The sequence below is a fragment of the Adiantum capillus-veneris genome, chromosome 10 (genome assembly GCF_014529385.1).
Source record: "Adiantum capillus-veneris isolate H3 chromosome 10, ASM1452938v2, whole genome shotgun sequence".
Classification (NCBI taxonomy): Eukaryota; Viridiplantae; Streptophyta; class Polypodiopsida; order Polypodiales; family Pteridaceae; genus Adiantum; species Adiantum capillus-veneris.
This window is the reverse complement of record NC_140940.1, coordinates 131,373,669-131,517,847: the sequence shown is the minus strand read 5'-3', so window position 1 is coordinate 131,517,847 and position 144,179 is coordinate 131,373,669. Positions and strand designations below refer to the sequence as shown.

Genomic DNA, 144,179 nt, shown 5'->3' with positions numbered 1-144,179 from the left:
TTTAAACTCTAAACTATTTGGCCTTCTCCAAAAGGTAAATCTATTATTTCAAACCGTCTACAAGGTCTTCTCTTCCTCTTGACTTTTGCATCTTCACCCTCTTTCTCTTTCCCTTTCTTCTTACTGAGACCTAGAATGGCATAGCCTTCCCTCTCTTTTGCCTACGGGCATCATATCTGCTTCTTTCTTTTCAACCCGCACAATACCCACATGACCACCAGAGGTTGAAGCCTGACTTTCTTGTTCAGTACCTTGATCTCCCCGTATATCCAATGATAATCATTAGCCCGTTAAGAATCTCTTGAGGAAGGGGAAACATATCACCTCCCATCCTTGTTGGCTTTGGACAATAAGTGCTGATATGACCAAGTTTACCACAATTATAATAGGTAGGGATGAACCTCCTTTGTGGCTCAAAGACACCTTTTCCACGACCCACCTTATCATTAGGTTGAGCTTCACATGGCTGGGCCATCCCTCTACCATGACCACGACCACCTCCAAGAACACTAAGCTGCAATTCCTGCATCCTGGTCATCATGTCTTGCATATTTCGTTGTAACTATTCACTGTTCGCAATTCTTTGAGCAAGTTGGGCTCTAGACTCTGCCTGATTTCCCTCCTTTTGTCCACCATTACTTTGCACATGGACCGATTTCCCATACTCATTGAGTCTTTGATCCTTCCATTCTTTCTCCCTGGCGATAGTGACTGCTTCCTCGAAGGTAGCAGGCCTTTTCAGCTCAACTTTGAACTTCAGACTTGAACTTCATACTTTCCTTTAAGTTTGCCACAAAATGGTCCTTCTTTAAAGTTGGAGAGATTTCATTTCCCAAAGCTCAGGCCCATTTATCCCATAAACAGGTGAACTGCATGACAAAATCATCAACACTTTGATTAACCTTCTGAGTGTACCCCAAAATTTCATGCCAAACTTTACTTCAATGCTCTTGTATTGTGTGAGAAAAGCCCGCTTCACACGATTGTAGTCCAAAACCACCCCTAGAGTTTCTGCCTGCACCAGCTCTTCATGATTATGTAACCAAACTTTTGCCTCATCCTGTAAACTGTACCACAACAACCGCAACAATATAGCTTAATCTAGTATATTTTTCAGTAAGCAGTTGACTTCCAATTTCTCAATAAAAGTCCATGCATTCTTATTAGGCAATCCATGAAACCGTGGAAACTCGTCCTCCATGTTCGATTGCCACAAAAACACTTACATGTGATGTCAAAAGTTTAAGGGATGTTGATGGATCGCTCCAATACCTAATCCACCTCACACTAGGTAACCCGGTCCCTAGTGCTTGGCTTCACAAAACCTCACGACCCTCCAAAGGTTGTAATCCAATTACACGACCGCCTCAAGTGTTGTCCACAATTTTCACATACATAGGCGGTTGTCCATAAGGACCCACATCCCCTTTACATTCTTTGCCTGCAGAATAGACATATTTCACAAAAATTGGAGCACAGGAGCACTTGCTCCTCAGTGGGTGCACCAAAACAATGTTAGTGTGCAAAAAACAAGGAAAACAATTGCCTTTATAGCCTTGTACGAGTCACACCATTAGAAGGAAGAACTATTGCTCTGCCGCAACCAACCGTGATAAGCACCTATAAAGATTTATGAAGAACCCTTCTAGCATGAAGCACACTTGAAATTAGGAGAAACCAAGGACATCATGGCGTAGCTCATCTCAAGTAGATGTATGTAGAGTATCCATAGACTAATAACAGAGGAAAAATGAGAGAGATAAGGCCATTCAAAGTTGGGGTGTACTCTCTCTTACTCAAAAATGAGCTCTCTGGAAAGTTTGCAGTTGTTGCACCTATTAAAAATGGGCTTCTCTTATCCTCTTTAATCAAATTTTCTTCTTGTCTCTCCTCATCCAACATGGTCTCTTGGGGTCTTTATTTAATTGGTTCATTTTGGGCCTTTTTTGGTAAATTCTAGAGCCAAGTCAGTGACTTTGTGCACATGGGAAGGGGGGGTATTTGTCCAGAGGACCAAAAGGGGAGAAAGTTCTTGGGCAAGCAAGTGTGGATAGCTAGAAAAGGCACCCCCATCTCCCAAGAGCCCACGAGCCCAACAAGCCAAGCTCCTCACCAAGTGATACAACCTATGGAAGTTCCCCCTTTGCCCTATATACCCCCCATTCTCTCCTTATTCCTTCCCATGTGGTATAATTCTTATGCCACATGGCAGTTTCCTCCACCATCCTCCCAACTCCCTCATGTCTAAGTTATTTTCCAGCTCCTCCTCCAAGTTAGAGAACTTCTTGGATAGCTTTCTAAAAGCATAACTTACTGCTCCTATCACCAAATGACATATCATTAAATATGGCATCACCTCGGCTACTTCTAGAGATTTAAAATCTCAGCATTTCTAATTCAAATCATCAAGTTGGCCCAATTTCCTTTGTCGCATGTAGTTGCAATCACTTTCTAAGTTGAGATTGCCCACTTCGAACGCACATAGCTCATGATGTACAAGTCTTATTCACAAGCTATAAAGCACGGCTGAAAATATTTATTGAAAACTACATTTTGGGGACTCTAACAACCCAAAACACTAATACTCAAGCCCGAAAAAACCAACCCTTTGTACATTAATTTTTACATGGTCACTCCCAAGACTTTCAGGACTATGTACACATATATACATGAGGCTAGTGAGCAAGCTTTTTGTCACAATCTATTGGCTTTATGCTCATCCAAAACATGCCTGACAACAGCATCTCAAGACATAGGGAAAATCGGTAGTTGTAGTAGCATCTCAAGAAGCCACTCTTGGTGCAGTTCCCAGAGCACAAGTAGTAGGTCCAAATAGTGATCGCAAGCACAGTTCCCAGAGCACAAGCAGCAGGTCCAAACAGTGATGGCAAGGCATTTTAAAACTCTTCCAAAAGAGCTTCGACATGGTTGTGTAACCGCAAACGTGTAGAAATTCTTTGTTGGCATATCAAAATGCCACTAGAGAAGCTGTCATTAGTGGCGCAGGCAAAGCAACCTCCGATAGCGTTTTGAAACGCTATTGCATCAGGCCTAAGGGACATGCAAGCTCAACAGGCTGCCCTTGGAGCAGTCCTCTATAGAGCATATTAAAAAATGCATACTGTAGAGTGAGACGAGTAGGTAAACAAGCATTCACAATTAATATCCAGCTCCCATACAAGTATTACTCTATTAAATACCATAGGCCTTCAAAGGTTGTTAATAGTGTTAAGAGTATGAGTGAGGTCTTGAGGATAAAATACATTATCAATGTGATTATCTTGTTGGTGTTAAGCTATCCATTCTTGAGGGAGATGAAGACCGCACAGATCAAAAGTTTTGTTATAGTAAGTTGGTCAACCAACACATGCAGAGTACAAACTATTCTTATCTGTTCAGTCTCATAGAAGTTCTTTGTCTGTTTGTCAACAACATCATATACTTTTCAGTCAAAGTCTTCTTTTAGCTTGTCTGTTGTTAGTTATTGTCATGCCAAAAACATGTGTACGGGTTATAGACACAGCCACAAAAATAAAGTGGTAAGACCTCCCATTTTTTTGTTTGGTCGAGTTCTGGTTGTCTCACTCTGATAGTTGTCTAAGGGAAGTGCACACACACACACCTATGTTGTTGTCAAGGGGGGGGGGCTTCTACTCATAGTTTCAGGTGATTGAACTCTGCCATGGTCTACACCAAGTCCAATGTCAGTGGTTTGGGCTTGAGCGAGGGGTTGTTGGCTTCCAATCCCAAGTATGTCATGCCCACACACTAGATTGAGCGTACCACACGCCAGTTCTATCTTGGTTGTAAAGAGAGAGTAAGCTTTCTATACACCATCACCTTGGTGCATAGAAAAGCTTGAGCTAGTTTGAGTGAGTGCGAGTAGAAGATATTCTTCCTACCATTGTTGTATCTACCCCAACATCAACGAATTGGTAGTTTTGGGTGCAATTCATGTCCAAAGGCTCACACTTCTCCTCCAATTTGGCTTGGCAAACTCATTCAGCTTCATAAGGTGACTTGTTTCATTGAAGGTTGTTGTTTTGTTGCTTGTGATTCATTGGCTATTGTTTGGCTACCATTGTAAGAGGGTGGATGGTGACAGGGCTCCCATAACCCTAAGACAATGTGCTAGTGATGCTATAACCAAATCTTGTCACTTGATTCCGCAAGCTCTAAGTTCCTTTTTGTGCAAAATATAAAGTTGAAGCTAAGTTGTACACCATCTCTCTCTCTCTCTCTCTCTCTCTCTCTCTCTCTCTCTCTCTCTCTCTCTCTCTCTCGTGTTTTAGTGTGTGAGAGTGTTCCATTGGTGTTAGGGTTAGTGTAAATTCCTTGCTTGTTTGTGGGTTGCTCTAACGATTCTCCTCTTTTGCGTCCTAGTTCGCTCTTAAACTAGGTGGTGCCCCTTGTGTAGTTGGGATTTGGCTGTGGGTTTGTTGTTTTGGTTTGTGTTGTGTTGTGCCCCAGCCCCATTGAGCAGCACGAGAGCCTTGAAGGGTGTCTAGAGGTTGCTCTTCTTGTTGCCCGCCCCGGACCGCCTCAATTTTGGTGCCCCCACGGAGGACAGGCTTGTGTATGTTTTGTGAAGGTTCAACCTTTAGCATAATCAATTAGCTTGCATGAATCACGAGAATTTGTATGATCCCTTCATTCCCATTGCAAGGCAAAAGGTACACATAATTGTTAGTACTAAGTTGCAATTTCAGCAAGTAATTCGTAGAATTTTAGGTCCTCTTAGGTTGGTAGAGATAAACGCATCAGTAAATCCTTTTATTTTGCCTCTCATTAGGTACGACCTTAGTTTGGACGTCTATATTTTTATTTTGTTTTAAGAATTAGGTCATGCATAGACCATGGATAATGGCCCAGGAATACAGGTTTTTCCCTTTCATTTCACTCCACACATTAGAGTAAACATTGCAATTAGTAGAAAAATCCATTTTCAACAACGTATGGTATTCATGTTTGGTGCCCAAAGAGTAGGAGAAATTCTCGCGTCACCAAACCCTGTCATTCTACCTCTTATTGATTATCATAGGTCATTTGATGTGAATATTTTTATTTTGTTGTAGAATAGATTGCAATTTAGAGAATATTATTGTGTAAATCTTTTAAAGAAAGAAAAAAACAAAAACGCGTCACTTTGAAATTAATTCAATGGAGAGCCAACACCAAATGTCTGGATATCCTCTTTTCTTTGGAGAGCCTGGAGAGGATGCAGAATTATTTTTAGCAAATTTCAAGATGTCTTGCCGTATCAAGAGGATAGTAACCGATCAAGAACGTGTAGAAATGTTTGAGGTGGTCCTTAGGAAAGATGCTAGTACTTGGTTTGACTCTTTGCCTGAGGAAGTTAAGGGGAATTACACAGAAGTTTTGAATCGTTTTAAGAGATACTTCTTTGATCCCCAAAACACTCAAAAACTATGGCAAGACATTGTTTCTCATAAGCAAAAAGACTTAGATGACTACTACTTGTAAAAGCAAGAGTTTCTACGTCTTTGGGCTCTATGGATACAAAATGTTGCTAACCCTGGTGATGGTGCAGAATTTTTAAAGAAGGAGAGGTTCATAGCCGGACTCTTTCCTGACCTTAAGGTAAAAGTTGAGGCGGGTGCACCTGCTACTTTTGATGCAGCTGAAACTAGGGCTGCTGAGAAGTATAGGAAACTCAAGTGCTTAAGGGGAGAGGTTCCAATAGAAGGTCTTATACCCAAAGGTAAGTCACAAGCATCAACATCTAGGGAGCTTCCTGAGGTAACGGTTGAAGTGATTGAGAAGTTAAATGAATCTTTAAGCAGCCTGTCAATTCACCTTGCACAAGCTGTAGGTCCAAAGGGACAAGCAAAGAAGTCAGAAGAGAGAGAGCCACGAACTAGGAGAGTCTTGCAATGTTGGAATTGCGGAGAGTCTGGACATGGGATGTATAATTGTCCTTGGCCCCGTGGAGAGCCAGGGAGACCTAACTTGAATTACCCAGTGATGAATGCAGGAGAAGGCGCTGGTCAACAACCAAGGCTTCTACAAAGGCCAAATGGACCAAGACCACCTCCACAAGGGGTAGAAGGAGTTCCACCTTTGCCAGATCGAAATGTGCATGTGGTAGAGGTGACAAATTCAAATGAGGTTGACATGGAAGCCAATGGCATTAAGCGTGGCCGAGGAAAAGGTAAGGAGAAAGAAGGAGTTACATCACAAAGTGACCATGGACGAGAAAAGAAGGCAAAGGAAACCAAGGAAACCAAGAGGACTCGACGTCGTATCAACCTCCAAGACTTCCCTCTTGGACATGGTATGGCTCCGTACAACTTGTTGGAAGACATGAGAGGTAAGGGTCCTGATATTTCATGGCCTCGATTTCTTGCATTATGTCCACAAGTTAGGACGGATTTAACAAGGGCAGTTAGCACTAGGAGAAAGGTAAAAGAGAGTGTGCCTGTTGTAAAAATTGCACAAGCTGAAATGAATGAGGACATTACACCGGTGCTAGACTGTTACATCAAAGGAAGATTGGTTAGGAAAGGTCTAGTGGATGGGGGTGCACAAATTTGCATCATGACAGAGGGACTCATGCAAAAACTAGGCATGCACATCCATGAGACACCTGAAATTAAGGTCAAGATGGCAAACAATAGCAAGGCTAGGTGTGTAGGCATTTGTAAAAATGTCTTTGTAGAGGCCTTTGGCATTAAGAAAGCGGTGGATTTTTATGTTATGTCAACCAAGGGAAGTGGTTATCCATTTATCCTAGGAAGACCATGGCTAATGAAAATGCGAGCTTTGCAGGATTGGGAGAGTGGAAAGCTAATTTGCAGGAACGACAATCATAAGAAGGTTGTCTTTGACATGAAGGAGCAACGCCAAGAGGAGCTCCATGAAGAATCGTCTCAAAGTGAGACGGAAGAAGGTTGGACCGATAGCACTTCAGAAGAAGAAAGTAGCGGCAGCATTACTGAAGAGGAGTCTTCCATCGAAGTCATGGGGGTAAGGTTTAAGCCAAGCAACCAAGAGACCTCTTATCAAGGCTTGGAGGAGGTAGGTTCCCAAGAGAACCAAAAAGTGGAAGATGAAAGAATGCTAGAAGGTATGCTATCTACAACACTTACAAAGGATTGAGGTGGATCCTTCAAAGTCAAAGGCTCTTATTGAGCTCCCATCACCGAAGAGTCTTAAGGAGGTCATCTCTTTCATTCAGAAGGTGAAGTATATGTCACGCTTCATTCACTTAGCCTCGGAGTTGCTTCATCCTTTGCAAAAGTTGACACAACAAGTAGAATTTGCATGGTCTGATGAGCTTGAAGAGTATTTTTTTAACATTAAAGCCATTTTGTCAGAGCTACCAACACTCATGCCTCCTTGTTGGGAGTTCACATTCTTTGTTAGCTCTAGTGCTGGGAAAGAAACAATTGGTGCAGTTTTGTTACAACAAGATCCCTATAGTACCAGGATGCGGCCCATCTACTTTGCTAGTAGGGTCATGAATGCTTTAGAGAGAGGCTACACGGAGGCAGAACTCATGATGCTTTCTCTCATGTTTGCGATAAGGAAGTTTAGATCCTACTTGCTCCCAAAACCTTTTGTAATCCTCACCGCAGAGAATTTGTTCCCTTGGGTGTCATCTCAAATGAATCTTAGTACTAGGATCTCAAAGTGGATTATGGAGTTGCAAGAGTTTCAATACTCTTTCAAGGTAGAAGATAGTGTGCGTGCACAATTGGCAGGGATTCTCACTTATAGGGTGCATGAAAAGGAGATTAAGGTGCCTGAAGTAAAGACCCTACCATTGCCACCACCAAAAAGTATTCCTAATGCTTTTACCTTGTTCTTTGATGGAGCTTTTTGTCGAGCCACAGGAAAAGCAGGGGGAGGGCTAGTGTTGCTCAACCCAAGTGGAGAGGTGGTCATGAAAGAGAAGTTCAATCTACCAAGTTCAGCTAGCAACAATGAAGCAGAATACGACACACTACTTCATGGTTTGAAGATGTGCATTGGCCAAGGGATAAAACGTCTCATGGTAAAGGGAGATGCACTTCTCATTGTTAAACAGATTTTAGGCATTTGGGCATGCAAGAATGAAAGCTTAAGGACAAAAATTCATGCCATTCGTAGGATGTTTAATCAGTTTGAAGAAGTGCAACTATATCATATTCCGAGGAAACAAAATGAAGATGCCAATTTACTTGCACAACAAGCAGTTACATGTGTTGAGAGAGAAGTGCAGGTCATCATGGTGGCAGCAGCTGTCAAGCAACCGAGGTACCAGGGATTGGAGTCATTGGCTCCCATCATTGGCTACATTTTGGAGAGTGAGTTTCCACCAGACTTCACAAAAGCTCAGAAGAGGAGACTCATGAAGAAGGCAAGCATGTATCTCTTCCTAGAAGGCTCCCTCTATCAAAGAGGGAAGGATAAAGTGTGCAGAAGAGTACCAACTATCGCGGAAATTCCAGCCATTCTAAAAGGTTTGCATGAAGAGGCATGTGGTGGTCATTTTGCCCAAGAATCAACTATGAAGAAGATTTTGCTTGCGGGGTATGTTTGGCGAAGTCTACATGTGGATGTCCAACATTGGTGTAAAAGTTGTCACAATTGTCAGGTAAATGGGAATAGAAGATTGATTTATGGTCCAAGGCAAATCGTGCTTGCAAATAGACCCTTTGAAAAGTGGGGCATTGATGCTATGGGTCCTCTGCCTAGGACAAAAAATGGTAAACTCTACATTCTAGTGGCTCTAGACTATATGACTAGGTGGGTGGAAGCATAAAGTGTGGCAAAGGTAAATGAGAGGACAGTGAGCAAATTTGTCTACACTCACATTTGTTGTAGATTTGGCACACCTTTGGAGATTGTTTCTGATAATGGTCCAGGGTTTAGAAAGGGATTTCTCACAGAAGTCTGTGAAGAACTTCGCATTCTACATCGTCGCAGTACACCCTACTATCCCCAATCAAATGGTTTGGTAGAAAAAGCTAATGGTGTCATTGCAGGCATCATTAGAAAGATGGTGAAAAACAAGACAAAGTTGTGGGATGACTTCTTTGATGGTGCCTTGTGGGCGTATCGAACCACATATAGGGAAGCCACAGAGTTCACACCATTTCACTTGGTCTATGGTCAAGAGGCTTTACAGCCAATTGAGCTAAACATTCCAACAATGCGACTTCATGGCAAATCAGCACAAGATGATCAAGAAGCATGGATGGATCGACTTCTTACCTTAGCTGAGCTTGAGTGGAAAAGAGAAGCAGCATACGAGTGCTACAAGAGGAAAGCCACACAAGCGAAAGAAACGCACGACAAGAAACTGAAGGACAAAGGCATCAAGGAAGGAGAGCTTGTGCTAAGGTATGACAATCGACTTGACAATCGTTTTGATGCCAAGTTTGAAACTAGATGGCAAGGGCCATACATAGTCAAGAAGGCTTTCAATTCTAGTTACTATCAGCTTATGGACTTGAATGGTAAAGAGCACTCCAGGAAGGTAAACGGGTATCGCTTGAAGCCCTATTTGAGTCGCCTTCTACCAAAGGATCTACCAAAGATCTGTCCAAAGGCCGCTGTCTCATGTAAGTATTGTTACATGAAGCATGAGTGTAACTCCAGCCAAAATTCTGAGGGGCCAAACAATGAAGATTTCGTCAAGGACTCTGAAGCACTCTCTTTGGAAAAGATGCTCTATGATGGTACATGAATATACCATCATCCTGGGGGAGGGCTAATGATAGCCGTTTTTCGGCTCTCCATAATTGTCATAGTAAGTTACTCCACCCTACCAAATTCACCCAAACGCTTCTTGATCAAGTGATCATTAGCTTTACAATAATGGAAATGCATTTTCTTTTTCCCTTATCACCAGAATTTCTAGACAAATTGCTACCAGCAGAAGAATTAGGAACATAAGTTTTGCCACTCACAACAGAACCATAAGAAGTGGCTGCATTGCTATTACCACCCTTTCTTTGATAAGCAATAAAAGCCTGTTCAACTGCACGCTACATAGTCTTGTTTTTTCCAAAAAGTGACTGTTGCAACAGCAATGTGCATAATGCATCAAACTCAACAACTTCAGGATTTCTTTGGGTCATAAGTCTCCAAGTACTAGCAAAAGTCTGGTAAGAATCTGGTAAGGCATCAAGAACAGTCTACACAACAAAACTGTCTGAAATGACTTCCCCTGAAGAAATAAGTTGCGCATTGATATCCTTGACACCAGTAAGGAAAGTGTCCATATCATCTTCCTCATGCATAATCTTTGATTCCAGCTCTTTACGCAGCAAAGCAATTTTAGCCTCATTGTGGCTTGCATAAAGACATGCTAGAATATCCCAAGCCTGTTTTGCAGGTTTCGCTAAATGAATGTGAGGAGTAATGGTGCGCTTCATAGACAACACAATCAACACATGAGTCTGCGCATACTTTACATCCCAATGAGCTTGTTCTACCGTAGGCAAAACAACTCTAATAGTAGCAATCCTTGCAGCAAGACCTGCAACATCCTCAACATCACCTACATCCTCAGAACCAGGACGTATATCAATGCCCTGCACAATATTCCAGACACCCTTTGACACAAGAACATGTTGCATCATGTAAGCCCACATAGGGTAATTGTCCCCATCCAATTTGTCCTCAGCAGGCAAACCTCTTGAACACATCTGTGCTGTTGTTAGCCATGGAAAATGTTTGCACTTGATGTGAAAACTGCTCAAAATGAGGAGAAACTGAGTGAGACCAGCACGTGCTATATAGCACAACCTGCACCAGCAAACTGTATGGGACCTGTTATGCAATAATTGGCACTGACAAAAATTCTACACAAAATGACAAAATTGCACGTGCAGACTTGGCGATAGTGGAAACGAGCTCGAAATGAGCCCGAATCAGAAATCTGAGTAGACTAAGAAGGAGTACGAGCGGAAGTGCGATGCGAGAGAGAGTGCGAGAAGAAGAGCACGAAGATATGGTGAACTCGCTCTACTGTAATGTGTAGAGCATAGTGAGTTCTTATTAGGTTTTTACAAAAGAATATGTGTACACACCTGGCGGCCCACCCACTTACCTGGGCGACCACATTGGGCTTTATACCCCAACAACCTCCCACTTAAAGTCCAATGTGGTACTTTAAGTGTGAGAGAAGCTACTATACAAGCTAATATACAAGAGATGTAGAGAAGTGATGTACTACCCTACACCTAACTGCTTGCGAAAATGCGCAAACCTCTCTGAGGTAAGTCCTTTTGTAAGTAGATCAACAGGATTTTCTGTGGTGTGAACTTTGACAAGCTGAAGTTGCTTATCCTCGAGCATTTCCTTTATGAAATGATACTTCACATCCACATGCTTTGTCTTTGAGTGATAAACTGGATTGCGAGCCAATTGTATAGCACTCTGACTATCACAATATAACACATGCATCTCTTCTTTGATTCCCAAATCTGTTACTAGTCGATTAAGCCAAATTGACTCTTTGCATGCCTCTGATGATGCAACATATTCAGCCTCTGTAGTAGACTGAGTAACACAATATTGTAATCTAGAACGCCATGATACTGCTCCACCAGCCAATGTAAAGGCATACCTTGATGTAGACCTTCGGTTGTCTAAGTCACCTGCATAATCTGAGTCTGTAAAACCCTTTACACTTAGCTCCTGACTCCCATAGCATATGCGCATACTCTTTGTAGCTTTCAGGTATCTCAATATTCCTTTCACTGCCTCCCAATGTTTCTTGCCTGGGTTTGACATGTATCGACTTACTACTCCCACTGCAAATGCAATGTCTAGGCGAGTAGCAATCATTGCATACATCAAACTACCCACTGCATACGCATATGGAATCTTATCCATTTCAGCCTGTTCTTCCTCAGACACAGGACAATCTTGTTTGCTAAGTTTCATATATGGTGGCAATGGAACACTCAATGCCTTTCCCTTCTCCATATTGAAACGTTGCAAAACCTTGTCAATATACTCTGTTTGAGATAACCAAATCAACTTCTTTGATCTGTCTCTCTCAATGCGCATACCAAGTATATGACTTGCCTCACCCATGTCTTTCATGTCAAACGATTTTGCCATCTTTGACTTCAAAGCTGAAATTTCTTCCAAGTGCTTGCCAGCAATCAACATGTCATCCACATACAAAATAAGGATCAGCTAACTGCCATCCTTAGCCTTCTTTGTATATAGACAGTGATCAAACTCACTACGTTTGTAGCCTTGAGAAAGCATAAACTTGTGGAACTTATGGTACCATGCCCTTGGTGATTGTTTTAAGCCATAAAGACTCTTTAACAACAACTGGCATACCAAATCTTCCTTGCCTTTCTCAACAAACCCTTCTGGCTGCTGTATGTAAATTTCCACATCTAAATCACCATGCAAGAACGCTGTCTTGACATCCATTTGGTGCAACACCAAATCTAATATGGCAACCAATGCAAGAAAGCATCTCAATGTAGTCATCTTGACCACCGGAGAGAAGACTTCATCAAAGTCAATGCCTTGTTCTTGCTTAAAGCCCTTGGCAACAAGCCTTGCTTTGTACTTTGGCTGACTATCATGAGCGGTGATCTTATACCTGTAAACCCATTTACAAGGTAGAGCCTTTTTGCCCTGTGGTAATTTAACTAGCTTCCATGTCTGGTTTTTATGCAGAGCTGTCATCTCTGATAGCATGGCCAATTGCCAATTCCCGGAGTCCTTCATTTGCACTGCTTCCTTGTAACATGAAGGCTCATTGCAATCAGTCAACATGACATAGTTCATAGATGGAACAAACCTATCAGGAGGTCGCGTGATACGTCCAGATCTACGGACAATAGGTGGCTCAGGCTCAGCCACAACCTGTGGTTCCACTTTATCCTGTCCTTGCTCGTCTTGAGCCCTCACATTTTGTCTTGCACGTGCAGGTCCATCTTCTTGGAAGACAACTCTTCTAATCTCCTCAACCCTCTCTGGTTTAGAATGATATTTGGCTTCATTAAAGTGAACATCATTGATGCGGATAACCTTTCTGGATTCGGGATCCCAAAGTCTATACCCCATCTCACCAGAATTACCATAGCCTAGAAAGATGCACTTTCTACTCTTTGGCTAAAGTTTGTTCCTAAATTCCTTTGGAACATGAGTATATGCCGCACAGCCAAAGACTCTGAGATGCTTGTATGAGGGAATTTTGGCTGCCCATACCATCTCTGGCACTGGATCCTTCTGCAAAACCTTGCTAGGAGATCTATTTATAAGATGAACAGCTGATGATACAGCTTCAGCCCAAAACCCATTTGGTAGCTGTGCATTAGACAACATACTTCTGACCTTCTCTTGTATGGTCCTATTCATCCTGTCAGCAACACCATTTTGAGGAGGATTGTAAGGAGCAGTAAGTTCACATTTTATACATTTTGACTCACAAAAATCCTGAAAGGCCTTTGAAACATAATCTCCACCATTGTCAGTGCATAAGCATTTAAGCTTCTTGCCACTCTGATTCTCCACAAGTGTCACAAACGTTTTGAAAACAGTAAACGCTTCATCCTTGTGCTTGAGAAAGTAAACCCATACTTTCCTCGAGTAATCATCTATAAATGTCATAAAGTAAGAAGCTCCCCCTAGAGATAGGCTAGGCATAGGTCCACACAAATCACTATGAACAAGTGCCAACTGCGTATCCCTTCTACTGCTTCTATGCTTATGTGGATGCTTTGTTTGCTTATCATATAGACAATGTTCACAAAATTATAAATCATTAAATGAAAAGCCAGGCAAATAACTAGAATGAGACAAGATTTCCATTCCCTTCTTGGACATATGTCCTAACCGGCTATGCCACAAAGAAACGTTCGGCTGCTCGATTACATTGATTACATTTTTAGAGACATTTGATACATAAATCATGTAAAGTCCTCCAGACTTTACTCCATGTGCTACTGTCATAGAACCCTTGGATATCTTCCACATGTTCTGTCCAAAAGTGGCGACGTAGCCAGCATCATCAAGTAAACCTGTGCCGATCAACCTCTTTGTAATTGCGGAAACATGTCTCACATTCTTCAGCGTGAAAGAAGAGCCATTCTGAAACTTCAATTGAACATCTCCAACACCTAAGATCTCACATGTGTGCCCATTGCCTAGCCGAACATGATCTTTAGTGGTCACATAAGAGGTAAACCACTGGTTGTTTGGAGACACATGAAGTGATGCCCCTGAGTCTATAATCCAGTCACTCAGTGCATTTCCATCAGATGCTGTAAGAAGAGCTGAGTCCATTGTATTCTTCAAGAAGTAGATGTCTCCTGACACTAGACTGTCATCCTCTGCAACAGTGTTTGTCACATTTATTTCTTGAATATTCACTGAGGACTTGTTCTTCTCACCATGGTCTTCTGCTTTCTCTTTGCATTTTTCTGCTTTCCATTCTCTGCAGTCTCTTTTCATGTGACCCTTCTTGCCACAATGGTAGCATTCTAAGTCACTCTTGCCTTTAGCACTGCGGGACTTGCTATGAGACTGATCCCTCTTTCCACCTTTGTACTTTTCTTTGGTCCTTCCCCTGACAACTAAGGCTGTTCCTTTGCCTTTGTCCATTGTCTTTCTGTTGGTTTCTTCAGTAAGCAGACTGCCTTCTACACCTGCTATGGTCAAACCATTTGGAGGTGCAGAATTACTCAAAGCTGTGCGAAAAGTGTCCCAACTTTCCGGCAATGTGATCAACAGGAACATAGCTCTAACAGGTTCATCAAACTTGACACCTTGAGCTGACAACTGACTGTAGATTGTGTTGAATTCATTCAGATGATTGGACATAGGTGTCTCTTCTTTCATCTTCAAGTCAACAAGCTTCTTAAGCCAGTATACTTGTGAAGCTGCACTCTGCTTCTCATAAAGATCACTCAGCTTTAACCATGCTTGATAAGCCGACATCTCGTCTACTACATTGAAGTAAATGCTTTCTGCCAAAGTCAGGATAATTGTAGAAAGTGCCAATTCATCCATTTCGCTCCATTAATCTTCATCCATATCTTCTGGTTTTATCCCCTTGAGCTTTATAGGTTTTATCTACTTCTTTTCTACCAACATGTGCCAAATCTGCTTCTTCCACAATGGGAAATTGGTTCCATCCAGCTTCTTGATATTGTAAAGAGCAGTGTCCTGTGATCCAGCCATAGCTATTCTTCACAGTAGTTTACTTTCCTGGGAAAAATTCGGTAGAGTTTCCCCTGTAAACTGACCTCTGAACCAATATCAACCTGTCAAATGAACCAATAAAGCTTCACATTCTGGAGAAATTTCGGCAGAGTCTCCTTTGTAAAATGGCACTGGTGTACTCAAAAAACAGACCAAAAAACAGCTCAAAAAACCACTGTCTCTCTAACACTGTAAGCTGTGGGTAAACATGTCCTGCACCAGTACTATCTCTCACTACCCTGTAAGCATAGACTGCGACAATGCCTCAACGGCAGTAAAGCAAAGATGCAATCCCAACTGTCTAACTCACAGTCAATACATCCTTGCTGCTGAGGCGGTCCGGGGTGGGCAACAAGAAGAGAAACCTCTAGACACCCTTCAAGGCTCCCGTGCTGCTCAATGGGGCTGGGGCACAACACAACACAAACCAAAACAACAAACCCACAGCCAAATCCCAACTACACAAGGGGCACCACCTAGTTTAAGAGCGAACTAGGACGCAAAAGAGGAGAATCGTTAGAGCAACCCACAAACAAGCAAGGAATTTACACTAACCCTAACACCAATGGAACACTCTCACACACTAAAATACGAGAGAGAGAGAGAGAGAGAGAGAGAGAGAGAGAGAGAGAGAGAGAGAGAGAGATGGTGTACAACTTAGCTTCAACTTTATATTTTGCACAAAAAGGAACTTAGAGCTTGCGGAATCAAGTGACAAGATTTGGTTATAGCATCACTAGCACATTGTCTTAGGGTTATGGGAGCCCTGTCACCATCCACCCTCTTACAATGGTAGCCAAACAATAGCCAATGAATCACAAGCAACAAAACAACAACCTTCAATGAAACAAGTCACCTTATGAAGCTGAATGAGTTTGCCAAGCCAAATTGGAGGAGAAGTGTGAGCCTTTGGACATGAATTGCACCCAAAACTACCAATTCGTTGATGTTGGGGTAGATACAACAATGGTAGGAAGAATATCTTCTACTCGCACTCACTCAAACTAGCTCAAGCTTTTCTATGCACCAAGGTGATGGTGTATAGAAAGCTTACTCTCTCTTTACAACCAAGATAGAACTGGCGTGTGGTACGCTCAATCTAGTGTGCAATGGTATAGTGATCTCTTTTACAAGGAGGAATGGGTTCTATTTATAGGTTTTAGAAGCCTTGATTAGGATTAAGCCTAATCAATTTTATTAGGGAAGATCAAGGATTATGAATTTTTATGAATTTCAAATGAGAATGGGGTCTCTCTTTTCTCTTGAGTCACATGGATGTGGGCTCAAGTAAGAGAATTATTGATGTGGTGAAAGGAGAGAAACTTCCATGGGAGTGAGTGAATTTGGTTTACTTGTGCGGTTGCCTACTCCATATGTTGATAGTGTGGGTGCATTTTTACAAGAGAAGTTAGTTGTTAGTGGTAATAATCACTAGAATTGTTAGTGATACATTTACAATGGGTAGGATGAGTTGATTTGATGAAGGAAGAGGGGTGAATTAAAAGAGAATCATTGAGATGGTGAAGCTTTGAAGAAGCTTGAACTCACCCTTGTGTAGATTGTGAAAAAAATGATCGCTGGTCTTCTTCGCTTCTTTACGCCGCCGCCACGGTTGACCACCACGATGAAAAGAGGATTTGTTGATGAAAAATCCTCAATTTGCAGAAGTTATCATGGTTAAGATGCTGAATTTTAGATATTTTTAGGAGAGGTAAATGAAATTGTAACATAGAAGCAATAGAGAGAGACATGGAGAGGGTGTATGTATGTAGAGGTTCATAAAAGAACTATAGGGATGAGAGAGAAGGGTAATGGTGAAGAGGGTGGGAGAAGCCATGGAAATTGCAGGTTTGATTGAGGGAAGGAGAGGGAGGGATGTGTAAGAGTGAGTAGGTGTGTGGAAGGGTGAGAGAAGACTAAGGGCTACTTGTGAGAAAAGTGGGCAGACTGGGGTCCACTCAAAAAATCATAGCTCACCGCTGGTAGCTCCAAAAATCATGAAAAAATTTGAGGTGATTATTCAGAGCGTGGGCTACATTTTCTCTTTTGACCACCGCTCCAAATTCGGAGTGGAGATAGGTGCCAAAATTCTCACCAAAAAGCCTATTTTTTATCCTTGCAAAAGTCTTTTAGTGGCCCCCTCCTTTGTTGAATTTGTACAATGCATCCAAGAGTGAGCCCCTCCTTTGTCATATTATAATACAAAGCATCCAAGTGGCCCTTGACCCATGCATGGAGGAGGATTATTGGTGAATAAAGAAATATATACATGGTGGGACTAGTGTATGGACTATTCATGGACTTTAGCTCAATGAGCACATGGTGTTAGAATAATGAGTAAAAATAATAATAAAAATATGGAGGAGTTATGGATATGGAAAGATATTGGAATCATATGATATGGTCCCTCCTTGAATTATTTTGGGTGAAAGAGGAAAAGGTATGCAAGTAAATAATATAATAAAAGTAACCAATGAGTAGAAATCAATTTTTTGTTTTCACGAGGGTGAGGGTGAAAATGTGGGAGTGATTTGTATAAAGGAAAAATATGAGGTTAGAGTATGTACATATTGGCAAAAAATATCATTATGGTATAAGAGGATGAAAGAAGGTGTACATAGGTTTAATAAAACACACACCTAAGTAGAAATATTTAAATAAAATACCAAAATAATTATAAAAAATCCCTCTATTTAGGCCATATATACAATGAAATATTTACACACAAAGAGGCCATAATATACTTTTATTTTTTTGGCTCAACTAGCCCAGTGACTAGCTAGCTGAGGGTTTTTAAGAAGATATGGGAAAAACCCCCTAATTCATACACGCCTATGTACAGTGGAATGGTAGGTAGGTTAAATGCCTCAGATCGGACAATGGAGGCGAATATTGCAGCCAAGCTTTTGAAAGCTTTTGTGCTAGCAATGGCATTCGGAGGCAAAGGACAACCCCAAGGACACCTCAACAAAATGGGATTTCGGAAAGGATGAACATGACAATCATGGAACGAGCACGAAGCATGCAGCTACATGCAGGCCTACCGCTTGAGCTTTGGGCGGAAGCTGTAAGTACGTCTGTGTACTTAATCAATCGGTCACCCTCAACGGCATTGGATGGGGGAGTTCCAGAAGAGGCATGGACAGGTAAACCGGTGAATTATGCATTTCTCAAAGTGTTTGGGTGTGAGGCTTTCATGCACATAGATAGAAGCCTACCAAACTATCTACAAAACCCATGGGAGACAGGTCAGACAAGTTTGGGTCAAGAAATCCATAATGGCGACCAAAGCAAAGCAAATATGTTTACCAAAAGAAACCCCTTCAAATCAATCTTCCAACTCAATCTAGCCAAAGTTAAGGGGAGCAACAACCGCTCAAATCAAATATACTTGGCAAAAAAATTCCACACAATGGTTCAACTATTTAGCAAACCAACCCAAGTATAAATGGATTCTCAAATCTAACTCAAAAAAGACAACAAATCGCCAAGAAAACAACCTAGCATTGAAAAGAAAACAACCAACGTGGCAACAGCCTTCATTGTCTCCACAAGCAACACCAAAGTGGGTTCCCAAAGCTCAAAAAAATCAAATCAACAACCTCCCAACAATACTCACAAACCCAACTATCAAAGAACGGGTGTACCATCTCAAAAGCTTTTGTTAAAAAAATGTAGTTTAGATAGAGCTTCACCAACAAACACCACAAAACAAATAGTTCAATACCTGCATCTTGCACAACATATCGTTACCCATTTCATCTCTTCCATAAGCATAATAGGGCCACATTACATGGCCTTGCATTGACAAGTTGTTCACACCTATGCACGTTGCACAAACTTCATCCAGGATGACTCAAAATTAGAAGGGGGGAGTAACAGTAGTTGGAGCAGCTTGTTGCAAGATCTAGGATGACAAGATGATGCCATATTAGCTGGAGTAGCTTATTGCAAGATCTAGGGCTACAAGATGATGGAAGATCATGTGTACAGTGTACAAAGTGTGTTTTGTCGCTTAAATTTTTCTTTTTATTGCTTTTTAGTAGAATTCAACATTTATCATGCATAATAATGAGCCATAATGACAATTTTTGGCAAACTAGATGCCTAGAGTGAGAATATGTACATATGAGTGTAAGGAATAATTTAGCCAAAGTCCCGATAAATGTACTCACTGGAAAGTTTCAAGTGGCTGATGGAACCAAAGTAAAGACAACAATCTTCCCCAGATAATTGTGGACCTTGCACCGGTAGAGAGAGATCATTGAAGGATTCAGATGTCTATAGCTAGATACATTTTTTGGGCTTCCTCCATGGGGAATATATTTCAAGAGAGCACATGAGCTCATGAGCTCAATCGTCTTTATCTGCCACTTTGACAGATAAAGACGATGAAATTGTCAAGGTTCGGATAACATATAGCCTCATCAACCAAGCACTCCACATAGCATCAGGGAATCACAATTTTCTCCTCAAGACCAAGGCTATATACAATGATAAGGCCTTTATAAAGCAACAGGGACACCGAGACCGAGTTGCCCTTGAGATTGATTCAGAAACCACCCCGCTATACAGAGCCAAGCTTGCACATAGTGGTGGTGATGGCCATGGGGTTGCAAAGCAAAGAGTAATCTAGTGTGATCTTTGCAATTACATTCTAGAAAACCTAGTCAAAGCAAACCTGAAGAGTTAGTGACCAAAACAAATTGTACATGAACGCAGGCCCAATTTTGACCAAGATTGCCTACCAAGCACTTGGCATGTTAGATCAACTATCACCTGCAAAATCACAATTGTATTTATTGCACAAATCCCAACATGCAATCAGATCAGTTGGAGGATCCTCCTCTACATCTACAAAAAGACACACAACAAGACAGAGTTCCAAGGAAAAGATCACTGACAGTGAAGCAATGGAGTCTAATATAGAGCTCAGCAGAAAGATTAAGCCACAAAACAGAGACACTCCCTCAAAATTACAGTCAATAGTAGAAGAGGAAGAAGAGGATGACATTACCATCCCTCTAGTCAGGAACAAGAGCAAGCCAGCCAAGCAGATGCCAAAGATGCAAACCCAAAGATCTATGGAAGAAGCTTAGTGACTGAGAGAGGAGAGACAAAAGCAACATGAAGAAAAGAAGAAGGTTGACGAAGATGATTTAGAGAAGGATACGAAGTTAGAAAAGCAAAAAGTGGAGCAAATGGAGAAAATCAAACAATACAGACGAAGAAAAGTTGTTGAAGAGGTAGAGCTCACCGGCACATTTAGACAACACATCCATGTAGAGTTCACGTACGTGTAGATGCGTGTGTGCGTAGGTGTGTAGGTGAAGTAGCAAGGGAGAGTGTGTGAGGGGGAATTGGGGATAAGGAAGAAACACAGACAGCCAGCTTGTGTTAGTGGAGTAGAAAGTGAGAGTGCAAGTCAACTCTCACTTTCTCTCCCTATATTCATTATAGAGAAAATGAAGTTAGGAGTGGTTCCATGGCCACCTGGCCTACACCCCAACAACCTCCCACTTCAAGGTCAGAGTGGCCAATAGTGGCATCGATATAGTTAGTTTATACAAAGTCGATGAAGCATCACATAGGCTTCATCCTACACCCATAAGCTCTATGCAATGTGTAAACCGCTCCGAGGCTAAGCTGTTTGTGAGAGTGTCCGCGGGGTTTGAAAATTATTAGTTTGAAAATTCATGAATTATCTTCCGAATCTCATTTTGAATCGTCAGGTTGTCATCAGTGTGAACCTTGACAAGCTCAATGCACTTTCCAACCAATACATCTTGTATGACATGGTATTTGACCTCTATGTGTTTTGACTTTGAGTGAAACAACGGATTCTTTGCCAAAGCAATGGCACTTTGACTATCACAATGCAGTACTAGAACCTACTAGATGAGATAACCATATGTCTTCCTTGCTGGCGCCTGACACGGCAGCATACTCTGCCTCAGTGGTAGATGAAGATGTGGAATCTTAGAGACACAATCTCCAAGAGATAGCCACTCTAGCAAACATGAACACATAGCCACATGTGGATCTTCTACTATCCACACAACCCCCATAATCCACATCCGTGTAACCAGCAATAGATGCATCGTTGTTCCCAAAGCGCAAACACTTGCTAGTTGTACCCTTTAGGTATCTGAGGATTTTCTTCACTGCTTCCCAATTCTTCTTGATAGGGTTTGACATGTACCTACTAACCACTCCCACTGCATGTGCAATGTCTGGTCTTGTGGCTACCATATCATACATCAAACTGCCCAACTGTTGAAGAATAAGGCACTTTCAACATTTCCTCTTTCTCAACATTTATCTTGGGAGAATCTTCCTTTTTTAGTTTTAAGTATGCTTGCATTGGGGTACCCAATGACTTCCCCCTTCCCCCCTGCATACTAAAATGTTGCAAGACCTTGTGGATGTACTTTTCTTGAGACAATTCAACAATTCCACGTTGTCTATCTCTCTTGATGCGCATACCAAGAAAGTGATTGTCATTTCCCAAGTCTTTCATGGAAAACTGAGTGCTTAACATCTTTTTCAATTGATTGATCTCATCAATTGATTTTTTTGTGATAAGCATATCATCTACATACAAGATCAAGGTGATTAAAGAACCATCATTCAACTTTCTTTTGTTTAAGCAACAGTGATCCTCTTGACTTCTTATGTACCCTTGAGATTGCATGAATTTGTCAAATTTTTGGTACCACTGCCTTGAACCTTGCTTGAGGCCATAGAGTGCCTTTTTTAGTCTACAAACCAATTCTTCCCTCGTTGGCTTTTGAGTTTCACATACCAAAACCCTCTGGTTGTTTCATGTAGACATCTTCATCTAGATCCCTATGAAGAACTATTGTTTTCACATCCATTTGGACAAGTTCCATGTCCTGGATAGCAACCAAGCCAAGCATGGTGCAAAGTGTAGTCATCTTGACTACCGGAGAGAAAATCTCATGATCCATACCTTTTTGCTGCTTGAAACCCTTGGCAACTAGACGAGCCTTGTACCTAGGCTCGAGGATCTTCTGCTGTATACTTCTTCTTGTATACCCACTTGCAAGGTAAAGCATGTTTGCCCTGTGGTAGTTCAACCAAATCCCGTGTCTCATTAGCCATAATCAAATTGTATTCTAATTGCAAGCCTGCTCCCACTTAATGCTATCATACATCTGTATAGCTTCTTTGTAGCAGGTTGGCTCTCCATCATTAGTGACCAAAATTTGGTGTATACCTGGCTCAAACCGCTCAGTGCATGTGATACTCTTGCCAAGCATCTTGGTGCCTAACTATAGTATCTTGCGCTTGAGGATTAGGTGCATCACTACTAGACTGAGTTGGTTCAGAGGCTACATCCTCAAATTGAACGCGTTTGTACTCAATTTCTTTAATGGACTTCTTATGCATCTTTGATTCATTGAAAGATCTACGAATGACTGTGGGATTCTGGGTGCCAGAGACGATAGTCTGTTTGTCCATATGTACCATAGCCAATAAAAATGCATTTGTGTGGCATGGAATCTAACTTGCGCTGCAGCTCTTTGGGCACATGTGCATATGCCTCACATCCCCCAAACACACGTCAATGCTCATAGCTTGACATTTTCCCAATCCACAGTTCCTATGGAAACTTGAAATTCAAAGGAGAGCTAGGTACTCTATTGATAATGTGCACTGCTATCAGAACAACTTCCCACCAAAACTCTCGAGTAAGTTTTGCCATAGAAATCATAGAGATAACTCACTCTTGAATTGTGCGATTCATTCTTTCAGCTATCCCATTCTGAGCAAGTGTGTACAGAGCAGTAAATTGCCTATGAATGCCTCTTCAATTGCAGAAATCCTTAAACTCTGTGGAGACATATTCTCCACCATTTTTCGTGCAAAAAGCTTTGAGCTTTTTCCTTGATTGGTTCTCAATGATGGCGAGGAATCTCGAAAAGAATTCTTCCTTACATTTAAGGAGATACACCCACACCTTTTTGTTAGAATCATCTACGAATGTGAGAAAGTAGTTCTTCCCCCCTAGAGTCTTATGTGGCATTACACAAATCACTGTGCACTAGGTCTAAGGGTTAGCCTAGTTACTTGCTCAATGGCGAAGATCAACCTAGTCTGTTTTTCGTATAGACAATGCTCACACAATAGAAATTCCATGTAATCTAACACAGATAAGTAGCCAAAATGTTGAAGTGTTTTCACTCCCTTCTGGCTAATATTCCTTAGCCGGCTATGCCACAACTCAGTAGACCATAGCTTGGCAACATAGATAGAGTGCTCGTTGAGATTAAATACAAACATAGAGTACATGGATCCATTTTTATGACCTTTCATCATGACAAGGTTGTTCTTGCAGATTAGCCAAGAATTATTATCAAATACTATAGTGTAACCAAGACCATCCAATTGCACTATAGAAAGCAAGCTCTTTGTAAGCTTGGGTACATGTCTGACATTTTGCAATACAAAAGTAGTGTCGTTATGCATCTGAAGTTTCACATCACCAATGCCAATAATGTCAAGCTCATAGGAATCATTAAGCTTGACTATGCCTTGCATGAACGCATAAGAGGAAAACCAATCTATATGCGTTATGACATGAAAACTTGCACTAGGATCGAAAATCCAATTCTGCGCATAACCCTCATTCAGAGCAACCAAAGCATCTGGAGTGAGATCCGAAGTGAAAATGAGAACATATGAGGGATCTCTTGTCACCTCTACATGAATCATTGATGGCATAACATTCATCACTAAAGGGGGAGTATTCTCTACTACAATGGTAGGTCTGGGAGACTCTTTCACATTAATCTCCTCAATCTTTACCGTATTTTTTCCTTTGCCAGAATTATCTTTTACATGTTTTTCTACTCTCTTAGGAAACTGCGCCAATCCTTTCTATAATGGCCCTTTTTGTGGCAATGGTGACACTCAACATTTCTGGCACTGTGTTCTCTATTAGAGGTCTTTTTTTTGCTCAGACTACAAGATTTCGCTCTCTACTTTTTCTTTTGTCTCCAACGCGTACACCACCTGTAATGTCGATGCCAACAACTTTGCCTCCGAGTAGTGTGCTCAGAAAAAGCGTCCCTCAAGAGAGTGCAAAAAAAGAGGTTGTGAGTGCTCTCTCTATGTCGGAGTTGAAAAAAACTCATCAATGTTGCCTTCCGCCACCACTGAAAGAAAGTATGCTAGCCAAATAGCCTCCAAGTCGAGCGGTCGAGGCCAATATCGAGCCTCCAATGCAAAATCGTAGAGGAGAATCACCGAAAAGCCAAGAACACAATAGTCGATGTCGTAAAGAGTGTGCTTGCCGATGTCAAAATTGAGCCAAGAGCCGATGCCTCTCTCTCTCTCTCTACCTATATGCCAATGTTGTCAAGGCCAAAGAAGATGTGATGCCACCAAGAAGAAAGACCATATGCATGTCGATGCTTTCTCTCTATGCTCGTTGTCGACGGTGAGAAGTTAATCAAAGTGTCTGTCTGTGGGAACTTGCCCTTGCACACACTTTAGTAAAACATAACAATACAAAAAAATAGATTTTGGTTTTGTCGACGACCTACAGATCTGGGAAGTGGGAGGTTGTGTGTGTGTGTGTGTGTGTGTGTGTGTGTGTGTGTTCAACAGACACTCAGAATTTGGCCCTATTGCTTGCTTTGCTTTTAAATTGCTTTGATTCCTACAACCCCCCAAGCTATGGAGATTGGCTCGATATGCTCCTTTTCCAGCAGCTCGTGAGATCCAATGTGTTCAATTCATGCTCACTCTACCCTGCTCTCTGTAGCATTGGTCAATTGCTTGCCAAAATTGGCCTTGCTGTGCTTGCTTGATTCTGCAAAGCATAAATTTCCCCCTTTGCCTTCTCTCGGTTCTGCACTCCTTCGATTCTCCTAAGCTGTCTCATGAGCTTCATGGCTTGTGCAATTTGTGTGTGTGTGTGTGTGTTCACACACAACTCTCCCCCAATTTACTAGATTTGTTGCACATTGCCGATGCACTAAGGCTTCATGACTGCCTAATTTATGCTCTGTGCCTCGACTCTTTCAAGCATTCTACTGCCCAACTCTTGCTCTGCCTTTTTCTTTCTTGTCTAATTTGGCAAGGTTTCCAATGCCTTGTTGCACTTGATCCTATTGTAGCTACTTGGTGCTACTTCCAATGCTCACAAGCTTGATTGCACTAAGGCCTTCCCAAGCTCTGTGTAGATCTCCCTGTAAATTCGATTCCTTGCTCTCCTCAAGGCCTACATACTCCAAGTGTGTCTACTTCCTGAAGTCGGTAGACGTCCAAGCCCGATTCCATCAAGCTTTCCAAAAGTCTTTGTTATGTGAAGATTCCCCTGTTTCTATAGAGATGCCATGAGAATTCTCAAAATTCCCAAAAGCTCAAGAGGGACTGCACATGACGTGTGCTCCGAGACCCACGAATCGTCCGGATCTTGTTTGAGCTCCGCCGCTTCCATCTCATCTCGAGAAGCCGTTGCGCGCACCAATCATCGTCATTACCACCAAAGCTTTGATACCAGTGGAAGAGTTTGCGTGCATGTGGATGCATGTGTGCGTAGGTGCACTAGCAAGGGAGAGTGTGTGAGGGCGAATTGGGGAAGAAGGAGAAACACAAGTAGCCGACTTGGGTTAGTGGAGTAGAAAGTGAGAGTGAAATTCAACTCTCACTTTCTCTCCCTATATTCATTATAGAGAAAATGAAGTTAGGGTGGTTCCATGGCCACCTGGCCTACACCCCAACAATCCATAAAGCGCTTAAAAGAAAATCCAAGCATTGAGAAATAGAGGAGTCACAAAGGGTCAAGGATTTAGAATCTCCAATGGACTCCCCCAAGGGCCATGACACAACACAAGAAGAATAGCCAAGGGAGGAAGATATTGTTGATCATCAATTACAAGACACAGAGATAGAGATCGATCGGCCAGTCTCACCAAAGCTGGCAACACCACCTCCTGTCGATGAAAAGAGAGAAGAGGCAACAAAGACACACGAAGAGCAAGAGCAAGCTCAGACTGAGAAAAAGGACTTTGTGCAAGAGGATCAACACCAAACATAAAAAGAGCAAGACCACGCACCAGACCAATAACAAGCAAAGAGTCGGTACCTGGGACCTCCCAACAATAGAATACTTAAGAAGGAGGCTCAGTGTCACCACACTCCAGAGCTACGATTGAAGATGCGGATAGCTTGATTCAGGATTTTGACCTAGAAGATCATCTAGAAGCAATCAAGCTTTAATTCAAGTGCAAGTGGCAATGTCCCAACTCAGGGAATTAGATGCTCAAGACACCAAGAAGGAGGAAAATGTAGCAAAAGTAGAAAATGCAAGGCTTTTTTTTCCTCTTTGGTGTGTGCACACACAGAATGATTTTTATGCACACACATGAATTCTTGATGAGAATTAAGCATTATTTGGATACACCCAAGTTCATCAGTCTCAATTTGACTATCAATTTCATTCCAAGTGTATCAAATTAGGTGCAAAGTGTAGGTCAATTTGTGTTACACACCTAATTTTAGAAAATAATTAGCAACATTGAACCTCATTAATCAATCAAGAATTGACATAAAAAGTGAGTGCACTTACATCGTAATTACACTCCAAGCTATTCCTTTGCTCCACGTGAAGTCGCATCATTGAACACACAAGTGTGTGCACCATCAATCGGCTCCAAAATTGGCCATTTGTAGGTCAAAAAATCACACACTCAAATCATCAAATTAGGCATAAATTAGCACAATTAACTTGATTAGAGTGATGATTCCACCTCTTGCAAGGGGATTTCACATACTTTACACTTCAAATGTTAGTGGTTAGATTAGCAAGGTTAGTCAAAATTAGTAAGAATTAGCATGAAATTAGTACAATTAGCATGGAAAGAAGCGGAGTTAGTACGGGTTAACATGAAATTAGTGAAATTGGGGGTGGAATTGGGGGTTTGGGGTATTCATAACTCAACATTAGAATCAATCTCTTACTCAAACATCATCAAATTACACCAAAAATTGAGTTACACACTCAACAACTGAGAAATTAGTAATGAAATTACTCTATTCTACACATCCTAAACTTACTAGCTTAGGCTATCGATCCCCGACAACGGTGCCAAATGTAGGGAGGCTTTGTATCATGACCTAATCTCAACCCACACAAAATTATCAAATTCGTGGATCTGGCAACCCGGCTAGAACATGGAAGCATGAGCATCGTATGAATGGAATAGAGGATTCAAGAGATCACCTCTCCATTGCAAGTAGAGATTAGCCATGGCAAGACTAACTCTAAACCTACTCTAATCACTAATTAATTAATCTCCTACACACATCAAGCCCAGCAAAGTCCGATTTTCCATAGACTAGAAACCCCAAGCACACTAATGACAAGCACACACTAATTACCACATGTCAAATACAGCACTTCATCAATAGCTTACACACACGAGGTGAATGGTGCTAGAGCTTCATAAAACCTATCTACACACACAAGCAAAAAATAGGGCACACACGCAAATTACAAGATTAAGACCCAACTTAATCAACTTAATTTGTGATGCTAAATATCGCAAATCAATTGCTCGTAGAGAGATAAGAGTGGTTACTAGCAAGAAGTACATACATCTCTCAAATCTAGAATAATGAAAGTGTAATACTACTTCATGACAAGATGAAATGTAGAGAAGAAGTAGACTAATGAAAAAATAAGAATTAGATCAATCAAGAAGAGCTTACACTAATTACAATGGCTAGCAATAGCCTCTCAAGCATAGACATTAAGCTCAAAGCTAGGCCATAGAGTGAACACTCTAGAGAGAGGGAGCTCTCAAAAGTGGATCCTCAAGAGTGGATACTCAAGAATGAAGCCTCCTTGCCTAAAGGCTTCCTTTTACGGGCTTTCACCAAAATCCCTTCTACTATGGGTTTAAGCTTGAGCCCTCAAACTACCATATACAACTTTGGAACACCAAGTGAGCCCAAGACTTATACAAAGTGAGTGGGAAATATTGTGACATCCATAGATATCTCCCGCTTGATGCATATTCAGTGTAGCCTGTGTTAGCCGCTGCTAACAGTGCACCTTGAGATTGATTGAGCAATTAGCTCCTTCTCAAGTGTCCTTTCATTGAAATTTCAATACTCTGTGTGTTTCGAGCTATAATCCTTTTTTCTTGTTATTTTTTGTAGCATTAATGATTCCTATTAATGCTTGATACTCCCTAGTTTAAATAAAATCTATGAACAAAAAAAGGGGAAGGGGGGGGGGGGGGGGGGCAGTGGCAGCCTTCTTTTATTCTTAATCTACTGTTGATTCTAAAATGCCTCTTAGAATGGATACTTTGCTGAATATAATAGCCAATGCTTTGTATGGTTGGTCTGGACCTGAATTTATTGACTAAATTATGTTATAGTTCATTACTGGTTAAATTTTTGTAGAAAAGACATCTATCTATACTATATATAATGGAGTTTAAATTTTTTGAGGAAGTACTCCACATGTCACTCTTAGGTTCACTTCAAAGAAACTTTACAAAATGTTTCATTTCTATGAACCTTGGAACTTGTGAACCATTTCAACTTTCAACCTTCTAGCCTGACAAGTTTAAAAGAAGGGGTTGACTTTAGTTTTTCTTTTAAAGAAGACTTTACTTTTCCTTGTGAAAGCCAAGAGACTTTACTTTTCCTTCTGAAAGCCAAGTAAATCTACAATGCCTTATACTTGCCCTATGAACAAGACTTATTTCTCAAAGTTTTAGCATTTACAAGCCTTTTTAAACTCTATGGTTGAGATCCTGATGGTAGTCGACTTGGTTATTGTATATTTTATGATTTAAATATACCTTACTAGCTAATTTGTTAAGCTGACCTTATAAGTAAACTCTTTTTCTTTCAAACATTTAAAGGCTTGTGTTTACTTTATGGCTGAAGCTTAGACTTGACTTAAGTAATCTGGGCTATGATTCTTGATATTGGGTTTTCGGGCATGACTATAAGTTTTGGTATGGAAATCATGCCTTCACCAAAGGGAACTCCAAAAAAAAAATCAAATGAAAATCGGCTTTCAACTTTCGATTTAAAGAAGGAGGATATAGCATTTAAAGATTGTTGTCTCTCAAAATTTATGAGTGTCTATTTGTACCATTTGGCATACATTGTTCACTTTCTCCAGTTTCAGTGAGGTCTGGCGAGCGTTCGAAGGTCGACAAAATTTTTGGAGGAATTTGTAGAGCTCAGTCTGCTCAAATTTTTGATTCGGGCTCATTTAGGCCTCCATTTCCACTACAGGCAGTATTGCACAGGCTATTTTGTCATTTTGTGCAGAATTTCTGTCAGTGCTGTTTTCTCGTGCCTTACAATCTTCTACAGTTTGTGCTATATAGCACGTGTTGTTCTCGCTTTGTTTCTCCTCTTTTCGAGCAGTTTTCACATCAGGTGCAACATTTACCATGGCTGACAACAACACAGATGTGTTCAAGATGTTTGCTGCTGATGACAGATTGGATGGGAACAATTACCCTATGTGGGCTTACATGATGCAACATGTTCTTGTGTTAAAGGGTGTCTGGAATATTGTGTTGGGCATTGATGTACGTCCTGGTTCTGAGGATGTAGGCGACGTTGAGGATGTGGCAGGTCTTGCTGCAAGGATTTCTGCTATTAGAGTTGTTTTGCCTACGACAGAACAATCTCTTTGGAATGTAAAGGATGCGCACGCTCATGCATTGATTGCATTGTCTGTGAAGCACCATTGTTCCTCACATTCGTTAAGAAAAATCGGGAAAAAAGGCTTGGGATATTTTGGCTGGTCTTTATGCAAGTCGCAATGAGGCTAAAATTGCTTTACTGCATAAAGAGGTGGAGTCGAAGATTATGCATGAGGAAGATGATATGGACACTTTCCTTGTTGGTGTCAAGGATATCAATGAGCAACTTATTTCTGCAGGTGAAGTCATTTTAAAAAGTTCCCTTGTGCAGAATGTTCTTGATGCCTTACTAGATTCTTACCAGACTTTTGCTAGTACTTGGAGACTTATGATCCAAGGAAATCCAAAAGTTTTCAAGTTTGATGCATTATGCACATTGTTGTTGCAAGAGTCACTTTCTAGGAAAAACAAGACTAGACAGTGTGCAGTTGAACAGGCTTTTATTGCTTCTAAAAGAAAGGGTGGTAACAACAATGCAGCCACTTCTTATGGTTCTGCTGCGAGGGGTAAAAATTATGTTCCTAATGCTTCTACTGGCAGCAATTCGTGTGGAAATTCTGGTGATAAGGGCAAAAAGAAGATGCGTTGCCATTATTGTAAAGCTAATGATCACTTGATAAAGTGGTGTCCTAAGTTGAAGGCCAAAGAGGCTAAGAAGAAAGAGGGTGGTTCCACTGCAAATGTTGGTTCCAGTTCAAATGCATCCATTGTTGAGTCTTCTATGAAAGGAGACTGTGATGTTGATGTTGATGCAGAATGGGCTTTTAGTGCAGAGTGCATTTACAATCCTGTTGTCCATGATGCATGCATGTCGGTTGCTGCAGATTCACATCTGTGGTATTTCGATAGCGGTGCTACAAAGCACATTACCTCACATCGTGAATTGTTCACCTCTCTCAAGTCTGTCCCTCATGGGAATTAAGTCACTTGTGCAAACAATGCCTCTTATCCTGTTCAGGGAGTTGAAAAGATTGTGCTTACTACTCCAAATGGCAGTTCTTTCACACTTGTTGATGCACTTTATGTACCTGGGGTCAAGAAGAATCTTTTCTATGTATCTGCACTTGCTAGACTTGGACTTGTAGTCAAATTTGTGGATGACAGATGTACAATTCATGATCTCAGTTTTGGTGATGAAATTATTGCATCTGGGCTTTTATGCCATGGGCTGTATAAGATCACTTTGTATGACAAGTGTGGATAAAATTTTGCAAATGCAATGGCAAAATCAAGCGCTATTTCAGATGCAAAACATTGGCATGCACATTTTGGTCATCTAAATTTTGCCAGTTTGCTACGTTTGTAGAAATCTGATATGGTTGTTCCCTTGCCACCTCTTGAAGCACCTGTTTAACATGTTTGTGAAGGCTGTTTTTTGGGTAAGATGCAGCGTTCAAAGTTTCCAAAGGATGGTTCAGTAGGGCCACATGCAGGTTGCATCATGTGCATGGTGATGTTTGTGGGCCCATGCAAACTCTGTCCTTGGGCAATTACCTTTACTTCGTGACTTTCATTGATGATTACTCCGGGCATGCATAGGTATTTCAACTTAAAGCGAAGTCCGAAGTTTTTATGTGCTTCAAATGATTTCTTGCTATGGCTGAAAATGTCTCAAAATGTACTATGGACACCCTCCGTTCCGATCGTGGGGGAGAGTATATGTCTCATGAATTTAATGCATTTCTGGTAAAACATCAATGTACAGTGCCTTATACACCTCAACAAAATGCTATTGCTAAGAGGAAAACCAGGTCACTTACGGAAATGACACGAAGTATGGTCAAAAGTCAAGCTTTGCCGCATTCTTTTTGGCTTGAGGCCATCATGTGTGCCACTTATGTACTTAACAGGTGTCCTACAAAAGCTTTACATATTATTACTTCATATGAAGCATGGCATGATAGAAAGCCTTCTATTGAGCACATGCGTGTTTTTGGCTATTTGACATATGATTTCGTGCCAGAAACACAACGCAAAAAATTGGATGATAAGGCTGTCAAATGTATTTTTGTTGGTTATAGTGTTGAAAGCAAAGGTTACAGGTTGTATCATCCGCAAACAAAGTGTATTCTGGTTTCACGGGATGTAGTGTTTGTGAAAGATTCTGTTCGGCCCTTGTTGTCATGTACTAGAGATAGTAATGTAAGCTCACATGACATTTATGACACTTTGTTGCCTCTTTTTAGTGGTGGAAGTTAGAACGTAAATTCCAATGAGGCAAATGTACAGCCTATGCGGGTTTCTGAAAATGTTACAGATCAGCCTATTATTGATGCAGATGTACATGATGTACTTGATGAGGAAAGGGCTGAAAATGTTACAGATCATCCTATTATTGATGCAGATGTACATGATGTACTTGATGAGGAAAGGGCTGAAAATGAGTAGGCTAGAGGTATGCAAAAATGGCTGGTGCACACTTTGAGTAATAGTAAATTGGATGCACCTTTGTCTAGTCGTACTCGTTCAGGCTCTCGCCATGTATCTTATGCAGCAGGTTGTTATGCTTTGGCTATGTCTAGCCTTCATAATGTTGAGGAACCTCTGTCTTTTGATGAAACACAAAATTCAAAAAATTGGATGGCTGCCATGCAATTAGAATATGATGCACTTATAGAAAATGACACATGGACTTTATGTGATTTGCCTCCTGGCAAAAGGCCATTGGTACAAAGTGGGTTTACAAGTTGAAACGCAAGCTGAACGGTGAGGTTGATTGCCATAAGGCTCGACTTGTTGCAAAGTGTAATTCACAACAAAAAGGCATAGATTATGAAGAGACTTTTGCTCCCACTTGTCGTATGACTACTGTTCATTTTCTATGTGCATTGGCAGCTCATTTTGGTTGGGATGTACATCAATCAGACATTATTACTGCTTTCTTCAATGGTGACATATTTGAGGAAGTTTACGTAACACAACCTCACGATTTTGTCAAGAAAGGACAAGAGGACAAAGTGTGCAGATGTAAGAAGGCTTTGTATGGGTTGAAGCAATCTCCTCGTGCTTGGTATGAGAAGGCTGACACTCATTTGGTCAAACGAGGCTTTTGTAACAGTCCAACAGAAAGCACATTGTATGTAAAGCGTGAGTGTGATGTACTTCTCATCGTGGTTCTTTATGTCGATGATTTGCTGATCACTGAGACATATTGCTAAATTTAAGGATGATTTGAATGCTACTTTCAAGATGAAAGATTTGGGGCTGTTGCATCATTACTTGGGTATACAGGTTAAGCAATGTGATGGTGGTATTGCCTTGTGTCAGAAAAGTTACATAGAGACATTGCTATGTAAGTTTGGACTTGAGGATTGCAAACCTATTGCCACTCCCATGAAAACAGGTTTGAAATTGAGTCTTCATGACGCTGGTGATCCTGCTGATGTTACTCTTGACCAAACTGTTGTTGGATGCCTCGTTTATGTATGCACACGAGGCCAGATATTCAGTTTGCAGTCTCACAGGTTAGCAAATTTATGCATAGCCCAGGGTCTAAGCATTTGCAGGCTGTCAAGAGGATTTTCCGCTACCTTAGTGGCACTTTACATCTTGGCTTGTTTTATCCCAAGGGGTGATCATTGCCGCCACAGTTACATGCTTTTTCGGACTCAGATTGGGCTGGTTGTTTTGACACGTGAGTGTCCGCAAGTGGTTTTTGTTTCATGCTTGGCAGTTCATGTATATCATGGTTGAGCAAGAAGCAACCTAATGTGGCCACTTTGAGTTGTGAGGCTGAGTACAGGGCAGCTTCACATCTACAGTTGGGTGTGTATGGCTCAGATGCTTTATAGATGATTTGGGTGTTGGACAGGACACTGCCAACACTATCTACATTGACAGTCAGAGCGCATTGGCAGTTGCGAGGAACCCAGTTTTTCATGCTCACACAAAGCACATTGAGGTGCATTACCACTATGTTAGGGAGAGGCTCTCAGCAGGAGAGGTCAGCTTGGCTTATGTGCCAACACCGGGCAACCTTGCAGATCTTTTCACAAAGGCATTGTCTTGTGAGAAGCTCGAAGCTATCCGCAAAGCTTTGGGCTTACACCCCTTTGTGGACTGATCATGTCCTCAGGGCATGGCACTTCCCTTTACTCATGTACCAACTCTCATTCACCGCATCACTTCAGGGGGGATTCGTTACCATATACATGTGGTAGTGATGTGTGTGAACACACTAGGACCGCCGGGGCATTTTTTCCCTTTTTAGGAGGTTTTTTCCCCTGTGCATTGTATATACGCCCATCACTCTAGGGCTATCTATCTTTCCATTGCACACTAAGTAACACACTCTCTATTGTGTGCCTTGAGCTTCCTTCGTCTTCTCCAAGCTGTGTGCGTTTCCTTGCAACCCTAATTCCAACATGTATCAATCTTCTAAATACTTTGCATTGTTTGATACTCTTAAAATGAGAGTAGGTTTAAGTTATGAAGGTTTTCAAGTAGGACATGGATAACAACCGATAGGTTTGTTGACACATGTACTATATATTCAAGGCTAGCAAATCTGTTGTCTTGTCTATATGGATGTAGGTGAGAATTATATCTTTACTTCAGATATTTTTGGCTTAGCTGCTTTCCGTCTCACTAAAGAACCTGACCTCCTCTACTTTAGAACCATATTTCCTTGACTATCTCATGTACAAAAGCACTAGAATGATACTTCATTCTCGCTTTGATGTACAAAAATGAATCTAAAATTGACTCATTTTTGTGCTAATCTACGTCTTTGTCTAAAGCCAGATGTCTTTTGAAATTTTATATTCTTTTGTTATAAGTTTATTACAACAACAATACACACACACACACACACACACACATGTGTTGGGGGGATAGCAGTTTGTCTGAAGCTCGTGTTTGCATCTACATACGACTTGTCATCGTGGTGGCAATGTAGCTAACAAATTGGCACTATGGTTGAAGAGACGGCCTCAAGTCAATGCGTGGACTGAGTGAGCAATCTTCTTTTTCTCAATATCTTTAAAGAAAAGTATAAAGTTCTATGATTATTCTCTCTCTCTCAGGTCTTCAACTTGAGACCATTGAATAGATCTTTGAGATCTTATCGGATCATTCCTACAACATTTTAATCCTTTTATCAAGACGAGAGAGAGAGAGAGAGAGAGAGAGAGAGAATCAAAAGATGAAACATGAATAATTTTATTCCCACCCAAGTTTTTGGATGTATCTTTTGGGATTGTTCCTATGGCATGACCAATCTTCTTCTTTGTCTTCTTCTTCTTCTTCTCTCTCCTCCTCCCTAGAGGTACTGAATTGTTGAAGAATTGTCGTGTAGAACTTTAATGTCTCTTCATACACCCTTAAACATTTTGCTCTCTCTTCCTCTCTTTCCCCTTCTCCTTGCCGCATCATTTGTTGGGCACTAAACATTGTTCCTCTCTCTCTCTCTCTCTCTCTCTCTCTCTCTCTCTCTCTCTTTGTGTGTGTGTGTGTGTGTGTGTGTGTGTGTGTTTGATTTTTGATAGGCACTTGTGCTTGTTAAAATTCATAAAGTTTATAGATTTTTAAGCGTAGCCCACATTTTAGCACTTTTTAAAAAGTCAAAATACCATAGAAATGGTAAAAGGCCCGTCTCTCTCCCCATTTGGGATGCAATGTCAAAGTTGTTTTTTGGTGGAAATTTTATCAATTTCAAGGCCTTTTTCTCATTTTCTATGGGTGAAAAATGTTAGCTACCTTTTAAATAAGTCACTGTATGCCAAGAAAATCATAATATCTTGGAAATTGGAAGGGCAAGGGAGTCCTTGGTGACATGGAGTCCCTATGAGCTTGATTATAAAATCTCTCTCTCTCTCTCTCTCTCTCTCTCTCTCTCTCTCTCACACACACACACACACACACACACATACACTTACACACACACAAAGGCAATGCGACGGTCGTTTCTCTCTCTCTCTCTCTCTCTCTCTCTCTCTCTCTCTCTCTCTCTCTCTCCCCCCCCCCCTCTGTGTGTGTGTGTGTGTGTGAGTGTACGCGCACGCACGTATGTGTGTGAGTGTGTGTGTGTGTGTGTGTGTGTGTGTGTGTGTGTGAATAATGTGGATAACAACCCCTCATTTTTATGCATCTCAAAGCATAACAACCTCCAAGTAGACACATGGATAGGCAAGCTTTCTTCTTTTTCTCAATTTATGTAAAGAAATAGAAACTTGTACAAATTGCTAAACAATATTAATATTGGCCTTGAAAAAACCTTAAAAAATTAATCCAAATATATATTTATAAAGCAATTTTTTTATTAAATAACAAAATCTCTACTAAAATTATCCTTTTTTTTGTTATGTGCATTTACACTGGTACATTTATTCTATGTAGAGTAAAAAGCCTTTGACTTTATATTAACAAAAGACCTTTCATCTTTCACAAATTTATCCTTCATGTTTTTCATTATAATCTTCCTCTTCACTTTTATAGTTTAGATTAGATGTTTTGTAAGGTTTTGTTTGAAGTGAACCACATGGAAGCCTTCTCCTTCTGTGAAAATTTTATTCTCCAATATATATAGTATAGATAATATAGAATATATATTATAAATTGGTGCCTCTCTTTAGATGAAATTGTTCATCATTTTTGAACAAAGATGCCTCTATTTGTGAGCTCAATGGTGAATACTTTTGTTTAAGACACCAGAAGATAGATCTCCATCATCATAAACATTAGACTATGCAAAAATTGGGGCAACTTCATCCCAAAATGATGGCATTGAATACTTAGCAATTGCACCTCCCTCTCTCCCTCCCTACCTCCCTTCTTGGATAGATCTTCGATGTCTCGTGGGATGTTTCTACCGACGTCAAAACTTCTCATCTCCTTTGTACATCTATACTGAAAGGGAGTGTTTGCATCCGCGTCTCGAGAAGCGTCGTTGGCACTGCCTCTCGAGGGTGGTACCTGACCCGTTCAAGTTTCCTTTAGGAAACTTATTGCTTTCCACTTCTGATGCTTCCTCTCTCTAACCTATGAACGAAGAAGCAATGGCGCTCTCCCTCTGAGAAAACAATGCCCTCACCTTCTTGAAGAAGAAGCGAACTTAGAGAAGCTCCCTCCTTCCTCGCCTTCGGGTAAGCTCTTTAATCGAGCTCGCTCTTAGTATTCGTACATATAGCTTACTGTCTCAGAACTGTTCTGCTCAATTCCATGATTATTTATAGTTTTTTTTTTGACGGATTTTCTGTCAAAGTGGAAACATTGGGAGCTTCCGTTTTCAGTCTTTTTTAGTCTCTTCTGTATAGGTAGCAGAAAGGCTCAATATTATGAAGTACATTCTCAAAGGGTCTCTCTTCATGATGCCATCACACTTCTCGGGCAAGGGCTGTGGTGACACTTGGATGTAGGAAATGTATGCAGAGTATGTAGGTAGGTTTTTGCCACCTTTTTTTAGTGCTTTATTTGTGGCTTCTCTGAACCCTTGAGAGAATTCCATATCGGGCTTTGATCCTCTCATAGACATCGCATCAAGCGAGGAGTCCGCTCGAAGAATCAAGGCCAACCTCTACTCTTTCTGGTTTCGTAGAATCTCAAGGCTTAACTGGGTAAGCTTCATTAAACAAAGCGAGACTAAATTCTCATAGAAAGAAAAATAGTTACACCTAAGTCATGAAGTCTTACCTCTCAATTGAATGCTGTCTTCAGCCTTGTCAAACCTTCCAAAGTTGTTGTTCTATGATCCACGACATTTAACACCCTTAAATAAGCTTTGAAATAATTCCTCTAGTGCTGCAAGCAAGGAGAGTAGAGAGAGATACGATGCAAAGTAGATTAGTGGCAAATCAAAAACTTTAGATTAGCACACTATTACAAAGTGAAGGCGTCATCCACCCATGCGCTCTCAAGGTAGAGCTTAGATGGTGATTAAGACAACTAGAGCAAGTAGGAAATACAAGGGGCTACCTATCTTGCAATAAGGAGATGTGTGTGTGGACTCATGGAGAAGACCTCTTTATATAGATGTAAGGGAGCCTTTCAACGCCCATGTGTAGCCGCCCTTAGGTAGCCAAGTTCAATTAGAACTTAGCCATGCATCCATGTGTGTGACCGCCCTTGTGTAACCAAGTCCAAGTAGGACTTTGCCATGCGTGCCACTCTTGGGTAGATAAGTCCGCCCAGAACTTGGCCACCGGCTGTTGAAATCCGACCAAAGACCAAAGACCATCGTCCACGTGCCACTTGCCATTGGACGATTGTTTTTCGATGTCTTTTTGGTCATCGGCTGCCCAAGATATTCCGACGAATAAAAAGCAATCCATCCGAGTGTGATTCTATACACACATTTTTGGCCTCTTAAAGGCCTTAACACCCAAAGGTGAAGGTCGTTCAAATTTCTTTGAGAGACAAGTGTCCATAAAGGACTCAAAAGTCTTGTGAATAGAAAGCTAAAACTTTTGAATAGAAAGCTATTCTCAAAAGAAGCGTTTACTTTTTCTGCATGCTTGAAAATGACTTTAGAGATCAAAACATTAAACAAAATATTCACAGGAGTTTGATCTTATAATGCAGTTTTCGAGAAAGTCTTTTTGTCTAAGTGGCAAGTTTCCTCCTTATACAAAGTAGAAATTTTCTAATTTACAAAATGTTTAAACTATTTTCTAGTATATTTTCTCGGGTTTTTTTTCCTTTACCATCCTTTCCAAACGGCTAATCTCGATTTTCAATCTGCTTAAGCCTAAGCTTAGACACACCTTTCTCGAACACTGATATTGTGAGGTATTGGATAAATGATTCTCTCATTTGAGGATTTCAAGAAATTCACTTCACTAAATTGTTTTATTATTTTCTATGCTTATTTCAACATTAAAATATTCTTTTGTTTTGATTTTTAATGTGTCTTTTCATATTACTTCTTTTTTGTTTTGTTTTGTTTCAAAATACCGATGTGCAATGTGCACCATTTATCTTACTATTGGGGCCCCTTCATAATATATAAGCCATTTGCAAGTAGGGGGTACCGACTAGAAGAAAATAAAAAAATGAGCCATTAGTGGAGATGACAAGAAGATGCTTGAGGAGATTTACAGTTAGAGGACTGAGAAGGGGGATGCAGACCACGTGTAGGCCATGCCTCTCAATTAGGGATCTCTCTCTCTCTCTCTCTCTCTCTCTCTCTCTCTTCGTTACATAGGAGAGGTAGGGATGCTTCATAAGGCATAACCGAAGAGAATCTCTCTCTCTCTCTCTCTCTCTCTCTCTCTCTCTCTCTCTCTCTCATGTCCTCCCTCGATATAGGGATAGTGGAGATGACGTGGAGGCGACTGCTCTGTAGGTGCAAGTCCCTGGATGGCGGGGGAAGATTAGGTGCAAGATCGCAGGAAAGGCGAATTTGCAGGCTCGTAGGGACGAGTCCAGAGGTAGGGAAGCGCAACACACAAACGAAACAAGTGAAATGATCACGATGGCTTTATAAAACAAATGGTTTATATATTATGAAAGGGCCCCAATAATAAGGTAAATGGTACACATTGCACATTAGTATTTTGAAAAAAACAAAAACAAAAACGAAGTAAAATAAAAAGACACATTAAAAATTAAAACAAAAGAATATTTTAATGCTTTCAAATAAGCATAGAAAATAATTAAACAATTTAGTGAAGTGGTTTTTTTTTTTTAATCCTCAAATGAGAGAATCGTTTATCAATATCTCAGCGTTTGACAAAGATGTGCCTGAGCTTAAGCTTAAGTCGATTGAAAATCGAAATTAGCTGGTTGCAAAGGATTGCAAAGTAGAAAAACCCGATAAAATATACTAAAAAATAGTTTGAATATTTTGCAAATTTAAAATTTGTTAATAATATTTCCATTTTGTATTTGTATAAGAAGGAAACTTGCCACTTAGACAAAAAGAACTTTTTCGAAGACTCATCATAAGATTAAACTCTTATGAATATTTTGTTTAATGTTTTGATCTCTAAAGTCATTTTCAAGCATGCAGAGGAAGTAAATATTGCCTAGCATTTTAAAACAATAGAATGCAAAGAAAAGTAAAGAAATAATGTGAAATGAAAGATAAGTCTTTATCATGCACTCAAAACTATGAAGCCCCCTAAAGTCAACCCAACATAAAGGGTTTCTTTTAGAAAGCCAAAAAAGGTTTTGGTGAGAGGAGCATGAGGTGAGGACTAAGCAATGAGGGTAGAGAAAATTTTGAAGGCATCTTTCAATCAATGTATTTTATTTTAAGCTAGCTAGTAAGAGCCACTTTGTAAAAGTAGATGATACAATTTTATATTAAAACACAACAAAAAATTCCATATGATTATAAACACTTACTTAAACTTACGTTCCCTCGTTTCCCTTAACTTAGAAGGCCTTAGTGCGTTCTCACCTTGTTACTTTGTTAGCGTAGAGGGCAAAATCGCAATGTTGCCCTCTCATTTACCCACGTGTCCGGCCCCTCGTTATTTTTAACGAGCCTCGCTTTTTCAATCGCAGGCATGCTCGCACAGCTCGTCGGCTCGTCTCCACAGTTCGTCTCTTGCGCTCAATCGCTTTAGCATCTCCCATAGGCTCCAAGCAACCTGAAGCGAGCTTTAATATTATTGATCAAAACTACAAAACTATGCATGGCAGGAGCAATGCCAGGTTTAGATGCTTGAGCGGGCACTTTGAAGTTTTTGAATGCTACCTCTGAGATCAACCTTGTTCTCCTCTCCAACATGGCCCTCGTCCTCATGTGTGCTGCTTTGAATCTCCTCTTTCTTGGTCGCCTCAAGGAAGCTAAACAAGGAAGCTAAAGTTGAGCAACTCAATGAACAATTTTGGTGCGAGCTTATGGAGATCCTCTTTGCCATGATCATCTTCAGAGACGAATTCAATGTGCCCTTTGTGGCTATGGTGACTCTTTTACTCTTCATCAAGACATTTCATTGGCTTGCTCTGAAGTGGGTAGAGTTTATTGAGACAACTCCAGCAAACTCACGCCTTTTCCACATTCTTGGATTGCACCTTCCTATACACACATGTTGCCTCTCTTTCCTATACAATAGCACAAAAAGTGCTTGAGGACTTCTTGTGCGCGGAATGTCGCCACTTGGAATGCATTAATTGCGGGATATGCATAACAAGAGCAGGGCAAGAAAGCTCTAAGCTATTTTCAGCGAATACAAAGCAAGTGCATCTCTCCCAATTCAATCACCTATACTTTCGTGTTGAAGGCTATGCTTAGACCTTGAAGGCATGTGGCTCTACGCGAGTGCTTGAGGAGCGTCCTGTCCGAGGTGTGGACTCTTGGAATGCACTCATCGTGGGACATGCACAACTGCAGTAGGGCCAAAAAGCTCTAGGTTGTTTTCAGCTCCCTATCCAAACTATGGACTCTTGGAATGCACTGATTGCATGATTTACCAGAAGAGAAATCTCTAGTCTATTTCCAACAAATGCAACCACCTATGCATGCATCTTGAAGGCACGTGGCTCTACGCAAGATTCTGATATAGACAAAAAAGTTCACAATTATATTGTTGGTTAGAGGCTATTGAAAAAAGATGTCGTGCTTGGCACTGACTTGATTGATATGTATGCCAAATGTGGTGCGCTTGAAGAAGCACAAAAATTGATTGAGGAGCTTCATGTTGCTTCTTGGAAAGCATTGATCGAAGATGTGCGCAACAAGAGCAGGTCCAAAAAGCTCTTCCATATCAAAGCTTCGTTGGTGCAACTTCAGCCTTCGCCAGAAAGCTCTACAATATTTCCAACGGATGCAAAGCAGGTGTATCCCCAAATTCAGTCACATATATTTTTGTCTTGAATGCTATGCTTACGTCTTGAAGGCGTGTGCAACTCATCGATTGTTTTATCCATCAGGCAACATAAGATGTCAATATAGAGATATAATTTCACAATTATATTGTTAGTCAGAAAATACATACCATGCTTGGCACTACCTTGGTCAATATGTATGCCAAATGGGGAGCACTTGAGAAAGCACAAAAAGTGCTTTGTTCAGAATGTTGCCTCTTGGAATGCACTGATTGCGGGATATGTGCAACAAGAGCAATGCCAGAAAGCTTTACCATGTTTCTAGCGGATGTAAAGCACGTGTATCTCTCCAAATTTAGCCATATATACTTTTGCCTTGTAGGCTATGCTTACATCTTGAAGGCATGTGGCTCTATGCAGTTGCTCGAGGAGCTTCTTGTCCGAAGTGTGGACTCTTAAAATGCAATGATTGCAAGATCTTCCCCTATAGCAGGGCCAAAAAGCTCTAGTCTGTTTTTAACAAATGTGAAGCAAGGGCCTCTCTCCAGATGCAATCACATAAGCATGCATGTTGAAGGCATGTGGATATACACAAGATGCCGTTATGTTGAAGGCATGTGGATATACACAAGATGCCGTTATATCGTGCTTGGCACTACCTTAGTCGATATGTATGCCAAATGTGGAGCGCTTGAGCAAGCACAAAAAGTGCTTTGTCCGAAATGTTGCCTCTTGAAATGCATTGATTGCGGGATATGTGCAACAAGACGAGTGCCACAAAGCTTTACAAATGTTTCTAGCGAATGCAAAGCACGTGTATCCCTCCAAATTCAGCCATATATAATTTTGTCTTGCACTCTATGCTTACATCTTGAAGGCACATGGCTCCACACAATTGCTCAAGGAGCTTCTTGTTCAGATTGTGGATTGTTGGAGTGCACTGATTGAAAGATTTCCCCCTATAGCAGGGCCAGAAATCTCTAGTCTGTTTTTAGCAAATGCGAAGCGAGGGCCTCTCTCTAAATGCAATCACATAAGAGTGCATCTTGAAGACATGTGACTGTAAGCAAGATGCAGATATGTCTTGCTTGGCACTACCTTGATCAATACGTATGCCAAATGTCGAGCGCTTGAGAAAGCACAAAAAGTGCTTTGTGCGGAATGTCGCCTCTTAGAATGCACTACTTGCGGGATGCAAAGCACGTGTATCTCTCCAAATTCAGCCATATATAATTTCGTATTGCAGGCTATGCTTACATCTTGAAGGCATGTGGCTCTACGCAATTGCACGAGGAGCTTCTTGTCCGGAGTGTGGACTCTTGGAATGCACTGATTGCAAGATTTGCTCCTATGGCACGACCAAAAAGCTTTAGACTGTTTTCAGCAAATGCAAAGGGACGGCCTCTCTCCAGATGCAATCACATAAGCATGCATCTTGAAGGCATTTGGCTGTACGCAAGATGCCAATATGTTGTGAGTGGCACTACCTTGCTCGATATGTAAGCCAAATGTTGAGCGCTTGAGAAAGCACAAAAAGCGCTCTGTCCAGAATGTCACCTCTTGGAATGCATCGATTGCGGGATGCAAAGCACGTCTACTCTCCAAATTCAGCCACATATACTTCTATCTCGCAGGCTATGCTTACATCTTGAAGGCATGTGGCTCTACGCAATATTTGCTTGAGGAGCTTCTTGTCCGGAGTGTGGACTCTTGGAATGCAAGGTTTCCCCCTATGGCAAGGCCAGAAAGCTCTAGTCTGTTTTCAACAAATGCGAAGCGAGTGCCTCTCTCCAGATGCAGTCACATAAGCGTGCATCTTGAAGGCATGTGGATGTACGCAAGATGCCGATATGTCATGCTTGGCACTACCATGATCGATATGTATGCCAAATGTGGAGCGCTTGAGAAAGCACAAAAAGTGCTATGTCCGGGATGTCGCCTCTTGGCATTCACTAATTGCGTGATATGTGCAATAAGAGAAGTGCCAGAAAGATTTACAATGTTTCCAGCAAATGCAAAGAATGTGTATCTCTCCAAATTCAGCCATATATACTTATGTCCAATGCAAAGCGAGGGCCTCTCTCCAGATGCAATCACATAAGCGTGCATCTTGAAGGCATGTGGCTATACACAAGATGTCGACATGGGCTTAAAAAGTACACCACACTTGGCATACACGTCAACCAAAGCATTGCCAAGCACGACATCTTTTTGTAATAGCTCCTTCCTAACAATCTCATCATGACTCTGCTTGCCCATGATAGCTAGAGACCTATGCGGAGATAATAAAAAATATACATCTCTCTCTCTCTCTCTCCCCCCCCCCCCCCCCCCCGTTTTTGTCTTTCTTACCCTCGGACTCTGCGGCTAACGAAGCATTCTAGTTCATTCAGCTATTGGGTGGATAATTAAAAATTACCACATGCAGTGCCTCCATCTCCATCTGCAGTGTTATGAAGTTCCCGCCCCCCCGCCGCCACTCCTTGCGCCCCGTCTTCTCTGTCTCACCACCTGCCTGTCCACACTCTCTCTGTAGGTGCATCATCATCCTCTCACCCCAACAGCCAGCTGTCCATGACGCATGGCCGAGCTCGACAAGCCAGCAACGCCCAAGCTGTGAACTTCACGCACGGCTCCTAAAGTGCTCTCGGTAGATTGATGAAAGGTGTGTTCTTTACAAGGGGCAGCATGAAGAGAGAGAGAGAGAGAGAGAGAGAGAGAGAGAGAGAGAGAGAGTTGAAGATCCGCACATGGCCGAGGGCTCTAGAAGAAGAATGATCTCTCTGCCATCAAAGATGATTCCAACTTCTCTCCTTCTGTACAGAAAGGCACCGTGAAGAAGACAACTCCATGCTATTTGCGGCCGCTCTGTCTTGAATGAAGTTGACGCGTTCATATTGCACCTCAACGTCCTAGAGAAGAGGCTGTTGTCGTTGTGAGTCAAGTGTTGTCAGCGAGTACACACAGTTTAAGACAAGATTCTGGCATTGCTTATGTGTAGGCCCTGCCAACAAGCAGATATGTAATAACTAAATAAGGCAGGGTTCAGACGAGGCGGCGACATGAAAAATGAAAGGAGCGTGAATCCTACGTGGAGAAACTCCATTGGGCCAAAACATTAAGGCTCATTTCCGAACCCACTACAAAATTGGCAAGGTTGCTTCAGCTGAGTGAGTGGTTGAGGAAAAAGCTGAAAGTAGAAATCATCATTTGCTACCGCCTCTTGTGAACAAGAGGGGAGGAGGAAGATGGAAAGCAGCCTCTCTGCCACCGGGCTCGTCTGAATCCACCCTAAGTTGCAGGCACTCCCAGCTAAGGTCTCGTGGAATGCATTGATTGCATGATATCCTGGGCATATATATAAGTGCAGCCCTTGGTCGAACCCCCTATTTGAATGCCAATGACAAACTTACAGGAGACAACCATGCTCATTGGAATTGATCATGCGTCTGTGGTTTCTACACAAAGGCTTGTGAGACATCGTCGAGAACGCGGAGATAAGACCCACAAGATCCAGCAACAATAGGCTGACTCGACATTAGGATCACGAATTTCTTCAATCATGCGTTGATTGAGATGTGAGTAATACAAAGGTGATGTTCAGGCACTCACGACAAAAATCTCTCCCATGGTATAGACTTTGCAAATTGCAAGTAAAATGTGGTCCAAGCTCAAAGATATGTTTGATTGAGACTTTATGATGCCAACGGTCACCCTTCTTTGACAGTTATTTCCATTAAGATTGAAGCTCAGTCTGCCATGCAATCAATTTATGATTGCAAAGGTCATCCATGATCAACTCTCACTTATGGAAAGTGCATTGACTATTGCTTAGTTAGTTGCCTCGGTACCTAGTTGGATTTTGCTGAGCTTTGCTCTTTTCTTATCGAGGAGGAAGCTGTCCTAGTCTCCCATGGCAAGATTCGAGTTTTGGCATATACTACATTGGAAACCAAAAAGAAGTTGGGGACTGTCACAAGACGGACACCACGTACCAATAGAAAAGAACAGACTGAACACACTTTTAGCACTTCAATAACAATTGAAACTTAAACAGAGAGAGAGAGCACATGCGACACGGAGTGGCGGAATTTCACCCTAGAGAGTATTAGCCCCAAACCTTGGCGCCCCTTTCGGTATTTCTTTATATTACTTGAACTCAGTACAATGCCGGTACTCGCGCCTTGCACCTTCTTACTGAAGCGTGTCAGAGACTGAGCCCTTTGCGGCCTTGAAAAGCATTTTTATGAAAAGCTTGAAACTCAAAAGCAATTGGCCTAAAAGTCAGCGCTGAAAATCAGCTAGTGTAAATCACGGAAATCCGTACAGGCTGCCACGTCAGCAAGTCAGCGCAAAAAGCAAAAGTCTGTACAAGTTGCAACGTCAGTAGTCAGCACGTTTTGCGGGCTGTCCGTACAGCTATCACGTCATCAGCTTCTGCGCAAGTTAGCGCGCGCGTGTGGGTGTGTGCACTGGTCCTGCTTTATTTTTAAGGCCTTTATGTCCTCTTGGCCCCATAGTACGGGGTCTTAAAAGTTGGTGGAACTTTTTAATTCTTTTATTGCTTCTTTTTAGGGTTTAGGCCCCTCGGCCGGTGGTTCTATTCTTCAGTGACTTGACATGTTAGTAGTTTGTGACATCCCTCCTTGAAAGAGAGTAATCGTCTGTGATTACCGTATATTTGCAAAACAACTCGAGTTAGCTATTTTTTTTTTTTCGAGGGACATTCTGAGGGACAATCAATTTGCTCTTTTTGTCAAGGAGTTGGCTTCTCCTTTCGTCTTGATGGAGCTCTTGATCTCCTGGGTTGTTGACTTCCCAGAAAAATCTCATCCAAGAAGGAGCATTCAATGGTTGGCACATCAAAATGCAACACGAATGCTTACATATGCATGTTACAAGACACAACAAATAGCGCCGCTGAGCACTCCCCCGAGACAAACAATTTGCGGTATGAATCTACTCAACGACTACCTCGTCACTCCCTCCGCAAATAACCTAAAAAGGTCCGAGCCATGAGCTGAGAAGACTGTACAACCAAACGCTCCCCAGACCGCAGTCTACGTGGCTTGGAGGTTCAAGCATACAACCAAACGCTTCCCAGACATCGGTCTGCGTCGCTTGGAGGTTTTCTAGCATACAACGGAACGCTCCCTAGACATCGGCCTGCGTCGTTCGGAGGTTTTCTAGCATACAACGGAACGCTCCCTAGACATCGGCTTGCGTCGTTGCGAGGTTCAAACAATACCAAAACAATATTCTCACTTCTCAACCCAAGAGTAAAATCACCGATCAATGAAACCAGTATTAAAACGAGAGTCAAACAGTTCAAATCGGCACCAAGACAGATAGCATCCATTTCAAACAGTTCTTTCTCAAACAATGTTCAAAAGTATCTATCTAACTATAAAACAACTAGAGAGTTCACTCAGGGTTTTGTTCGGACAACTGAACTTTGAGGATGACTGGCTTGCCCTTCTGTATCACGGTGATGGTTTGGTTCCGAACTTGGAGAGTCGCATCATTCTTGTCGTGCTAGGGCATGTCCAAGAGAACGTCGCAGTTGCCCAACTTCATAATGTGGAAATTGGCTTTTCCGTGATAATCTTGGATAGTCACTGGAAGAGCACCAATGACTTTTTGAGTTTGCCCCGTGGCTAGCTCAGCTTCAATTTCTCCACCATCTGCATCATAATCAAAGTATATCTGCTTCAAGAATTCTGGATGGATGAAGTTTTCCATAGCTTCGGGGTCAAAGAAGATCAAGGCTCCAAGGCGTTGACTTTTCCATAAGCTTTGCATAATTCATTTGAACTCTCGAGGTGTATACCATACATATCGGATACTAGTCCAATGACAAGTCTAGCCCTCTTAGCCGGAGGTGGCCCCGGAGATCTGTTTGACGTGGGAGTAGAAGGTTGCTCTGAGGACGTCGTGTTACCATATACAGTGATGTGTGAACACACTCGGACCGCCGGGGCATTTTTTCTCTCTTTAGGAGGTTTTTTGCCCCGAGCATTGTATATACGCCCATCACTCTAGGGCTATCTATCTTTCCATTGCACACTAAGTAACACACTCTCTATTGTGTGCCTTGAGCTTCCTTTGTCTTCTCCAAGCTGTGTGCGTTTTTCTGCAACCCTAATTCCAACAATTGGTATTAGAGCAGGTTACGTCCTCCTGGGCTTATTCTCCAGCTGCTCCAGCACACGTTTGCTCACTTTCTCTGATTACAGTGAGGTTTGCCGAGCGTTCGCAAGTCGCTCATTTCGGCCTCGGTTTCCACTACATGCATGTCTGCACAGGCAATTTCGTCATTTTGTGCAGAATTTCTGTCAGTGCCATTTTCTGCATAACAGGTGCCTTACAATCTTCTACGGTTTGTGCTATATAGCACGTGTGTTCCCACTCCGTTTCTCCTATTTTCGGGCAGTTTTCACATCAGGTGCAACATTTACCATGGCTGACAACAACACTGATGTCTTCAAGATGTTTGCTGTTGAGGACAGGTTGGATGGGGACAATTACCCTATGTGGGCTTATATGATGCAACACGCTTTTGTGTCAATGGGAGTCTGGAATATTGTGCAGGGCATTGATGTACGTCTGCAGAACAAGCTCGTTTGGATGTAAAGGATGCGTAGGCTCATGCATTGATTGGTTGTCTGTGAAGCGCACCATTGTTCCTCACATCCGTTCAACAAAATCTGCAAAACAGGCTTTGGATATTTTGGCTGGTCTTTATGCAAGCCACAATGAGGCTAAAATTGATTTGCTGCGTAAAGAGTTGGAGTCGAAGATTATGCATGATGAAGATGATATGGACACTTTTCTTGCTAGTGTCAAGGATATCAATGAGCAACTTATTTCTGCAGGTGAAGTCATTTCAAACAGTTCCCTTGTGCAGACTGTTCTTGATGCCTTACCAGACTTTTGCTAGTACTTGGAGACTTATGATTCAAGGAAATCCAGAAGTTGTCAAGTTTGATGCATTATGCCCTCATTGCTGTTGCAAGAGTCACTTTCCAGGAAAAACAGAACTACAGAGCGTGCAGTTGAACAGCCTTTTATGATTCTCAAAGAAGAAAGGGTGGTAACAGCAATGCAGCCACTTCTTATGGTTCTGCTGCGAGTGACAAAACTTCTGTTTCAATGCTTTTGCTGGCAGCACTTCGTCTGGAAATTCTGGTGATAAGGGCAAAAAGAAGATGCGTTGCCATTATTGTAAAGCTAATGATCACTTGATTAAGTCGTGTCCTAAGTTGAAGGCCAAAGAGGCTAAGAAGAAAGAGGGTGGTTCCACTGCAAATGCTGGTTCCACTACAAATGCAGCCATTGTTGAGTCTTATGTGAAAGGAGACTGTGATGCTGATGTCGTTGCAGAATGGGCTTTTAGCACAGAGTGCACTTACAATCCTGTTGTCCATGATGCATTCTTGTCCGTTGCTGCAGATTCACATGTGGTATTTCGACAGTGGTGCTACAAAGCACATTACCTCACATCGTGAATTGTTCACCTCTCTCGAGTCTGTCCCTCATGGGAATTCAATCACTTGTGCCAACAATGCCTCTTATCCAGTTCAGGGAGTTGGAAAGATTGTGCTTATTGCTGCTAATGACAGTTCTTTCACACTTGTTGATGCACTTTACATACCTTGGATCAAGAAGAATCTTTTGTCTGTATCTGCACTTGCTAGACTTGGACTTGTAGTCAAATTTGTGGATGACAGATGTACAGTTAATGATCTCAGTTTTGGTGATAAAATTGTTGTATCTGGGCTTTTGTGCCGTGGGCTGTATAAGCTCACTTTGTATGACAAGTGTGGACAAAATTTTGCAAATGCAGGTGCAGATTCAAGGGCTATTTCAGATGCAAAACTTTGGCATGCACATTTTGGTCATCTGAATTTTGCCAGTTTGCTGTGTTTGTAGAAATCTAATATGTTTGCTTCTTTGCCACCTCTTGAAGCACCTGTCAAACATGTTTGTCAAGGCTGTATTTTGGGTAAGATACAGCGTTCTAAGTTTCCAAAGGATCGTTCAGTTCGGGCCACATGCGGGTTGCAGCTTGTGCATAGCGATGTTTGTGGGCCCATGCAAACTCTGTCCTTGGGCAATTACCTTTACTTCGTGACTTTCATTGATGATTACTCCAGGCATGCATGGGTATTTCCGCTTAAAGCGAAGTCCGAAGTTTTTATGTGCTTTAAGCAATTTCTGGCTATGGCTGAAAATTTCTCGAAATGTACTATGGGCACACTCTGTTCCGATCGAATCGACGGAGAGAGTATATGTCTCATGAATTCAATGCATTTTTGGCTAGTCGTGGGATAAAACACCAATGTACAGTGTCTTATACACCCGAGCAAAATGGTGTTGCTGAGATGAAAAACATGTCACTTACGGAAATGGCACGATGTATGGTCAAAAGTCAAGCTTTGCCGCATTCTTTTTGGCTTGAGGCCATCATGTGTGTCACTTATGTACTAAACAGGTGTCCTACAAAAGCTTTGCAGTCTATTACTCCATATGAAGCATGGCACGATAGAAAGCCTTCTATTGAGCACATGCGTGTTTTTGGCTGTTTGGCATATGCTTTGGTGCCACAAACACAGCGCAGGAAATTGGATGATAAGGCTGTCAAATGTATTTCTGTTGGTTATAGTGCTGAAAGCAAAGGTTACAGGCTGTATCATCCGCAAACAAAACGTATTCTGGTTTCACGGTATGCAGTGTTTGCTGAAGATTCTGTTCAGCCCTTGCTGTCATGTACTAGAGACAGTAATGTAAGCTCATAGGACATTTATGACACTTTGTTGCCTCTTTTCAGTGGTGGAAATACGAATGTAAGTTCCAATGAGGCAAATGTACAGCCTATGGGGGTTTCTGAAAATGTTACAGATCAGCCTATTACTGATGCAGATGTACATGATGTACTTGATGAGGAAAGGGCTGAAAACGAGTAGGCCAGAGGTATGCTAAAATGGCTGGTGCACACTTAACGTGACAGTAAATTGGATGCACCTTTGTCTAGTCGTACTCGTTCAGGCTCTCGCCATGCATGTTATGCATCAGATTGTTATGCTTTGGCCGTGTCTAGCTTACATGATGTTGAGAAGCCTCTGTCTTTTGATGAAGCACAGAATTCAAAAAATTGGATGGCTGCCATGCAATTAGAATATGATGCACTTATAGAAAATGACACATGGACTTTATGTGATTTGCCTCCTGGCAAAAAGGCCATTGGTACGAAGTGGGTTTACAAGTTGAAACGCAAGCCGGATGGTGAGATGGATTGCCATAAGGCTCGACTTGTTGCAAAAGGTTATGCACAAGAAAAAGGCATAGATTATGAAGAGACCTTTGCTCCTACTTGTCGTATGACTACTGTGCGTTTTCTATGTGCATTGGCAGCTCATTTTGGTTGGGATGTACATCAATCAGACATTGTTACTGCTTTCTTGAATGGTGACATATTTGAGGAAGTTTATGTAACGCAGCCTCGCGGTTTTGTCATAAAAGGACAAGAGGACAAAGTGTGCAGATGTAAGAAGGCTTTGTATGGGTTGAAGCAATCTCCTCGTACTTGGTATGACAAAGCTGACACTCATTTGGTCAAACGAGGCTTTTGTAACAGTCCAACAGAAAGCACATTGTATGTAAAGCGTGAGAGTGATGTACTTCTCATTGTGGTTCTTTATGTCGATGATTTGCTGATCACTGGACCAAATGAGAGACATATTGTTGAATTTAAGGCTGATTTGAATGCTACTTTCAAGATGAAAGATTTGGGACTGTTGCATTATTACTTGGGTATACAGGTTAAGCAGTGTGATGGTGGTATTGCCTTGTGTCAGAAAAGTTACATAGAGACATTGCTATGTAAGTTTGGACTTGAGGATTGCAAACCAATTGCCACTCCCATGGAAACAGGTTTGAAGTTGAGTCCATGATGCTGGCGGTCCTGTTGATGTTACTCTTTATCAAACTACTGTTGGCTGCCTCATTTATGTATGCAACACGAGGCCGGATATTCAGTTTGCAGTCTCACAGGTCATCAGATTTATGCATAGCCCAGGGTCTAAGCATTGGCAGGTTGTCAAGAGGATTTTCCGCTACCTTAGTGGCACTTTACATCTTGGCTTGTTTTATCCCAAGGGGGGATCATTGCCGCCACACTTACATGCTTTTTTGGACTCAGATTGGGCTGGTTGTTTTGACACGCGAGTGTCCACAAGTGGTTTTTGTTTCATGCTTGGCAGTTCATGTATATCATGGTTGAGCAAGAAGCAACCGACTGTGGCCACTTCGACTTGTGAGGCTGAGTACAGGGCAGTCTTCACAGCTACGGTTGAGTGTGTATGGCTCAGACGTTGTATGGCTGATTTGGGTGTTGGACAGGACACTGCCAACACTATCTACATTGACAGTCAGAGCGCATTGGCAGATGCGAGGAACCCAGTTTTTCATGCTCGCACAAAGCACATTGAGGTGCATTACCACTATGTCAGGGAGAGGCTCTCAACAGGAGAGATCAGCTTGGCTTATGTGCCAACACAGGACAACCTTGGAGATCTTTTCACAAAGGCATTGTCTCGTGAGAAGCTTGAAGCTTTCCGCAAAGCTTTGGGCTTACTCCCCTTTGTGGACTGATCATGTCCTCAGGGCATGGCATTTCCCTTTTCTCTCGTTCACCGCATCACTCCAGGGGGGATTTGTTACCATATACATGTGATAGTGATGTGTGTGAACACACTAGGACCGTCAGGGCATTTTTTTCCCTCTTTAGGAGGTTTTTTCTCCCGAGCATTGTATATACGCCCATCACTCTAGGGCTATCTATCTTTCCATTGCACACTAAGTAACACACTCTCTATTGTGTGCCTTGAGCTTCCTTCGTCTTCTCCAAGCTGTGTGCGTTTCTCTGTAACCCTAATTCCAACACGTTGAGGCTCACTCAGGACATGTATTGAACGTATGGCGTGTTTGGAACATTCGAAGCGTGGGCCTTCTTGTAACAAGGTGTCTCGTTGACGGTGTGTCAGACGAGGCGGTTGAGGCTGGTTTTCACGGGATTTGTTCGTTGTTGGGAGTTGTGGTTAGTGGCCGGAGTTGCTTTCGTGGTAAACTCCAACTTTCCTTTCATCATTTTGTAGCTGACCGCAGCATGGTCCATAAGCTCTTGCATGGTTGAAACTTGCTTGGACAAACAATATTCTTGCAACGGTGATGGTAGTCCAATGGTGTAACGCTCGCACTGGTCCTCCAAGGAAGGTAGACGTCGAGAAACCTTTGGTTATAGTCCTGCATGGTCTCTGTGGCAAGCATTTTCAAGTTGCCTCATTCTGACCTAATTTGGACTTCGAAGAGAGAAGTCGTATAACTGCGTTGCAAAGACTGTCTTGAAAGCTTGCCAGGTCCTTGGAGCATGCGGTTGTGTCGCGATTGAACTCCACCACTGCATAGCATTATCTTTAAGAAATTCTGCTGCTCGAGAAATCTTGGATTCTGTTGTATAGTTCCCCAAAGCATAGATGTGTCGAATTGTTGTAGGAACTGCAATGCTTTCTTTCGATCTTTCACCTTGGAAAAAGTGAAAAATTTGACTGTCGTGCAGCCATCCTTGAAATCTTTGGGTTGGTTAGGCGCATATCTCGGGTACAGATAATAAGGGTATCCATGTGGGCTCCAACCATTGTAGCATGGTGGCGGTGGTGGTGGGGGCAAAGGCGGTTGCACTGGATCAAGGTCAGATAGTTGCACCATATTCCTGAAGACTCCCTCGATTGAAACAGACTGTTGGGAAGGTTGCCGGTTGGAAGCTGTTGTACTTTTTGGTGCCGGAGGAGGGGGTACTACAGGTTGCCGGTTGGAAGCTCTTGTACTTTTTGGTGCTGGAGGAGGGGGTACCACTTGAGGCATCAGAGGGGGTGACATGTAATTCAAAAATTGTTGAAAACTTTGCAGCATCGGAAAATTTTGGTGAGGATGCCGCGAAAGAATGTTGTGAAGCTCGTTGAAAAGAAACTGCAAATATTCTGCTGAATCCATGAACGCCATGTCTTGGGTTCTTTATGGCTTATGCCCTGTAAGACAAAGCGGTGAAAACGGGAGCGCGCCCGATGCGCAATAAAGTAAGGGTGGGAGTCGCTAATAAGTTCGGTGTCGAGACCCCAAGATAGAAGAGTGGTTAATAAGTCCGGGGTCGGGAACCCAAGATACTTCAAATAAAATTTCAGTAAACTTTGGAAGCGTCGGATTGCTCTGTCTGCTTTTTTGGTGGGACCGGTATGCTTTCAGAAAAGCACGCACTTGAAGCTCTGATACCACTGTCACAAGACGGGCACCACGTGCCAATAGAAAAGAAGAGACTGAATAGACTTTTAGCACTTCAATAACAACAGAAACTGAAAGAGAGAGAAATGAAATGATATATTAACGTCTACAAAAGGCCAAAATGACCTATGAGACCAACTGATTACAATGATGAGTCTAGTACCAAGTCTGGGTACAAACAAAGAAAACTACAAACAAAGAACTGAGATAGGAGTGCTACCGACTCCTATGGGTGGCTGGTAGGCTGAGCAATGGTATCATGCCAAAAAGGTACAAAATGGGGATAAGTGTCACCATGGTATAATAAAGCAATAGCATGGAGCCTATCCTGGTACACTCTGGGTGTCGTGCTAGAATCTTGTGGATCCTCTGCCGCAATCTCCGCCGGTGCTGCGTGGCTCCCCTCAGTCGCGGTCGTCTCAATCTCCCCAACTCTATAGCTCGGTCAATGAGAGTACCGCTGGTGTGTGTATGGGTGGGAACCGAGCTCTGTGATGGTGGTGTCCCCTCTGCTTCTGTGCTACTCAGACTGAAGAAATCTGAGATGCGTCTTTGGGACTGTCTCTATCTTTGCCCTCTCAATAGAGCGTCTCTATGTCTCTGTATCTCAAGTAGATATAATCCGAGACACCTTTGATCCTGATATCTCATGACTCTATCTAACGAGTCAAAACCATCTCTGAATAAACAATGAAAGCGTCCCCGTATCTCATAGTAACCTGTGCACTGACATATGTAGTGAAACTCTATCTCTGGCTCTACATGGCATAACTGACAAATCCTACTGTCTGCTGGTACGCCTCTGAATCTACCTGTCTCAATCCCAAGCTGGTGTGAAGATGTGCGAATCTGGCCTATGGCACATCGTAACCCATGAGATAGATGTGTGTCCATGTAGCTGGGCCGTGTGATAAATCCATCTGTCGTGAGTTGGAGAAGATGCTCTCTATAGAAAGCCCTCTTCGTACCCAACTCCCGTGATGGCTCTATCCATGTCCTCTTGTTATCAAGCTGGATAAGATCGTGCCGAATGAGTCTAGCACTCTCCAGCCGTGTAAGAGCCAAAGAGGGTGCATCAAGAGAATAGTGGAAAGGGGGCAGCCTGCCCATGCTGAAACCATGCCTCTGAAACCATGAGCTCATCTGTGCATACCAACATGATGTATCTCCCTGCAATGCCAACTGTCTGGATGACTCAAGAGCAAGCCTAGCATATCTGTCCCTGGTGGTGTCCCATAAGCTGTGTACAAATGATACTGATCTGGTGAGTGCCTCAACCTCCATAGGTGGGGCAGCCAGCTCCGCTCGTATGATGTCATGTGGAACTGAGGCCTTGGCTCTAATCAGCCTAGAAATCATAAGTATCAAGGGTCTCTCCATATTACTCCATCCAGCACTATCAACAGACAGTCCCCAAACCTGGACCCCGTAGTGCATAACTGGAGCGACCAAAGTGTCGAAGAGCCAGAGCTTTGTTTGAGGTTCCTGGAACTGAACCTGCGAACAAATCCTCTCCAAACCGCCTAGGGCTTCATAGGCACGAGTCAATCTAGTGTCTGCTGCCCCTTTCAGTGTGAACCTTGGTCCACTAAAGACCACCCCAAGATATGTGTATGCATCAGTGTACTCCATACTGTCCAGCCCATATGTGAATGTAGGTGCTGATCTCCTAACCCACTGTGGCGTGGTATTAAATACCATGACCTTGGTGTTACCAAGGTTGACAGACAATCCACTATCCGCTGCAAAACTATGCAATGCATCCAAATGTCTCTGCATACCCTCTGGTGAGTCTGATATCAACACGATATCGTCAGCATACAATAACAGAGGGATCCATGTCCCTGCAAGCTGAGCACCTCTATCTCCTCCTCTGTCAATATAATTAGAGACCTCATCAAGATACATACCAAATAAAGTAGAGGACAATGGGCATCCTTGTTTCACTCCGATAGTGGAGTGAACTATGTCAGATATCCCCTCTGATGTGCGTACATGACCCATCAGTGAACTGTACAATGCCATAATCCCCCATATCAGCTCTATGGGTACCCCCAATTCCATAAGTCGGCGCATCAATCTGGCCCTCGGTACTGTGTCAAAAGCTTTGCGGAAGTCTACAAAACTGCAATAAATCCGTCTACCATGTGCTCGACCCTCCTCAATGATAGCTCTGAGTGTAAAGACATGATCTAGTGTGGAGAAACCCCTCCTGAAACCAGCCTGCCCAGGTGCCCGCATGCTTATAATCTTTGCCCAACTGCTCAGCCTATGTTCAAGGATGGATGCATACAACCGTGCCAATGTGTGTCCTACCATGATAGTACGGTAATTCCCCGGCACTGTGGGGTCTCTTGTCTTGAAGATAGGTACAATAGTAGATAATCTCCAAGACTCAGGAAAGCCCTCACACATGACACGGTTGAATAACCGTGCAAGCATCTCTGCCAACAAATCCCCAGCATGTATAATGTGCTTTGCTACCAAACCCTCATGATCCTGTGCCTGTCTGGTCTTCATCCTGTCAATGGCCTCCTGAAGGTGCTCGCAGCCGGACATAGTTGTGGTGGATCTGGTAGTGGTGTCTGTCCAGGTACAGTGTATAAAGATGTTGCATACTGCCCCCATATCTCTGTAGAAGTAATCACTGGTGGGGGAGACTGCTCATGGAATAGACACCAAGCCTCTCCTGAATCTCTACTAAGGAAGAGCTGATATAAATCTTGCTCCATCTGGACCAAGAAAGCTCGCTTCTTCCGTCGCACTAGTCGTCGTGTAGCAATACGAGACTGTCTATAGGTGATCACTCCCAATGCAAGCTCCCGCAGTATCTGAGCTCTCCTCTGTCGACACTCCTCATCATACCAGCTGTTCTGAGGCATGTGCCCAGAACGACGTCTCTCACCAGGCTGAGTGTGTGGGTATGCCTCTGTCGCTGCCCCATGCAATGTCACTGTCAGCATAGATGTGATCTCCTCCACTGTGTATACTGGCTCTGATGTGCATAAAAGCCTACGTATCTCCTCTGCATAGACTGAGTCAGTCTCTGGTGTAAAAGTATAGCATGGATGTCTACCACCCCGTGAGGCTTGAGATGTATTGTACTCAAAGGAGACTGATAATGTCAAAAGTGCATGATCTACTGCAATCCCAACAGGCCTAGGCCCCACTGTGAAATCCTGAATGTGAGAGAGAAAGCTCGGATGTGTCAGAACATAGTCTACAGTATTGGACCCATGTCTGTGTGGAAAACAAGTAAAACCTGTAGAAGATGGGAAAGTTGGTAAGCCATTCAGTATGGCTAAACTGTGAGTAGTCGTCATCTCCCTCGGGTGTCTCCCATACTCCGTATGCTCTCTGTCGTGTGAGCATCTCTCAAGCCCCATCTCCTCTGGCTCTAGCTCTCTGAGCATCTCCTCTGAGTGTCATAGAAAACTGTCTGTGAGCTGCCTGTACGGGCATTGAAATCTCCCAAAAGTATGATGTCTCCATCCCTGGAGAACTCCCAGATATCATCATCAAGTATAGAGTAAGGAGACTGTCCTCTGGGTGAAGCATATACTGAAGTGCTGGGAGGAAAATAGCATATGGCGATGTACAAGAAACGTCCAGTCTCTGCCCTCAGCCTCACCCACAAGTATCTGGCCTGATCATCTCTCCGAACTATGTGCAGTAGTGGTTGGAGCTCCTCTCTGAAAAGAATTGCTACACCTCTTGATCCTCTAGTCCCATGCGTAGATTTGGAGAGAGAGCACACGCAACATGGAGTGGCGGAATTCCACCCCAGAGAGTATTGGCCCCAAACCTTGGTGTCCCTTTCGGTATTTCTTTATATTACTTGAACTCAGTACAATGCCGATACTCGCCCGCTCTTCACCTTCTCATTGAAGCGTGCCAGAGAGTGAGCCCTTTGCACATATTTAAAGGCCCTTGCCATTGAAAGGCAGTTTACATGAAAAGCTTGAAACTCAAAAGCAACAGGCCCAAAAGCTGGCGCTGAAAATCAGCCAGCGTAAATCACAAAAATCCGTATAGGCTTCCACGTCAGCAGGTTCAACGCAAAAAGCACAAATCTGTACAAGTTGCCATGTTAGCAGTTAGCGCGTTTTGTGGGCTGTCTGTACAGCTGCCACATCATCAGCTTCTGCGCATGTGTGTGTGCGCTAGTCCTGCTTTATTTTTAAGGCCTTTATGTCCTCTGTGCCCCATCGGACAGGGTCCCAGAAGTTGGTGGAACTTATTAATTCTTTTGTTGCTTCTTTTTAGGGTTTAGGCCCCTCGGCCGGTGGCTCCGTTCTTTAGTGGCTTGACATGTCAGCAGTTTGTGACAATTACAAGTGTGGAAAGCATGGGCATTTGTCTTTGGATTGTAAATCCAAAGGCAAAGATAAAAGCTCGCAAAAGAACAAAGCCAAAGACAAGCTTGATGAGGACAACAGTGATAGTGATTCTACCAAGGACTCAACGGAGTCTGCCGGTGTGGCACAGACTACACTGACAAAAGTTCCAGCCTTTTAGTTCATTGGTGGGTGCTACAACAGGCTTCAGCCAAAGAGAGGTATGTGAGCGGCATAGAGGGGCAGGTTGTGCACTCCCAATACTTGTTTTGGACCCATGCATTAGAGTTCCTCATTGGTGTTTGAACCTGTTGTTGGGAAAACAAGAGCAAGGGGTACCTCTATAGAAATGTCTCCCAATAGCGCTCAAGATACAAGATCATCACCACAAACAATATCAAATGAACTCCCACAAAAACACAACTCAAAGGCAATTGATCCCTTGGAAATTTACAAGCACATGCCGATCGAAAAGATCACCATGGAAACTAGGAAGCACGTGCCCTTGCATGGAATTACGGCACATGCCAACCCAAAAGATCACCATGGAAGCTAGGAAGTACGTGTTGGTATGGAAGTACAACATATGTCAACTAATACACTTGAGGAAAGCGCTTCTTCCTTCACCGATTTCCTCTTCAAAACGAATTTCAAAGCATACATAGGCCACCAAACATGTAAGCCTTCATAAGTTACTGTACACCAAATTGCTTGCGGGTTGCCATACTGTGACGAGACGCTGACGTGGGGCAGGTTTTCGGATTTTGCGCCGATTGATGATGTGGCAACTGTACGGAATTTCCGCTTTTTGCGTTGGCTGAAATTGGCAGTTTTAGTGGTAGCTTTGGAGAAGATGCTTTGAAGTTTAAGTGCTTTTAGGCCTCATGCTTTTGGGGCTGTGCTTTTAGCAACCCTTTGTCAAAGGTGCAGCGGAAAAGGGTGAATCGGGTGATAAACTTGTCTGCAACCGCGAGCAAACCACCTCTCCGTACCGGGCAGCCAATAGATCTCGTATCTATCACGATGATTCTCCTTCATAGTTACTAGGGAATGCCTATGCATGGCTTTGGAACGCCGGAACGACGTTCTGGCAGGTGGGGATAGCATGGAACGTCCCGGAACGGACAGGTGTTCTGATAGACACTGGCAAACCGGAACGGCCCGGAACGGACAGAACGGCTTGATCGGCAGGAGACTAGCCGAACAACCGGATTCAGACCAATGGACTCATTTTCGGCCAATAGTAAAAAACGGGCAAAATTTTTGGACTGTTTTTTTTTTTTGAAAGTGGGAAAAAGCCTATATAATGCTACCCCCCTTACCCCTACTTACAAGTGAATGCATCATTGCATTGTTCTAACTTCTAGCCTCTACTCTATCAAGCTGTCAACAAACTGATGATGTGGCAACCTGCAGAAGCCCAGAAATGCGCCGACAGACTGACATGACAGTCCTCGGAAAATTGCGCTGACAGGCTGACACGTGGCAACTGTACGGACGCTACAATTCTTGCTGATTGCTGACATGGCAGAATGTACGGAATTGCGTAAATTACGGTGGCTGATTTTGAAGCCAAGCTTTTGGGGATAACTGCTTTTGGGAACTTTGCTTTTGGAGTTAAAAGATTTTGGGGCTCTACTTTTGGGCATCCCTTGTACCAATAAATAAGTAGGCTAGGCCTCATTACTCAGAGCATCTAGACGCAGAGTCTGAGAGTGAGCGCCTGCCTACTCTCTTGTACTTTGAACACAGATTAATATAAAAAGAAATACCGAAAGGGGCTCTAGTCTTTGGGGCCAATACCTTTGGGTACGGATCTACGCCGGGCCGTGTCGTCTTTTGTGAACTGTTTTAAAGTGAATCTCTGCTGTGTCGCGGTAGAATCTAGAATTGGGGTGTCCAAGTTTGTTACAGTGGTATCAGAGCGCGATCGATTTCTGTGCTACCGGGAAATCCGATCCTTTCCTCGCGACACTTATGGATTTCAACAAGAATTAGTCGACTTCTTGTGCATCTGCGAATGCGGGAGGAGATCACCAAGAAGATTCTTATGATCAAACAGAGGAAGAGTATGGCCCACCTCGTCCTACTCAGTTCGAGATTGAAGAGATGAAACGTCGAGAGCTGGTTGACAAGGCAACAAACAAAATTTTTGTCTTAGCAATTCATCGCAGAAGTGCACACCCAGTGGCAGAAAGCCACAGAACCACCCATCAAACCAACAATCAAGAAACCTCCTTCTTCGAGGATGTTTACAGAGCAAGAATTACAAGAGGTGGTTCAGACATGGATCAGCCGGCTTTTGGACGCAAACAACAAATCTAAAAAGCACGAGAAAAAGCACAAGAAAGGGACTGACTTCCCGGGTTATTCTGGTCGTCAATCTTCTTTTGCATCGGCAAGAAAGCAGAAGAAGCGTATACGATTTGAAGGACTACCCATTTCTTTTTCTTCTTCTTCTTCTTCTGACAGTTCTTCTAGCTCTTTTGACTCGAGCAAGGAAGACAGAAAAGGTAAAAAGCGAAGCAAAAAGCAAAGCTTCAGAAAGGGCAAGAAAAAGGCAAAGAAGCCTAGATTTCGCCCAGTTTTTGACAGTTCTACAGAGGAGTCATCCTGAGACAGTTCGGACTCCGACGATCACATGTTTTATGCAAAGAAGAAGCATTTTTACAGAGCCAGCCAATATGACTTTCTCAAAGACAATTGCAAGAAAGTAAAAGAATTCAAAGAAGGTGGACAATCGATTTTGACTCCTTTTCTGGGTTCGGCGATGCTCCGAGGGCTTTAGCCTTCATTCAACAGTTTGACATAGCTTTCTCTGGAGGGCATTACTCAGAGCACTCCAAAATTAGGAGGGCGACATCTTTATTCAAGGAAAATGCTCGAACATGATGGTCCACTCTTCCTTTAAAGCAGGAAGCTCCAGTCAAATGATTGAAATTCAAAAGGCTCTTTATTTCTTCTTGGCTGACTCGGGAGTACGAACGAGATATACGAACTGCTTGGTGTAACAAACTTGGACACTCCAAGTCAAGATTCTACCGTCAGAGAATTGACTTCAGAACAATTCACAGTTCACAATTGATTCGACATGGCCCGCGGAGTTTCGTGCCTAGAGATATTGGCCCCAAAGATTGGCGCCCCTTTCGGTATTTCTTTTTATATTAATCTTCGAGAAAAGTACAACTCCTGCGGGTGCTCGCTCTCAGACTCTGCGTCCAGATGCTCTGTAGAGGAAGCCCCCTTGGGTTCTTAATAAAGGTTACAAGGGTTGCTAAAAGCAGAGCCCCAAAAGCTTCAAAATCAAAAGCTTCCACTTAAAAGCATTTAAAAATAAAGCAACTTGACTCAAAAGCTGCCCAAATTCAGCCACGCAATTTCAGACCTGCTTTTGCATAGAAAAAGGTGGTCCGTATGGCTCAGCCACGTCAGCACTGTAGCGCCGCAAATTACGGGTCCGTACAGCATGCCACGTCAGCAGATTTCCGCAATTTTCGGGAGGTGCCATGTTAGCAATTGTTCCGCGTTTTACGGGGCTGCTTTGTTGCACATTGTGCTGCACATTCTAGGGGTGTATCGGGTCATGCCACGTCACCGGTTTGTGACATACCCCCCTCTTGAAAGCATTGTAATCGCCCTCTATTACGCTTGCAAAACAGAGAGGCCATAAACTGTCTTGGTAGAAACTGACTGTTAGTACCGATGCACTAGGAAAACACATCTAGCACATGTACCAATCTACAATCACATCACACGACATCACTTGACATCACATGACAAATCACATTCAAAAATTCATTCGGATCCCAGACCATGATTTATCGGCAATGTATTTAGCAATCACATCTAGATCCACTCAGGACCTCATAGATGCCCGATTAAGTAATCCTTATTGCAATCATGCCTATTGAGATCTTTCAGATCGAAATGTTGCTGTCATATTGTCTATCAATTCCTGCACTTACAATTCAAGAACAAGTCAGTATCATGTTCTGGAATTCCAGTTCATAAAGTCATACAACAAAATACTATCAGCTCACAGTATCCCTGAAACTCAAAAGAGACATCAGTGACTTTAGTATCAAAATCGGGGCAATCTGTTGACAAAGGAGTGGAGCGATTCCTCTCTTGTGCATATCCGCTGCACCAAATTCCGCCCAAGCTGAGTTTGGGGTTCCATTTAGAAATAGACTATGCTAAACCAAATGCTTCAAGGTAAAGATTCACAATCTGAGGAGTATCTGCCAGGTCCTTCTTCTCCATTCACTTCGCATCCAATGCGGAGTAGGTCTTGAATTTAACCAACAACCGTCTTATCGCTTTACCTTCTATCTTTCTGTGCCAATATCTGTTCTGGAACGAGTATGTGCTTGTTTTCCTTCACTTCGGGTTGCTCATCTGGCTCTCCATCATCGGGCACATCGCCTTTGAAAAGGCTTCAAGAGACTCGCATGAAAACATTGTGAAGTCTCAAGTATCGGGCAGCTTCAGTCAAAAGGAGACATCATTTATCTTTTGGGAAATCTAGAAAGGTCCAGGGTATCTCATGCTAAGCTTTGGAAAAAGCCGTTCCTTACCCTTTTTCTTTCTCAGGCATGCCTTCTGAAAACGTAAGAGCACCCAATCGTTCTCCTTTAATTTCAAATCGTGACGATATCGATTTGCTGCCTTTTTCTGTCTTTCTTGAGATTTCTCCAAAGCCTTCCGGACCAAGTCCAAGTCCCTTGTGAACTGGTCAGCTTCAAAAGAAAATCTTACCTTTCGTGCTAAGGAAGGGTGGAACCTTTGTAGCAAATTCAATAATCTCAAATGACACCTTCCCGATCAAAGAGTTGATTGTGTTATTGTAGGCATATTCCACCAAAGGTAAAAACCTTTTCTCATATAGTCTTTTGATCCAACGAAGAAGACTTCAACAAATGCAGTACGACTGAATTTGCAATCTCAGATTGCCATCTGTGTGCAGGTGGAAAGATGACGAGAATTGCAACCGCGTGTCAATGTTCTCCCAAATAGCCTTCCAAAACAAAATCGTGAATTCTGGGGTCTCTATCGGAGACAATTGTCTCAGGCATGCCATGTAATCTGAATATCTGGACAATAAACAATCTCGCTAAGTGATCCGGCTTGACTGTTTTCTTCACTGGAATGAAATGAGCTTGCTTGCTAAATCTGTCAATAATAGTCCGGATACCATCGTGCCCACTCAGTGTTTTCGGAAGATCAAAATGAAATCCATTGCGATACTTTCCCAGGGGCGGGTGGGTATGGGTAAAGGCTGTAACAATCCGTGTGCTTTATGTTTTTCAAACTTGACCTTTTGGCATACCAAGCAACTGTGTACAAAATCGTCCACGTCCTTTTTGAGTCTCGGCCAAAAGAAGTATCCCTCCACACCTTTCAAGGTGGTAGCAATGCCGCGGTGACCCGTAAATGGTGGACAATGGCATTCGGTTAGAACCTTTTCCCTCAACGGCTGTGTAATGCACAACATTGTTTTCTTCATCAAGTAGCCATCCCGAATGAAATATCCCGCTACTACCTCCCCATTGTGTCACAAGACGGGCACCACGTGCCAATAGAAAAGAACAGACTGAACAGACTTTTAGCACTTCAATAACAACTGAATTGAAAGAGAGAGAGAGACGACACGCGATACGGAGTGGCGGAATTCCACCCCAGAGAGTATTGGCCCCAAACCTTGGCGCCCCTTACGGTATTTCTTTATATTGCATCATCACAGTACAAGCCGGTACTCCAGACTTTGCACCTTCTCCAGGAAGCATGCGAGAGAATGAGCCCTAACCTCATATTTAACATATTTAAAGGCCCTTGGCCTAAAAAGCAATTACAGTGAAAAGCCTTCAAACTTAAAACCATCTGGTCCAAAAGCAAAGCCAAAAAAGCTACCAGCATAAATCACGGAAATCCGTACAGCCTGCCACGTCATCAGCCAGCGCAATTTTCGGAAATCTCCTTGTTGCCCTTAGGGTTAGGGTTAGGGTTTTTGCAGTTTTAGGGTTAGGGTTTGCAGAATTAGGGTTTGCAGGTTTTAGGGTTAGGGTTTCCAGAATTAGGGTTTCTAGGTTTTAGGGTTAGGTTTTTCAGAATTAGGGTTTCAGCAGTTAGGGTTTTTGCAGAAATGAGGGTTAGGGTTTCTGCTCTCGGGCAGACACGTCATCACTTTGTGACAGTTTAGGCCCCTCGGCCACATCTGTAAGTTTGCTCCATTCTTAAGGCTTTGACACGTCAGCAGTTTGTTACATCTCCTCTTCTTGAAAGAGAGTAATCGTCCGCGATTACAACATATCTGCAAAACAACTCAAGTTAGCTCAAAAATTTCCGAGGGACATTTCGAGGGACAATCAGTTTTCTCTTTACTTGGTGAGCCTAAGGCCCTTTTTTTCAAATTAGGCAACATGCTCGTCCACATAGAGCAATTATTTGACGTGCGATTACTGCCACGATCGTACGGCCCGATTGCTGCCATGATCGTTGCTTTTCAATCTCAATCTGTGCCGCTGCTCTCAATTTATTGCGTTCTTCAAACCCACTGATTGTTGCAGATTGCAGGATATGCCCAACAGGGATTGGCATGGCTAGGAAGCTTTGGGCTGTTTTCTTCTTGTCTGGAATGTCGTCACTTGGAGTGCATTGATTGCAGGATTTGCCCAATAGGGACAGGGCAAGAAAGCTCTGGGCTGTTTGCAGATTGCAGGATATGCCCAACAGGGACCGGCATGGCTAGGAAGCTGCGGGCTGTTTTCAACGTGTGAGAAGAGAGACCTATCCCTCGAGATGCAATCACCTATGCTTTTATGCTTGATATTGCCTTGGTCGGCTGGTTGACATGTATGCCAAATGTGGTGTACTTCAGAATTCACAAACTTGCTTCAGGAACTTCTTGTCCGGAATGTCGTCTCTTGGAGTGCATTGATTGCGGGATTTGCCCAACAGGGACAAGGCAAGGAAGCTCTGGGCTGTTTTCAATAGATGCAAAGAGATGGCATCTCTCCAAATGCAATCACCTACGTACACTTGCATCTTAAAGGCGTGTGGCATTACACGAGATGTTGTTGATTGGTTGACATGTATGTTAAATATTTCAGATGGCTCAGAAAAGTGCCTGACGAGCTTCCTGGCCGAAATGTCATTCCTTGCACCGTTTTGATTGCGGGATTTGCCCAACAAGGACAGGGCCAGCTACTCTGGGCTATTTTCAGCGGGGTATGCCCAACAAGGACAGGGCCAGCTACCTCTGAGCTGTTTTCAGCGGATGCAAACTTCAAAGAGATGGCATCTCTCTAGATGCAAACACCTATGCTTGCATTGTGAAGGCATGTGGCACTATGCAAGATGCTGATATGGACCAAAATATTCATGATGATATTGTAAGTCGGGGGTCGTTTTAGAGCTTCCTGTGCGGAATGTCATTCCTTGCAAAGCATTGATTGCTGGATATGCCCAACAAGGACAGGACCAGCAAGCTCTGGGCTATTTTCAGCGGGTGCAAATGCAAACACCTATGCTTGCATTCTGAAGGCATGTGTCTCTATGCAAGACGCTGATATGGACCAAAATATTCATGATGATACTGTTAGTCAGGGGTCGTGTAGAAAAAACATCGTGCTTGGCACTGTCTTGGTCGACATGTATGCCAAATGTGGTGCATGTCAAAAAGCACAAAACTTGCTTCAGGTGCTTTCTGTCTGGAATGTCGTCTCTTGGAGTGCCATTGAGCTTTTCGTCCGGAATGTCGTTTCTTGCAACGCATTGATTGCAAGATATGCCCAACAAGGACAAGGCCAACAAGCTCTGAGCTGTTTTCAGCAGATGCAAAGAGATGGCATCTCTCTAGATGCAAACACATATGCTTGCGTTCTGGCAATATGAAAGACGCTGATATCGAGAATGCACTGATTGCTGGATACGCTAAACAGGAGCGGGCCAGGAAGCTATGGACTGTTTTCAGCTAATGCGAAGCGAGTGCATCTCTCCAGATGCCATAACCTATGCTTACATCTTGAAGGCATGTGGCAATTTGGAAGATGCTAAGATGGACAAAAAAACTCATGATGATATTGTTAGTCAGGGGCTGTGGAAAAAAAAATGGTATGCTTGGCACAACCTTGGTCGACATGTATGCCAAATGTGGCAGGGCCAGGAATCCCTGGGCTGCTTTCAGCAAATGTAAAGCGAGTGAATCTCTCCAGATGCAATCACCTATGCTTTCGTCTCGAAGGCATGTGACACTATGCAAGACGCTGATATGGGCAAGAAAAATTCACGATGGTATCGCTAGTCAGGGCCTTGGTCGCCATGTATGCCAAATATGGTGTACTTCAGAAAGCACAAAAACTACTTGAGGAGCTTCTTGTGCAGGATGTGAACTTTTGGAATGTATTGATTACAAGATATGTGGTACAGGGCATGGCCAGGTGTAACAGACTTAGATTTGCACTGGCCCGGCGGAGTTCCGTGCCTAGAGATATTGGCCCCAAAGACTGGCGCCCCTTTCGGTATTTCTTTTTATATTAATCAATCATCAAAGTACAAGAGAGCGGTTAGGGTTTCACTCTCAGACTCTGTGTCCAGATGCTCTGAGAAGTGAGGCCCTCACCAGTAATTTAAAGGTTACAAGGGATGCCCAAAAGCAGAGCCCCAAAAGCTTTTAAAATCAAAAGCATCAGTTCTCTCTCTCTCTTAGAGTCTTTTCTCTTTTTTTATAAAAAAAAGCAAAAGCAAAATTCGCGTCGCTCATCATTTTCCAAAAAAATAAAATAAAATAAATATATTTTTTAATAATCCGCCTCCGCGATTTCCGGAATTTAGGGTTTTTGGCAAAAATTAGGGTTTGCAGGAATTTTAGGGTTTTTGGCAGAAATTAGGGTTTTTGCTGTCCGCCACGTCATCACTTTGTGACATACCCCCCTCTTGAAAGCATTGTAATCGACCGCGATTACGCTTGCAAAACCGACAAAAGCCATAAACTGTCTTAGCAGACACTGACTGTTAGTACCTTCGTACTAGGAACACACATCTAGCATATGTACAAAATCGACAGTCACATCACACGACATCACAGGACATCACCAGACATCACAGGACATCACATGACATTCAACATTCATTCGGATCTTAGACCATGATTTATCGGCAATGTAGCTAGCAATTACATCTAGGTCCAATCGGGACCTCATCGATGTCCGATTGACTAACCCCTATTGCAACCATGTCTATTCGAGATCAAGTAGACCAAAATGCTGCAGTCATTTAGTCTACCAGTTCCTGCACTCACAAGAAGTCAAGAACAAATTAGTATCATAATAAGGAATTCCATTTCATAAAGTCATCCAGCAGAATACTGTCAGCTCTCAGTATCCCTGAAGCTCAAAGAGACATCAGTGACTTTAGTATCAAAATCGAGGCATCTGTTGACAAAGGAGTGGAGTGACTCTCCTCTTGTGCATCCCACTGCAACAGATCTCCGGCCAAGCTGAATTCTGGGTTCCGTTTGGAGTAGACTATGCTAAACCAAAACATCGAGGTAAAGTTTCACAATCCGAGGAGTATCTGCTAGGTCCTCCTCCTCCATCTGCTTCGCATCAAATGCAGGAAAGTTCTTGAACTTAACCAAGAACCGCCTTCAGACTTTACCTTTCTTCGTATCATTATGTGCCAAAATCTGTTCAGGAACAAGGATCTCCTCGTTTTCTTCCACTTTGGGTTGCTCATCAGGCTCCCCATCATCAGGCACATCACCCTTAACAGGGTTCAAGAGACTCACATGCAATGCATTGTGAATCCTCCAAGTATCTGGCAGTTTCAATCGGAAGGAGACATCATTTATCTTGTCAGTAATCTGGAAAGGTCCGTAGTATCACATACTAAGCTTTGGAAAAAGCCTCTCCTTTCCCTGTTTCTTTCTTAGGCGTGCCTTCTCAAAAGTAAGAGCACCCAATCATCCTCCTTCAGTTTCCAGTCGCGACGATGGCGATCCGCTGCCTTTTTGTGTCGTTCTTGAGACTCCTGCAAAGTCTCGCGAACCTTGGCAAAAGCCGTATCCAAATCTCGCGAATATTCATCCGCTTCAAATTTCTAATCTTTCGTGCTTAGGAAGGATGGAACCTTCGCAGCAGTTTCAACAATCTCTCATGGCATCTTCCCCGTCGAAGAGTGTATCGTGTTATTGTAGGCAAATTCCACCAAAGGTAAGTTCTTTTCCCATTGAGTCTTCTGATCCGAGATACAAGACATCAATAAATCTAAAATCACTGAATTGGCAATCTCAGATTGCCCGTCAGTCTGCAAGTGGAACGATGACGAGAACTGCAACCGCGTGCCAATGTTCTCCCAAATTGCCTTCCAAAACAAACTCATAAATCTGGGGTCTCTGTCGGAGACAATCGTCTCAGGCGTGCCATGTAATCGGAAAATCATCGGGATCATTTTGTATTCTCGGGAGATAAAAAAAAATAAAATCCATTTCAATATTTTCCCAGGGGCGGGTGGGTATGGGTAAAGGTTGTAACAATCCCTGTGCCTTATGCCTGTCAAACTTGACCTTCTGGCATACCAAGCAACTGCGCACAAACTCTTCCACATCCTTCTTCAGGCTCTGCCAAAAGAAATCTCTCTCTACCCCTTTCATGGTGGTAGCAATGCCGCGGTGACCCGTAAAAGGTGGACAGTGGCAATCAATCATAACCTTTTCCCTCAACGGCTGTGTAACGCACAACATAGTCTTTTTCATCAAGTAGCCTTCCCGAAGGGAGTATCCAGCTACTGTCTCCCCATCCCGTATCCGTGTGAAAATATCTGCAAAATCTGTATCTGTGGCACACTGATCGACCATATCCTCGAAGCTCCTATGATGTATCGCGGAAATAGCCAGAACCAACGGTTTCCGAGACAAAGCATCTGCCACCACATTCTTCTGTCCCTGCACATGGACAATCTGGAAGTGGAACTGTGACAAGATGTTCACCCACCGCATCTGCTTTTCCGAAAGCTGCTTCTGTGACAAGAAGTAGCGCAAACTCTGATGGTCTGTAAAGACAGTAAAATCCGCTCCGAGTAGGTAATGCCGCCACTGAGTAAGAGCGTGGATAACCGCCAAAAGCTCTTTCCCATAGATCTGTGCTGTCATCTCCGGCCTAGAGAAACAAATGGCTCTCGTAAGCTATGACATGGCCTTCTTGCATCAAGATCGCACCCAGACTACGACCACAAGCATCACAAAATACTTCAAATGACTTCTGCAAGTCCGGCAAAGTCAAATCTAGTCCTGTAGTGAATTTCTCTTTCAATGTCTGAAAGGCAGTCACCTCTGTGGGTCCCCACGAAAAAGGTACTCCTGTCTGTGTCAAGGTATGCAAAGGGGAAGCAACCTCTGCAAACTTTCGTATGAACCGCCTGTAGTACGAACACAGTCCCAAGAAGCTTCTAACTTCATGGACATTCCTCAAATCGGGCCAATCACGGATAGTCTCTATCTTGGCCGGGTCCATTTGCACTCTTGCTGCTGACACAATGTGTCCCAAAAAGTGTATCCATGGTAGGAAAAATTCACTTTTCTTTGCATTAATCACTAGCGTGTGATCTCGTAATGCCTAAAAGACTTGAAGCAGATGATCTCTGGTTCTGCCTCATTCTTGGAGAAAACCATGATGTCGTCAAAGAAAGTGCCAAAAAAAAAAAAAGCCTGTACTCTCGAAAAATCCTGTCCATCATCCGGTTAAATGTCGCAGGAGCATTGGTTAAGCCAAAAGGCATCACCAAAAACTCAAATAACCCAAAAGTCGTCCGAAAAGCTGTCTTGTAGACATCTCCTGGCGCTATCCTGATCTGATGATATCCACTCTTCAAGTCAATCCTGCTAAAGCACGAGGATCCCTGTAACCTGTCGAGTATATCATCGATCCTAGGAATTGGAAATGTGTTCTTGATGGTGATTTCGTTGAGAGTGCTATAATCGATGCACATTCTCCAAGATCCGTCTTTCTTCAAAACCAACAACACTGGAGAGCAATACGGTGAAGTACTAGGCTGGACAAGACCCTTTTCCAAGGGGTCTTTCACTGAGTTCATAATCTTTTCATTCTGTACTCGGCTCACACGATAAGGTGGCCGATTCGGTGGCGTGCTTCCAGATTTCAGATCAATGGTATGATCTTCAGGCCCTCTCAAAAGCAATCGGCATGAGCGTGGAGAAAAAAATCTTGGCGTTCTTTTCTTCAGGTCAAAACATATTCAACTTTTATCCATCGTTCAGTTCTCCCAAAAGAATGAGTAAGAAAACTGAAGTTCTTCAAGTACAATCTCTAAGCCCTTCATTTATCAAAGTCGCTTTCTCGGCCTGGTAGTCAACCACGGCGTAGTTCTTGTGGTACCAAGGGATCCTGAGTAGAACGTCACTCGCGTGCCCTGAACACCCCTGTCATTGCAAACGAAGTTTGCCAATGCTCGGTGTAATGGCAACATCCCATCCGGGTGCTAGTCGAACTACCTCCGCCTGTGGCGTCAGTCTGTCGGGCGTAGTTCCAAATCGAGCCGCCAATTCCAAGTGAAAAGAAGTTGGCCTTGGCTCCTTCAAAAGAGCTTCCTGATCCTTCGCTTTGCCCCGAAAGCGGCAAAGTTTGTACTTTCATTCATTAGATTCGGTGCAGGTCCCACGCCATGTGGTACCAGTTCTGCTTTTCTATCTGCCTTTTCTGCCACATTCCTCAGCTGCTCTCGAACTCTCAGACCTGTCGTCGTCTTTATCATTCTGTTCTTTCTGTGCCTTATCAGGGCACTTTGCGGAAATATGTCCATGTTCCCTGCATCCAAAGCAACTCTCTGATGAAGCGAGCTCTCTCCTCAGGAGTAAGCTTGGGTCGTGCATCCTTTTTTTTTCTCTGGATTGCTCTTTTTCATTCTACTTTCATTCCCAGAAGTCTGTTCGGCTCGTTGTGTCATGGCCTCATCTGTGGGGTAGGTCAGACTGCAAGAGTGAATGGCAAAGCCCCGCTTCGCATGACTCATCAACTCCTGAATAGAAGCTGACTTCTGTTCCAAGCAGTGATTTCGGATCTCTGTAGGTAGACCCAAGGTAAACCGCTCAATCTGTTCTCTGAACGAGATCTTCTTGAATGAAGAGGCGGGTAGAAAAGAGCTCCAGAATCTTTCACAATAAGAATTCATTGTATCGCTCTTGGTCATCCGGAGATGGTTCCAAGCAGCTCGTATATCTCGCTCAAACTCTTGAGTCAACCAAGAAGAAATAAAAAGCCTCTTGAATTTCAGCCATGTAACTGGCACAGTCTTGCTTAATAGAAGCGTGGACCACCAAGTACGAGCATTCCCCTTAAAGTAAGAGGCAGCTCTCCGAATCTTGTAGTGCTCTGAATAGCGTCCTCCCGCGAAAGCGATGTCAAAGACACAGTCTTCGAAGCATCCGAGTCTCCTGAAAAGTATCAAACTTGATCGAGTGGCCACCTTCCTTAAACTCTCGGACTTTCTTGCTTTTATCTTCGAGAAAGTCATACTGGTTGGCTTTGTAAAAATTCTTCTTGTTCGCATAAAACTTTTCGTCATCGGAATCTGAGCTGTCTGTAGACGAGTCCTCAGTAGAACTGTCAGTCTCTGGGCGAGATGTAGCCTTCTTTGCCTTTTTCTTGCCCTTTCCGAAGCTTTGTGTCTTGCTTCACTTTTTGCTTTTTCTGTCTTCTTCGCTCTAATCCGAGGAGCTAGAAGAACTGTCAGAAGAAGAAGAAGAAGAACTGGGTACTCCTTCAAATCGAACACGCTTCTTCCGTTTCTTTGCCTTGTCAAATGTCAACCGACAACCCAAATATCCCTGGAAGTCAGTGCCTTTCTTCTGCTTTTTGCCGTGCTTTTTGTCTTTCTTTTGCACGTCGAAAAGCTGAGCAATCCGTGCATCAACCACGTTCTCCAGTTCCTGCTCCGTATATTTTCTTGGAGGCAGAAGGTTTCTTGAGAGCGGATTTCGGGAGTGGTGTTGTGGTTCTCTGCCACTCCGTCTGTACCTCTTCCAAAGAGGTCTGGTTCATATATTTTGCCATCTTCGGGTCCTTGGCAAAATTGAGCATCATCTTTGTTGCATCGCCGATCAACTGGCGACGCTCTATCTCTCGCCGCTCCGCCTAAGTAGGCCAAGGCGGGCCATACTCTCTGCCTGAATCTTCGTTGTGATCCCAGCCCGCATCTCCAAATGCAGAGGGAGTCGACTGATCATTGCCTGAAGCCATAGGTGCCGCGGAAAAAAATTCGGGGATCGGATTTCCCGTAGAAGAGAAATCGGCCGTGCTCTGATACCACTGTAACAGACTTGGACACTCCAAGTCAAGAATCAACCGCGACAGCACCAAATAACCACTTCAAAACAATTCACAGATCACAATAGATTTGCACTGGCCCGGCGGAGTTCCGTGCCTAGAGATATTGGCCCCAAAGACTGGTGCCCCTTTCGGTATTTCTTTTTATATTAATCAATCATCAAAGTACAAGAGAGCGGTTAGGGTTTCACTCTCAGACTCTGCGTCCAGATGCTCTGAGAAGTGAGGCCCTCACCACTAATTTAAAGGTTACAAGGGATGCCCAAAAGCAGAGCCCCAAAAGCTTTTAAAATCAAAAGCATCAGTTCTCTCTCTCTTAGAGAGTCTTTTCTCTTTTTTTATAAAAAAAAGCAAAAGCAAAATTCGCGTCGCTCATCATTTTCCAAAAAAAATAAAATAAAAAAATTTTATATATTTAAATAATCCGCCTCCGCGATTTTTGGAATTTAGGGTTTTTGGCAAAAATTAGGGTTTGCAAGAATTTTAGGGTTTCTGGCAGAAATTAGGGTTTCTGCTGTCCGCCACGTCATCACTTTGTGACACCAGGAAGCTCTGGGCTGTTTCCGGCAGATGCAAAGTCAAAGCGTCTCTCCGAATGAAATCACCTATGCTTTGGTCTTCAAGGCAATGCTTACATATTGAATTACACAAGGGCTGTGTGCTTGGCAGTGCCTTGATTCTCAACAGGGGTAGGGCCAGAGAGCTATTTTCACCTGATGCGAAGCGAGCACAACAACGATCACAACGATCTTGGTTACTTGGTGAGCCTAATGTCTTCTTTTGATTTCTTGATCATACAAGCTGCCACTTGGCATGATCTAGGCTATTGCCTTTGATCGGAATCCGATGGCCTCAATAACTAGCACTGAAAAGCAGCTCTGTGTTGCAAGCGCATTTGAGAATAAAATACAAATTGGCTCGTGTATTGTACTTCAAAACATGAAGGCCACAACAAGAAGAGTGTTGCTCTGCAGCGGAAGGCGTTCTCACACACGGGGAGGCTGGACGCGACTCGAGAGCAAAGTAGGATTCTCTCGTCCTCCTGCAACTACTCACCGGTCTCCTATTAAAAGTACTTCTCAAGTTCTCGTTCCCAAACCGCTTTATTTTCACGCCGACAACCAACTATGTATAGGCGCACACAAAGAAAGACGACGCCAATGCTTGTCCTTCTTTGGAAGGCCTGCAGAGAGCTGGAAGCCAAGGCATGTAGAAGGGCAACATCATGGGATGAAATAGGGAAGATTTAGAATATAGCTTTTTACTTGGTGAGCCAAAGGCTCTTCTCCCCCTATCTGATCGCACAAGCCACCACTTGGCAGCTTCTCGCTGGAATCTTTTCATGCTAGCAAACAAGTGAAAAGCTTAAAGCTAAAATAAGTAAAACGACACTACAACGTCGCAACCTCTAGTTCGCAGACAGGACTTGCAACGGTTCGCGCAATTTGCAGGCGTGTAGTTCGCAAGTACCACAGGCGTTAGTTCGCGCAGTTCACAGGCGTGCAGTCTGTAGGCGTTCTCAGGGAGTTCGCAGGTTCCAAAAGCAAGTACAAGTTTGGTGACTCCACTCCAGATTATGCCCACTGATCATCGATTGAAATCTGATATCTTTTGTCTCAGTAGCACTAGAATAGACCTCTGCCATGCCTTGATCGCACCAAATATCTGATCGTTGAGAGTGCTCATCATGTCGGCAAGCACCCCAAGTACCTTTAAGGTTCATGATTTGCAAAATATAACAAGTAACCAGGGTTTGCAAGGTCCTCGGTAAACCGTTCAAGCGGCCTAGAACGCTTATTTTACCTTCTCGATGCAATAGGTTTTGCATCATGAACTCGCTGTCACAATGGCACTTCCGCACTGCTCATTGAACTGCCAGCCGCTTTTGGATGGATCTCTCTTTAAGTGCAGAAGAGTTGATGGGTGGGCAGTTGTAGGTTGAGGGCGTGAAGAAGACTTGGGAAGTTGGTGTCACCTGGTGTAAGGTCATAAACCAACGTAAAGAGGGAAAATGAATAAGATTTCACAGAAGGTGCACAAGCAGGTGGTTGGGATCTACAAACAGAACAGCAAAGCATTTATTGTTCTAAGGAGAGCTGTAATGTTATAAAGAGGCAACGAGCAGTGCTAGTTGAAGAGCAGGTAAGAAGGAGGCAAGAGAAGCTAAACAGAGCGTGCAACTACAAAGAATAGGGAGCCACTAACGAGTAGTGTAGAGAAATTAATGGGGGAGCAGTGCTTCAACAAAGGAGGTCGTTGAGCAACAAGATTTGCAGCCGGGGCACTGGTGGCTAGATATAGGGTATCCTTAATAAGAGCAAGAGCAAACTGTAGGGAAAAACAAACGAGCAGTTGGGGGATTTTTAACAAGCAGGACATATATTCACAACACTGCATGTTCCAATTGCACAAGCGCGACTTCAACTCGACAACATTGCAAGGTCCGTTATCTGCATTTAATTTCCCATGCGCATGCGTTTGCTTGGCGCAACACATAAACGCTACGGGGCAGGGCACGGCTTCCGTTTCTTATAATTTTTTGGAGAGACCACAGTGCTAGCTCTCCACCATACTTTTGTATGGCACCTCTGTATGACGTGCATTATATACTTTGCACTTTCAATCTGTGACGTTTCATTGCAAGATGTTATGTTTAACTATTCACGTTGCTTTTTTGTAGCTTCACTCAAATATCAGCCTATAGATTGGACAATCGAAAAGCAGCAGTACAACATTGTAGGTTAGTAAAGCACCTCATTTATTGTTGTAGTTCATTCATGCTTTATCTATTTCCTTGTTTGTACCTTGGGTGCATGTATTATAGATAAGACGCATGTGCATGACTACATCAACAACTTTACTACGATAATTAATATGTACTCACAAGATGAAATGTCCAACACTATAACAACCTTGCCTTGAATCAGTTTTACAATCAAACTGACATTACAAAAGTTAAAATGAAGACGAACGCGGGTAACATAAATGTCCTTCAGTAGTGGCTTCTAGAATCTAGACCCTAAGTTCAATAAGCTGGATTTGATCGCAATTGGCGTGCGCTACATGATTATTCTATAGATGTTATATAGCGAGGCCCACCAAGCAAGACTAGTTTTATTAAGGAGTTAGCTTCTCCTTTCTGCTCTTTTGATCAAGGAGTTAGCTTCTCCTTTCGACTGTTTTGATCAAGGAGTTAGCTTCTCCTTTCTGCTCTTTTGATCAAGGAGTTAGCTTCTCCTTTCGTCCAGATCGAAACTCTTGATATTCCGGCGTAGTAAAATTAGCCATCACACCTAGACCGTACTGATCTTCCACGGGTGTCTTAAATTACGTACCCAGGCAATCTCATCCAATTAGAAATATTCAGTAATTAGCACATCACAATGCAACACAAATGCTCACATATGCATGTTACAAGACACAACAAACAGCGCCGTTGAGCACTCCCCCGAGACAAACGGTCTGCGGTATGAAACTACTCAACGACTACCTCGTCACTCCCCCCGCAAATAACCTAAAAAGGTCCGGGCCATGAGCTCAGAGGACTGTACAACCAAACGCTCCCCAGACCGCAGTCTGCGTCGCTTGGAGGTTCAAGCATACAACGGAGCGCTCCCCAGGCATCGGCCTGCGTCGTTCCGAGGTTTTCAAACATACAATGAAACGCTCCCCAGACATCTGCCTGCATCGTTCCGAGGTTCAAACAATACCAAAACAATATTTCTCACTTCACCTGGGAGTAAAATCACCAATCATTGAAACCAATATCAAAACAGAGTCAAACAATTCAAATCGGCACCAAAAGAGGTTCAAAACAGATACCATCCATTTCAAAAAAATTCCAAACAGGATCACAAACAAGATCAAACAGAACTCAAACTTAAAAAGCAATCTCGACATCAATCGAGCTCGAAAAGTCGACTGACTTCTAATCTTGAAATGTGCACCAAAAATTAGGGTTAGGTTCCTTCTATGAGATCGTAGCCGAGCACAACATGGTCCATCAGCTCTTGGACAGACAGTGTTTCTTTGGCGGCGACGGTAGTCCCAAGAGATAGCAATCACACCGAACCTCCAAGGTCATCTGCTTGTGAAGAGACATCTACTGAGAGATGTCGAGAAATTTCAAGTTATAATGTGCTAGGGTTTCCATGGCAAGCATTTCAGGATACCCCACTTTGATAGAAGTTGCACTCCGAAGGAAGATGTCAGAAACCATATAACTTCGGACAAATTTCTTTTTTGAAAGCTTGCCAAGTACTTGGAGTGTGCAACTTGGTAGATATAGACATCAACATCTGCATGGCACGGCTTTTGAGAAAAACAGTGACTCGAAACAAATATCGGATCCTTCTTTGCAAGTGATCTTAATGGCTTATGCCCTGTAAGACATGAGCGGTGAAGACGGGAGCGCGCCCGATGCGCGATGAAGTAAGGGTGGGAGTGGCTAATAAGTCCGCGTTGGAGCGCAAAGATACCTCAAAATAAAATTCCAATAGCTTTGTCTGCTCTTTTGTAGGACCGGTATGCTTTCAGAAAAGCATACGCCTGATCCTCTGATACCACTGTCGCAAGACGGGCACCACGTGCCAATAGAAAAGAATAGACTGAACAGACTTTTAGTACTTCAATAACAGCTGAACTGAAAGAGAGAGAGAGAGACGACACGCGACACGGAGTGGCGGAATTCCACCCTAGAGAGTATTGGCCCCAAACCTTTGCGCCCCTTTCTGTATTTCTTTATATTGCATCATCACAGTACAAGCCGGTACTCTAGACTTTGCACCTTCTCTAGGAAGCATGCCAGAGAATGAGCCCTAACCTCATATTTAAAGGCCCAAAAGCAATTAGAGTGAAAAGCCTTCAAACTTAAAAGCATTTGGTCCAAAAGCAAAGCCAAAAAAGCTGTCAACGTGAATTACGGAAATCCGTACAGCCTGCCACGTCATCAGCCAATGCAATTTTCGGAAATCTCCCTGCTGCCCTTAGGGTTAGGGTTTTTGTAGTTTTAGGGTTAGGGTTTCCAAAATTAGGGTTTGTAGGTTTTAGGGTTAGGTTTCCAAAATTAGGGCTTGCAAGTTTTAGAGTTAGGGTTTCCAGAATTAGGGTTTGCAGGTTTTAGGGTTAGGGTTTTCAGAATTAGGGTTTGCAGGTTTTAGGGTTAGGGTTTCCAGAATTAGGGTTTCAGCAGTTAGGGTTTTTGGCAGAAATTAGGGTTAGGGTTTCTGCTCTCGGGTAGACACGTCATCACTTTGTGACAGTTGAGGCCCCTCAGCCACATCTGTAAGTTGGCTCCATTCTTTAGGCTTTGACACGTCAGCGCTTTGTTATAGATTGTGTATCCGAGTGAAAGAAATTTGCAAAATCTGTATCTGTGGCATACTGATCGACCATATCCTCAAAGCTTCTATGGTGTATCGCGGAAATAGCCAGAACCAAGGGCTTCCGGGACAAAGCATCCGCCACCAAGTTCTTCTGTCCCTGCACATGGACAATCTAGAAGTGAAACTGTGACAAGATGTTTGTCCACCGCATCTGCTTTTCCGATAGCTGCTTCTGTGACAAGAAGTAGCGTAAACTCTGGTGATCTTGTGAAGGCCGTAAAATTGACTCCAAGTAGGTAATGTTGCCAGTGAGTAAGAGCATGGATAACGGCCAAAAGCTCTCTCTCATATATCTGTGCTGTCAATTCTGGCCTTGAGAACAATCGTCTCTCGTAGGCAATGACATGGCCTTCTTGCATCAAGATCGCACACAGACTACGACCACAAGCATCACAATATACTTCAAATGACTGCTGCTTCAAATCTAGGAAAGTCAAAACTGGTCCTGTAGTCAATTTTTCTTTCAATGTCTGAAAGGCAGTCACCTCTGTGGGTCCCCAGGAGAAAGGGACTCCTTTTTGTTTCAAGATATGCAAAGGGGAAGCAACCTCTGCAAAATTTCTAATGAATTGCCGGTAGTACGAACATAAGCCCAAGAAGCTTCTAACTTCATGGACATTCTTTACAGCGGGCCAATCACGGATAGTCTCTATCTTGGCCTGGACCATCTGCACTCCTACTGTTGAGACAATGTGTCCCAAAAAGTGTATCTCGGGTAGGAAAAATTCACTTTTCTTTGCATTAATCACCAACTTGTGATCTCGTAATGCCTGAAAGACCTGTAGCAAATGTTTTCTATGTTCTACCTCATCCTTGGAGAAAACAATGATGTAGTCAAAGAAAGTGCCAACAAATAGTCTGTACTCTCAAAAAATCCTGTCCATCATTCGGTTAAATGTCGTTGGAGCATTGGTTAGGCTAAAAGGCATCACCAGAAAACTCAAATAAACCAAAAGTCGTTTGAAAAGTTGTCTTGTAGACATCTCCTGGCGCGATTCGCATCTGATGATATCCGCTCTTCAAATCGATCTTGCTGAAACAAGAGGATCCCTGTAGTCGGTCTAGAATATCATCGATCCTAGGAATCAGAAATCTGTTCTTGATGGTGATTTTGTTGAGAGCTCTATAGTCAATGCACATTCTCCAAGATCCGTCTTTCTTCAAAACCAACAACACCGGAGAGGAGTAAGGTGAAGTACTCGGCTGGAGTGGCCGGTTCGGTGGTGTGCTTCCAGGTATCAGATCAATGGTATATTCTCAGGACGAGTTGGTGGCAACTCGCCTAGCAGGCCCTTAGAAAAGCAATCGGCATGAGTGTGGAGAAAATCTTGGCGTTCTTTTTCTAGGTCAAAACATATTCAACCTTCAATCATCATTCAATTCTCTCCAGAAAATCAAGGAAAGAAGCTGAATTTCATCAAGTACAATATCTGTGCCCTTCATTTGTCAAAGTCGCCTTCTTAGCCCGAGAGTCAACCACGGCATTGTTCGTATGGTACCAAGGGATTTCAAGGAGGACGTCACAACCTCCCAAGGGCATTACGTAGAAGTCCTTGTGTCCTAAACGCCCTTGACATTGCAAACGAAGTTTGCCAATGATTGGTGTAATGGCATCATCCCGTCAGGGTGCCGCTAGAACTACCTCCGCTTGTGGCCTTAGCCTGTCAGGCATAATTCCAAATCGAGCCGCCAATTCAAGAAGTTGGCCTTCGCTCCTCCATCAAAGAAAAATGAGGGTTTCTTGATCTTTCACTTTGCCCTAAGTGCGGCAAAGTTTTGTACTTTCGTTCATCTGATTCGGTTCGGGCCTCACACAATGTGGTATGAGTTTTTCTTTCATCTGCCTTTTCCGCCACATTCCTCTACTGCTCTAGAACTCTCTGGCTTGTCTTCAGTCTATTCTTGCTGTGCCTTTTTGGGGCACTTTGCGGAGATGTGCCTATGTTCCCCGCATCCAAAACACTTTTCCTCTTTGAGATAGATAACCCTTTCTCTAAGAGTCTGTCGGGGACGTGTATCATTCTTTTCTTTGTTCTGGGAACTCTTTCTCTTTCTACTTTCATTATGAGAGGTCTGTTGGGTTGGGTTCTTTGAGTCAAGATCTCATCAGTGGGGTAAGTCAAATTTCCCGAAGGTATCGCAAAACCCCATTTCACATACCCATCAATTCTTCAAAAGAATTCAACTTCTATTCCAAACAGTAGTCTCGGATCTCTGTAGGAAGTCCGTAGCAGCAAAAACCGCTCAATCTGTTCCTTAAACAAGACCTTCGTAAATGAAGAGGCTGGTAGAAAAGAGTTCCAAAATCTCTCGCAATAAGCGTCCAAAGAATCTCCCTTGGTCATCCCAAGATGATTCCAAGCAGTTCGTATATCTCGTTCGTACTCCCGAGTCAGCCAAGAAGAAATAAAAAGCCTTTCAACCAATTGACCGGAGCTTCCTTTCTCAGTAGAAGAGTGAACCACCATGTTCGAGCATCTCGGAAAGGATTCAAATCGAGTGTCCACCTTCTTTAAATTCTTTTACTTTCTTGCTTTTATCTTCGAGGAAGCCATATTGGTTGGCTTTATAAAAATGTTTCTTCTTTGCATAAAACATGTGATCGTCGGAGTCCGAAGTATCGGAGGATGAGTCCTCGGTAGAACTGTTAGAAACGGGGCGAAATCTAGGCTTCTTTGCCTTTTTCTTACCTTTTTCGAAGCTTTGCTTTTTGCTTCGCTTGCTCATGTCTCTTTTTTGCACTCGTCTGTCTTTTCGGCTTTACTCCCTACTTGAGAGGAGAAGCAATGGCCACACGCCATCTCGAGTAAATTTTATTAATCGGGTAATTCTTTAGGTGTATTATTTCAATATCGGGTCCCTGGAGTACTTAATCAATCTGTTCACACATATGCCAATCTGCAGTTGACGTTTGTACTCCTTTTCTGGCAAACTTGTCTAAAAAAACTTTGCCCAAATCTTCATTCTTTTCTTCAGTTTCCGCGCCGGATCTTCAACTTCCCACTGAGAGGTGTTATCTCTGTCAGATTCTTCACCAGAACCCATGTGTAATCATGGATTTTTAATGGCTTTATGCCCTGTAAGACAGAGCGATGAAGACAGGAGCGCGCCCGATGCGCGATGTATGAAGGGTGGGAGTGGCTAGTAAGTTCGGGGTCGGTGCACGCGGGGCACGAAGATTCTTTCCCAAAAGCTGTGTGCGTTGTAAAAAAGGATCGGATCCTTCGTAGAAGAAGAATCTTTCTGTGCTCTGATACCATTGTAACAAACTTGGATACTCCAAGTTAAGATTCTACTGCGACACAAAAGAGAATTCATAGTTCACAATTGATTCGACACAACCCTACGGAGTTCCGTGCCTAGAAATATCGGCCCCAAAGACTGGTGCCCCTTTTGGTATTTTCTTCGATGGAGGAGCCAAGGCCAACTTCATTTTACCTAAATTGGCGGTGCGGCTCGAGATTACACCCGATTGGATGGGACCACTAGCAGAGGCAGTTCTAGCGGCACTCGGACAGGACATAGCCATTACACCTGTCATCGGCAAACTTCGAGGCACGAGGACTTTTACATAATGCCCTTGGAAGGTTGTGACGTCCTCCTTGGAGTCCCTTGGTATCGTAAGAACAACACCGTGGTCGATTATCGAGCTAAGAAAGCGACTTTGACAAATGAAAAGGACCGAAAAATTATACTTGATGTGAAACTGAAGGGCAAGTCTGTCCCTATTGTACTGGCTTCGGCCGTTTCCAAATTAATGAAATGTAGTCTGTTTGTTTACTCGATCTATTTGAAAGATTTAAATGATGAACACAAAACGAATATGTCTGAACTAGATAAAGAACGCCAAGATTTTCTCCACACTCATGTGGATTGCTTTTTTGAGGGCCTGCTAGGCGAGTTGCCATCATCTCGTCTTGAGGATCATACTATTGATTTGATACCTGGAAGCACACCACCAAACCGGCCACCTTATCGTGTGAGCCGAGCCCAGAATGAAGAGATTATAAACCAAGTGAAAGACCTTTTGGAAAAGGGTCTTATCCAGCCGAGTACTTCACCCTATTGCTCCGGTTTTGTTGGTTTTAAAGAAAGATGGATCTTGGAGAATGTGCATTGATTATAGAGCTATCACTAAAATCACCATTAAGAACAGATTTCCGATTCCAAGGATCGATGATATTCTTGATCGACTACAGGGATCCTCTTGTTTCAGCAGGATTGATTTGAAAAGCAGATATCATCAGATCCGAATCGCGCCAAGAGATGTCTACAAGACAACTTTTCGGACGAGCTTCGGTTTATATGAATTTTTGGTGATGCCTTTTGGCCTTACCCATGCTCCAGCGACTTTCAATCGAATGATGGATAAGAATTTCAGATAGTACAGATCTTTTGTCGGCACTTTCTTTAATGACATTATACTCTTTTCCAAGGATGAGGCAGAACATAGATACCATTTGCTACAAGTCTTTTAGGCATTGCGAGATAGTTACCAATGCTAAGAAGAGTGAATCTTTCTTGCTCGGAGATAAACTTTTTGGGACACATCGTCTCAGCAGAGCAGGAGTACAAATGGACTCGGCCAAGATTGACACTATACGTGATTGGTACGATTTGATAATGTTCATGAAGTTAGAAGCTTCTTGCGCTTATGTTCTTACTATCGGCGGTTCATTAGAAAGTTTGCAGAGGTCGCTTTCCCTTTGCACATTCTGACACTGAAAGGAGTCCCTTTCTTGTGGGGACCCACACACGTGACTGCCTTTCAGACTTTGAAAGAGAAATTGAATACGGGACCAATTTTGACTTTGCCGGATTTGCAAAAGTCATTCGAAGTATATTGTGATGCTTGTGGTCGTAGTCTGGGTGCGGTCTTAATGCAAGAAGGCGATGTCATTGCCTATGAGAGCCGATTGTTTTAAAGGTTGGAATTAATAGCACAGATTTATGAGAGAGCTTTTGGCGGTTATCCATGCTCTTACTCAGTGGCGACATTCCCTACTCGGAGCTGATTTTACGGTCTTCACTTATCATCAGAGTTTACGCTACTTCTTGTCACAGAAGCAGCTTTCGGAAAAGCAGATGCGGTGGGCTAACATCTTGTCTCAGCTTCACTTCCAGATTGTCCATGTACAGGGACATAAGAACTTGGTGTCAGATGTTTTGTCCCGGAAGCCGTTAGTCTTGGCTATTTCCGCGATTCATCATAGAAGCTTCGAGGACATGGTCGATCAGTACGCCGCAGATCTAGATTTGGAGGTAGTAGCGGGATATTCCAGACGGGATGGCTACTTGATGAAGAAAACAATGTTGTGCGTTACACAACTGTTGAGGAAAAAGCATTGTCCACCTTTTACGGGTCAACGCGGCATTGACACCACCTTGAAAGGTGTGGAGCGTTACTTCTTTTGGCCGAGACTCAAGAAGGATGTGGACGAGTTTGTACGCAGTTGCTTGGTATGCGAGAAGGTCAAGTTTGACAGGCATAAAGCATAGGATTGTTACAGCCTTTACCCATTCCCACCTGCCCTTGGGAAAGTATTGCTATGGATTTCATTTTTAATCTCCCAAAGACAGAGTGGGCATGATGGCATTTGGACTATCATCGACAGATTTAGCAAGCAAGCTGACTTTGTTCCAGTGAAAAAGACAGTCAAGCCAGATCATTTAGCGAGACTGTTCATTTCACAGATTTTCAGAGTACATGGCATGCCTGAGACAATAGTCTCTGACAGAGATCCCCACTTCACGAGTTTGTTTTGGAAGGCTATTTGGGAGAACATTGACATACGGTTGCAATTCTCGTCATCTCTCCACCTGTAGACAGATGGGCAATCTGAGATTGCAAATTCAATCGTACTGGATTTATTTAAGTCTTACATTTTTGATCAAAAGACTCAATGGGAATTTTTTTTGCTCTTGGTGGAATTTGCCTACAATAACACGATCCACTCTTTGAGAGGGAAGGCGCCATTTGAGATTATTGAAGGTGCTACAAAGGTTCCACTCTTCATTAGCACGAAAGATAAGATGTTTGAAGTCCACCAGTACGGGAGGGACTTGGACACTGCTTTTGCCAAGGTTCGGGAGGCTTTAGCGAAATCTCAGGAAAGACACAAGAAGGCAGCAGATCGACACCGTCGCGATTTGAATTCAAAGGAAGACGACTGGGTGCTCTTACGTTTTGAGAAGGCACTCCTGAGAAAGAAAAATGGGAAAGGAGCGGTTTTTTCCAAAGCTCAACATGAGATACTATGGACCTTTCCATATAAAAGAAAAGATCATTGATGTCTCCTTTAGATTGAAGCTGCCCGATACTTGGAGGATTCACAATGCTTTTCATGTGAGTCTCTTGAAGCCTCTTAAAGGCGATGTACCCGATGATGGGAAGCCAGATGAGCAACCCGAAGTGGAGGAAAGCGAGGAGATACTCGTTCTAGAATAGATATTGACACATAAAGATAGTTAAAGGTAAAGTGATCAGGCGGTTCTTGGTTAAATTCAAGAACTATCCTGCATTGGATACGAAGTGGATGGAGGAGGAGGACCTAGCAGATACTCCTCAAATTTTGGAACTTTACCTTGAAGCATTCGGTTTAGCATAGTCTACTCCGATAGAACCCCGATTTTAGCATGGGTGAATCTAGTGCAACGGGCTTGCACAAGAGGGGAGTTGCTCTGATCCTTTGTCAACAGATTACCCTGATTTTTGAATAGAGTCACTGATGCCCCTTTGGGTTTCAGGGATACTGATGGACTGACAGTATTCTGTTGTATGACTTTATGAACTGGAATTCCCAAAAATGAAACTGATTGATTTGTAACGACTTGTTTGAGTGCAAGAACTGAAAGACGAAATGATTTCAGCATTTCGGTCTCATAAATCTCTATAGACATGATTGCAATAAGGATTAGTTAATCGAGCATCTGCGAGGTCCCGATTGGATCTAGATGCGATTACTAAATACATTGCCGATTAATCATGGTCTGAGATTTGGAATGAATATGAATGTGATTTGTCATGTGATGTCTTGTGATCACAAGTGATGTGACTTTTGATTCGTACATGTGCTAGATGTGTTGTGTCTAGTGCGTCGGTACTAACAGTCGGTGTCTACTAAGACAATTTATGGCCTCTGTCTGTTTTGCAGGCGTAATCGAGGGCAATTACAATTCTTTCAAGAGTGGGTATGTCACAAACGGATGACGTGGCAGCTTGCAAGACCCGAGAAATGAGCCGACAGGCTAACATGACAGTCCCCGGAAAATGGGCCGCAAATTGTGTTGACACGTAGCAGCTGTACGGACGCCGCAATTTCCGTTGATTGCTGACGTGGCAGAATGTACAAAATTGCGTAAATCACGCCTAGCTGCTTTATGCTGGCTGATTTTGAAGCCAAGCTTTTGGGGATAACTGCTTTTGGGAACTTTGCTTTTGGAGTTAAAAGATTTTGGGGCTCTGATTTTGGGCATCCCTTGTACCAATAAATAAGCAGGCTAGGCCTCATTATTCAGAGCATCTGGATGTAGAGTCTGAGAGTGAGCGCTTGCCTACTCTCTTGTACTTTGAACACATCAATATAAAAAGAAATACCGAAAGGGGTGCCAGTCTTTGGGGTCAATACCTCTGGGTACGGAACTATGCCGGGCCGTGTAGTCTTTTGTGAACTGTTTTAAAGTGAATCTTTGATGTGTCGCGATAGAATCTAGACTTGGGGTGTCCAAGTTTGTTACACAAGCTCTAGCCTCTTGAGGCTCACCGCTCTACCCCTCTCTCCCTCCCTCTCTCTCCCTCTCCCAATGCTCAAGCCTCAAGCTCAAGCTCTCTCTCTCTCTCTCTCTCTCTCTCTCTCTCTCTCTCTCTCTCGTCTTCCTACCTCTCTCTCTCTTGAGCTCTCAAGGCTAAAGCCTACATGACGGCGTGACGCACATTTGCCATTGAAGATTCAAGAAGCTCTCATTGCTCAAGTCTCTTCATCTCTCTCTCTCTCTCTCTCTCTCTCTCTCAAGCTCTCTTTCGAGTCTCTTCCCCCCCCCCCCCCCCCCCCTCTCTCTCTCTCTCTCTCTCTCTCTCTCTCTCTCTCTCTTATCATCAATGGCTTCTTCTCGTACAATCGCCTCCAGTCATGCGGGCAACACTCAAAAGGCGAAAGAATGGTCGTGGTGGGATGAGGTGACCTCGGAGGGCACCTTGTCAACGGCGGGAGTTTCTCGTGCATGGGTATGCAAGTTATGCTCTTACACGCAGAAAGGGGGGCACGACAAAGTGAGGGCACACTTTCTTCGAGTGTCGGGACATGAGGTGAGATTTTGCACCAACGTGAGCGTCGAGAAGAGGAAGGAGCTTGAGGAAAAGGATCGGCAATTCAATCATAAATCCAAGCCCGTACGCAAAGGTATCGACGCAAAGACCCTCATTTTCCCTTTTTCTTCTCTACCTGGTGTTGGTGGCGGTGGATCTTCATCAGGTCCGATTCGTCGCCAAAGGACCCTTGCGACCTCTTGGGACCCTCTCCTTGCACAAAATCCCTTCAACTCTCTTTGCATAAAGGGAGATGGTGAACTCATCACTGACGAAGACCTGTCGGACCGCATTTTGACATTCAGACAGCCTGCGTAGAAGAAGAAAGTTGAATGCGAAGCGGGTGTCTGAATACTTTAGAAGCACTTTGCCACCCGACCTCTTGAGGTACTCGCTCCGAACCAAGTTGTGATTGTTGATGAAAGTAACAATCTTCACTGCATTAGCAATGATTGGAGCGATCCGTTCTAGCTTGCCGATGTCTCTTAGAAGGTTATTCAAGCAGTGCGCCATGGAAAAGCACACTGTCACGTGTGGATAGTGGCCCTCTACAATAGCTGCTGCTGCCCAGCGAAACCGCGAAACGCGTTTTAGCAGGCCTGGAATGCGAAATGGGTGAAACGGCCGAAACTGCAGGTGAAACGCCTGGAGTGAAATGCCTTTTAAAAAAAAATCCCTTTTGAGAATTTGGGCATTAAATAGTTATTTATTTATTATGTATATGCTATTTCAAGGTGAACATAGCATGTGTCTCTACTCACTGCACTGTGAACACCTATTTTGTCTATACGTAACACTATATATACACAAAATTGGCGTTTGGGTCTGACGTTTAAGTGAGGCCTTACCACTTGACCTCGACACTGTCAGAGTGTGCAACAGAAGGTGAGAGAGAGAAAGAGACAATGGCACGAGAGAGAAAGAAGAGACATGACATGAGACAGATGGTGGAAAGGCTTGCAACCCAATAACTCCAGATGGCTATATGGTGTGAAATGATACAAGGCAATGAGAAAGAGGGTGCCCCCCCTCCTTATATAGGAGAATAGGGACTGGTAGGGCAATAATTCTCAATATAGCCCAATAACCTAAAAATATGACCCTCCAATATAAATGGGGGAATATGTGACCAAAACAGGTCTAAAGTGGGAAATGTGCCGAACAACCCTAAGTGTGCCTGAGATCCCTGTCCAGCAGGTGTAGGGGTGGCCAACCCACAACAAAGGGCCAGTGCACGTGATGTGTGTGAAGCCTGTAGACAGTGTGAAAAGCATCTGGAGATGAAGAATCTACTACTCCCCCTCAACAACAGATGCAGAGAAGCTGTCAAGGAGAATGCAACACGCCTGGTAAATCTGGAGATGTAAATCCGGGAGAAAAGGATGAGAAGTGCCGGCCAAACAACACGACAATCCGTACAACACCAGTGTGATGATGGCCAAGGGTGAGGAAACTCCGATTAAGTTGCACAAGGAAGCTGATGGAGTGGCAAGCTACGGAATAGGTTTATATGAGGAAGTAACCTAAGATGAGCGTCCAATAGCCCATTGGTGATGATCACCACTAGGATGGAGGAACTCAGTGTAGCAACATGAGACAAGACATGGGGAGTCGGACCCTCCCTGAAGAGGAGCACTCTGACCAAGAGGAGAGGAAAACTGCTGAGGTGGGAAACCGGTAGCATATCCAAGTCAAAGAAGCTCGAGCAGAAGAGGGAGGAAGAGCAAGACGAAGCTCAATAGGGAAGGCATCGTCCACCATAGTAGACAAGATGACAGGATAAGCAATCCATCCATGTAGAGACCGCAGTATTTGCAATCTTCCGGGAGAAGAGTCGTCTTAAGGGTATATAAGCTGCAATATGATCTGCCGTTCCATGGCAGACACACAATATCGGACAAAAGAGTCGAGGAGATCATGGGAAAAGTCAACCTATGGGAGCACATCCACCATTGGGGTCTTGACAAAATATCCAAGAGAGAGTCTGCAAGTGCAAGTCGTGAAGACACGCGACATAAGAGAACTCCCCCCCGGGAAGGTAATGGAATGTGGTGAGGTAAAGGACAGTTGAGAGGATGCATCGGGAAGAATGAACGGTGCTGTAGAAGTCATAGCCTCAGAATAGACCAGCAGAGCAAGGATCATCCAGGAGGTCTTCACCGTGTAAGTAGTGCATAGGTACATCCAAACTGCAAGTGGAGGAGCCACAGAACCAAGCAAAAGCAAGGAAGAGGCTCTACCAAGTAGAGGCAAGGCAAAAGAGCCACCATGGAGAAGTGTGGTGCCGGAAGAGACCCTACAGGCATCCAAATGCGAAAGGATACTCACATCTATGAGAACATGTCCAAAAGAAGTGTCTTGGCACGGGTCTATCATACAGAGAACCAATAAAGGAGGTGGATAAGGCAATCCCAAATAGAGAGACAACAATCGAGGGAGAGGGAGGTAGGGTTACTGAGGAAGAAGTAGCAGTGGAAAATACAAGCCACGTCCATATAAGTACCTATACCAATCCAATCCCCTGCATCTTCCTGAGGGCAAGAGAGCTTCGAGGGGGGAAGATTTGCAATGTCGAGGGAGATCCGTCCGCTGTGCCAGAACCTATATCTGAGTCCACGTCTCAATGTCGAAGGAGGAGCAAAGCTAAAATGCGATCTGAAAACATGCCGTGTAAGCGCCACACCGGTGCGGGTAGGGGGTAAAGACTTAAGAATCAGGAAGGGAATCCGAGAAGTCACTGAAGAGGCCAAGGTAAGGCGCTGTCCATGCCAAAAAAAACGCATCAAAAGAGGTTGAAAAACGCTGCTGTAAACAGAGTATTCAGCATGGCTCACGGTGTCGGGAGACATCAAATGCTGGATGTTGGGGGGAGGGGCACCAAGTAATCGGCTGAAAGTCAGCAAAACAGTCCCAAATCTGAAGTAGAAGGTCCAACAGTTAGTGCGGGCAGCAATGGAAGAAGCCTTAGGTTGCCAAGGTGTAGATCCGGCAAGGAAGAGGAGCATCCGGTCATTGAGGATACCAAGGCTGAAAATGCTAGGTGTGTAGGGCGACCCCTCTATTGCAAAAACGCCATGCCAGCCAAAAATGCAAGGCAAAAAAAAAAACGCTAGCAGAGTAGAGGGTGGTGGAGGAGCCGCTAGAGAGGAGAGCAACAGAATATCCCAAATCCACAAAAACGTTGGCCTGTAGTAAAAACGCTGGCAGCCAGAAAACGTTGGTGAAAGGGGAGAGTATTCTTCGCGATGAAACTCTCCGAAAGGTCCTCCAGAGGAAGGGCAATGAAGGGAAAACGTTGGAGTAGAAGCAACACCACAAGAAGCGCAGATCTGAATGTTGAAAACACTGCCCAGATAAGGAAAAACGCTAGAGATTAAAAAAATGCAGGCGGCAGATAGCTGAATGCAAACTCTTCGGGATGGAAACCTTCATATGGTCCTCCTTAGTAATGGCGATGGCAGATCTAGCACCCTTGTGCTCTGATACCATGCGAGAGTGTGCAACGGAAGGTGAGAGAGAGAAAGAGACAATGACACGAGAGAGAGAGAGAGAGAGAGAGAGAGAGAGAGAGAGAGAGAGAGAGAGAGAGAGAGAGAGAGAGAGAGAGAAGAGACATGATATGAGACAAATGGTGGAAAGGCTGACAGCCCAATAACTCTAGATGGCTACATGGTGTGAGACGATACAAGACAATGAGAAAGAGGGTGCGCCCCCTCCTATATATAGGAGAATAGGGGTTGGTCGGGCAGTAATCCTCAATATAGCCCAATGACCTAAAATATGACCCTCCAATATAAATGGGGGAATATGTGACCAAAACATGTCTAAAGTGGGAAATGTGCTGAACAACCCTAAGTGTGCCTGAGATCCCTGTCCAACAGGTGTACGGGTGGCCAACCCACAACCAAGGGCCAATCTTGGATAGTCACTGGAAGAGCACCAATGAGCAGTACCACTTTCTGAGTTTGCCCCGTGGCTAGCTCAGCTTCAATTTCTCCACCCTCTGCATCATAATCAAAGTGCATATGCTTTAAGAATTCTTGATGGATGAAGTTATCTGTAGCTTCGGGGTCAAAGAAAATAAGGGCTTTGAAGCCATTGACTTTGCCATATGCTTGGCACAATTCATTTGTACTCTCAAGGCGTATGCCATAGATATCAGGGACTAGCCCAATAGCGGGTCTAGCTCTCTTAGTTGGAGGTGGCGCTGAGGTTCTGTCGACAGTTGGTGCTAGCGTCGGCTCTGCTGGTCTATCAATGCGACGGGGACAACTAGAACGGTTATGCCTTGTTTGAAAGCATCCAAAGCATCGGCCTTCTTGTAGTAAGGTGTTTTGTTGTTGAGGCGTCAAACGAGGCCTTTGCAATTGATTTTCAGGAGACTCTCGGGATTTTGTTCGTTGTTGCCGAGAGTTGTGGTTAGTGGCCGGAGGTTCTTTTGTGGTAAACTCTAGCTTTCCCTTCATCACTTTGTAGCCGATCGTGGCATGGTCCATAAGTTCTTGCATGGTGGAGACTTGCTTGGCTAGACAATATTTCTGCAATGGTGATGGTAGTCCAATGGTGTATCGCTCACACTGGGCCTCCAAGGGGACGATCCTAAAGAAGGACATCGGAAGGTACACGTCGAGAAACCTTTGGTTATAGTCGTCCGTGGTTTCGGTGGCAAGCATTTTCAAGTTGCCCCACTCTGCCAAAATCCGGACAAGTGTACAGTTGAAGCAAGTTGTCAGGCTAGCAAGAAGATTTCTGTGGGGAGGGAATGAAATTATTTAGAAAGTACCCAAAGTGGCTTGGTACATCTGTTGTATGCATAAGACTAAAGGAGGATTGGGAGTGCTCAACCTGGAATACATGGCTAACAAAATGGCAGGGAAGTGGATAGTCAGGGCAACTTCCAGTAATGATTTTTGGGCTTGTCTCATCAAAAGAGACCTCACAAGATTCCACCTCAAGGATTATAGAGCCTGGTCCAACTTGAACATCTGGGATATGATCAACTCTTCCTGAAACATCAAGCCTGTGGGCAGTCAACTTACTGTCAACCTGTGGAAAAGCATGGTTCACAATGAAAAGGAAGCTACAGTTACCTAAACGCATTGTCCTCTCTAATCATTTTCTTTTGCAGGACTCTGTATGGATTGGCTGGGTTTCTAAAACAGCAAAACTACGTTTATCCATAAGAGCCCACAAGTGCTTCAAAGCTGGGATAAGAACATGGCAGGACCTGCAAATCTGGATGACCCAGCAACAGATCACATTAACTTTTCAGTTGACTTCTGGTTGTACTTCTGAGGTCTTATACAGGATGAAGGCTGCCTCAGAATTGCAGGACACTATAGGTATCCAACACAGGAAAGAATGGACCCTGCAAGATTTAGCATGGAAAGGATACACTTGCTTCAATAAACTGGAAAAATTTGACAGAGGTCTCAAGGCAAAGCTCAATGAAAGATGGGGGTGCCGCTGGAATTCAAAACAATGGGAGTACAGGTTGAAATGCATCTGGAGCTTAGCTATACCTGTGAAGCATAGTTTCTCGGCTTGGCTGATCATTCATGAGGGGATCTGGACAGCCCATAGAGCCATGAAAGCTAAGGTTGGAGATGGAAGGTGCAAGAGATGCAACTCTCAAGAAGACATCAAGCACCTGTTTATAGATTGCCCCTTCAATAAGGAAAAGTTTGAAGCACTACATTTCTGTTGTAAGGACTCTCACCCTCAGCCCTTCACTGTTAAAGAGGTCTTGCTAGGAGAGTGCATCAGATTGGATATTCCATTGTGGAACCTGTGGAGGTTTGCATACCTATGGGCTTGTTGGACACAGAGAAATGAAGCCATCTTCAACAGCATTGTTTCGAATAATCTGATTCCCTTCAAGCTGGAACTCAAAAAGCTCTCTGCTCATTGTCTAAACCAGACGAAGGAAGTCTCCACACTGTCAGCCAGTGAACTACAGAAGTTAATCAGATGGCAAAAGTGGAAAGCCACACTACTCAGATTTTATTCAAAGCAAAGGCACATTATGGCCTTTGCTTGCTTTTCTTTGTAACCTTTTTTGTGTCGTGTGGGGATGCCTCTCTCCCATCCTGAGAGGTACAATTGTATTTCTTTTTTCCTTTAATTCAAATTTCTAGGGCAGTCCAAAAAAATAAAAAATAAAAAAAATCCGGACTTCAAACATAGAAGTCATGTAACTACGTACAAAAACTGTCTTGAAAGCTTGCCAGGTCCTTGGAGCATGTGGTTGTGCCGCGATTGAACTACACCATTACATAGCATTATCTTTAAGAAATCCCGCTACTCGAGAAATCTTGGATTCTTTTGTATAGTTTCCCAAAGCATAGATGTTGTCGAATTGCTGTAGGAATTGCAATGCTTTCTTCTGATCTTTCACCCTGGAAAAGGAGAAAAATTTGACTGTCGTGCCGCCATCTTTGAAATCTTTGGGTTGGTTAGGCGCATATCCTGTGTACGGATAATAAGGGTATCCATATGGGCTCCAACCATTGTAGCTTGGTGGCAGTGGTGGTGGGGGCAACGGTGGTGACAAAGGTGGTTGCATTGGATCAGGGTCAGATGGCTGCACCATATTCCTGAAGACTCCCTTGATTGGAACAGACGACTGTGAAGGTTGCCGATTGGAAGCCTTCGTACTTTCTGGTGCCGGAGGTGGAGGTACCACCTGAGGCATCAGAGGGGGTTACATGTAATTCAAAAATTGTTGAAAAGTGTTAGGTGCAACGGAATGAATGTTGTATTTTCTCAAGATTAGTGATCTTTATTGCTCAAGGTTCCTTTTAGTTCTTAGGGAAAGAGAGAGCTTTCCGTCTTATGGAGAGCGCTATGATCACGAACAAAGTGGGTGGATATTGTGTGTGCAAATGAATGAGACTGAGAGAAGGAGAGAGAAGAGATACGACACCGAGGGGTTGTAAAACCCTCCTCCGAAGGCCCCACTCTCGTCGGCGAGAGTGGTCTAATCTTTGATTGCACAAAGGTGTACAATGCGTATGCAATGGACTGATGCAATTGGACTATGCCGATGACGACGACGGCGATGACGATGACGACTCGATGGCTGAAATCTGAGTTCTTCTATTCGCTGAATTTCGGGACTGTTTCGGTGGCTGAAAATGACTGTTTTGGCTGCGTTTTCTTGGCTGAAAAATGAGGTTTCTTAGGGCTGAAAACTGATGGTCTTTACGGCGTGAATCTGCTACACTTTAGGTGAATGATGCCGGTCTTAATTTGCTGCTGAAATAAAAAACGCCAGGGGCTGAAATTGGTCCTTCTGTCGCTGGGGTTCTGCAAATGCAAAAACGCTAGGCTGATCTGCTGTGTCGTGATGACGCCGGGGCTGATCTGCTATGCACAAATCGCCAAGGCTGATCTGATGCAAAAACGCTAGGTCTTCTGTGGAGAAAACGCCAGAGTAGTCGCGGGAGTTGGTCTTGCTGAGAAGTTGCCTGTTGAGCAAGGTGCTCCTGCTGCCTCTTCTGCCAGAAAGTGCTAACTTGGGTTTGCTTATATATTAACTTAGCAAAATTGCCCTACCTACTTTTGTTGGAAAGTCACTTAAAAATAATAAGTGAAAAATCAATAAATAGGAAAATAGGCTAAATGCACTGGAAAATTCCCCTAACTGATGCTAATGGATTCTGATGGGAATTCCGAAGATCATACTGTGTGCAACCGGAGGATATGCATCTATGCAAAGTGACTGGGCATACACGGTCTACGAATAGACTCACAAAAGTGCCAGATCCTTGCTAATCTAAACTGACTTGACTGACTGAACCCTGCTGTGGTGTAGCTTGTCCACAAACGCATAGGGTTGGGATGTGTCACATGACAAAAAGTTTGCAGCATCAGAAGATTTTGCTGAGGATGCCGCGAAAGAATGTTGTGAAGCTCGTCGAGAAGAAACTGCAAATATTCTGTTGAATCCATGAACGCCATGTCTTGGGTTCTTTATGGCTTATACCGTGTAAGACAGAGCGATGAAGACGGGAGCGCGCCCGATGCGCGATGAAGTAAGGGTAGGAGTGGCTAATAAGTCCGTGGAGATACTTCAAATAAGATTCCAATAGTCTTTGGTTTGCTCTGTCTGCTCTTTTGTAGGACTGGTATGCTCTCAGAAAAGCACACGCTTGACGCTCTGATACCAATGTCACAAGATGGGCACCATGTGCCAATAGAACAGAACAGACTTGTAGCACTTCAATAACTACTGAATTGAAAGAGAGAGAGACGACTCACGACACGGAGTGGCGGAATTTCACCCCAGAGAGTATTGGCCCCAAACCTTGGTGCCCCTTTCGGTATTTCTTTATATTGCATCAACACAGTACAAGCCGGTACTCCAGACTCTGCACCTTCTTCAAGAAGCATGCCAAAGAATGAGCCCATGGCCTCATATTTAAAGGCCCTAGGCCCCAAAAGCAGTTTACATGAAAAGGCTTCACACTCAAAAGCATCTGGTCCAAAAGCAATGCCCAAAATCTGCCGGCACGTTTTGCAGAAATCAGTACAACTGCCACGTCAGTACTGTCAGCGCGTTTTGCGGAAATCCGTACAGTTTTGCCACGTCAGCTGTCAGCAGAAAATCCGGGCCATGTGTGTGTGGGTCGTGCTTTATTTATATGCCTTTATGTCACTTGGGCCCCATCGCATGGAGTCTCATAAGTGGGTAGGACTTCTTCTTCTTCTATTGCTTGTTCTTCTTAGGGTTTAGGCCCCTCGGCTGTGATTTGAAGGTTGGCTCTGTTCTACAGTGACTTGACATGTCAGCAATTTGTGACAAAATCTCTCTATCTTCGCATTCCTTCGCGATGGAATTGTGCGTACCTGAAGGGGATTAGCAATTAGCTAATCCGATTCCTGTACAGAAGGCTCTTGCCTTGGCAAACATGCATAAAACCCCTAGAATTGTACATGGTCATCTGAGAAGCCCAACTAGAGGGGCATTACCATATGTGCAAAGGGGAGAGAGAGATGCGCAAGAGCAAATCATCGCGCTACATGAGACAAGGGAGAAGGCAAGCTTTCCATTAAAGCTGTGACCACCTGCACCCACTACACACACACACACACACACACACACACACACACACACACACACATTGTGGAGCAATAACTCAAAAATCAGCCCCCGCCTCAATTTTGGGCGTCCCCTCTTGGGATGAGATATTTTGGACTTGAGTTGACCTGCAGGTTGCTCTTCTACTGCTATGTGTCCGGTTTGCTCCTTTTGGTTTAGTTCCTAGTACCCACCAACTTGTAAAGTTCTGCTGCGGGGCCTAAATGACTTTAACTGAGCCGCAACTCTTATCGCCCGATCAAGCAATGTACCTTTGGTGCTGCTATACTATGGGGCGTGCTGGTTTGATTCCTTAGTATATGGCTGAAAGAAATTTGTAATTTGCCGTTGTAGCTGTATCTCCCTCTTTGAGTACCTCCTCAAGAGATCCTCTCAATGTCTAATAGCTCCAATAAGTATAATCCGAGGCATCTCTGATCCTGGTATCTCATGTCCCTAGAAAGAGGTCAAAAACCCTCTCTGAATAGACAATGGAAGCAGCCTCATATATTATGGCCTCATATCTCATAATATACTGGACAATGACATATGTAATGTGACTTTGTCTTGGGCTCCGTCTGGCACAACTGATAGGTCTTGGTCTCGGCAAGTACTCCTCTGAATCTTCTTGTCTCCATCTCTAGATGGCGTGAGGATGTGTGTATCTGACCAATAGCATATCGTATCCCATGAGATAGATGAGTATCCATGTATTCGGGTCTCATCACAAATCCATCCTACGTAAGTTGAAGATGATGCTCTATATTGAAAGTGTCACAAGACGGACACCACGTGCCAATAGAAATGAACAGATTGAACATATTTTTAGCACTTGAATAACAACTGAACTGAGAGAGAGAGAGAGAGAGAGAGAGAGAGAGAGAGAGAGAGAGAGAGAGAGAGAGAGAGAGAGAGAGAGAGAGAGAGAGAGAGAGAGAGAGAGAGAGAGAGAACACGCGACACGGAGTGGCGGAATTCCACCCCAGAGAGTATTGGCCCCAAACCATGGTGCCCCTTCCGGTATTTCTTTATATTGCATCAACACAGTACAAGCCGGTACTCCAGACTCTGCACCTTCTCCAAGAAGCATGCCAAAGAATGAGCCCATGGCCTCATATTTAAAGGCCCTAGGCCCAAAAGCAGTTTACATGAAAAGCCTTCAAACTCAAAAGCATCTGGTCCAAAAGCAATGCCCAAAAGCTGCCAGCGTAAATCATGGAAATCCGTACAACTGCCACGTCAGCGGCGCAAGTCGTGGAAATCCGTACAGGTTGCCATGTTAGCATGTTAGCGCAATTTCCGGAGTGTCCGTACGGTTTCCACGTCATCAGCTAATGCGCAAGCCTTTGTGTGTGTGTGTGTGTGTGGGTCCTGCTTTATTTTAATTCCTTTATGTCTCTTGGGCCCCATCGGACGGGGTCCCATAAGTTGGTAGGACTTCTTCTTCTGTTGTTGCTTGTTCTTCTTAGGGTTTGGGCCCCTCGGCCGTGATTTGAAGGTTGGCTCTGCTCTTCACTAACTTGACACGTCAGCAGTTTGTGACAGAAAGCCATCTTCGTACCCAACTCATGTGTCAGTTGTATCCATGTCCTGGTATCCAAATGAGTCAAGTCCTGCCCGATAATCTCTACCCGAGTGAGAGAGATGAAGAGTGCATCAAGGGAGTACTGAAATGGGGTTAGTCTGTCCATACTAAAGCCATGCAGCTCGAACCAAGACGCCATCTGTGCATACCACCATGATCTATCTCCCTGTGATGCCAACTGTTGTGAGGACTCCAAAGCTAAGAGAGCTTATCTTACTCTAGGGCCCAAATGCTATGCACAAGAGACCGATCGAGTGGGCGCCTCCACTATCAAGGGAGGGGCAGTAAGCTCCACCGTGATAATCTCATGTGGTACTGGGGCCTTGGACCTAATCATCATAGAAACCAAGGGTCTCCATATATCTCCATCCATCGGTATTGCCAACTCTGTTGTGATGATCCACTTTCCACTCCATATAGCATGGTAGAAGTGACCTGAGTGTCAAAGAGCCAAAGGAACTGAACCTGCGAACGAGAGAGAGAGAGAAAATGAAATGAAATGAAATGTTATATTAACGTCTTCAAAAGGCCAAAATGACCTATGAGACCAATCAGTTACAAAATAGTGAATCTAATACCATGTCTGGGTACAAAAGAACTAGAGAGAGAGAGAGAGAGAGAGAGAGAGAGAGAGAGAGAGAGAGAGAGAGTGTTTACACTCTATCACAGGAACATGAGTGAAGTTGAAGACAAGGAGAAGCCAGTGGCCTTAATGAGGCTTGCCCTTGAGCAGGTACCCTCTTGCTCCCCGCCAATGTATGTATGTGATCGCCTTTGTGCGGATGTTGAATATGTTTGATTTGCTGTGATAAATTGCTTTATTGGAGTGGATCATTTTAGTTCCTTCAGTTATTTTTAACGCTGCTTATGATTTCTTTTCTGATGTCAAGGCTGTGGAGGCATTGGAGCGAATGGAAGTCCCAATTGGGTATGAGTTCTCTTGTCTTCTGGAACTTCTGCTCCAATTGCATGCATTGTTATTCACGTATGTTGGTTGTGCTTTGAGCATAGTTTGTCCTAGACTCCTACTGGGTTTAAGATAGTAAAGCCTCTTGTAAATTATGGCCTCATTAGGAGAGGTCTTCCAATGCAAAACACATCAATAGGCATGTAAACAAAAAAAATCTCAGTGTATAATGTTTGCGCAAGGGCATTCCATGCATGCAATTTCACCACCTCATCTAAGGCCTGTGTTCTTTGCGAATCGCAAATTACAAAACTGTCAATTTAAGAATTGAAGGCCTACACTCTTTGCGAATCGCACATTACAAATATTTAATTCTTCTATTTTAAGACTAGTTGCTTGATCACGTTCAGGTAAGCTTGTAAACAATACAGAATTGACAGAAAAACTCCACATCTGTAAAAATCTTCTTAGAACCTTGGTTTCATGCAAATCTTACATGTTTGGACAACAATTTTGTGATTCTGTAGTGATTGGTCATTTTATCATCATGCTTTGGATTAAGGTGAATTTATATAGCTGAATGCTTCCTGTTCACAGCTGCGTGATTGTGAAGGATGGAGAAGTTATAGCTTCGGGAAGCAACAAAACAAATGCGTCTGGAAATGTTGTTCTATTTGAGCATGCGAAGCAAAATTAGACACATGTAGCCTTGAATGCTTATTGTTTGTACTTTGCTTTTTGTAAGGTGTAGGCTACACGGCATGCAGAGATGGAAGCCATAGACAAACTCTTGTTCCAATGGCAGCAAGCAGGCCTCACTCAGAAGCAAGTGGCAGACAATTTTTGTAGTTGTGAGCTGTTTGTCACATGTGAGCCCTGCATCATGTGTGCTGCAGCTCTCTCTATTTTAGGTTTGTTTTTGTGGAGACTTAAGAATGAATCTGTTCTTGCATCACCTTTTGTAGTATTGATGTGAGATTTGTGAGTGTGAGCATTGGAGTGTGCTTGATCAGGAAGTTTGACTTCTCATGTTTCATTTATTAGCAGGAATCAGAAAAGTTTTCTATGGTTGTGGGAATGATAGGTTTGGAGGTTGTGGATCTGTTCTTCCCATACATTCGGTAGGGTGTGGGCCCTGTGGTGAAAGGTAATATTTTTATGCGCAACTTTTTTTTAAAATCATGCAAACTGCAAGATTTTGGCACTTAATTAGAAAATAAGGTTCTCCAATTATACTTGAATGCTGTTGGTAGTGCCTTTGATCAGGACAAGTATTATAATGGCAGTAGTAATGGTGTTGATGATTATGTTGTGAATGAAGATAGCACTAGCTTGACTGATCATTCAGGTAGTCACTGTGTTGCCATATGTTTTTGAACAGCTGGAGGTAGAATGTTTATAGAGTGCTTGCATAATATATTATTTTTTAGTTAATGCGATATGTTGATGCATGAATTTCAAAGTGTGGTGTTTTTTGTTGTAGTTTATTACCTGATTACAAAATCCAGAGTATACAATGTGTTGGAGGAATTTTGGCAGACGAGGCAGTTGCTCTCCTACGTGGCTTTTATGAGCATGGAAATCCAAATGGTGAGTTTTTCTTTTTTAGTCAATGTGTGTGCGAATGTTCAGAATGGAACTGTCTCGACTTACATCCGATTCTTGTATGTTTTTTTAAAACAAAAAAAAAAGATTCTTCCATTAGTCAATAAATTTTCCAATAGACTACGTTACCGGCTAGAGAGGACCCTCTCTCAACAAGGGGAGACTTCTCGAAAAGAAAACCATTACATGTACAATGGCTATATTGTAAACTAGTGAGAAGAGAAAGACAAGTGTGGCTAGTTATTGAAAGCACTGACTTGTAGAGCTTTTTGGACACTGCTTTCAGCAAGAGAGCTTTTTGGGCACCAATTTTAGTAAAAGTTGCTTGTGGGCCTCAATTGTTACCATATATGTGGTAGTGATGTTTGTGAACACACTTAGGACCTCCGGGGCACTTTTTTCCTCACGAGGAGGTTTTTCCCCCCGTGCATTGTACATATGTCCATCACTCTATGGCTACTTACATTACTCTAGGGCTACCTTATCTTTCTATTTGCCCGCTAACTAATATACTCTATGTTGTATGCCTTGAGCTTCATCATCTTTTACAAGCTGTGCGTGCGTCCCTGTAACCCTAATTCGAACAATCCGTTTCAGAGCAGGTCACGTCCTCCTGGTAGTGTCGTGAACACCCCTTCGCTCACGTTCTCAGATTTTTGCGAGCTTTGTGAGTGTCAACAGGTCGGCTAATACTTCAAGATGGCTCGTAGAACTCGGTGTGCTCGGATTTTTCGTTCGGGCTCATTTTGGCCGCCGTTTCCACTACAAGCAGTATTGCGTAGGCAATCTCGTTCTTTTGAGCAGAATTTCAGTCATTGCAATTTTCTGCAATATAGGTTTCTGACAGTTCTCTTCAGGTTGTGCTATATAGCACGTGTTTGTCCTACTTCGCTTTTCCTCTTTCAGGGTAGTTTTTACATCAAGTGTAGTCACTTGCCATGGTTGACAACAACATAGATGTTTTCAAAATTTTTGCTGCTGCTGAGGATAAATTGGATGGGGATAATATCCCAGTGTGGGTTTACATGATGATGCATGTTCTTGTTTCAAAGGGCATTTGGAATGTTGTGCAGGGCAGTGATGTACGTCCACCTTGTGTGGATACAGGCTCCGTCAAGGATGTTGTAGGTTCTAGCTGATTTGTTACCGTGAGAGTTGTTTTCTCTACAATTAAGCAATCTCGTTGGGATGTTAGAGATGCATAGGCTCATGCATTGATTGCATTATTTGTGAAGCGTACTATTACTCCTCACATTCGTTGAGCAAAATCAGCAAAACACGCTTGGGAGATTCTGGTAGGTCTTTATGCAAGTCGCAAGGAGGAAAAACTTGTATTGCTTTGTAAAGAGCTAGAGTCTAAGATTACACAAGAGGAAGATGACATGGACATTTTTCTTGCTGGTATCAAGGATATCAATGAGCAACCCATTTTTGCAAGTAAAGTCATTTCTAACAGTTCACTTGTACAAACTATGATAGATGCATGGTCGAACTCTTACTAGTACTTGGGGACTTATGACCCAAGGAAACCCTCAAGCTGTTAAGTTTGATGCATTATGCACATTGTTGTACAGGAGTCACTTTCAAGAAAGAACATGGCTAAATAGCGTGATGTTGAATAGGCTTTTTGTTGCTCCTCACCACTCCTCATGGTTCTTCTATAGTAACAATTCACCTGTGTATTGCTTCTGCTAGCAACAACTCGTGTGGGAATTCTAGTGAAATAAACAAGAAGAAGATACGTTGCCATTATTGCAAGGCTAATGATCACTTGGTAAAGCAATGTCTTAAGTTGAAGGCAAAAGAAGTCAAGAAGAAAGAGGTTGCATCTTCGACCAATGCAGCCATTGTAGAATCTTCTATAAATGGAGATTGTGATGATGATGTAGATGCAAAATGGGCATTCAGTGTAGAGTGTACTTATGCTCCTTCTGTCCATGATGCATGCATGTGAGTTGTTGGAGAGTCACATGCTTGGTACTTTGATGGTGGTACTACAAAGCACATTACTCTCATTATGACTTATTTACCTCTTTAGGCTGTCTGTCACGGGGACGGGCACCATGTGCCAACGGAAAAGATTGAACAAATTTAAGCACTTCAAATAACAACTGAACTGAAAGAGAGAGAGAGAGTGCATGACACACGAGATGGGGAGTGGCGGAGTTCCATCCCGAGAGAGCACCGACCCCAAACACTAGCGCCCCTTTCGGTATTTCTTTATATTGCTTGAACTCTGTACATTGTCAAATCGTCATCCTTTGCACCTTCACGTAGAAGCATGCCAAAGAATGAGCCCTTGGCTCATATTTAAAGACCCTTGGCCTCTCAAAAGCGGTTACATAAAAAGCATCAAACTCTAAAAGCAACTGGTCCAAAAGCTGTCATCGCGTTTTGCGGAAATCTGTACAGTTGCCACGTCATCAGTGCAAAATGCGGAAATTCGTACAAGTGCGACGTCAGCATGTCAGGTGTTTAGCGGGATGTCCGTACAGTTGCTGCCACGTCATCAGTTTGACATGCTAGTCTTCTGGGTGTTCTATTTTATTGTCTTTAGTCACTTGGGCCCCATCGGACGGGGTCCCATAAGTTGGTGGGAACTCGTGCCGCTTCTACTTCTTTTGCTTCTTCTTCTTAGGGTTTAGGCTTGTCAATCGGGATGTGCAGGCTGGCTCCGTTCTTTAGTGGCTTGATACGTCAGCATTTTGTGACACTGTCCCTCATGGAAACATAGTCACTTGTGCCAACAATGCCTCTTATCTGGTCAAGGGAGTTGGAAAGACTGTGCTAACTGCTGCGAATGGTTGTTCTTTCACACTTGTCAATGCACTTTATACCGGGGATCAAAAAGAACCTTTTGTTTGTATCTGCACTTACAAGATTTAGGTCTTGTTGTTGCATACAACATTTTGTGCCGTGGGCTGTTTAAGCTCGCTTTTGATGACAAGAGTGGATGGAATGTTGCAAGTGCAGTTGTGTATTCAAAGGCTATTTCAAATGCGAAACTTTGCATGCATGTTTGGGCATTTGAATTTTGTGAGCTTGTTGCGTTTGTAGAATATTGATATGGTTGCTTCTTTGCTGCCTCTTGAAGCACCTTCAAAGCATATTTGTGAAGGTTGTATATTGGATAAGATGTAGCATTCAAAGGTTTTTTTTTTTCCGAGAAAAAGATCCTTCCATTAGTTAATAAAACTGCCCGTAGGGCTACAACCACCTCTACTAGAAATGAAATGAAATGATATATTAACGTCTTCAAAAGGCCAAAATGACCTATGAGACCATCAGATACAAAGTGGTGAGTCTAATACAATGTCTGAAGTACAAGTACAAAAAGTACTGAAAGTAAAAATGTAGAGAGGGCTACATCAACAACAAGGGGAGACTCTCCCAGTGAGAACAATTTATGTACATTAGGGGCTAAGCACGAGATGAGAGGAGGAAAGATCCACACATGTGGACGGTAGTGCCATCTGGGTAGACCCTGGACCATGGTGAAGAAGGGTCCTGGGCGCCGTCCACGCATGTCCCAAGGGCTCCGGCACGCAATGGGACAGTTCCCTTCTAATTTGGACGAGTTTTCACGCAAGAAAACTCTCCAAAATTTGCAATCTTTCGTGATGGAATTGTGCATACCTGTGGGGGATTAGCAATTAGCTAATAATCCGGTTCTTGTTCAGAAGGCTCTTGCCTTGGCAAACGTGCATAAACCCCCATAATTGTACATAGTCAGCTGAGAAGCCCAACTAGTGGGGCATTACGATATGTCAAAGGGAAGAGAGAGATGCATGAGAGAAAATCATGGCGCTACATGAGACAAAGGAGAAGGCAAGCTTTCCATTAAGCTGTGAACCTGCATCCACTACTCTCACTCACTCACTCACACACACACACACACACACACACACACACACACACACACACACACCCTGTAGGTCACTTGTGCTTCCAAAATCAGCCTCCACTTCAATTTTGGGCGTCCCCTCTTGGGATGAGAGCCAGGAGTGTGTTTGTTGACCTGCAAGTTGCTCTCCTATTACCATGTGTCCAGTTTGCCCCTTTAGTTTTAATTCCTAGATCCCACCAACTTATAAAGTTGTGACTTGCCGAGTGGCCCAAATTCTCTTATGGCGCACATAGGTTTCCATACGCATCAGAATTCAATGCTAACTGGCCCAACCAATCTCAAACTGATTGACCTAGATTCCCGATGTGAGAAACCCATTCGGTTGCAGCCATTTCACATTGGCCATGCAATGTCCACTTGCACCCTTTCAAGGGTTCCGAGGAAAACAAGTAAAAATGAAAGAAATAAAAATATGTAGTACATAAGCAAAGAAGGAAATAGGAAAAATACACCTCTTGGGGACATTACCCCACCCTTGAAATATTGCAAGCGACCTCGCTTGCATGCCAATAATACATGTTGATATCTTGTGATATTATATATATTCTATGATGGGAATCAAAGATATCCATGCTTCCGTAAATGTAGCGTTGGACGGCTAGACAATCCCACCAACCTGGCTACCACACATATATTAAGCATAGAAGTCTTCTGATGTACTCTTGTCACGTGCACATGGCTCTCTGTGCCACGTGGACATACTTCATCGACTTCGAGAGCTAGTTTTCCCCTTCTTCCTAGATAGGGATGTCTAGAATCCTAGGAGGATTTGTACTGGCAATTTTTGTGAGCCTGTTCGCAGGACTTGCATGTCCGGACAAATCCATTATATTAGGTTTTCCAGGTTTGAAACCCTCTTGCATAAATGGTTTGTATACGCGTTTTGACAGATGTTATTACACTACGGTTGGCATCTGGCATGTAAAGCATGTAGTTCTAGGCTAGAGGAATTTGACGTGCCAGACCGCGCGTCGATCGGATTCTCAGGTGGGCGGACGTGCGACAATTGCACTTAGATTTGGACCCCCTAGACTTATTTCTAATAAATCATTTTTATGATTTATTTGTTGGAGATCCTGGTGGACAGTTGCCCTACCTAGGCCTTAATTATTACTCAAGGCCCATCCCCACCTATAAAGGGAACCATCTGCCAGCACTTGGAGCAAGAAGGAAGAAGCGCCCAGTTCAGCCAGCGTTTTAGCAAAGGACATCTAGCATTTTCTCAGCAGGAACATCTAGCGTTTTTGCGGAGTTCAGCCAGCAGCCAGCGTTTCCAGAATTCAGCCCCATCGCTGGCAATTCTCAGCCATACCAGCCAGCGTTTTGGTTTCCAGCCCAAGCGCTGCAACAGCAGCAGATCAGCCCTGCGTTTTTCAGTTTTCAGCCCATCCCTCGCTGGGTGTGCAAGAGATTCGTAGCGGTTCCCATTGACGGATGCGGTCCGGTACTTCGGTAGTAAATTGAGCTCTCTTCTTGGCAAATTCCCTCGCCGAAATCGAGTGCTCCACTGCTGTCCATCATCACCTCGTCGAGATCTGCGTTTTCAGCCCATCATTCTTCTCACATCGGAAGTGCAAATCAGCCTGTGGTGGTCATCCGCAATTGCTACATCGAGAAGAATCCAAGGTGCATCAAATCAGCCCCGGAGGTGCCTCTTCCCTAGGAGTTACTGCGGTGATTTGTCGTCGTCAAGTCAATAGAGTCTGCATTGAGGTATTGCATTGTGTATACATTCCATTTACGCAATCTAAAGCAAATACCACATCGGTAACGGTGTGGGGGGTCCTTGAGAGGGTTGGTTGGGACTCCATCGAATGTCGCTCTCTTCTTCTCCTCTCTTTCTCTCTCCCTCTACACATCTCTATTGCACTCTCTCAACCCCTCTCTTCAAAGGAACATAAAAGGAACATTCAATTGAAGCACAAAGTACTCACTAACGCAAGGAAAGAAGGAAAGGATTTTGTGGAAGTGTAAAACTAGATCTTCACCATTTTAATTCCACTGCACTTGACATTGGTATCAGAGCTTTGAAGATTTTGCACTAATCTGCTAATCCCCAAAAAAGTCTTTTTTCTCTCGTGTTTTTGGTTGTGTTGCCAGCCCTTCGATGTATACTCCTCCCACTCTTGGGAGGAGCAAGCCTGCCTCTGCGCGTAGAGCCGTGCTCCTTGAGCGTCAAAAAATAGCAACCAATTGTATACCGGGTGTTGCATGTGGGGTGTGCCCGACGAGGGGGTAGATAGTCTCCGGAAGATTAGTCTGCGACCTTCCTTGAACCAAGAGGAGAAATCCTTGCATGGTCAAGTCTCGTAGCGGTATGGATACCTCCACAAATCAAGATGGCGAGCAAGTACCACCTATGGATCCTCCAAGCCGTCCCCCAACTCCTCCTCCTTCGCCCTCAAATCCCATGGATGCTATGATGCGCATGATGATGGAGATGATGATGCGGCAAGACGAAGCTTGACGACAAGAGCGTGTGGAAGCGGCGGAGCGTGAGGAGCGTCGATTGGCGGCCGAAGCCGAAGCTTGTAGGTTGGAAAGGGATTCCATGCGTGATCTCATCACCACCTTGGCGGTGCGACCCCAATCCCCCATCTTCGGAGCCCGATTATGAAAAACTTGCCAAGACCCTCGCGGAGGTAACCATTGCTACACGGACAACCAATGGTCCCATTCTCGAGAAGATCATGTTCAGTAAGTATGACGGTAAGATAGAGGCTATTGTCGGTTGCATCAATTTACATCCTATTTTGCGGTTGTTAGAAAGAGTGAAAATAACAAGATTATCTTGGCTTCCATGATCTCACGGGTGATGCCATCACTTGGAAAGGATGAATGGATGGAGAAGCAAGCGGCGACCCATACGGTTGCCCATGCCGAGTCCTACCTCGTTCCCCCTCTCGAGCTTAGTTGGAAGGAGTTTGCGGAGGATCTTACGACTCGCTTCCTCCCTCCACAGTACTTGAAGCGTTTGAAGGAGGATTTTCAGGCTTTGTCTCAACAAGGTAAACCGGTGATGTCGTATGCTAACCGTGTGTCACAGCTAGATGAGAGGTTAGAGGCTTTTCTCCTTGAATTGGACCACTCGATCAAGTTTGATGTGGAGGCCGGTGATCCAAAGACGTTGCAAAACGCGATATGCTTGGCTCAACTCCAAGAGATGAAGCACAACAAGGGTAAGCTTAAGACGGCCTCAGGTAATGGTAATTCTTCCTCTCAAGATTTGTCTAAGGAAAAGGAAAAGGATTCTGTTGGGAATGGTAGCCATAAAAAGAACTCTCTTAGTTCTTCTTCTCGATCTAATTCTCCATCTTGATCTCAATCTAAGGGTGATAACTCTAAGGATAAGGGTAAAGGAAAATCTGATAATTCACACCTGATGAAAAGATTGCCCAAGGAATTTTAGGCGGTTAGTTAAGTGAGGAAGAACAAGCATTGTATGCAAAAGAACATAGGTGTTTTCATTGTCACGTAGTAGGTCACATGAAAAGGGAATGTCCTAAGAAAGATCTAACAAGGAAACCTCTACTGCATCAACTTTTGATGCTACCTCTCAAGTGAATGCTATGAGTGTGGTAAAGCAAGAAGCTAAGTAGGAGGGGATGTTTGAAGATGAGGAACTCATAAAATGTTATGGACATCTTAATGGTCAAAGGGTCATTTTGTTGTTTAATTCTGGAAGTTCTCAAGATGTCATAAGTGAATCTCTTGTGAAACGTGTCCGTCTTCAGACTTCTCCCATCCCCACCCTCCCGGTGCAGGGGTTCTCTGAAGGCATGGACGCTTCGATTTTTAAAAAATGTGATGATGTCAAGTTGATCATTCAACAAACCCAATTTACTCGTCGTTTTGTAGTCTCTAAACTTGCAGGATGTGATATCATTTTGGGTATTAAGTGGTTTCACATGCTCAAACCCATTATCAATTGGGAGAAGCTCACGTTTCTCATCGAAGATAATGTGTCGTAGCCCGTCCTCATTTGAGGCAAGAGCGGTATTCCCTCTCTCCCTCTCATCTCTCATGTCCAGGCAAACAGAGAGCTACATCGAGGAACCCAAGCGGCGGCCATCTATGTCAACCCCACATCAAGGAACTTGGGTATTCCTGACAGGTACAATGAAGGTTTTGTTAAGGTCAATTCGGTGTTTTCCCAGGATCATCATTCCCCTACACACCCTCCCCAGCGACCTATGGACATTGTCTCCGACCTATTGCATGACGAGGAACATGTAGGTAAAATTATTTCTCCATCGGATAAAGAGAAGCCAAAACAAGGTGATTTCTCGTTTAGGAGGCTTCGCCCTCCCAAGGTACGGTCTTTTGGTTTACCAGTTCTCTTTGTTCGTAAAAAATCAAATTCATTTCAGTTTTGTGTGGATTTCAGGGCATTCAAGTCAAGGATGGTCAAATACCGGAAGCGGAGACCTCACATGGCCGTTCCTTTGGAGCGTCCATAGGAGGCACAAAGAGTTTCCAAAGTGGACCTGTCTAGTTGCCGTCACAAGGGTGAACTTCCAAGGAGCACCTAAAAGAACCACCTGAGATAGTTGTCCCCAAGTTGAAGCGTTTTCGAATGCTTCCATTTCAGTTTGGCAATAAAAAGGAAGCGAAGCAACATTTCCTCAAATTCAAGGATCGAGGGACACATGAAGCGGCGTGGGTGGATGAGGAATTCTTCACCGATTACCCGGATTTGCTAGCCTCAAACAAGGAGGCCATGCAGATCGGTACCCGTACCTCACCTTATGCAGGAGGGGATGTCACGTGCACATGGCTCTGTGTGCCACGTGGACATACTTCATTGACTTCTAGAGCCAGTTTTCCCCTTCTTCCTAGATAGGGATGTCTAGAATCCTAGGAGGATTAGTACTGGAAATTTTGTGAGCCTGTTCGCAGGACCTGCATGTCCGAACAAATCCATTAGATTAGGTTTTCCAGGTTTGGAACCCTCTTGCATAAATGGTTTGTATACGCGTTTTGACAGATGTTATTACACTACGGTGGGCATCTGGCATGTCAAGCATGTAGTTCTAGGTTAGAGGAATTTGATGTGCCAGACCGCACGTCGATCGGATTCCCAAGTGGGCGGATGTGCGACAATTGCACTTAGATTTGGACCCCTTGGACTTATTTTCAATAAATCATTTTTATGACTTATTTGTTGGAAATCCTGGTGGACAGTTGCCCTACCTAGGCCTTAATAATTACCTAAGGCCCATTCCCCACCTATAAAGGGAACCATCTGCCAGCACTTGGAGCAAGAAGGAAAACGCGCCCAGTTCAGCCAGCGTTTTAGCAAAGGACAGCCAGCATTTTCTCAGCAGGAACATCCAGCGTTTTTGCAGAGTTGAGCTAGCAGCCAGCGTTTCCAGAATTCAGCCCCATCGCCGTCAATTCTCAGCCATACCAGCCAGCGTTTTGGTTTCCAGCCCAAGCGTTGCCGTAGCAGCAGATCAGCCCTGCGTTTTTCAGTTTTCAGCCCATCCCTCGCCGGGTGTGCAAGAGATCCGTAGCGGTTCCTATTGACGAATGCGGTCCGGTACTTCGGCAGTAAATTGAGCCCTCCTCTTGGCAATTCCCTCGCCGAAATCGAGTGCTCCACCGCTGTCCATCATTGACCTCGTCGAGATCTGCGTTTTCAGCCCATCATTCTTCTCACATCGGAAGTGCAAATCAGCTCGTGGTGGTCATCCACAATTCCTACATCGAGAAGGATCCAAGGTGCATCAAATCAGCCTCGGAGGTGCCTCTTCCTGAGGAGTTATTGCGGTGATTTGATGTCGTCAAGTCAATAGAGTCTGCATTGAGGTATTGCATTGTGTATACATTCCATTTATGCAATCTAAAGCAAATACCATCGGTAACGGTGTGGGGGGCCCTTGAGAGGGTTGGTTGGTACTCCATCAGGTGTCTCTCTCTTCTTCTCCTCTCTTTCTCTCTCCCTCTACACATCTCTATTGCACTCTCTCAACCCCTCTCTTCAGGGGAACATAAAAGGAACATTCAATGAAGCACAAAGTACTCACTAACGCAAGGAAAGAAGGAAAGGATTTTGTGGAAATGTAAAACTAGATCTTCATCATTTTAATTTCGTTGCACCTGACAACTCTCAACGGAAAACTTCTCTAGCCAAATTGTGTATGGAAAGAGTAGATACAATTGTCAGACTACTCCTTTGAGCACCATGAACCATGCTCTCACCTTGCTCCATTGGGCTACATCAAGTCACTGTGGGTTGCATCTGAAAGGTTTCAAGATATAGTTGCAATAACTGAGGTGAATCAACCAATTTAGGCTCTTCCATCCATTTAGCATCCAAAAATGGATAGTTCTTGAACTTCACCAAATAGCGTCTTGCAACCTTTCCTCTAACCTTCCTTTCCTTGTACCAGACTTGGACACTCCAAGTCAAGAATCAATCACGACAGCACCAAATAACCACTTCAAACAATTCACAGATCACAATAGATTTGCACTGGCCAGGCGGAGTTCCGTGCCTAGAGATATTGGTCCCAAAGACTGGCGCCCCTTTCGGTATTTCTTTTTGTATTAATCAATCATCAAAGTACAAGAGAGCGGTTAGGGTTTCACTCTCAGAATCTGTGTCCAGATGCTTTGAGAAGTGAGGCCCTCACCACTAATTTAAAGATTACAAGGGATGCCCAAAAGCAAAGCCCCAAAAGCTTGAAAGCAAAAGCAGATTCTCTCTCTCTCTCTCTCTCTCTCTCTCTCTCTCTCTCTCTCTCTCTCTCTCTCTCTCTCAATGAGAGTCAGTAAAAAGCAAGTTCTCTTTTTCTCTCTCTTTCTCCCAAATCATAGCAAAAAGCTGAGATTTGCGTCGCTCATTTTTTTTTTCACCTCCACGATTTCCGGAAATTAGGGTTTTTGGCAGAAATTAGGGTTTGCAGGAATTTTAGGGCTTCTGGCAGAAATTAGGGTTTTTGTTGTCCGTATCCACGTCATCACTTTGTGACATATCCCCCTCTTGAAAGCATTGTAATCGACCGCGATACGCTTGCAAAACCGACAAAAGTCATAAACTGTCTTAGCAGACATTGACTGTTAGTACCTACGTACTAGGAACACACATCTTGCACATGTACAAAATCGACAGTCACATCACAGGACATCACTAGACATCACAGGACATCACATGACATTCAACATTCATTCGGATCTTAGACCATGATTTATCGGCAATGTAGCTAGCAATCACATCTAGGTCCAATCGGGACCTCATCTATGTCCGATTGACTAACCCCTATTGCAACCTTGTCGATTCGAGATCAAGTAGACCAAAATGCTGCAGTCATTTCGGCTATCAGTTCCTGCACGCCTACGAAAGAAAAAGGGAAAGGAGAGGCTTTTTCCAAAGCTTAGTATGCGATACTACGGACCTTTCCAGATCACTGACAAGATAAATGATGTCTCCTTCCGATTAAAACTGCCAGATACTTGGAGGATTCACAATGCATTGCATGTGAGTCTCTTGAAACTTGTTAAGGGTGATGTGCCTGATGAGCAACCCAAAGTGGAAGAAAACGAGGAGATCCTTGTTCTTGAACAGATTTTGGCACATAACAATACGAAGAAAGGTAAAGTCCGAAGGCGGTTCTTGGTTAAGTTCAAGAACTTTCGTGCATTTGATGCGAAGTGGATGGAGGAGGACCTAGCAGATACTCCTCGGATTGTGAAACTTTACCTCGATGTTTTGGTTTAGCATAGTCTACTCCAAACAGAACCCAGAAATTCAGCTTGGCCGAAGATCCGGTGCAGTGGGATGCACAAGAGGAGAGTTACTCCGCTCCTTTGTCAATAGATGCCTTGATTTTGATACTAAAGTCATTGATGTCTCTTTGAGCTTCAGGGATACTGAGAGCTGACAAGATTCTTCTGGATGACTTTATGAAATGGAATTCCTGATAATGATACTGATTTGTTTCTTCACTTCTTTTGAGTGCAGGAACTGATAGATGAAATGACTGCAGCATTTTGGTCTACTTTATCTCGAATAGACATGGTTGCAATAGGGGTTAGTCAATCGGACATCGATGAGGTCCCGATTGGACCTAGATGTGATTGCTAGCTACATTGTCGATAAATCATGGTCTAAGATCCGAATGAATGTTGAATGTCATGTGATGTCGTATGATGTGACTGTCGATTTTGTACATGTGCTAGATGTGTGTTCCTAGTACGTAGGTACTAACAGTCAGTGTCTGCTAAGACGGTTTATGGCTTTTGTCAGTTTTGCAGGCGTAATCGTGGTCGATTACAATGCTTTCAAGAGGGGGGTATGTCACAAAGTGATGACGTGGCAGATAGCAAAAACCCTAATTTCTGCCAAAAACCCTAAAAATCCTGCAAACCCTAATTTTTGCCACAAGCCCTAATTTCCGGAAATCGAGGTCTTTTTTTTTGGATATTTTTGAGCGACGCAAATCTCAGCTTTTGGCCAGAAAAGCATAATTGCTTTTTGTTGCTCTCATTGAGAGAGAGAGAGAGAGAGAGAGAGAGAGAGAGAGAGAGAGAGAGAGAGAGAGAGAGAGAGAGAATTTGCTTTTGCTTTTAGAAGCTCTCTGTGAGAGAGGGAAAAGAGCTTTTGCTTTGAGGCTTTTGCTTTCAAGCTTTTGGGCCTTTGCTTTTGGGTATCCCTTGTAACTTTAAATAAGTGGTTTGGGCATTCACTTCTCAGAGCATCTGGACGCAGAGTCTGAGAGTGAATCCCAACCCACTCTCTTGTACTTTGAACTGATTAATATAAAAAGAAATACCGAAAGGGGCGCCAGTCTTTGGGGCCAATATCTCTAGGCACGGAACTCCGCCGGGCCAGTGCAAATCTATTGTGATTTGTGAATTGTTTTAATTCCTGCAAACCCTAATTTCCGGAAATCGCGGAGGTGTTTTTTTGGGGAAATTTTGAGCGACGCAAATCTCAGCTTTTTGCTATGATTTGGGAGAAATAGAGAGAAAAAGAGAACTTGCTTTTTATTGACTCTCATTGAGAGAGAGAGAGAATCTGCTTTTGCTTTCAAGCTTTTGGGGCTCTGCTTTTGGGCATCGCTTGTAATCTTTAAATTAGTGGTGAGGGCCTCACTTCTCAAAGCATCTGGACGCAGGGTCTGAGAGTGAGACCCTAACCGCTCTCTTGTACTTTGATGATTGATTAATACAAAAAGAAATACCGAAAGGGGCGCCAATCTTTGGGGCCAATATCTCTAGGCATGGAACTCCGCCGGGCGAGTGCAAATCTATTGTGATCTGTGAATTGTTTGAAGTGGTTATTTGGTGCTGTCGTGATTGATTCTTGACTTGGAGTGTCCAAGTCTGTTACATTCCTTATGTACCAATATCTGTTCAGGAACAAGAATATCAATACAATTAATTCTTCCATTTCGGGCTGTTCCTCATCAAACATATTCTCTGGCACAACACCAACAAAGGGCCTTAGAAGGCTGACATGAAAAGCATTATGTATTTTCCAGCCTTCTGGTAGCTTCAACATGTAAGCTACATCGCTGATCTGTTCTGAAAGCTGAGAAGGACCATAATATCGCATATTGAGCTTGGGAAACAAACGTTCCTTGCCTTTCCTTTTCCTTAAGCTCGTCTTTTCAAAGCGCAAAAGTACCCAATCACCAAGTGAAATTACAAGTTCACTGACGATCAACAGCTTTCTTCTGCTTAGCTTGAGTCTTCTCAAGAGAAATCTTTATCTTTCTGTATATTTCATCCATATTTTGCACATATTTGTCTGCCTCAAATATCTTGTTCTTAGTTTGCATAATGCGTGGGACTTTCTTCCCTCCTTCCAATATCTCAAATGGTGCCTTACCTGTTGACGTATGCACAATGTTATTGTAAGCATACAGTCAATTCCAATGATTTCCCATTGGCAAGTGGTGGGCTGGTTACAATGGCATTCATCCGCCGATTGAGAGCTCAGTAGTTTGCTTTTTCACTGAGCAAACCAGTCCTAGAGATTACAAATGGAATTAATGTGGACTTTGAAAAATATACAAAGGTTCTCGTCAACGAACTACAGGAATTTCTTTAAGCCATGTTTCTATTTGCCTTCTATTTCGATAGCTTGGAAAGATTTAGTCATAAGCATTCCGTGCAAGGTTTAGGACACCTCAAAACCCTCCGAAGTTTCTAGTTATTCTCTATTTATGCAATGAAACGGGTTAGCCACACAACACCCAAATGTTAAGGACTTAAAAAGTCTTAAGTACTTTGGAGTTCAGGTTGAGCATGTACCCCCACACAACTCATGCTATCTCTGATATATATGTTCAAAACTTCTTTGCATGACAACGCCTTTTCTTTTCAACACCTTATCTTAATAACAGCCCTACATGAGACCTCCTGAAAGTCCAGCGGTCCTCACTTCTGATTTGCTAGGTCCTGCTAATTTGTGCCTAGGCCTTGTTTGTGGGTTGGCTCCCTTCGTACTATCAGGCAAGGATTGCGCACCCTATGGGCCTTCCATGTCCAAAATTGTCTCTTGTGGGTTGTTTTTCAGCCTGCTTTGCCAGCCTTTGATGTGCTTGCGTGTCTACCCTCGAGGCTTGCTGGAGCATTCCCTCCAATTCTTACTGAGGTATGAGAATTTCGGTATTTTTACTAGTGATTGCTCTGTGAAGCATGGTTATCTTGAAGAATTTGTTGACCTTTCTGTGTCGATTCTTCTCTTCCCTTGAGTTCGGGACGACGAAACACATCGAGAGCTCTGATATCAATGTCAAGTGTAGTGGAATTGTTTTAAGGATTTTAACTCAGAACTAGTACCTCACTCAAGCACAAGGTTCCTTTACTTCACTTGAGAGAAACTAAACACAATGAAAGAGTGCCACAGAGAGAGAGAAAGAGAAATGACACCGGATGAACCACCTCCTTGCTCTATTGCTAGAGCAAGTTTTTGCATCTTTTACTTGCACAAACTTTTACAAGGTTGAAAGTTGAATGCTAAATGCCTTATGCTTATGAACTGCTAAACACAGGTGCTGAGCTGATGCTGAAAACGTTGATTTGCCAAGGATGCTGATGGAAAATGCTAGGGCTGATCTTCTGAGGACGCCAACAGAAAATGCTAAGGCTGATGTGTTGATGCTGATGGAGGACGCTAGGGCTGATCTGCTAGTGCTGAGGAAGAGGGAATGCTGGGAGAGGCAAAACATTAGAAATGGGGTGTTGGTGCAATGGACGCTGGCTGCCCATCATGCGGGTGATGGGTTGTAACGATCTGACGATTGCAGGATGAACCCCATGGCTCACATAAATAGGCTCAGAAGCAGAGATAGAGAAGTTTTGAATCCCCCACGAATCTACTTTAAGGAGTTTTTACTTAATAAATGATCTAACTAACTATTCACATGCCTACATGACTTTATGAATGCATTTGTGCAAGAGGGTATGCACTCTAATGATGTGCCTGATCATGCACGTCCTTCTAGAGGCTCACAAAGTGCTAGGCTAAATCCCTAGGCTTTTCCTAACTAGGAATGACACTTATTTTTAGCAGTACACATCCACAAAGAAAAGATGCAAGGGAGCTACCCGAATCTGGAACCCTAGGCCTCCCAAAGCCCATCCTCCATAGAAAACATAGCATCCATACATAGCATCCATACCTCTTAGGCTTAAAATTCTAGTACGAGGCATTTTTAAAAAGTGTTAAAAAAAAAACCCTAGGTTTACTGAAATCCCACCTACAATTCTTGAATTTACTTTTAGATTTTAGAGAACCTATAGAATTTAGAGAAATTTAGTGTAAAGAACTTAAAATCTAGACAATCTACCTTTGAAATTTTCCATGAATAGATTTCCAAGCTTGTTTGAAAAAAGTTTCTTTCAAGATCTCGAGATGATTAATAAGTTGAGGCAGGTGGAGTCCCAACCAAGTTAATGTGGTTTTTATTTTTTGTTTTCCTTGTTAAACTTTATTGTCTTTTTATGGTTTTAGTAGGCTCCAGCTGACTGCTTTATTCGTTTTTTTTCTTCTCATTTGTTGTCTGTTTTGGTTTTCTTTGCAGCTCCAAAGCCTCATAGGCCTCTGCGTACGAATGATGCAACCATTGAAAGCTTATGACTCTTCCGGGAGCAATCAATAACACCCATTGTGCATCCCTTGCCATGGTAGATAGGAACAATAAACAAAACTGATGATTTGGAAGGTTGGATTAGTCACTAAGTGGTTTGATGGATTCTGTGTGGAGATGCACTCAAAAGGACCTTTGTATAGAGTCAACTACAGAAAGTATCACATAATTATAGCTACAGTTTCTACTTACAATTTTGTACTAGTTATATGATTATGCAGATAAGAAAAGTGTCAGAACACGATTACTTGCAATGTGAAGTGCGGTCAACCCTGCCGCACAAATTCTTTTCTGGAGAAGTTTCAATAGTTGTCCTACTGATTTTGCAGAATTGCATTGATCTGTAACCCCTTGTTTCAAATTTGGTTTGATATAGAGTTTCCAATTTTCCTCTTCATGGGAAGCCGAAAGTCCAAAAGAAGGCAAAAAATGGAGAAAGCATGTCATTTTTCAGGGGTAGCTTTTCCTACAATGCCAGTGCACATAACGACTGGCGGAGGGGAGGCCAGGAACCACGGTGGCAGCAGCATTGCAGGGATTCTGGCTGCTGACTTGGCAGTGATTGAATGGTGAAGCATTGACGTTCTTAGGAGTCATGTAGGTGAATGAAGGGCCTCCATTCTTGGACCTTGAGGAAATGGTAATGCATACTCAGACCAAGTTGAGCTCTAGAGAGGATGATCAGTGAGAGGCATGCTAGTATATAGAGGGTTCTCACAAACCCAGCATGCGACCTTGCAGTGGATAAAACGGTTGAAAACTTAACCCTTCAACTGCGTAATGCTGATATGGCATTTAGATCTGCAAAACTTGCTAGAAATCATGGGCTTAGGCCCTGCACAGACGCTTAAGGCACGTGCATATTTCGGAGCCTTTGCTTTTACCAAGTTATACTTTTTGGGGCGGTCTGTTTTTAGGGCCCCTGGGGTTACTCTCTAGTGTCTCTCTTTGGTGTATATCTTTATAAGGAGCCCTGGGGTTACTCTCTCGTAGACCAATGGGAGCAAAGTTGCCGAATGAGAATCCTCCGGCAGTTGCACTTTTCTGAACTATCAATCAAAGGGCGCCAGTCTTTGGGGCCAGTGCATTTGGAAGTGGAACTCCGTCACTTCGTGTCACTCTCCTTATATATATGTGTGTGTGTGTGTGTGTGTGTGTGTGTGTGTGTGTGCGCATTTGTGGCAGTTTTTGCTCGTGTGTTGCTATCCAAGTCTATTACAGTGGTATCAAAGCAAGGATGATTCTTCTCCTATGAAGCATTCGATCCATTTTCCGTAGCACACATGGGTTCTAGCAGTGAATCCGACAGAGAAGACACCATTCCACCAACTGCACGAGGAGATGAAGAGCACTCCACTCCCAATGGAGAAACGAAAGGAAACAATGGAATTCAAACAGAAGCACGTGTCCTTCTGAGGAATTAGGAGAGGTTAACTAAGGAGTACAAGCGCCAACTTTAGGTCGACGTGTGTGCAAAATGAATGATTAAGTACTTCAAAGTCATGAACTACATGAAGTATTTGAAGAATCATAGGTTCACTCTCGATGGCATAAGGCCATCCATTCACCCATCAAGTAGGCTATGAAGACCAAAGCAAAGCCAGGTGCATAAAAGCAAAAATTCTACTTGCGAGAAGAGTTTGACGAAGCTCTTCAACAAAAGATTAGTCAAATGGTGAAAGCTAACATCAGCTCTGAGAAGAAAAGAAAATGGACGGTTTTGCCGATTACTTGGGTCGGAAATCGACTTGAGGCGGCTAGTGCTTTGTCTTCAAAGAGTTTCAACAACTCCTCTCCTCTAGTTTTGAAAAAGTTGAGAGAGACCAAGAAAAGCAAGAAAAGTAGAGCCAAGAAGAAGTCCAGAAAGCACAATAAGCAACCTAGCAGTTTAGAGGAGTTTATGTCCTCTTCCAACAGTTCAAATAGTGATACCCACACTTTTGGTACCATTTACGATAGGAAGCAAAATCACCTATTGAGAGACATGTAGTACGACAACCTTGAGAAGAGAAAAAAGAAGAACAAAGAGTTCAAGGACGGGGTCCAAGCATTAACGTTTGATGCTTTTAGGCTATAAGGATTCTCATGGAGCCCACATAAAATACCTCACACAACTTTATCACAATTTAAAGTAGAGTTGACATGGCCCGACGTAGTTCCGTGCCTAGAGAGGTAATGGCCCCAAAGTCTGGCACCCCTTTCGGTATTTCTCTATCATTAATCATTGCAGAGTACAACTCTCGAGGGACCTCAGCTCTGACTCTACGTCTAGATGCTTTGCAGAGTAAGGTCCAATGGGCTCTTTTATTCTTACAGTGGATGCCCCAAAAGCAATTAGTTCAAAAACAGTCAATCCCAAAGCATTTGTCTGGTCCAAAAACTACCCCAAAAGCAACCAATGCAAATTGCGAAAATCCGTACACCCTGCCACGTGGCATAACCAATGCATTTCATGGATTTTCCATACAATTGTCCACGTCAGCATGTCAGTGGATTTTCTAGGCCTATCCGCACTGCCACGTCATCAATTGTATGTACTACCATGTCATCAATTTGTGACATACCCCCCTCTTGAAAGAATTGTAATCGCCCTCGATTACTCTTAGACATAAGCCATAAACCAATTCAGTAGACACTGACTCTAAGTATCGATGCACTAGACGATACAAATCCAACACTTGTACAAAGACAAGAGTCGCTGAACATTCACATCACATTCAAATCATGTCACATAAAATCCATTCAAATCTAGGACCATGATTCTTGACAACGTGTTTACTAATCGCTTCTAGATCCACACAAGACCTCATTGATGTCGGATTAACTAATTCTTAAGATCGAAATGATGTAGTCATTTCGTCAATCATTCCGTCATTTAATCCTGCACTTAAACACAATCACATGAGTGTCTATTCAAAAATCAGGTTCAGTTTCGGGAATTCCAGTTTATCAATCACATACTGAGTTCATGCTGAACAGAGTGTCTCAATCATTCAGTTCTAGTCATCTTATCGCTATGTAGCCATTTCATCCCTTGGGAACTCTTGATGCGCTCACTAGAATTTCATTTGAGCATTAATCATCAGTCATCATTATCATTCAAAATTCACGATTCTTGTAGTTATCAGGCTCATTCTGGAGCCGTCATTGCTCCCAATTGCATTCATAATCAATTTCACATGTTATTTGCACACAAATAGCAAGTTCTTCCAAAAACATTAATTTCATACATAGATTGGAGTCATCTTCGGGAGTTTCCCATTTCAAAGTGTTTCATGCTTCTTATATAGGGCTGCCTATATAGGACTACCTTCCCAACCTGCTCCTCCAACCCCACGACCATAATAAATGGGGGGAAATATGGGAAGGATGGAAAGTGGCACCATATGTCTATAGGCTCAAGGGGGAAAAATACCTAGGACACCAAGAGCATGCAAGGACATGGAACTAAGACAAAACCCGAGCTAAACATGACCCGACATGAGTGAACAACCTCACACTGGCGGGGCACAGCCACAAAACAACCCTCACTTTCTAATCTGCTCCTGAGAGATACCAAAGCTACCACCAGACGAGAATATGAACTCTAACACCCCCTCTCATATCCTAGACGAGAAACGGATCCAAGGAGTTGGAGTGAGCAATCTGCAACTCTAAAGAGAGGGTCTCATGGACGAGGATATCTGCTACAGAACTCTGAGGTTGAATAGTACTAGGCCAGTAAACCATCCAACCGCTACTCCCGAAAGACGTCCGAGAAGTATAATGTTGTCTGCTGAAAGTAAAACCAGCTCTACAAAGAATCTCCTCAAGCCAATCGACTCACAAGTCGCACAACCAGCACGTGCAGAAGGTACTATTGCTGACCGCTCCAAGAGTATACACCGAACTGAGGGTAAAAGACATAAAAAAAGGAATGGTATCCGGATTATTTTCCAACTATAGCACTCCACCCTTGAGGAAAGAGTTGGAAATCTGCACCTCCGGTCATATACCACATGCTAGAAGAAACTCCAAGCTGCGACGGAGGTCCAAGGGAAGGGAACAATCCGAGGCTATTATGGAACTATAAGTCCGATGATGAGGAACCAAAGAACTGTACCAACCACCATATAGAATGATGATCTGCAAACTATATATGAGGGAACTTCATCGGAACCGAGAGTGAAACTGTAACTGATCTGTCTAGAACACTACCCGAGAGAATATCACCCCACTCTCAGAGTGAATCGGGAACCAACATCCAAATTAAGTACTCCAAGGTCATGAACTACATGAAGTATTTGAAGAATCATAGGTTCACTCTCAATTGGTGAAAGGCCATCCATTCACCCATCAAGTAGGCCATGAAGACCAAAGCAAAGCCAGGTCATAAAAACAAAAACTGTACTTGCAAGAAGAATTTGACGAAGCTCCTCGGGGGGTTCACCATTCAGTCCCCCCCTATATAACGTGCGTTCACGGGGTATTAAAAAAAAAACCTCTTTTAACATGTCTGAATGAATAAAATGACCCCTTATTTTAGGATTTTTTTTCCAAAATTCAATATAAAACCCCCTTATTTTAATGTATCTCTTTTAAATTGACTAAGATTTTTACATTTTAAAACCCCTCCTTTCGAACTCACATTATACATTAACATGATTACATAGTGCATCCTCCGAGCGAAGCTCTTTAACAAAAGATTATTCAAATGGTGAAAGCCAACAAGCACTCTGAGAAGAAAAGAAAATCAACGGATTTTGCCGATTACTTTTCGGCAAAATCAACGGATTTTGCCGAAAATCGACTTTTGAGGTGGCTAGTGGATTCAAGAAGCGTGCTTGCTTCGAGGATGACCCCAGTTCTTCTTCGTCTTCAAAGAGTTTTGACAATTCCTCTCCTCTAGTTCCAGTGAGGATGAGAAAAGACAGAAGAAGTTGAGAAAGACCAAGAAAAGTAGAGCCAAGAAGAAGTCTAGAAATAATAGTAAGCAACTTAACAATTCAGAGAAGGAGTTTGTGTCCTCTTGAAACAATTCAGATAGTGATACCCACACTTTTGGTACCATTTATGGTAGGAAGTAGAATCACCTGTTGAGAGACATGCAATACAACAACCTTGAGAACAAGAAAAAAAAGAACAAAGAGTTCAAGGGTGGGGTCCAAGCATTAACGTTTGATACTTTCAGGCTACAAGGATTTTCATGGAGCCCACTTAAAGTGCTTCACAACTTTATCACAATTTAAAGTAGAGTTGACACGGCCCGAACTAGTTCTGTGCTCAGAGTTATTGGCCCCAAAGTTTGGCACCCCTTTTGGTATTTCTTTATCATTAATGATTGTAGAAGAGTACAACTCTCGAGGGACCTCTGTTCTCAGACTCTACGTCTAGATGCTTTGTAGAGGAAGGCCCCAAGGGCTCTTATATTCTTACAAGGGATGCCCCAAAAGCAAATAGTTCAAAAACAATCAATCTCAAAAGCCTCTGTTTGGTTCAAAAATTACTCTTAAAAGCAGCCAATGCAAATTGCAAAAATCCGTACACCCTACCACGTGGCATAACCTTTGCATTTCATGGATTTTCCGTACGATTGTCCGCGTCAACATGTCAGTGGATTTTCTAGGCCTGTCCGTACTGCCACATCATTAGTTGTCTGTATTACCACGTCATCAGTTTGGGACATACCCCTCTTTTGAAAGAATTGTAATCGCCCTCAATTACGCCTACAAAATCAGACATAAGCCATAAACCAATTCAGTAGACACTGACTCTAAGTACCAAGACACTAGACGATAGAAATCCAGCACTTGTACAAAGACAACAGTTACTGAACATTCACATCACATTCAAATCATGTCACATAAAGTCCATTCAGAGCTAGGACCATGATTCCTAGCAACGTGTTTAGTAATCACATCTGGATCCACACACGACCTCACTGATGTCGGATTAACTAATTTTTATTGCGATCATGTCCATAGATTCTTAAGACCGAAATGATGTAGTCATTTGGTCAATCATTCCATCTTTCAATCCTGCACTTAAACACAATCACATGAGTGTCTATTCAAAAATCAGGTTCATTTTTGGGAATTCCAATTCACTAATCACATACTGAGTTCATGCTGAAAAGAGTGTTTCAATCATTCAATTCTTGTCATCTTATCGCTGTGTAGCCATCTCATCCCTTGGGAACTCTTGATGCGGTCACTAGAATTTCATTTAATCATTCATCATGAGTCATCATTATCATTCAAAATTCATGATCCTTATTGTTATCAAGTTTATTCTGGAGCCTTCATTACTCCCAATTTCATTCATCATCGATTTCACATGTTATCTGCACACAAATAGCAAGTTCTTCCAAAAACATTAATTTCATACATAGATCAAAGTCATCTTCGGGAATTTCCCATTTCAAAGTGTTTCATGCTTCTTATCGTAATCAGGTTCATTCTGGAGTTGCCATTGCTCTCGATTGCATTCATATGCAAATTTGTCATCATCTCATTTTCGGTTTCATCTGTTATCTGTACACAAATGACGATCTTCATTGAACATTAATTCCACACATGCTGATTTTTATAGCAAAAACCCTAATTTCCAAAATTGTTGGATATAAAATTGGTTTGTGTCAACAATGCAGAGAGCTTTTTGAGAGAATCAACTTTGCCTTCTGTCGCATGTCCAAATTCTCAACCGTTGGAGAGATTTCTAAAAGTCTCTACAACTCAAAAAAAGCGTAAAAAACAAATACCTTTTTCTCTTGCAAGTGATCTTGAATTCCTTATGGCTTATGCCCTGTAAGATAGAGCGATAAAGATAGGGTCGCGTCCAATGCACATTGAAGTAAGGGTGGGGGTGTCTAATAAGTCCGAGGTCAGGCCACGAAGATTATATAATAAATTTTCCAGTAACACTTCGAGGTTGGGACACAAAGATTATTTAATAATTTCTAGTAAAACTTGGAAGCACCCCATCTGCTCCGTATGGTCTTTGGTAGGACAAGTATGCTTTGAGAAAAGCACACGCATGAAGCATTGATACCACTGTTACACACTTGGGCATCCCAAGTCGAAAATCAGGCACGGCACATGAGAGAATCACCTAAAATACTTCATAACGTTATCACAATTCAAAGTAGAGTTGACAGGGCTGCCGTAATTCCGTGCCCAAAGATATTGGCCCCAAAGTTTGGCGCCCCTTTCGGTATTTCTTTATCTTTAATCATTGCAGAGTACAACTCCCGAGCGACCTCTGCTCTTAGACTCTACATCTAGATGCTCTGCAGAGTAAGGCCTCAAGGGCTCTTTTATTCTTACAAGGGATGCGCCAAAAGCAGAGCCCCAAAAGAAGTCTTGATGATGAAATTATACATGACTCTCTCTCTCTCTCTCTCTACTTGTGTTTGAGTTCATGTGTGTATGTGTGATTGAATCTTGATGATGAAACTCTCTCTCTCTCTCTCTCTCTCTCTCTCTCTCTCTCAGTTCATGTGTACATGCATGATTGAATCTTGATGATGAAATTATACATGACTTTGTAAATGTTATGCTACAATGTGCTTAGTTATACACAAAGCAATTGATCTACAAATTATTCTCCATTGTTTGGTTGTTATATTGTCAATCCTCTGACATTGGTATTCGAGCTTTTTGAGGTTTTTTTTTTTTTTTTTTGAAGAAAGGATGGTTTTTGGATTGAGCATGAAAGGTTGAGCAGGTTAATTAGCAAGGATAAGGGATACACGGATCTATTAGCTCGTACATAGTAGATACTTAAACACCCATTTTTTCTTCATTTTCATACCTTGCTCTAGAAAGCATATCCACAACTAAGTTATCTTTTCCCACAATATGCTTAAATTCTAGATTCGACGACTTTATGCAAGCAATACATCTCAACATAGAAATGCCAAGATTTGAATAGCTTGTGGCCATTCCAAGAAGGCGTAGAAGATCTCTCTCCACTATTATATTTTCTCTTATCAAATACTCTTTTATCACACTTTATAAATGTGCATGCATTTCTTTCCATTGAGCATTGAAATTCTTTCTCAAGAGTTGATACAAGGTTTTGCTACATGTGCATAATGTGGAAATAACATAAAACACACATGCACCCAAGAACTTTTGAAACGCGGTCAACCCATAGGTGGCAGCCTCAACCACTAAGATGGCATGGCTAGTAGCCATGTTCTCAACTAGCTTCTTCATTCCTCCTTTGCGAAAGTTTTTCCTCAAGGAGTGACGTGTTTCAGTTTCAACCCATAGGTGGCTTCCTCAACCACTAAGATGGCATGGCTAGTAGCCATGTTCTCAACTAGCTTCTTCATCCCTCCTTTGCCAAAGTTTGTCCTCAAGGGCTATCGTTGTCGTACCGCTTTGCGGGTGGGGCTTGAAAGACGAAAATCTGCATACTTATTCAAGGTTTTGCAAAATTTATGAACAATGTTAACATCTATTATGGCAGCAAGAGATCGGAGATGTATGCCTTATGTGGGTTTCCAGACCAAGATGGGCTCTAGATAGGGCCATACAGGTTGAAAGGTGAAGGATGACTAAGGTGCTAGTTCTTCGCTTAGATGTGTAGAGCTTGAAGTGCTGAAGGAGAGAGGATTTTCTGGTGAGAGCAGGAGGAGTCGAAGAAGAAGAAATGTACGAGTAGGGCTGGGTTGAATTTTATCAAGCACATTGTGGATCATTTCCATCAGGTTTAGGTTATCTGAATAGGGGATTTCAAATCCACAGGCATACCGACATTGGCATATGCAACCGATTTGTATCAAGGGTTCCAAATATCTATTTAATGGAAACATCTTCTGATTGCCAACTTAATTAAGTTATCTGAATAGGGGATTTCAAATCCACAGGCATACCGACGTTGGTGTATGCAACCGATTTGTATCAAGGGTTCCAGATATCTATTTAATGGAAACATCTTTTGATTGCCAACTCAATTAAGTGTTTATATCTATTCCAAGTTGGATTTTAGCCATTAATTATGTTCCGATCAGTGATATTCTCGTGCAATTCTCTCTAAGCATCTCTAAATCGTCTTAATAACACAAAATCGACCTTAACTGCACTGGTTTCCCTTGGTTTGCATTTTGCATGTTTCTCCGTCTACAGCCACAAGCTTGACGCTTTCCTGATTGACCCTGGAGAGACGCGCACTCCAACAAATTTGGTGAACCTGACGCGAACTTGATCGAGGTAGATGGAGCCAACCATGTCGACAAACCAAGTGGAAAGAGATGCAACAAATTATGGTGTTAATGGCTATTATTTTGCGGCAGTAGTATGCAAGTCAAGTGCAGAATATGAATCCAAATTTGGGTACCAATTTGAAAACTGAGAATCGAGAATTGTAGCAATCTGCAACAAGTGAATTGGGTGCATTTCAAGGACAGGATAACACAAAATTTTTTAAAGTATCAGAGCCAGTAACGGAAAATAAGGAATCTGAAGCGTCAGATAATTGGAAACAAGAGATGCTGCTACAATTAGCACTGTAAAATGCCAAGCACTCAGTTTTTGATCAGCAGGGGATTTTTTATGTATGCTCTAGTAGGATACTTGGAGTGCTATGACGAGGAGCTGGGGCTGCATGGGGTGCCAAAAGAGAACAAGATTCTAAAATTCATTAGGGAAAATTTGGACTCACAAAGGGGCCTTATAATAAGGAGTTTGACTTCCTCTCTCATGTCCAAACCGGGCGTGCGGTTTTTTTTTTTGCAAATCAACTCTAAACTTGGCGGGGATTTGACAGTTAGAATCTCCTCTTCAAGCTCTTTCTAATGATATACAGCACGCCACGAGATTCCTCATATTTTGAAAGATTCTATTTTTTATTCTCTTACAAGAGAATAAAAAATAGAATCTTTCAAAATATGAGGAATCTCATGAATCTTTCAAAATATGAGGAATCTCATGGCGTGCTATATATCAATAGAAAGAGCTTACAGAGTAGATTCTAACTGTCAAATCTCCGCCAGATTTAGAGTTGATTTGCAAAAAAATTTGCTGCACGCTCGGTTTGGACATGAGAGAGGAAGTCAAACTCCTTATTATAAGGCCCCTTTGTGAGTCCAAATTTTCCCTAATGCGACAGGTTTGTGATCCCAGATTTCGTTGAGCGAGTTAAGGGGATTCAACAATAACATATGCATAGTTGGAGTGCTGTAGTTATCAGAGAATGTTGGGATCCAAGCATGTATGAAGATGATGAGGAAATATGTTAATGTACCTACCTATGCGAAGGTTTGCAAGTAGATTAGGGCTAAGCTTGAAACTGCTATTGGTGAATGCTTGCTTGAGGATGATAGGCTATTACATGATAAGGAGGATGAAGAGGTTGTCCAAGTTGTGTATGCAAAGATTGGAATTGTAGATTCTATGTTAAAGGCTAAAACTGAAGACTTACAGGGTCAAGAAAAGCATGAGGATTTAGAGGGTCTGTACACACAGGAGGGTTCAGAGGGTGTATATGTACATGAGAATTTACAAGACTTGTGTATGTCAGATTACAGGGTTTGGATATACCAGATTTTAAGGGCTTGGATGTGCGAGAGTATGTGCTTGCAGATATGAAAAGTGTGATTTAGAGGGGTGCAACCTCCTTCTTTATCAAGAGTTTGTGACATAGAGCTCACTTTATGGCAGAATGATCGTGAAGTTGATGATGCTTATTCAGAGGGGGTGCACACAAAAGTGCAATCTCTTGGTGTTGCATATGATTGGTTTCATTGTGTCGATGATATGGACATGACAGTTGATGCAGTTTTCAATGTGCATGCTGAGCTTTGTGCTACAGAAGTTCAAAGATATTTGGATGAGGGGGAGAAACTTGATGAGTAGCCTCACTATAACATATGCGCGGTATTATCGCTCACATTACCGCAAAAAAACAAAGAAATTTGTAATATGAAATTTCCCGTATGCGGAAAATACTGCGGCAACACTTGCGGTAATGGTCTAGCGGTAACATACGCGGTAATGCCTGCTGCTATATTTCCGCGCCTATTACCGCGTGCTTTACTGCAGAAATACCCGCGCCAGTTACCGCGTAGACTTTATCGCCAGCATTACCGCAGACGGGTTTATTATAAAAAAACAGATGACCGTTTGGATTGTCCTTTGAAGGACCATCCAAAAGGTCATCTATTTTTTATTTATTTAAGATATTTTACAAAATTATTATTAATTACAACAAAATATCACAATTGGACAATACATTGAGCCAAAAAAAGATTGATAATTTCATTTACATAAGTGGAATTACAATTGGGGAAGGTATTGAGCCAAAAAATGATAGGTATTGCATTTACATAAAGGGCAAAAAAAGCCCGCGTGTACAAAATAGAGTATGGTCATGTGGGATAGGGCAAGCGGGGCCTGCGTATACAAAATAGAGGATGCTCATGGGGGAGATGGCGGCATTTCGCGTGGAACTCCTTGACTTTGCAAAACCAAAAAAAGAAACAATTAACACTTTGTTATTTAATATTTGATATAAAATCAACAATTTGATAATTTAAATAAGACTAAACTTACATGTTGCAGACTTTTGCACGCATTTTCGAACTCCTCTCGACAGATCATTTGATTTTCAAACAACCAACACCAAGTTTGATGCTCGGTATGGTTCTCTCTATATCTCTGCACATCTCTGGTCGGGCGACTCATGGTAATGTTATACGGACAAAAAATAGCAACCAATTAATTAAATAAAAAACATTAGATTTTTTACAATAAAACTAATATTTTTACTTACATATTTGTCTTTCCAAGCCGTTTTTCCTCCCAAACCATAATGCGTAGGCGTCTAATGGGATCTGGCCTCAACTTGATGCGTATACATCCTCGCACCCGTTGCCCTTTCGTCCTCTTTCTCTTCCATAGCTGTCTCCCACTCCACATCATGGACATTTCCTGGCCGATAGCTATGCTCTGGAGACTCCATTGTCTTCTTTGCAGCTCTCCTCACACTAGATTTTTTGTTCTTGAGAAATGTTTTGACATGCTCTTGCAACCATTGCCTTGAGAATTGTTGCCCCTCAAGGTTGGGGAAACGCATATGCATGGTTGTCTCTCTATATGTGAGGTTGTAGGGATCTTGCTGATCAAATTTGAGAAAACAATTGATATATGTGGAGCGGATTAATTGGTTGACGTGTGTGCGGAATCTCCTGCCCTGCGCTGTAGTGCTGTGACACGTACATAGTGGGAACGCATGCTACAAGATCTATCTTGTATTTTTTTAGATACATAATTATATTTCCTATAGTGTACATATGCATATTTAGGTATAATAATAAGCCTTCTATCTCATCCTATTATTTTTCTCAAGGGTAACCTATCCTTACTTTACCATCAGAAAATACTATGCATCGATAGCTCCGCCTCTTTAACTTGGGGCAAAAAGCATTGATTCTTTATTTCTACTATTTCATTATCATCTCACACCTTAGCTAGATCCTATATCTAGGGTAAACTCCAATATATATATATTCTACGTATTTTTTATACTTTTCTTTTATTTCTTTTTAAATAGCTACTAGGAGAGAATTAAATCCTAGTGGGACACTAGGTGGCATGATTTCAAAGATACACTTATTTTCATGCATTATTGCAAGCATGATTACAAAACTTTGTCAAGGAGCAATGTCATGCTTTCATATGGCATGAGGTGTCCTTTGGAATTAAATGAAAGTCTAGGCTAAGGAGACCACATGAAGACTTTTGCTGCCATAAATGGACCCTATTTTGATGAATTTTTTACACAAGGTTCCAATCCAAATTGGAAAATGATTTTAAAATGAAAATCGTAGCTAATGAGCTGAAGTTTTTGTCCATATTTTTACTTTTTTATTTGGAGCCACGGTTGAGGAGATATGATCAAAATACTGGACCCCACTCTGCCCACATCATGCAGGGGCAGCTCATTTCCAACTTTTCCAATTCCTGTTCACATTGGCTCCTCTCTTCTTGTGTAAACCCTTGGGGGTTCCCTTCACCTATAAAAGGGGACCTCTTCTTCCTTGAAAGGAACTCAAGCATTCAAGCCATTGATGAGAGGAATTCTCGAGGGAGTGAGTAGTAATGCCTAATTGTACTTAGCCATTAACATAAGCCCAAGCCTACACTTTCTCCTAGAGGGAGACTAGCCATTCTTGCAACAAGCTAACCTTGGAAGATCAACTCTAATCAAAGAAGGTCTTGTACTTGGTGTATCAATCAAAGTGGAATTATCCACTCTTCTTCTCTCTCCCATCAATAATGGTGCCGAAGGGTTTCAAGTAAGATGTGTTCTACATTGATGTTTTCTTGATTTCTTGTTGTTTTCATTTTTATCTCTAATCCGACATATATATATATATATATATATATATATATGTATCTAATCTCATCTCCTTAACCAAACCTATCTCTCTCATTCTTAGTAATTCATCCTCTCTAGGTTCTCTTGCTACAGGTACATCTCTCCCCGCAGTATCCTTATTGCCTACGGGCAAGAATAGGGCTTGGGAGGGAAACTTCTCATCTCTTCACTTCTCTCATATCTACATTTCTCACATACTATCCTAGATGAATAACCCACATGATGATCATTTCTATCGCTTTCACTCTGTACGATCTATTAGAATTAACGTATGGATTAGCCGTAAAATACACTTTCAACAACGTATAGTGTTTCTCTTCGGCCCTGAAAGGCTCAATGAAATACTTCTATCACCGGATCCCATCATACTACCTCTCATAGACTATAATTTTTCTTTTGATGTAAGCGTAGTTATCTTGCTATGAACCAAGAGGATTTGTACACACAATTAATCCCAATCACTAGACAAAATATATATATTATGGTAAGCACAAAACTACAATTCCAAAGAATAATTCGTAGCCTATTTGGTCAGCCAAGATTGAATGCCATTAACTCATCCATTAACCCTTTCATATTACCCATGATACGATATGACCATAGCCTTGATGTTTTCATCTTCGTATTGTTTTGACATTCTCTTTTGCATTCTTTCTTTGTGTGTGTGAATGCAAGAGAGAAAGAGTGAGTCTTCTTTGATTGAACTTATTTCCAAACCCTAGTCTTCATGGCATCTATGGTTTAACTCCTTCATATAGTTTTTGTTGAGTTCTCTCACAAACTCTCACAGCCATAAGCCCGGTGCTTTCCTGGCAAGACCGCAAATTTCTACATGAAGCAGGTGATTGCATATGTCTAGAAACAGGATGGAATGATCCAGTGGACTCATTGTCAGTGCATGCCTACATTACAAAATGCCAACAAAATGAGGCAATTGTAGAAAAGAAGTGCAGACGTGAGAATGCTGATGAAGGACCATCAAAAAGAGCTTCTAGAACTCGGGGAAGAAGTGACTCAATTCCTTCTCAAACACCCTCAACAAAAGGAGCATCTCCACCTGAAGTACTCATGGAGGAGTCTACAACAGGAAAGAAGAAAGAGCCAACAAAAGGTAAGACAAAAGGCCCAACTTATAAACTACAATCTGATATTGAGGTTGCTATAGATTTAAAGAAAGTCTTGGAGGAAAGGATCTTGAATAGCAAGATTGAGTTCACTCTGGGAGAAGTTCTTGGCATTGCAAAGCGTGAATTCCACGAGGAGATCATTGACATCATCAAGAGGAAGAGGCAAACCCTTGCTGAAGTTTCTCGTCCACAGGTTGAAGGGGAAACCTCGAAGACACAAGGGATGCAACTTCAAAATAAGGAGAATGATGGAGCTGTGGTAGGATGCTACCAATCTAGTGGGAGAGTGAAGCAAGTGTATTTCTCAAATGATGATGAAGAAGTTGAAGATATTCCTAGGAGTTACTATTCATGAAGTCATTGGGCAAGGGCTACTACAGAAACTTTGGTCAAGGTAGGTGATCTTGAAGAGCCATTTGTTGCCTTGATTGACCATGGTTCAGAAATAAACATAATGTCAAAGAGTCTCTACAACAAGTGTAAATGGCCGATGGACACAGATCATGGCTCGATGGTAAAAGTGGCAAACAATTCATCCGGTGAATTGTATGCAGCATGTCCAGGTGTGAAGGTAACAATAGGTGATGTAAAGATTGACCAAAACTTCTTTGTACAGGATACATCTTCATAACATCTCATCCTTGGACAACCCTACATTGTGGGAGTTCGAATGGAAACAAAGGTAATGGACGATGGTTCAGCATATGCTAGAATACGTAGCAAAGATGGTAAACGAGCTGTCCAATTTCTCACAGTCTGTGTAAACCATGAAAGAAATCGTGACAACCTCAGAGAACATCCTCTACCAAAGGTAAGCAAAGAGTTTCATGATCATAGAGAAATGATGGGTTTTGGCCAAGTACCATTGTAAAGCGGGATTGCAGTGGTACAGAAAGAAAAAGGGTCTCGCTTGATCCAAAAATAGGTGAAACTTTCTCGATGAGCTCCTTGGTAACAAGGAATGGATCAGTATGTTTTACAAAACTTGAAGATTTGAAGAGATATGAGAGGCAATATGTGCATAATGTACAAATAGGCATGAAAAAGAGTGGGTTGCTAAAGCCTACTGAAAATGTTTTGGGTTTGTGTGAACAAGTTTCTTTTGTAGATACTATGGGTGAGCTTGATGCTATAATGAGGTCTAGTTTGCATCTTGAAAATGAAGTTGTGGAAGTTTGCTCTATGGAAATGTATCAAGTAATAGAAGCCTTTAAAGAACGCCAAACAGTTGGCCCAGAAGTCGATGTTGAAACTAAATACAAGAGTGTAGCAAAGAAGGTGAAACCAGTAGCTTCACCCTTACCACCCAACAATAGGGAAAAGATTGAACAGGCTTCTTTACAACCAAGTTTGTGGAATCCTAAAAAGATCGGGCATACCTTCACAAAGGAGTCTTTTCAAGAGTTGCAGATTGGTTGCGAGGAGTTTCTAACACAGGAGGAGACAAAGTGCTTCAAAGAAATGCTTTCAAAGCATGGTAAGGCTTTTGCATTTGAACCACATGAGATAGGATGTGTTGATCCTTATATTGTAGCTCCTATGGTAATTTTCACAATACCTCATGTGCCTTGGAATCTGCGGCCTATTCCGGTTCCAAAGGCTCATTTGCCAAAGTTAGTAGAGCTACTGAATGAGAAAATCAAAATGGGAATCTTGGAGCCTTCTTGTGCTCCATACTCAAACAGGTGGTTCACAGTTCCAAAGAAGAATGGTTCTCTACGCTTCATCCAAGATATGCAACCAGTGAACAAGGTGACAATTAGAAATGTGGGTACAGGTCCAATTGTGGATGAATTTGCAGAGGCGTTACTCAATGGGGGATCTCTACTCAGGGTATGATCAATTTCAGCTTGCAATCGAAAGCAGAGACTTGACAACCATGAGGACACCTTTGGGTTTGGTAAGGATGTGTACCTTGCCACAGGGAGCAACCAACTCGGTTGCACATATGATGAATGGGATAAGGTCTTACGTGACTTTATTCCTCAAATCACAATGCCTTTCATGGATGATTTGCCTATCAAAGGATGTAAAGAAAGTGACAAAGATGAAGCTTTGGATCTCAAGGGATGTCGCAGGTTTGTGGTAAATCACATAAATGATTGTGATAAAATATTGTCTAGGTTGGAAGAAGTGAATCTTACATTGTCAGGGAAAAAGTCTATGTTTGGTGTCAAAGAAGTGCTCATTGTGGGGCACATGTGCGGGCCATATGGTAGGAAACCTTGTCCATCAAAGGTAGATGCCATCCAAAGAATGAAAGAAACATGCACTAGCATCACTGAGGTTAGAAGGTTTCTGGGAGCATGTGTCTTCTATGTTATTTGGATTCCACATTATGCACATGTAGCTGATCCTCTTTATCAGCTGCTTAGAAAGAATCAAAAGTTTAAATGGACAGAAGCACATGTAAATTCCATGAAAAAGCTAAAGGAGTTACTCGAGTCAACAACGACTTTGAGAAAGGTAGACTATGAGTGTCAAAGGCCAGTGATTGTGACAGTAGATACCAGTCCTACAGGGATTGGATGGGCAATAGGGCAAGATGACAAAGAAGGACACAGGTATGTGGTAAGATTTGGAGCAAAGGTACTAAGTGCTCGCCAAAGAAACTATCCACAGATAAAGAGAGAGTTATGGGGTATGGTTACAGCCTTGAAAAGTGGGAAAGAGTACCTAATTGGTGCATGTGTGGTTGTAGAAACAGATTGTCTACCACTTCTTGGGATGATTACAAGCTGCTCAACACCAGACATTGCTATGTTGCGGTGGATTGCCTACATTAAGTCCTTAAATCTCGAGTTTAAGCACATTGCACGTAAAGACAATACAGTGGCAGATATGCTATCAAGGGCAAGGTATGAAGATGAGTCACAAATGATTGATGAGGGAGATGATGTAGGCACAAAATTCTATTCCATCTCTCATGTCAAAGGTAACAATGTCTGCATGACTAATTCACTTGAATTTTTCTTGAAAGATGTTTATGAAGGTGATTTGCTTTCTATTGGAATGTACTTGAGTACTCTAACAAAACAGGATGATTGTTCTGAACAAGAATTCAAGAGGATACGCAGGAAAGCATATGGGTACTTTTTAAGGGATGGTTACTTGTGGAAGCATCCTAAACAAAAGGGTGCTACACCACAACGGGTTATATGTAAAAAAGAGACTCAAGTAAAGCTCATGCAAGAGTTTCATGAGAGTCTATGGGCTGGACACAGGGGTGTGTGGGCAACCTTCTCCAAGTGCAAAGAAAAATACTGGTGGAAGGGTATGTATAAAGATGTATCTCAGTTTGTAGAGTCATGTGTAACTTGTCAAATGTATTCAAATGTTCGACATCGTGATGGATTGCACCCTACATATCCACTAGCCATGCACTATAAATGGGTTGTGGATCTAGTCACGATGCCTTTAGGACTCTGGCAGATGAGATACTTGGTTCTTGCACGAGAGGACCTAACTAACCAGGTTGAAGGAAGAGCATTAAGAGCTAAGACCACAGAAGCTGTGTGCAAATTCCTTTTTGATGAGGTGATTTGCCGTTATGGTTGTGTGGGAAAAATCACTGCAGATCGAGGTGAACTGGATGCCGAAGAAGCAAGGGAGTTCTTTTCTAGATTAGGGATCAAGCTTTCTCTTACTACAGCTTACAACCCTGAAGGCAATGGAAAGAGTGAAAGAGGGCATCCTCCTATCATCAAAGCTTTGGCCAAGGCTTGCGAAGGAAGAGTTGGTGAGTGGCCAAAATTGTTACCATATGCTTTATGGGCTGATCGTACAACACATAGCTCAGTAACTGGCTACATGCCTGTGGAGCTAATGCATGGTCAAAAGCCAGTGATTCCGATTGAGGATACAATTCCCACATGGAATGTACTACCTTGGCAAGAGGGGCTTAGTAGGGAAGATCTCCTTGCACTGCGTATAAGGCAGCTAGAGAGAAGACCTGGAGACATTGAAGCTGCAAAAGAACGACTCAAAAATGCAAGGTTGAAAAACAAGGACTATTTTGATAAGCGACATCAACTCAGGAGCAAAGCAATTGACAAAAGTGACTGGGTTTTAGTGTATGATAGTAGCCTTGATAACCAGCACACAGTCATGCGTAAGTTCTCAAAAAGATGGTTTGGACCATATGTTGTAAAGCATGTGCATGAAAATGATACTTACAGCTTGTCTAAACTAGATGGTACAGAAGTAAAGATTCCCATTGCAGGAAAAAGGATTAAAATGTTTAAGAGAAGAGGAGACAATGATCTAGAAGATATTGATGAGGAAGAAGAGAAAAACACAGGTGAAGATCAAAGTGAACATGAAGCTCTAGAATCATCCAGTGAAGAAGAAGACAAGGAAGATGTACAAGAGGTCTAATCTTACAAAGAGACAATGTGGCACATACCGGAGGATGTGCAGGTTTAGAGGGGGTGGATGTCGTGCTGTGACACGTACATAGTGGGAACGCATGCTACAAGATCTATCTTGTATATTTTTAGATACATAATTATATTTCCTATAGTGTACATATGCATATTTAAGTATAATAATAAGATTTCTATCTCATCCTATTATTTTTCTCAAGGGTAACCTATCCTTACTTTACCATCAGAAAATACTATGGGAAAAGCATCAATAGCTCCGCCTCTTTAACTTGGGGCAAAAAGCATTAATTCTTTATTTCTACTATTTCATTATCATCTCACACCCTAGCTAGATCCTATATCTAGGGTAAACTCCAATATATATATATTCTACGTATTTTTTATACTTTTCTTATATTTCTTTTTAAATAGCTACTAGGAGAGAATCAAATCCTAGTGGGACACTAGGTGGCATGATTTCAAAGATACACTTATTTTAATGCATTATTGCAAGCATGATTACAAAAATTTGTCAAGGAGCAATGTCATGCTTTCATATGGCATGAGGTGTCCTTTGGAATTAAATGAAAGTCTAAGCTAAGGAGACCACATGAAGACTTTTACTGCCATAAATGGACCCTATTTGGATGATTTTGTTACACAAGGTTCCAATCCGAATTGGAAAACGATTTTTAAATGAAAACCGTAGCTAATGAGCTGAAGTTTTTGCCCATATTTTTACTTTTTTATTTGGAGCCACGGTTGAGGAGATATGATCAAAATACTGGACCCAAGTCTGCCCACATCATGCAGGGACAGCTCATTTCAAACTTTTCCAATTTCTGTTCACATTGGCTCCTCTCTTCTTGTGTAAACCCTTGGGGGTTCCCTTCACCTATAAAAGGGGACCTCTTCTTACTTGAAAGGAACTCAAGCATTCAAGCCATTGATGAGAGGAATTCTCGAGGGAGTGAGTAGTAATGCCTAATTGTACTTAGCCATTAACATAAGCCCAAGCCTACACTTTCTCCTAGAGGGAGATTAGCCATTCTTGCAACAAGCTAACCTTGGAATATATACTCTAATCAAATAAGGTCTTGCACTTGGTGTATCAATCAAAGTGGAATTATCCACTCTTCTTCTCTCTCCCATCAATAATGGTGCCGAAGGGTTTCAAGTAAGATGTGTTCTACATTGATGTTTTCTTGATTTCTTGTTGTTTTCATTTTTATCTCTAATCCGACATATATATATATATATATATATATATATGTATCTAATCTCATCTCCTTAACCAAACCTATCTCTCTCATTCTTAGTAATTCATCCTCTCTAGGTTCTCTTGCTACAGGTACATCGCTCCCCACAGTATCCTTATTGCCTACGGGCAAGAATAGGGCTTGGGAGGGAAACTTCTCATCTCTTCACTTCTCTCATATCTACATTTCTCACATACTATCCTAGATGAATAACCCACATGATGATAATTTCTATCGCTTTCACTCTGTACGATCTATTAGAATTAACGTATGGATTAGCTGTAAAATACACTTTCAACAACGTATAGTGTTTCTCTTCGGCCCTGAAAGGCTCAATGAAATACTTCTATCACCGGATCCCATCATACTACCTCTCATAGACTATAATTTTTCTTTTGATGTAAGCGTAGTTATCTTGCTATGAACCAAGAGGATTTTTACACACAATTAATCCCAATCACTAGAAAAAATATATATATTATGGTAAGCACAAAACTACAATTCCAAAGAACAATTCGTAGCCTATTTGGTCAGCCAAGATTGAATGCCATTAACTCATCCATTAACCCTTTCATATTACCCATGATACGATATGACCATAGCCTTGATGTTTTCATCTTCGTATTGTTTTGACATTCTCTTTTGCGTTCTTTCTTTGCGTGTGTGAATGCAAGAGAGAAAGACTGAGTCTTCTTTGATTGCACTTCTTTCCAAAGCCTAGTCTTCATGGCATCTATAGTTTAACTCCTTCATATAGTTTTTGTTGAGTTCTCTCACAAACTCTCAGAGCCATAAGCCCGGTGCTTTCCTGGCAAGACCGCAAATTTCTCGACAGCGCTGTCCCGAGATCCACCATACCTCCTTTATGAACCTGGTAGTATAACCCGCGAGCATCTGGTGAAGGCATGTCATGGTCCTCATCTTCTGTTGGAGCAGGAAGCAGGGAGCGGTGACTGTGGAGGAGAATCTGTAGTACTTCCCCCCCCCCCCGCCAAAACAACAACTAGCTCCACTCGCTCGTCGAGATCGACCAGCATTAACGCGCGAGCTGCCCTGGCGCTGACTGCCAGAAGAGCGCTGACGTGAATCTGGGGCAGCAGGTGGGATAGGTGATGGATAGGTAGGCGCCCATGGCGTCGGACCCTGTGGTGTCGCACCCAACGGCGTCGGACCCTGGGGCGTTGGACCTTGTGAAGGAAAAGATGAACCTGGAGCTGTAGCTGGAAAACTCTGCAGGTACAGAGTGCCACCAGTCGGAGTAGAGACCTCTGATAATCCAAAAGCCACTAGCTGCGCTGGTGAATAGCGCTGCGTAAGGGCCTGCTGCGAACCTATCCACTCAGCCCGAAGACGCAATGCCCTCTCCACATCTGGATCGGTCACATGCATGGCAGTGGACCCACCAAGAGCGCCCCGAAACGAGCCGAACCCTAATGATGACTGATGAGGGGACGGCTGTGAATGATAGGCAGAGAGAGCATTGGGATATGACATCCCGTCCGCCATGAAATCCTCAATGCTGCGAAAGCATGGTGTGGAAGAAGAAGACATGGTCTGCATTTATTACGACAAATATTGAACTAGGGTATAAAAATTCGAATATATGATTAAAAATTTACACATTGATTTTTTTCAAACATTGGATTCTCTATAGTATCCAATGTTGAAAGAATCCAATGTGGAAAGAATCCAAGGTGTGTCTACAACCTATAAAAGAGTCTTGCAAAGCCTTGAGTGATAATAAGATATTAGTGTGTGTATTGACTAATAAGAGATTATTGTGTTTATGATTAGTGTGACCGATTGCGCGATCACTTGGACGGCCATTGGGGCCTAATACGTCACCTATGACTTAATCATGGAGGTATGTTATGTTTTTGTGTTGATTACTGTTTAATTTATCACAATTAGTGTTGGCTTGTGTAATTGGCTTGTGCACACACTAATTAGTGTGTGCATTAGATTGTGCACATACTAATTAGTGTGTGTTAACATACACTAATTAGTGTGTACATTGGCTTGTCCACACACTAATTAGTGTGTGCATTGGCTTGTGTAATTGGCTTGTGCACACACTAATTAGTGTGTGTTAACATACATTAATTAGTGTGTGCATTGGCTTGTGTAATTGACTTGTGCACACACTAATTAGTGTGTGTTAACATACACTAATCAGTGTGTGCATTGGCTATTGTAATTGGCTTGTGCACACAGTAATTAGTGTGTGTTAACATACACTAATTAGTGTGTGCATTGACTTGTGCACGCACTAATTAGTGTATGTTAACACACACTAATTAGTGTGTACATTGGCTTGTGTAATTAGACTAATTACACACCAACGTACACACTAATTGTGTGTAATTTGACTAATTACACACTAATTCGTGTGTGCATTGGCCAATCCCATTGGTCAATGCACACACTAAATAGTGTGTGTATTGGCCAATTCAATTGACCAATGCACACACTAATTACACAATAATTAGTGTGCGCATTGGCCAATCACCAATTGACCAATGCACACACTAATCACACACTAAATAGTGTGTGTATTGGCCAATCCAATTGACCAATGCACACACTAATTAGTGTGCGCATTGGCCAATCACCAATTGACCAATCCACACACTAAGTACACATTAATTAGTGTGCGCATTGTCCAATCACATTGGTCAATGCACACACTAACACTACAAGAGGTTGTGTGCTCTTGTGACGCTGTTAGCGACGGAAATACATTGGGTTTTTATAACTCCCGGCGTCGCTGAAACCGTCGCTAATAGCGTCGCTACGAGAGCGTCGCTATATAGAGACGCTCATAGCGACGTTTACACAGAAGTCTATAGCGACGCTCATAGCGACGCTACAGAGCCATAAATAGCGACGCCCGAGAGAACTTTTTTTTGGTGACAGGGCATTGAATGCCCTGCCACCCATCAACCATATTTTACTTGATTCACTTTTTTAAAAAAGTGCAAGGGTAGATAATAGACCCAAAATAGTCACCCACAAGATGCATTGTTTGCAAAATTGACAAGCGTAAAATTGACAATTGTACACATCATAGGCAAAATGAATTGATTGGCAAATGTAATAATGACAATTGTACAACATCATAGGCATAAAGAATTGATTGGCAAAATGAACTGCGGTGACAAATGTAATAATATACATGATTCAAAAAGACGTATAAAATCCGTCTCATGATACATAAGCTATGAGAAACCCTAAACTAATGCTATCTAGCTACGGCTAAACTGACGTCGTCTAGTCAGACGTCTCATCGCGTCCAAGCGACGTATCTGTCGGATTCTGCAAAAAAAGACAATAAGACAGCTTTCAGTAAGTATAAACATATAACGACATTTATAAAACAATACAAAAAATAGAAAAGAGTAAACCCTAATACTAACCATGCCGCCGCGAGAACTGAGAATGTCCATCAGGGCGTTTAAGCCCTTCCTGCCTGCATACTCACGCTCGTACGGTGTGGGATCACGTCCTGTCATCGACCACTGTCAAAACATACAAAGATTTCATTATGTTAGAATTAAAAAACTCATAAACCCTAAACTATCGAACATAAAGAGCAATGCAAAAACACTTACAAAATCGGCCTCAAATGATGCCCATCCACCGCTCCCCAAGTGGTGCGAGCTCCCTGCCTCTACTCGCGCTCTGGCTGCATCCTTTTGTTGCTTCCACTTGTCGGGATTCTCGCGCGCGTCTTTCTTCGCATTCTTCCAATCTTCTTTGGCCAGCCAATCTGGCCTGTTCCACCCATGCTTGATTGCTTTTTGCACTTCGGAACGCTTGTGTTTGCAGTATTCGCGCATTCGAATCTTCATCAGGTCTTCATTGAAGCGTTGATCCCATGTTGGAACGGGAAACTCATCATGAAGTATGCTGATGACTCTGGCTTTTAAATCACTTGGTACTTCACTCTATTTGTTTAGTATGTAGTGTCTAAACAGCTGAGAGCAAAGACCACGCATGCGCGAGATCACCTTCTTGCCGTCATCATCCATGATGATGCCGCCGCTGAAGTCGACGGAGTAAGGCAAGCCCTCTGGCCGGTGACGCGTGAACCTGGGTGTCCCGACAGGGGTCTCTAGCGGCGTGTCAATGGGGGTACGGACGTCAGGTGTCTCCATCAGCGTCTGGGCCCCGAAGCGAGGAGTGTCGAGTGGGGTGGCTCCTGGCGGAGTAGGTAGAGGTGTGTAGCTGCTAGGAACAGTCAGCCGCGCGAAACCTGGCGTAGATGGCGCCGGTGTCTAGACGAGTGTGAAGATCGTCTCATCGACACCGAAGCTTCGGACCGCGCTGAATGCTCCGAAAGAGAGGAAGATGCGGATGGAGTAGGAACGCGCGATGATGCGCCAGAGCGATGACGCTCCACGTACCACTGTCTCTGCTGCGGTGACAAAGAAGAAAGAAACTCCTCATCATCCATACCTGCATTAAACACACAAATATTTAAACTTAATATTGAATGAATAGAGTAGACAATGACGCAAAGACCATTAAATACAATGACGTTGTCGTGCTGTGACACGTACATAGTGGGAACACATGCTACAAGATCTATCTTGTATTTTTTTAGATACATAATTATATTTCCTATAGTGTACATATGCATATTTAAGTATAATAATAAGCCTTCTATCTCATCCTATTATTTTTCTCAAGGGTAACCTATCCTTACTTTACCATAAAAAAATACTATGAGAAAAGCATCAACAGCTCCGCCTCTTTAACTTGGGGCAAAAAGCATTGATTCTTTATTTCTACTATTTCATTATCATCTCACACCCTAGCTAGATCCTATATCTAGGGTAAACTCCAATATATATATATTCTACGTATTTTTTATACTTTTCTTATATTTCTTTTTAAATAGCTACTAGGAGAGAATCAAATCCTAGTGGGACACTAGGTGGCATGATTTCAAAGATACACTTATTTTAATGCATTATTGCAAGTATGATTACAAATCTTTGTCAAGGAGCAATGCCATGCTTTCATATGGCATGAGGTGTCCTTGTGAATTAAATGAAAGTCTAAGCTAAGGAGACCACATGAAGACTTTTACTGCCATAAATGGACCCTATTTTGATGAATTTTTTACACAAGGTTCCAATCCGAATTGGAGAATGATTTTAAAATGAAAACCGTAGCTAATGAGCTGAAGTTTCTGCCCATATTTTTACTTTTTTATTTGGAGCCACGGTTGAGGAGATATGATCAAAATACTGGACCCCAGTCTGCCCACATCATGCAGGGATAACTCATTTCCAACTTTTCCAATTCCTGTTCACACTGGCTCCTCTCTTCTTGTGTAAACCCTTGGGGGTTCCCTTCACCTATAAAAGGGGACCTCTTCTTCCTTGGAAGGAACTCAAGCATTCAAGCCATTGATGAGAGGAATTCTTGAGGGAGTGAGTAGTAATGCCTAATTGTACTTAGCCCCATTAACATAAGCCCAAGCCTACACTTTCTCCTAGAGGAAGACTAGCCATTCTTGTACGCTATCCTTGGAAGATCAACTCTAATCAAAGAAGGTGTTGTACTTGGCGTATCAATCAACATTGAATTCTCCCCTCTTCTTCTCTCTCCCATCAATAATGGTGCCGAAGGGTTTCAAGTAAGATGTGTTCTACATTGATGTTTTCTTGATTTCTTGTTGTTTTCATTTTCATCTCTAATCCAGCATATATATATATATGTATCTAATCTCATCTCCTTAACCAAACCTATCTCTCTCATTCTTAGTAATTCATCCTCTCTAGGTTCTCTTTGCTACAGGTACATCTCTCCCCGCAGTATCCTTATTGCGTACGTGCAAGAATAGGGCTTGGGAGGGAAACTTCACATCTCTTCACTTCTCTCATATCTACATTTCGCACATACTATCCTAGATGAATAACCCACATGATGATCATTTCTATCGCTTTCACTCTGTACGATCTATTAGAATTAACGTATGGATTAGCCGTAAAATACACTTTCAACAATGTATAGTGTTTCTCTTCGGCCCTGAAAGGCTCAATGAAATACTTCTATCACCGGATCCCATCATACTACTTCTCATAGACTATAATTTTTCTTTTGATGTAAGCGTAGTTATCTTGCTATGAACCAAGAGGATTTGTACACACAATTAATCCCAATTACTAGACAAAATATCTATATTATGGTAAGCACAAAACTACAATTCCAAAGAACAATTCGTAGCCTATTTGGTCAGCCAAGATTGAATGCCATTAACCCTTTCATATTACCCATGATACGATATGACCATAGCCTTGATGTTTTCATCTTCGTATTGTTTTAACATTCTCTTTTGCGTTCTTTCTTTGTGTGTGTGTGAGTGCAAGAGAGAAAGAGTGAGTCTTCTTTGATTGCACTTCTTTCCAAACCCTAGTCTTCATGGCATCTATGGTTTAACTCCTTCATATAGTTTTTGTTGAGTTCTCTCACAAACTCTCACAGCCATAAGCCCGGTGCTTTCCTGGCAAGACTGCAAATTTCTCAACATATTTCTGGTGAACCCGACGCGAAACTGCCAGGGTGAGAGTTTGTGGGTAACCATGGGTGATCATGTTGAGCAACAGGGTATGCATTTTGACCTAACAACAATGCAAATGTTTCAAGCATTTGCAATGTTCATGCAACAACAACATGCCACTGAAAGAAGGGAGATTTCAGCAACGAAGGCCATACAAGCGGTCGTCAACAGAATGGATCAATTCAATGGCAAAGATGTAACCAAGTACTTACGCGAGTATGTGAAGGAGATGGAGCTGCATCGCGTGTCAGAAGGTGAGATGATTCAAAGCTTTGAGCTAGTTGTTGCTCCAGAAATTAGGGAGCATGTTAGGGCAATTAAAGACGTGCATGGGAGAAATTGGGAAGAACTCAAAGTAGCTTTAAAGGAGGAATATTTCATGGAGGACTCTGACAGAGTGACCAAAAGGACATTCTTAGAATGGGTAGTCAAGCCAAAGCAAGGACTATCAATAACAGAACTACTTAGGGAATTTGAGCGGCGCTATGCGGAACTCACAAGGACAGAAAGGGCCACACTAGATGCAGAAAAGACAGATCTTTTCTTACAAGCTGCAGGTAAAGAGTTTCAAGAAAATTTGGAGCTTCTTCTTGAAGATAAAGATGCTGAGCAAGGACTAAAGACCGACTGGAATGAGGTTGAAGGTGCTGTCTCACTGCTTGCCAAATGACAAAGAAGAAGGGACAAGATGGTAATAAACACTAGAAGTCCTTCCACCTCAACTCCTGACAAAATGGTAAAGCCTACTTTTATCGCTCCTAAGTTTGATGAGTCCATGCTAGATGAGCTTGTGAAGGGAATGCGTGACTTGAAGGTGAAGCTTGCAAAGCTTGAAGAAAAAGGCCAACCATCAGGGCCACTTCCTAGGCAAAGGCAACAGCCCAAAGAAGGGTTTGTTAATAGATGTATTTGGTGTGATAGTACAGACCATGTAAGAAGGGATTGTGATGATTTTAGTGATGCTTTGTCAAAAGATGTTGTCTTTTTTAAGGATGGTAAAATCCACTAAAGAGAGACAGGTCTACCCTTGAGAACTAACTTTGGGAAGGGGGGAATGCAAACCTTAGTTGAAGATATGGCAACTAAGCATGCCACCTCTTCAATTGAGGCAGCTACTTATGGAGTAAAAATTGAGCATTTTTGTGATGAAGAGATGAGTGACCATCATGGTCAAATTTGGCCAAATGTCATGCAATTAGCTAAAAAGGGAAAGCTTACAAATGAGATTCTACATGAAGCAGGTGATTGCATACATCTAGAAACAGGATGGAATGATCCAGTGGACTCATTGTCAGTGCATGCCTACATTACAAAATGCCAACAAAATGAGGCAATTGTAGAAGAGAAGCGCAGATGTGATAATGCTGATGAAGCACCATCAAAAAGAGCTTCTAGAACTGGGGGAGAAGTGACTCAATTCCTTCTCAAACACCCTCAACAAAAGGAGCATCTCCACCTGAAGTACTCATGGAGGAGTCTACAACAGGAAAGAAGAAAGAGCCAACAAAAGGTAAGACAAAAGGCCCAACTTATAAACTACAATCTGATATTGAGGTTGCTATAGATTTAAAGAAAGTCTTGGAGGAAAGGATCTTGAATAGCAAGATTGAGTTCACTCTGGGAGAAGTTCTTGGCATTGCAAAGCGTGAATTCCACGAGGAGATCATTGACATCATCAAGAGGAAGAGGCAAACCCTTGCTGAAGTTTCTCGTCCACAGGTTGAAGGGGAAACCTCGAAGACACAAGGGATGCAACTGCAAAATAAGGAGAATGATGGAGCTGTGGTAGGATGCTACCAATCTAGTGGGAGAGTGAAGCAAGTGTATTTCTCAAATGATGATGAAGAAGTTGAAGATATTCCTAGGAGTTACTATTCATGAAGTCATTGGGCAAGGGCTACTACAGAAACTTTGGTCAAGGTAGGTGATCTTGAAGAGCCATTTGTTGCCTTGATTGACCATGGTTCAGAAATAAACATAATGTCAA

At 42.8% G+C, this 144,179-nt stretch overlaps 1 protein-coding gene across 5 annotated transcripts; it reads left to right on the top strand.

Moving 5' to 3' along the window:
* The first annotated feature begins 43,971 nt into the window (after positions 1-43,971).
* On the top strand, positions 43,972-115,828 carry LOC147449661 (tRNA-specific adenosine deaminase TAD2-like). 5 transcript variants are annotated; one of them, XM_086522046.1, is made up of 9 exons: positions 43,972-44,280; positions 91,445-92,412; positions 97,653-97,716; positions 97,874-97,911; positions 98,488-98,554; positions 98,642-98,801; positions 98,935-99,037; positions 99,374-99,480; positions 114,409-115,434. In XM_086522046.1, exons 2-9 carry the CDS (start codon positions 92,390-92,392, stop codon positions 114,450-114,452), a joined length of 606 nt encoding a protein of 201 aa, XP_086378172.1. In that variant the 5' UTR covers positions 43,972-44,280; positions 91,445-92,389; the 3' UTR covers positions 114,453-115,434. The 5 variants fall into 5 exon arrangements, with proteins under 5 accessions (XP_086378172.1, XP_086378170.1, XP_086378174.1 ...); XM_086522044.1 differs by lacking the exon at positions 114,409-115,434 and adding an exon at positions 115,441-115,828 and having other exon boundaries at positions 43,977-44,280; XM_086522048.1 differs by lacking the exons at positions 91,445-92,412; positions 114,409-115,434 and adding exons at positions 75,308-75,367; positions 115,441-115,828 and having other exon boundaries at positions 43,978-44,280.
* Positions 115,829-144,179: the final 28,351 nt, after the last annotated feature.

What these genes read in the sequence shown, in the direction of transcription:
- LOC147449661 (XM_086522044.1), top strand. Translation starts at nt 92,390, where the DNA reads ATGCCTCTCTCCCATCCTGAGAG. An exon ending in CCTCTCTCCCATCCTGAGAG is followed by an intron (nt 92,413 to 97,652) that starts GTACAATTGTAT and finishes ACTCTATCACAG; the next exon opens with GAACATGAGTGAAGTTGAAG. An exon ending in TGAGCATGGAAATCCAAATG is followed by an intron (nt 99,481 to 115,440) that starts GTGAGTTTTTCT and finishes TTTTCTTTGCAG; the next exon opens with CTCCAAAGCCTCATAGGCCT.